The sequence below is a fragment of the Pan troglodytes genome, chromosome Y, assembly GCF_028858775.2.
Source record: "Pan troglodytes isolate AG18354 chromosome Y, NHGRI_mPanTro3-v2.0_pri, whole genome shotgun sequence".
Taxonomy (NCBI): Eukaryota; Metazoa; Chordata; class Mammalia; order Primates; family Hominidae; genus Pan; species Pan troglodytes.
The window spans coordinates 9,502,507-9,646,685 of NC_072422.2; the positions used below are offsets into that span (position 1 = coordinate 9,502,507).

General features: G+C 37.5%; 1 protein-coding gene across 6 annotated transcripts; it reads left to right on the forward strand.

The window, feature by feature from the left end:
- Nucleotides 1–8,922: 8,922 nt before the first annotated feature.
- On the forward strand, nt 8,923–78,367 carry LOC749905 (deleted in azoospermia protein 1). Of its 6 annotated transcripts, XM_063805061.1 has the most exons (29): nt 9,021–9,231; nt 15,470–15,616; nt 15,894–15,985; nt 16,546–16,597; nt 17,034–17,097; nt 17,187–17,325; nt 18,734–18,806; nt 19,553–19,601; nt 21,169–21,242; nt 26,322–26,468; nt 26,746–26,837; nt 27,398–27,449; nt 27,886–27,949; nt 28,039–28,178; nt 37,177–37,323; nt 37,601–37,692; nt 38,253–38,304; nt 38,741–38,804; nt 38,894–39,033; nt 42,872–42,943; nt 45,252–45,323; nt 50,049–50,120; nt 59,838–59,909; nt 62,210–62,281; nt 64,604–64,675; nt 66,975–67,046; nt 67,785–67,819; nt 72,396–72,494; nt 76,435–78,364. In XM_063805061.1, exons 1-28 carry the CDS (start codon nt 9,229–9,231, stop codon nt 72,457–72,459), a joined length of 2,286 nt encoding a protein of 761 aa, XP_063661131.1. In that variant the 5' UTR covers nt 9,021–9,228; the 3' UTR covers nt 72,460–72,494; nt 76,435–78,364. The 6 variants fall into 6 exon arrangements, 4 of the variants coding, with proteins under 4 accessions (XP_063661130.1, XP_054533240.1, XP_063661131.1 ...); XR_010155013.1 differs by lacking the exons at nt 18,734–18,806; nt 19,553–19,601; nt 21,169–21,242 and adding an exon at nt 68,709–68,782 and having other exon boundaries at nt 8,923–9,231; nt 17,187–17,326; nt 76,435–78,367; XR_008542164.2 differs by lacking the exons at nt 18,734–18,806; nt 19,553–19,601; nt 21,169–21,242; nt 72,396–72,494; nt 76,435–78,364 and adding exons at nt 68,709–68,842; nt 70,149–71,770 and having other exon boundaries at nt 8,923–9,231; nt 17,187–17,326.
- The last annotated feature ends 65,812 nt before the right edge of the window (nt 78,368–144,179 follow it).

The window sequence follows — 144,179 nt, forward strand, 5'->3', positions numbered from 1 at the left end:
ATTAATTTAGTTTTGCATTAATCAAGTTGTCATCAGAACCTTCCCTGCTAATCTGTAAATGCTGCCCCTGTTAATGGGTATTTACTCACCTGATGTCTCACCTCATTTCTCGACAGATATTCTCATTGTAAATTAAGGGAATCGGGGCAAGATGAGAAATTTAACAGTTAGACCACAACACAATGTTGCCCTTAGCAAAGTGCTTTGAGATTGTCGCATTGCCTAAAAAATGCAATCAATATTTAGGAAAGCTCTTTAGAAATCAGAGCTAACAGTTCTCCTTCTCTCTGGCAATTCCTTGAGCTCCCCCCAAAAAATGTTTGAAAGTACTAAAGGGCTAACTGACTTGAGTAACAACTCTCATCTGTTTTTTAAAAAGAGGTCCAGCAGAGGTGACAGGTTCAAAGACATTGAAAGTTTCAGTGGTTAATGTTTACACCAGAGATTTCCCTTTCTCTCTGATTCATGGCTTAAATTTCTCCAGTTTAGGAAAAGAAATTCTTGAAAATAAATGTAACTGTAGTTCATCACACTGAAGTGGAACTTCAAAGAGGCACCAATACCGCTGCACCTTTGCCTGAGGGACTGAGGAGGAAGATAAAGAAGGAAGCTGGCTGGGTGTGGTGGCTCATGCCGGTAATCCCAGCACTTTGGGAGGCTGAGGTGGGTGGATCACCTGAGGTCAGGAGTTCGAGACCAGCCTGACCAATATGGTGAAACCTCATCTGTACTAAAATTACAAAAATTAGCCAGGCGTGGTGGTGTGTGCCTGTAGTCCCAGCTACACCGGACGCTGAGGCAGGAAAATCAGTTTAACCTGGAAGGCAGAGGTTGCAGTGAGCCAAGATCGTGCCACTGCACTCCAGTCTGGGCAACAGAGCCAGACTCTGCCTGAAAACAAAAGAAAACAAAACAACAAACAAACAAACAAACAAAAAAATGAAGGAAGCCAGATTACCACAAAACAATATGATAAAGACAAGCAACTCAAATGAAAAATGACCGGAGGCTATGAACAGGTCTCTCAGCAATGAGGAATCCAAACAGTCAACAAACAGTAGAAAAAAGTTTAACTCCATGAGCAATCAGGGAAAACCAAAGTAAAATGAAAATGAGATGCCACTTCTTGACCATCAGGTTGGCAAATTAAAGAGTAGTGATATCAATATTGGAAAGTGAATAGACAAATGAAGACTCTAACTCACAAATGGTGGAGTGTAAATTGGTACATACTGGCACAACACTTCAAAGGGCAATTTTCTGATATCTATTAAAATTTGAAATGTGCATATCCATGACCCGACAGATATATCTCTTGGCGTTCACCCCCAGAAAAAATAAATACTCATTTGGCTCCAATGAGAGAGGTTCATTGTATATTATTAATAACCACGACAAAGCACAAGTAACCTAAATGTCCATTGACCAGGGAATGGCTAATAATGGTGGCATATCCATATTACGTAAAATTATGCCAAAGTTAAAAGGAATTAAGTATATATATATGTGCTGACATTAGAAATTTCTGAGTAACTGGGTGTGATGGTGTACCCCCATAGTCCCAGCTACTCATAGGCTGAGGTGGGAGGATCACTTGAACCCAGGAGTTCCAGGCCAGCCTGGGCAATACAGCAAGACCTCATTTCTAAAAAAGAAAAAAAATCTACCTGTTAATGTAGATATTTCTGAGTCATGTTCTTGGAGGAAAAAAATCAAGTTACATACATTTTAATAGCATTTTTGTTCAAGAACATATACCCCAAATAATATATATTCCCTCTATATACCCCCTAAGTATAAACATATAGTGTAAGCATGTATTTTCTACAATATGTATACATATACATATTGCTTATTATATGAATATAATTTCTCTATTACAAGTATAATAAAAATGCCACATATTTTATGTTAGTAAATATGTTCTGTAAGTTCAAATATCAAATGTTCCCTATAAGTGTACAAAAGGAAACATCTAGAAAAACATCTGAAAGGATTTACACCAAACTACCAATCTCTGGGAATGGATCTGGGATGTAGAGCTGGTGGTCAAAAGGTAACTTAAGCCTACCTGAATGTTTTTAGTATTTTAAAGAAAGGGGCACATATTATCTATTACTCATATTGTCAAAAATGGATAAGAAACAAAAAATGAATGTAGAAAGAATAAAACTAAGGAAATGAAGGTTAGCATGATTAGGGATGAGGAAAGGAAGAAGAGTGAGTTATACCAGCTTTTTCTCTCTGCTTCCTCCACAAGTGTTCAACTTGTGATCTGCAAGAGTTTGCTCAGTAGTGATGCCTCCTGATGCAGAAAAAGCAGTTTCAAAGCAACTGGGAGAAGTATGTGTGTGAGTAGGCAGTCAGTGGTGTAGAGATGAGATTGATTCCAACATTTGAAAAAAGTACTGAAAGATTTGTTAACAGGCAAAATTCAGAAGGAAATGTGGAAATTTTACTTTTGTCAAGCAGATAGGCTCCTCAAGGGCCAATTGTTTTGGAGCAATTCATTAGTGTAGATAGATGTATTATCTGTTCAGGCTGCTATAGTAAAAGCAATACTCCACAAAACAATAGTACATGAACATGATTTATCCAAGTTTGTTGCTACTTTGTAACTAGGATTGTCTTTCCTCTAGTTTCCAATAACATGTTCCTCACGTCAGAATGGTCTTTACTGTCTATATTTCTACTAAGTCTCTTCACAACTACTTAGGTACTCTCTAAGAAGAGTCAAGTTTTCTCTACAGCTCTCCTTTTCTCCTTCTGAACCCTCATCAGAATCACCCTTTATGGCCTGGTCTGTTCACAGCAGTGTAGGATTTTTCTAGGATACATGTCAAAACTCTTCCAGCCTCTACCCATTACCCATTTACAAAACTGATTCCATAGTTTTAGGCATTTATTATAGCAGCACCCCTCTCCCAGTACTACCTTTCTTAATCTGTTCAGGCTCTTATAATAAAAATACCTGAACCTGGATGGCTTATAAACAACAGAAATTTGTATCTCACAGTTTTGGAGACTGGCAAGTCCAAGACCAGGGTGTCAGCACGGTGAGGTTCTGGTGAGGACACTTTTCTGGGGTGCAGACTGCCAACTTCTTGCTGTATTCTTACATGGTAGAAGGAGTAACTAAGCTCCCTGAGTCCTCTTTTACAAGGGCATCAATCCCATTCACCAAAGCTCTGGCCTCATGACATAATTCGTCTCCCAAAGGCTCCACTTCCTAATACCATCACTCATTCACGAACGCTCTGCCCTTAGGACCTAATTCATCTCCCAAAGGCTCCACTTCCTGATACCATCACCCCAGGGACTAGAGTTTCAACATATGTACAGGTGAGGGGTTGAGTGGGGGCAAACATTCAGACCATAGTGTTGTTTAGGGCTTAGATTTGTGGTTTGGCTTCTTTGTTTAGCTACTCTCATGGGAACAAGACATTTAATACATAAATTTGTCCCACTATATTACCCCTTTCTTCCTCCATGTAGTTTGCTAATATAGCATAATGGTTGAGAACTCAGATGTTAAAGTCTGACTGGGTTTAAATCACAGCTCTGATGCCTACCAACTATGATCTCAGGCAAGTTATCCAACCTCTGTGTACCTCTACTTCCTTCTCCGTAAAATTGAGATAATAATAGCACCTAGTATTGTTATGAGGATTAGATGAACTAGAAGTAAAATGATTACAATAATGCCTGGTACATAGTATGCACCGTATCAGTATCAGTGCCTTGTGTCAACATTATTACTTTTAACAAATCAATAATTTTTCAGTTAAATATTTAATATTTAGAATCAAGAGGCCATCATGAAGATTACGCAAGTTTGCTTCAGACCAATCCCAAAATTCAGACAATCTGCTTAGGAGATTTAAGTTTTGACTGAATAAACTATTATTGCAGGTAGTAGGATTAAAGGTGAATAGGCAGGGCTTAAGCCAATGTTGCTCAGTTGATAGACATATCTGTAAGTATGCACAAGTGTACACGAGATGTGTGTTGCTATGCTGGACCACACGATTACAGGCCCAATAGAAGATGAGGCACCATACCCTGAGATTTAAATGGAATTGGTTTAAACATCTGCTAACATGCAATGGGAATAGCACGTATTTCTTTCTATCTTGCTGGGCATACTGAGCTTATGATTTTTGCTTTTCCAGGTCACTTTTGGCTGTAAGCTACTGTTCCTGCTGAATTATTTCATCTACATATCATCTTGCTGTGGATCAGCATGCTGTCCCTGACCCATGTTGCAACGGACAGTGTCCTTGACACTCCTCACAAAATACCGCTGACATAAGGCATTTGTGTGTGTACTGGAAGCTTGGTAAAGGTTGGACACAATAGCAGGACAGTATGCTACATAACCACAGTAAAGAGTCATAAATCTTTTAGCTGTTAACCTTCTTTTTAAAAGCAGTCTGGCTAACCTCACTCATCACCTAATGTAGTCAAGATGCTTCATTGCAAGCAATAGTCACAGAAGTTTTGGCTGGTTTAAACAGGAGAACAACTTATTAAAATTTATTGGGTAACTAGCCCACAGAATCTCAAAATGAACCAAAGAGCCAGGTTGTCTCCAGGAATGACACACAAAACCATGGCGCAGAACTTGTCCAGTGAAGAAACCTCAGCTGTCACCACTGGGCACTGAGTTACATTGTGGCTTGCACAACTGACAGTAGTGGCCATTGCAGCTCTAACCGATACCATGGCTGCCGCTGCTGCTGTTGATACTCTTCTCCAGAAAGTATTCTCTGCAGTCCCTTCTTTACAGCATCAGTAGTCCCCTCTTCAAAATTTGGGATGGGTGCATCTCACTGATGTTGTGTAGGTTACCTGCCCAAGATGTAGCTGCAAGAAAGGCTGAGAAAGTAGACTATTTATTTATAAGGTGAAGCATTCTCAGATCCAGGGGGGGTGCAACTTGTTTATGACAAGCGCTCTCGATGGCAATGTTTCTTGACCGTCAGTGTGCACATGAGCCATTTGGAGATCTTGTTAAAATGCAGACTCTGATTCAGTAGGCTTGGCATGGGACCTGAGATTCTACAGCACCCGCGTGATGTGAAGTTGCTGATCTGAGGATTACATACACTGAGTAGCAAGCCTCCACAGCACCAATAGCACCAATTTTCAAATTTGGCGCCATATTGGAGTAACAAGATAAACTTTTCCTTAAAAAAAATATTGACTTCTGAGCCCTGCCCTCAGCTGATTTAATTGGTTTGGGGTGAGGCACGGACATACAAATTTTTTAAATTTGTTTAAAAAATAGTTAAATTTATTTAAACAATAAATATAATTTTTAAAATTATATTTAAAAAACATATAAAAAAGTTTCTAATATACTCAGACATCTTTCACTGCAGGCTCCAACTTCTTGTCTCTTTGCAAGGTTATTTTAATTTCATTTTTCTGAGAAGGAGTCTCACTGTGTCACCCAGGCTGGAATGCAGTGGGGGCAATCTTGGCTCACTGCAACCGCCACCTCCCAGCCTCAAATGATCCTCCCACCTCAGCCTCCTGAGGAGCAGGGACCACAGCTGCACACTGCTACACCCAGCTAATTTTTGGTATTTTTGGTAGAGACAGGGTTTCCCCATGTTCCCCAGACTGGTCTCAAACGCCTGAACTTGGGCGATCCATCGGGCTCAGCCTCCCAAAGTGTGAGAATTACAGGTGTGAGCAAATAAGCCAACCTGCAAGGTTACTTCTTTTCTCCAGCTTCCAGGACTTCCACTTCTCCCCCCACCCCCTTGCTTGGTTTCTCCCCTTGTAATTTGATTATTCTCATTTATTAGGCAGAACAATTTGAAACACTACTCTTTAGTCCCTTGGGCCTAACTTTGCATATCTAAAGCTCTATAGAGTTCTGCTAATCCAGTGTTTCCCAAAACCATGTTACCTGTTGACCTGGCAGAATGTGGTATGAAGTGACGCATAAACAAACAGTGTTTTAAATTTGAATCTTTCTGTATTTATTTTAATGTCACTGTTTAAAATGCAGATAAAACAGTACATCTGATCTTGCAAATGTTATTGTTTAGGACAAGAAGTTAATTTTAAGAACAGGTAAATAATAATAGACGCTCAGGGCAGATAAAACAAAAGTCTTGAAAATGACTTGCAAGTGATTGAAATTCAAGTGTGCCTATACAAACATAGCCTTCTTTCCAAAGCCGTAGGCTTTAGGAGCACAGAAGAACTGGCAGAGGTGTTCAAAGACACCAGCATTTTTTCTTCTCCCCCAGCGTATAGGAAGAAATATAGAGAGCTATTTCTGAGCTGATACGAATTACGCCACTAATCTTACTTAACACACTGAAATGGATACAATCAGTTTTGATCCTAAAAATTTTTTTAAGAGATTTCATAAGATTTCAAGAAAACGGCACCAGCCTTTGAAAAATTCATGATCTAAAGAAAAGTAAATTCTAAGAATCACTTATGAAATATAAAATACAAATAATGTTTGATCCCTTGACCAGCTAACCTTTAACAAGAAAATGGGTGAAACTGTTCAGAACTGTTAAGAACTAATACACAAATCCAGAAAGTGTTAAAACTCCTAAGCAGGCAAAATTTTTAAAAACTCCACACCTACTTACATCATTGTGAAAGTTCAGAACACCAAAGAAAAACTGATCTTACACAGCAAAAAGACTGACAGCAGATTTCTCAGTTGCAATAGAAACTAGAAGATAACAGAGTAATATGCTCAATATTCTGAGAGGGAAAATACTTTTAAACCTAGAATTATATATTCGGTATAATTATGAAACAACAGGGAAAAATCAAAATATTTTAGGTAGAAAAAAACCCAAGAGTTTACCACATCACACTGTCACACAAGGACATTATAAAGGATTTGCTACAGGCGTAAGGAAAATGATTCAGAAGGCAGATCTGAGATATGCAAAGAAATGGTAAGCAAAATGTTACTACATATGTGGATGGGTCTAAAAAAACGATGTCTAATTTATATGATGAAACCAGGATAGAGCTAAAATAGTGAATAACATATAAACTGAGAGAGGGGAGGGGGTCCAAAGCTAAAACATCCTAAAGCCCTTTGTATTATTCAAGAGGAGAGTAAAGCTATGTATTAGCTTTATATTTTAAGTTTACATTTTCAAATAGTAAAACAGTCACCTAAAAATATAGACTGCATTACTCCAAATAAGTTGAGGAAAAAAATAACGTGACAAAAGGAAAACACACAAAACAAAACACATACACACGTGAGCATATTACTGTTATCTTCCAGTTTCTATTGCTACCGAGAAGCTTCTTCTGTAAGTTTTAACTTTCTTGTTTGTATGCCATTCTTATTCAAGATAAGTAGTGTTGTATAAATTTTTACTGTGAGCGTGTCCTTAAAGGATCACTTTCTTTCAGCCTAGGTTGTAGAGGGATTCATCCAAGTCGGCTTTATGTTTGCTTCTGCCAGGCATTCTAGATGCCCCATGTCTAGGATCTCTTTAGGCAGGAGAGAGGGTGACGGTGTAGGAGGACCCATTTCTTGGCTTGCGGATTCCAATAATATGTCACAGATTTAAACCCCAAACTTTGATGAAATGCAGGTCTAGGGTTTTAAAATATAATGAGAGTTAAATACGTATTTTCTTCATCCAGAGATGGGGCAAGCTTCCTCATCTGCTCGTTCATGGGTGATTTATATTTTCCCCACTCCATCCTTTTCCTAAGGATTTTAGGGACAATGGCTTTTTGCAGAGTACTCAGTTCCAGCTCCCACCTTGAGCCCTTACCTCCTGCCCCTAAACATCCAGACCTCAAGTTAGAGAGAGTAACATTTTGCCCACACCTAGGAGGACCAATCCTTCTGGTTTCCTTAGGGATGCAGGAATTTCTCAGTGCTAAAACCAGTTAAGTCCTGGGCAAACGAGTATGACTGGCTGCCCTACAACCCAGCCCCCATATCCAGGGCAGGAGAACAATCATTTGAACAGTTCATTGCTCTGGTTTTCAGTTTATTTTTGGTTCTTGGAATTTCCCTTCTTTTTTTATGGGTTTATCTGCCTATTGGAAACAAAACGTTATTTTTTTTTTTATCCCGCATTACTAGATGTCAGTAGTGAGACACGTCTCACGTTATAGCAGTCCAGCATTTTGCCAGTTCAAAAAGTCACATTTTAATTCTTTCCGTCAGTACAGAAGTGAAGTTTGAGGATAAAGGTCATAGCCACTTAGCCCTGTGTGCATAACAAGGTGCTGGAGTGGTCCCCAAACTTCTGTGATTGGCTCCACCACCTGCCCCACAGCTTGCTCCCGCTCTAGGCCCTTGGTCTGATCTTGAGAATGTTCTGTAAGTCTCTAGGCAGGCCTAGCGTCTTTCTGTAAGTCCTAGAAGGTGAAGTCTTCCATTAAAATGTAAAATCCCTGAGCAAAGAGATATTATTTTATTCTGTTCACTCCTGCATCTGCAGTACCTGGTAATCACAGGCACTCAGTAACTATCTCTTGAAAGAAGGAACATCCTGAATGTCAAAACTGGCGTTTCCTCCCATCCAACCCCTTATATCTCAAACTTGACAGAAAGGAGTCCAAGTTTCTGGCCTGTTGATGTCTCCCTCCGTTTTCCACAGACTTGCTACTATTTATTTCTGCAGGTACTTTAAAAGATTTTGGGGTGGGTGTGACGCTAACAGTGATTGTGCTAAACCTGTGCATTCCGGAAGCCATTTTGAAACTACAGCCCAGACACATTATCATTTTTTAAAACTATACCATATATTTCAGTATGCATACTTATTTCAAGGGTGTTTTGGAGGCGGTGCCCGCCTGGAACCCAGGCACTGGCCAGCACACACGCACGGCATACCCTGCGTACTCTACGCACCCACAGCGTGGGGGACGCCGTCATCCCCCGCAGGCCTCCGCCCTCCAGGGGGCGGGTGTGCTGCCACCCATTGGCTCAGGCCGATACCACGCGCCCCGATACCCGGCACAGGAGCCACCTCCCAGAGCCCCGCAGTCCATGCCTCAGTCTGCCTGCGCTCCTCAGTCTGGCGGTTCTACCTCTGAGGGTTCGCCCGCCCTTGGTTTTCCTTACACCTTCGCCTTTGGCTCCTTTGACCACTCGAAGCCCCACAGCGTGTTCCAGCGGACTTCACCAGCAGACCCAGAAGTGGTGGGTGAAACACTGCCTCTGTTCCTCCTTGAGCCTGTCGGGAGCTGCTGCCTGCCACCATCATGGTGAGTTGAAGGAAAGACCTGAGGGGCAAGGCCTGTGGGGTCTTCACCGGTGGGTGAAACCAGGCTCCGCCTTATCCTCGGTTTTCCTGTTTCGGGGCCACCCCCCTGAACGCATTAGGAGCCGTGGCCCACAGGGTGGGGTGAGGCGGCCTGGCAGCAGCGCGGCCTATACAGAGAGGCAGGCACAGAAGTGGCGGGACAGCAAGCATGGCGTGGGTCCCCAGGACGCCCTGCCTCACAGTTCACTTACAAGGGCCACGGCCTCCTTGCGGAACCCATTTCCTGCCCCGGGGTCTCTCCTGGCAGCGGTTTGGGGTGCGGGTTCCCCACCCCCACGCGTCCCCACCCCCACTCCTAGGCGCCCTTTCCCCCTTCCCCCACTCCCACGCGCCCCCACCCCGCCAACTTCACTTCTGACGCTCTCCTGGTGGCTCCGCAAGATGGCAGCGAGCCTGCTGAGAGACTTGCCTCCTTGGATTGGGAGGGCCGGAACTTCTTCAGGAAGTGGTTCCCTCCTGGTCCTTGTACTACTGGGTGGGGTGGGTTGGTGGGGTTTGTGGGGGCCTGAGTGTGGCGGGTGGGGCGGCCTGAAGGCGCGGCCCACTAGCTGAGGGGGCTGGGTGGGAAGTGCCTCTGATCCTTTCGCGGCTAGCAGCTGCTGGGGGCTTGGCTGATGGCGGCTGGCTGATGGCGGCTCCCTACTGCGGCGGCGAGAGGCACAAAAGCTCACTCGACGCCATCTTTGTGGCAAGAGATTGGCTTCGGCAGCTACCATTGAGAATTTTAGAATTTTTAAACTCCAGGCACAATCTTTCCCCCGTAGATAAACCAGGAAACTTTGACTAAATGTCCAATTGGTAGATAATGTTGGGTGTGCATTTCTGTGAGTTTGGTAAATGCCCAGCGTTCGTTGAGCACCATCACAGATGTGGCTCTGAATACGCTGACCAAACACGGAGTCACAAACACGCGTGTTACATGCTGTGTGCGTATCTGCATTGATAATTTTGTCTTTTCGTTTTTAGAAATAAAAGGAGTTTTATACACGGTTTATATTACCATGTATAAACATTAAAATAATATATAAGCAACTATAATGTGTAATAAGTGTGCAACATGTTACCCATGCTAATGAAAAAATCACCTTGAGTTATGAGTTATAATTATTTACAATAATACTTTTCATTTTTAGAGGTAGAGGGAAGAAATGCTTATAGTTTCATTAGGTTTTTTTCCTGATTATAAAAGTAGTATATTTACTCATTTGAAAACAATCACAGTAAGAAAATAGCAGTCCATCTTAATACCAACACATAAAACCACAGTTAAATTTTGATACATGAATGCCTTTCCAGCTTATTTTTATGCATGTATTGCAATTGCATATAGATAGGCCAGCTTTTACAAAAGTTACATAGTGCTGCTTAATACTATTTTACAACTGGCAGCTTTCAATTAATGTGGGTATTATTCTGAAGATAACTTTAATTTTCAGTATATCATGTTAAAAATTGTACTGTTGTTTTACTGAATTCCCTTATGATGAATACTTTTTCAGTATTAAAACTATCATGGGCTGGGCGCGGTGGCTCACGCCTGTAATCCCAACACTTTGGGAGACTGAGGCGGGCGGATCACTTGAGGTCAGGATTTCGAGAGCAGCCCGATTAACATGGTGAAACCCCGTCTCTACTAAAAATACGAAAAATTAGCCAGGCGTGGTGGCGTGCACTTGTAATCCCAGCTACTCGGGAGGCTGAGGCAGGAGAATCATTTGAACCTGGGAAGCAGGTTGCAGTGAGCTGAGATGGTGTCACTGCAATCCAGCCTAGGCAACAAAGGGAGACTCAGTCTCAAAACAAAATTTTTAAAATGCCATGAATGTCCTTGTGTAAATATCTTGGCACACTTGTACTTAATTATTAATTCCTTGAGATGAATTGCTGTAAGTGGCATTGCTGGGTGGAAGTGCTTTGCCCTTTCATAACAATTTTAAATTATGCTCCTCATTAGTATAGTGGTGAGTATCCCCCTGTCAAATTATGATACACCTTTTCCAAGGTGCTCTTGGTAAAGCATGTATCAGTATTTTCCCACTGATGGTGTGTAGAGTGATCTCTGTTCCACACCCTTTCTAATGAACGGTATTAGGATTTTGTACATCGTCAGCCTAATAGCTGGATAATATTACACTATGTTGATGTGCACTTTTTTGAATCATCAGTCAAGTTGAGCATTGATCATTCGCTTTTTAGATTTCCTTTTTTAATTTTATTTTTCTTACTGACTCATAAAAACTCTGTATTAATATTCGCACTTGTCATACATAGTGGGAAAATATATATAGTAGTAATGATGAGGTGCCATGGTGCCCTTACCTTATTCCTATTTTCAGTGGAGATGGCTCTAGTATTTCACTGTAAGCTTCATGGTAGGGTAGAATTAGATTGATAGAAAATAAGAATCCTCTATTTCTATTTTACTTAGGTTTTTTAAAAATTTAAAAATGAATGCTGTATTTTATTAAATACTTTTTCAATGATGAATTAAAGTAACGTATCCTGCGAATGCAGTATTCTTGCATTGCCAATATAAACTATATTCTTTCCTACTGGAATTTTGCATTTGTGTTGAGGAGAGGGTTGGACCATCTTGATGAGGCTTTGTTGCTTATGTGCTGTTAACCTTTGTAAAATGCATTGAGAAGTACTTTTTTCCTCTTTGAAAACTGAAGAAAAGAGTTTAAATTTCTTAATCTCTTCTTCTATCTTTACTTCAGGTTTCTGGCGTCTGTGTGCACCTCTCTGTGACACACCACATACACCCAAGTTACCTGTTTCTTTACAAGTTGAAAAAACTCCCAGGGAAACTAAGCCAAATACCATTGGGTGTTCTTTTTCAAGATTGTTTGGGAAGAATTAAAATTTCTGTACAAGTTGACCATGTCGTTGATTTCAAAATTTATTCCTATAGAGTTTGTGCATAACATTCTTTTATAACCACGGGCCACAACCCATTTTTCAGGTCTCATATATTTTTGCTTTTTCTTGCTTAGTTTTGCAACGATTGTGTATTGCTTGAATTTCATCCTTGCCACCCACCACTCCCCGGGACTCTGTTCTTGGATTAACTTCTGATTTTCACGTCATATTTTCTTAATTTTATCACTCCCTTTATTTGCTCCTCTTCCTATCGCTGTGAATGTAACTTCGATGACTACAAATGGTAGGCTTTTTCCTGGCCAGTTTATGTAAATAACAATTTACTTACATGTTCACATAGTAATTGCATTAGATAATACTGGCAGAGGAGCTGACATGGCAGGAGTTTAATGATAATTTTTTCCAGCTTTTAGCTGTCTTTGTCACTTGATTGTCCGCATATAACAAGGAATATGTTTGCTAGAAATAGCAATGAGAGTTGTGATTATGACGGTCTTGAAGCTCACCCCTGTTTACTATTGCAACATTTCTCATTTGAAAATTCAACAACTCACTTGAAGATACGGTTAAGAAAATTGCTTCTTTAATGCAGTTTGTTTTCAGGATGCCATTGACGGTTACGATGGTACTTTCTTTAAAATTAAACGTTTGCTTATCCGAAGCATTCATTTATATTTTTGGCCGTAGTTTAAAACTAACCAAAGATTGTCTGTTGATTGTGGATTTTTATATATGCGTTATATAATTATATATAAGTACACAGTCGGAATTGAACAATCCCTGCTACTCGAGCCATGGTAAAAGTGAAGTACATTGCAGAAAACGAAGTACATTGCTTACCTTGTTAGCTTTGAGCGCCACCTGCTGGCTGAGGACTAGGACATGATCATTACTTCCTTAATTTAAAGTATTATGACGCTATTAAAGAGATTCAGTGAATTTTATATGTACGATTCCAGTTAAGCAGGCAGCCGGTTTGTAAGATCCAAGCTAAAGTCAGACTTCTTAATCATATCAAATGCCTTTTTTCTTCTTTACCAAACTACGGTTATTTCGAGTATCCAAATGAGTATGAGAATCAGAAGAGACACCCGAGGTCTTTTCCGGCCATTCGTTTTCAAGCAAGGAAGCTGAAACCGAGGTCATGAAAAGATTCACTTTAGTGAGCGATGGAAATCAGGTTCTTCCCAAAGAAGAATTTTCCTCTTCAATTCTTGTGGCACGGTGACAAGGTTTCTTAACCAGACCCTTTTCAAATTGCGCACCAAATACTTCCTTGTTGTAGGAGGCTGTCTTTACACTGTAGGATGCGCAGTAGTGTGCCTGGCCTTCGGCCCATCAGATTCCAGGAATACATCTCAGTTGTGACAGCCAATCTCTAAACGTCGCTAAATGCCCCTGGGGCTCAAAAATCTTGCCCAGTTGAGAATCAGTGCATTTCCATAACCTCTCATAGTCTGACACAGTTTTCTGCCAGATGTTACATTTCTAAATTAGAATACATCCAAACACTATGGTGCCGAGACAATACTGTCATATAGCTTGTTTATCAAGGAAACACATACCCAAAGTTCATCCACAAATCAAGGGGGAATTGGAAAGGAGAAAAAGAAACTACAAGAATTTCAGAATTTGTTTTGTTTTGTTTTATTCTGTTTGGGATTTCTGAATGAACGGAGAAGGAATTGGTAAATTGTCTATAGGGAAGGGAGATCTAATCAGGTTCCCAGTAGTTCAAGGTAGTGCAGCTTAATGTCATTTGGAAAAAAACAGTAATGTGAGACATTTTTGAAAGGGAAAACTTTAAAAACAGTGTTTTAAATTTTTCTTTCACATCATTGTCATGAAATAACGCTGTTAAAGGAAAGAATTAGGACTTAGTTACAAACCCAAAATAGCAAGTACAAGCACGAAAGAATAGAGAAATGCAGTAACCTCGGCTTTAGTTGATTTGACAATTTAGATTTCATCTCTAGTAAAGCTGTGTAGAATCAGTAACTTCTAGGCTCTAATTAACAAAGCAGGAACCCTCCTTTCTTATTAACTTCTGTAACATTACTGTGTTCAAAAAGATAACACAGTTTCTTTTGTCTTTTGTTTTCTTTCAGACAGGTATATGTGTAATAGCTTTCTCTTTTGCAGCATTTTGTACTGACATTTGTGAAGTCAACAGCACTTCACCAATGATTTTTAAATTAATGATGTGTCATAGTTTCCTGATGTGTCAGTTAGTTCTTAATTAAAATTTTCTCAAAATAAGTCAGCTAAATAGTGAAGCCAAAAAAGAAACTTGAAAACAAATCGGCTGAAAATAAATTCAAATAACAGGACACTAAGTTACATTGGCACACCACTTGTACCACTTTATACGTACAAAATGAATTCACAGATGTGATCTCATGTCATTCTCAAAGCACTTTGCCCACAGATACGTAGCTGGCAAGTAGGTGGCTTATAACCACTTACGTGTAAGGGACATAAACCTAGACCTCCTGACTGAATTAATTTTTGTTTCACTATGCTATATTGTTTCTCCAACGTATGTATTACTTATGAATACTACTTCAGAAAATTTTACATTAACCTTAGAGTCTGCTGTGGAAAGAATAAAGACAGTTCTGATCAGAATCTAGAAAATTAGTGAGTTATATGTCTTTGTTTTTTTATCTGAAAATAAAGATGGTATCATTTATATCTATCAGCCCACTGTGAAAATCAGAATTATCAGTCAGACTGATTCCGTGTTACTCAGGAAGTAAAATGTTATTTCAAAAGATGCTTTGAACACCCTAGCGTTAGGGAAGAGGATTGCAACAAATTGGTTTAAAACGTTGAGGCTTATTTTCTTTTTGGTGGGGCTTTTTTTTTTTTTTTTTTTTTTTTAAGATTTATCTTTAGTCTACTCAGTAAAGTGAAAAGTTGTTTATGAATATAGAACAGGATGATTTTAATAACTTTAATTTTTACAAATCTAAACTCTCTAGTTTTGGGTGTCTTTTTTAACTACTTCACACAGTACTTTCACAAATACTAAATGGGTATTCTTCCACAGCATTATACAAGACTCGGTGATGAGCGGCACTAGGTTTAAGAAAGTACTGTATCCTTCGGTTAAAATTCCATGCTGATGTACTCTGATAAGTTTAAATCCTGAGCCTGAACTGAGCTGCACTGGTGACTAATTTACAATGAAAGTAATTTATATAAAATATACTTAAAATACAAAAATGGTATTTCACATTACGTATGGGTTTTGCCTGCATACGTAATTATGATGTCTGCTTTCCAAATTACAGTCTGCTGCCAATCCTGAGACTCCAAACTCAACCATCTCCAGAGAGGCCAGCACCCAGTCTTCATCAGCTGCAGCTAGCCAAGGCTGGGTGTTACCAGAAGGCAAAATCGTGCCAAACACTGTTTTTGTTGGTGGAATTGATGATAGGGTATTGTATTCGTACCTCATTTTTACCTTAAAATACATCATGAACAATGGGATTTGGGCCCTGTTACAAACTTAAATGTTTTTTTTTTGTACTTCCTGGAGGTTTAGAATTGCTTTTAGGTTTGACCCATAGGTACTAAAAATATCTTTGACAAAGGGCTGCTGGTCATTCGGGGATAAATGGGGGAGAAATTTCCACCTCATGGTAGTAAAATTGTAGTAAAGTTGAAATTTTTGAATGCTGAATTTTTACTCTGACGTTCAATTCTTTTCCATAGACGGATGAAACTGAGATTAGAAGCTTCTTTGGTAGATACGGTTCAGTGAAAGAAGTGAAGAGAATCAGGAATCGAACTGGTGTGTCCAAAGGGTGAGTAATCTTATCAAAAATATGTGAACTCCAGTCACCTATTCTATAAGTATCAGACAAGACTTCAAAACTGATATTCTGACCCTTGTATAAATGAAATATTCTGCAGTGTTAATTTCTTTCACGTAGGGGATAAAAGGCTATTACCAGTTCTTCTATTTGACCATTTTTCTAATGTTTGTTTTTAAATGTCTCCAGTTTCTATTTCATACAGATGAGTTAATCAGTCTTCTCAAATAATTGTTTTCTTCATACACTGCACAGCATCTTAAATTTTAACCACCTTGTCTTAGACAGTAAGCTAAATTCAGGTTCACAGATATGAATTCTTTGTTAGTCAATAAAGTTTTCACACTGCCCTAATCCTAGCACATTTTGACATAGTTCTGCTTAAGAAAAAGTGGTATTTGTAGAGGATCTGTCATGTACATCTTAGCAAACACTTATCATGGTATACTATTCGTCTTTTGTCATGATCACTTCTGTATATAGAAGAGTAGAACTTCTGAACCACGTGCTGTATGATGGTGATTTTATGCTTCATTTGTCTGCCTTTATAGCTATGGATTTGTTTCGTTTGTTAATGACGTGGATGTCCAGAAGATAGTAGGAGTAAGTAATCTAATAGAAAAATCTCTTATTTATCTTATTGCTACAACGTTTAGTGTCAGTGATATACTCGGACTTGTGTAAAATTTGGGGAAAGACAGACTTCCTGTTCAAAATCCAAACTCAGAGTAACCTCACATAGCTTGTTTGATCCTGCTTATTTTTGACTGGACACCTAGTTTCATGAACTACAGACAGGAAGGGTTGGAGACAGGGTGATGGAAAGTTTTTGATCAACTTTCACTTGATGCCTCTTGACACTGATTAGAGTAGTAAGGGTAAGTAAGGTAGCTTCGTGATGACAAATTTTAATTTGGTGCGTGGTTGTCCCCGACCTTCTATGATGCTAGGTACTTTAGAAGACTTCAGGTGTTTACCCAAGTCTTGGAAGCTAACACTTGAAAATTGATTCTAGTTTTGTTAACGGTTCTATTTTCAGTCACAGATACATTTCCATGGTAAAAAGCTGAAGCTGGGCCCTGCAATCAGGAAACAAAAGTTATGTGAGTAGGAAACGAAATTGTTCTTTTTTGACCCGTGTAGCTTTTCAAATAACTAAAAATAGGCTTTTTTCTTCTTGCTTTTTAAAAAGGTGCTCGTCATGTGCAGCCACGTCCTTTGGTAGTTAATCCTCCTCCTCCACCACAGTTTCAGAACGTCCGGCGGAATCCAAACACTGAAACCTACCTGCAGCCCCACATCACGCCGAGTCCTATAACTCAGCACGTTCAGGTAAGAACTGCTTATGTTCCTGTTCTCTTGTTTATTGTAGTCATCCTTCCCTCTGTGGAATTGTATCTACACTTTCCATAGTAAGTGGCAATAGAATCCCTGTTTGAACAGTGTGAGTAACGGGAAATCTGTTACTTTTGTTAGAAATTTCTTATTCTTCGTGTTCGTCATTTGAGCTAAGAATCTTCTGTATACTTGGCGAAGCTTTCTCTTAGAAATGACCTCTGTAGACACATGAACAAATCTCTTCCTATCTCTGCCTCTTTCACCTCATATAACTAGTTCCTAAAGTATTTGGAAGCAGCCCTCCTTATGTGTCTGCCTAGTTTATTGTTCTCTAAGGTTAGCAGTTAACCTAGCTATTCTTTACTTGCAATGATTTCCAGATGCCTCCTCATATAAATTGCTTGACTTCTGGGTACATTCTGGTTCTGGGATGGGTAGATTTCTGATCTCTTTTGCTCTATCTAGAAATCCCGTGAGTTTCTGGCATGTAATTTCTCTGATGCTGGTTGCTTTGATATTTAAAGTAGGATTTGACATACTCTTGTCACTTACTGGTGATAAATAACGTTTAGTTTGTTCTTCGTTCATTTTATTTATGTGTTAGTTTAAAAGAGATTTTCTTCGATGGAAAATAAAGTAACCAAATAGTAGTGAATTAGTTCTTCAGTGTCTCTCATTTGTTGACATTTTCCGTGTACTTGAAACGTGTAGGGTCCACCTCTTCTTCTTTTTCCTTCTCTGAGCAATGGCTAGAAGAAAAGCCCTACTTGTTTGTAGCATTTACTGTGAGCCATTACTGAATGTGGGTGTATTGATGAATGATGCTACCTGTATGTTTTTAATCAGTAAGTATTTATTGAAAAGTAGAAGACATTATACTGTCTCTTTTCCAGCTGTGGCTTATTTACTGCCCTTAATTTGTGGAAATGAAGTACAGAGAAAGCCGTAACATCTGTCGAAGAACTACAGTATTACCCTATAATATCGTCAGATAGCAAACAGTCTAGAAGTATTTTGGCAGAGAAAGAGCAAATGTATTATTTTAACTTACGTTGAAATCTGTCTTAATAGAGCCTTATCACCAGCGTAAGAAATAACTTCTGGGTGGGCATAAGTACACAGTATAAATATGGTGGACTTTGGCCGGTGCAACAGTCACTTGTTTTGTGATTTGTCTCTTCCCCCTCCCCGCCCAAAGGGTAGCACTTGACAGAGAATATTTGTTTCTTCGTGTCAGTCATTCATTTAGAAATCTGTATTTCTGTATGTAGAAAAATAATTACCATTTCAAGGTTTTTCGTATTTTTGTTATTTTGGGAATGATATTGCTTTCTAGTTAAAAAAAAAACAAACAAACACATTTTACCGTATTAATCCATTCTTTCTGTAAACTTTATTCTCGGCTTATTCTCCTTATCCAAACTCACCAGGTCAGGTCATCACTGGGTATCAGTTGCCTGTGTATAATTATCAGGTGATTGAAGAGGGAGTAAAATGATTTACTTTCAGCTACTATTGAGGCCTTCAACTTGCTTATACAAATTGCTTGAATAGGTTGTCGTTTTAAACTAGTGAACTGTACCTAAAATTTAAGAAATCACTTAGAATTAGTGTAATGAGGACCTCTGTTTTATTTAGAAGTGATGAAATAAGATTTTGACAGGAGGGTACTTAGCAATAACTTTTCTGCAGAACAGTTTCTGAGATTTGGTGTTCCCTTCTTTGTTTCAGCATGTATTTTGTTATCTTTGCTGTCAAAGAGCTGAAACATCCAGACTGACTTTCATGAATCTTGTAGAGATACAGAGTGAAATAAAAGCTTTACCGAATTCTTAGAGCACAGAATTCCAATTGTATTTTTATTTTAGCTTGCTGCTTCATGATAGCAGTTCTCTGGGTCTCTTTTCAACGGTACAACTATTATCTGTGACCCATAATTGTATCTGTGGTAACAAATTCAAAGAATTAATATCTTTGAGGGTTCCACAATTCTATTTCCATAAAATTGGGAAAAAGGTGAGGTTTTCTGTGTAGAAGTAACAACAAGAACTTTGGGGATTAGAAACCTAAAGTACTTCTTTTTTCTATTCTGTTTCTTTTATTATAACAAAGGAGCCATCATGATAAATACTCCAATATTATGTATCTCATGTGTTTTTGAAAAAGTACAGGAATATTTGAATAATATTGGTTTCCTTTTTTTTTTTTTTTTTTTTCAAGTTGCCACCACAGTGGCCTGTTGGGGAGCAAAGGAGTTACGCTGTGCCTCAGATAAAGTGAATGCGCCGAACCTATACTCCCTGTTCTTTCTTTTTTTTCTATGTCATATATGCCTATAAATTTTTTAAATCGTTCTTTGTATTAATGTGGCACATTTTGTTACTTTCTTTTTAACCCAATTTTAAACTCCTATGGGAGCAACAGTGCCTTTTTCTCTGTCAGGTTTTTGCATGCTTAAGGAATGGCTCGTACACATAATGATAAGAATTCAGTAACTTTTTGATAGACTATACACTCCATGAAAGGTAGTATTAATAGTGGCTTTAGAATGAGCATGTATCTGCCTGGAATCTGCCTCTGGCTTTACCCTCCGTAAAAAAAAAAAAAAAAAAAAAAAAAAAAAAAAAGTGTTTAAGAGGAACAGAAATGTTTTGCTATTAATTACTCTTAAATAAGAGTAGGAAGAAAAAAGAGTATTACCTCTAAAACACCCGAACTGCTTTCCCCCCACATAACTAGTTCCGAAAATATTTGAAAGCAGCTGTCTTTGTGTGTCTGCCTAGTTTATTCTTCCCGAAGGTTAGCAATTCATCCAGCTGTTCTTTACTTGCAATGATTTCCAGACGTCTCCTCATATAGATTGCTGACTTCTGGATATATTCTGGTTCTGGAATGGGTAGATTTCTGATGTGTTTTACTATATTTATAAATCCCATGAGTTTCGGGCATGTGATTTCTCTGATGCTGGTTACCTTGATATTTAAAGTAGGATTTGACATACTCTGTCACTTACTGGGGATAAGTAACGTTTATTTTCTTTTTAGTTTGTTTTATTGATGTCTTAGTTTAAAAGACATTTTCTTTGATGGAAAATAAAGTAACAAAATAGTGGTGAAATAGTTCTTCAGTGTCTCTCGTTTGTTGACGTTTTCCATGTGCTTGAAACAGGTAGGGTATACCTCTGCTTCTTTTTTGTCCTCTGAACGATGACTAGAAAAAAAGCCCTGTTTCTCACATTTACGGTGAGCCATTATGTAATCTGGGTGTATTCATGTGTGATGCTACGTATAGTTTTCAATCAGTAAGTATTTATTGAAACGTAGAAGACACCATACTGTCTCTTTTCCAGCTGTGGATCATATACTGCCCTTAGTTTTTTGAAATGAAGTACGGAAAAAGCCGTAACATTTGTAGGAGAACTTCATATTACCCTATAATATTGTCAAATAGAAAACCCTTTAGAAGTATTTTAACAAAGAAATAGCAAATGGATTAATTTAACTTACAGTTGAAGTCTGTCTTAATAGAGCCTTATCACCAGCGTAAGAAATAACTTCTGGGCGGGCGTAAGTACACAGTATAAATAAGGTAAACTTGTCTGGTGAAATAGTCCCTTCTTTTGTCATTTGTCTGTTCCCCTTCCCCAGCCAAAGGGCCTCACTTGACAGAATATTTCTTTCTTCATAAAATCAGTCACTCATTTAGAATTCTGCAGTGCTGTATATAGAAAAGTAATGTTTTAAAACTTTTTCATAGTTTTTTATATTGGGAATAGTATTTCTAATTAACAAAATCTTTTACCGTATTCATTCATTCTTACTGTAAACTTTATTTATAGGCACACACTACTTACCCAAATTCAGCAGTTCACGGCATCACTAGATATCATTTGCCTGTATATAATTATCAGGTAATTTAAGAGGGAGTAAAATGATTTACTTTCAGATATTATTGAGCCCTTTGTTTATACAAATTGCTTGAATAGTTTGCCATTTTAAAGAAGTGAAATGTACCTAAAATTTAAGACAACACTTCAAATTAGTCTAGAATGAAGGCCTCTGTATTATTTAGAAGTAATTGAGTAATATTTTGACAGGAGTGTACTTAGCAAAAACTTTAATGTAGAATCGTTTTTTGAGATTTGGTGTCCCCTTCTATATTGTAGCATGTGTTTTTTTTTTTTTTTTTTTTTTTAATCTTTGCCGTCAAATAGCCGAAACATCCAGACTGACTTTTATCAGTTTTTTAGAGAGACAGAGTGAAATAAAATTATTACCCACTTTTTAGAGCACAGAATTTGAATTATATTTTTATTTTAGCTGGCTGCTTCACAATAGTAGTCCTCTGTGTCTCTTTTCATAGATATGACTGTATATATGACCCATGATCATATCTATGGTAATACATTCAAAGAACTAATATCCTCGAGATTTCCACAATACCAACCCCAGAAAATTGGGAAAAAGTTGAGGTTTTACATATAGAAGTAACAACAAGAACGTCAGGGATTAGAAACTTGAAGTAATTCTTTTTTCCATTCTGTTTCTTTTATTATAATAACAAATTAAAGGAACCAGCGTATGTACTTCAATGTTGTGTTATCTCATGTGTTTTTGAAAATGTGAAGGAATATTTGGATGATTTTTGTTTCCTGTCTCTACTAAAAATACAGAAAAATTAGCCAGGCGTGGTGGCGCACACTTGTAATCCCAGCTACTCGGGAGGCTGAGGCAGCAGAATCACGTGATCCTGGGGCGCAGATTGCTGTGAGCTGAGATTGTGCCACTGCACTCCAGCCTAGGCGGCAAAGAGAGACTCAGTCTCAAAAAGAACAACGCTGTGAATATCTTTGTGTAAATATCTTGGCACGCTTGTACTATTAATTTCTTGAGATGAATTGCTATAAGTGGAATTGCTAGGTGAAAGCACTTTGCCCCTTGTATAACAATTTTATAATGAATTCTCCTTTTTAGTATAGTGGTGAGTATCCCCGCTTATCAAATTATGATACAGCTTTTCCAAAGTACTCTTGGTAAATCACGTATTAGTATTTTCTCACTGATGGTGTGTAGAGTGCTCTCTTTTCCACACCCATTCCAGTGAAAGTTACTAGTATTTTTTAAATTGTCAGCCTAATAGCTGGAAAATATTACATTATGTTGATGTGCACTTTTAAAAATCGTCATTGAAGTTGATCATTGATCTTTAGCTTTTTAAAAATTACCTTTTTAATTTTATTTTCTTACTGATTCATAAGAATACTTTGTATTAGTATTCACTTTTGTCATACACAGTGGAAAACATATGTAGGAGTAATAAGGAGGTGCCCTGGTGCCCTTACCTCATTCCTACTTTCAATTGAGTTGACTCAACTATTTCACTTGTAAGCTTGATGATAGGGTAGAATGAGATTGATAGAAAATAAGATTCCTCTACCTCTAGTTTACTTGGGTTTTTAAAAAATTTAAATTATGAGTGCTGTATTTTATCAAATGATTTTCAGTGATGAACTAAAGTAATGTATCCTGCGAATGGAGTATTCTTGCATTCCCAATGTAAACTTAGACTCTTTATATACTGCTGGAATTTTGCATTTGTGTTGAGGGCAGGGATGGATCATCTGGATGAGGCTTTGTTACCTATATGCTTTTAGCTTTGTAAAACGCGTTGAGAAATACCTTATTCCTCATTGAAAATAGAGTTTCTGCATAGCATTCTTCTATTATCTGTGGCCGCAACCCATTTTTCAGGTCTCATGTATACTTTTGCTTTCTTGTGTTTTCTTGCTTTGTTTTGCCAGGATTGTTTATTGCTTGAATTTCATCCTCCCCACGCACCACTCCCCGAGAATCTGCTCTTTGATTTGCTTAAGGTTTTGATTCTGATTTTCATGTCATATTTTCTTAATTTTATCACTCTCTTTATTTGCTTCTCTTCTATTGCTGTGAATGTAACTTTGCTGACTACAAATGATAGACTTTTTCCTGGTCAGTTTATATAAGTATCAGTTTGCTGACAGGTTGACATAGTAATTGAATTAGATAATACTGGCAAAGGAGCTGACATGCCAGAAGTTTAAATAACGATAATTTTTTTGCAGCCTATAGCTGTCGTTGTCACTTGGTTGTCCACATGTAACAAGGAATGTAGTTGCCCTATGTAGCAGTGAGAGTTGCGTGTATGATGGTGTTGAAGCTCACCCCTGTTTACTATTGCAACATTTCTCATTTGAAAATTCAACAACTCACTTGAAGATACGGTTAAGAAAATTACTTCTTTAATGCAGTTTGTTTTCAGGATGCCATTGACGGTTACGATGGTACTTTCTTTAAAATTAAACGTTGGCTTATCCGAAGCATTCATTTATATTTTTGGCCGTAGTTTAAAACTAACCAAAGATTGTCTATTGATTGTGGATTTTTATATATGCGTTATATAATTATGTATAAGTACACAGTCGGAATTGAACAATCCCTGCTACTCGAGCCATGGTAAAAGTGAAGTACATTGCAGAAAACGAAGTACATTGCTTAACCTTGTTAGCTTTGAGCGCCACCTGCTGACTGAGGACTAGGACATGATCATTACTTCCTTAATTTAAAGTATTATGACGCTATTAAAGAGATTCAGTGAATTTTATATGTACGATTCCAGTTAAGCAGGTAGCCGGTTTGTAAGATCCAAGCTAAAGTCAAACTTCTTAATCATATCAAGTGCCTTTTTTCTTCTTTACCAAACTACGGTTATTTCGCGTATCCAAATGAGTATGAGAATCAGAAGAGACACCCGAGGTCTTTTCCGGCCATTCGTTTTCAAGCAAGGAAGCTGAAACCGAGGTCATGAAAAGATTCACTTTAGTGAGCGATGGAAATCAGGTTCTTCCCAAAGAAGAATTTTCCTCTTCAATTCTTGTGGCACGGTGACAAGGTTTCTTAACCAGACCCTTTTCAAATTGCGCACCAAATACTTCCTTGTTGTAGGAGGCTGTCTTTACACTGTAGGATGCGCAGTAGTGTGCCTGGCCTTCGGCCCATCAGATTCCAGGAATACATCTCAGTTGTGACAGCCAATCTCTAAACGTCGCTAAATGCCCCTGGGGCTCAAAAATCTTGCCCAGTTGAGAATCAGTGCATTTCCATAACCTCTCATAGTCTGACACAGTTTTCTGCCAGATGTTACATTTCTAAATTAGAATACATCCAAACACTATGGTGCCGAGACAATACTGTCATATAGCTTGTTTATCAAGGAAACACATACCCAAAGTTCATCCACAAATCAAGGGGGAATTGGAAAGGAGAAAAAGAAACTACAAGAATTTCAGAATTTGTTTTGTTTTGTTTTATTCTGTTTGGGATTTCTGAATGAACGGAGAAGGAATTGGTAAATTGTCTATAGGGAAGGGAGATCTAATCAGGTTCCCAGTAGTTCAAGGTAGTGCAGCTTAATGTCATTTGGAAAAAAACAGTAATGTGAGACATTTTTGAAAGGGAAAACTTTAAAAACAGTGTTTTAAATTTTTCTTTCACATCATTGTCATGAAATAACGCTGTTAAAGGAAAGAATTAGGACTTAGTTACAAACCCAAAATAGCAAGTACAAGCACGAAAGAATAGAGAAATGCAGTAACCTCGGCTTTAGTTGATTTGACAATTTAGATTTCATCTCTAGTAAAGCTGTGTAGAATCAGTAACTTCTAGGCTCTAATTAACAAAGCAGGAACCCTCCTTTCTTATTAACTTCTGTAACATTACTGTGTTCAAAAAGATAACACAGTTTCTTTTGTCTTTTGTTTTCTTTCAGACAGGTATATGTGTAATAGCTTTCTCTTTTGCAGCATTTTGTACTGACATTTGTGAAGTCAACAGCACTTCACCAATGATTTTTAAATTAATGATGTGTCATAGTTTCCTGATGTGTCAGTTAGTTCTTAATTAAAATTTTCTCAAAATAAGTCAGCTAAATAGTGAAGCCAAAAAAGAAACTTGAAAACAAATCGGCTGAAAATAAATTCAAATAACAGGACACTAAGTTACATTGGCACACCACTTGTACCACTTTATACGTACAAAATGAATTCACAGATGTGATCTCATGTCATTCTCAAAGCACTTTGCCCACAGATACGTAGCTGGCAAGTAGGTGGCTTATAACCACTTACCTGTAAGGGACATAAACCTAGACCTCCTGACTGAATTAATTTTTGTTTCACTATGCTATATTGTTTCTCCAACGTATGTATTACTTATGAATACTACTTCAGAAAATTTTACATTAACCTTAGAGTCTGCTGTGGAAAGAATAAAGACAGTTCTGATCAGAATCTAGAAAATTAGTGAGTTATATGTCTTTGTTTTTTTATCTGAAAATAAAGATGGTATCATTTATATCTATCAGCCCACTGTGAAAATCAGAATTATCAGTCAGACTGATTCCGTGTTACTCAGGAAGTAAAATGTTATTTCAAAAGATGCTTTGAACACCCTAGCGTTAGGGAAGAGGATTGCAACAAATTGGTTTAAAACGTTGAGGCTTATTTTCTTTTTGGTGGGGCTTTTTTTTTTTTTTTTTTTTTTAAGATTTATCTTTAGTCTACTCAGTAAAGTGAAAAGTTGTTTATGAATATAGAACAGGATGATTTTAATAACTTTAATTTTTACAAATCTAAACTCTCTAGTTTTGGGTGTCTTTTTTAACTACTTCACACAGTACTTTCACAAATACTAAATGGGTATTCTTCCACAGCATTATACAAGACTCGGTGATGAGCGGCACTAGGTTTAAGAAAGTACTGTATCCTTCGGTTAAAATTCCATGCTGATGTACTCTGATAAGTTTAAATCCTGAGCCTGAACTGAGCTGCACTGGTGACTAATTTACAATGAAAGTAATTTATATAAAATATACTTAAAATACAAAAATGGTATTTCACATTACGTATGGGTTTTGCCTGCATACGTAATTATGATGTCTGCTTTCCAAATTACAGTCTGCTGCCAATCCTGAGACTCCAAACTCAACCATCTCCAGAGAGGCCAGCACCCAGTCTTCATCAGCTGCAGCTAGCCAAGGCTGGGTGTTACCAGAAGGCAAAATCGTGCCAAACACTGTTTTTGTTGGTGGAATTGATGATAGGGTATTGTATTCGTACCTCATTTTTACCTTAAAATACATCATGAACAATGGGATTTGGGCCCTGTTACAAACTTAAATGTTTTTTTTTTGTACTTCCTGGAGGTTTAGAATTGCTTTTAGGTTTGACCCATAGGTACTAAAAATATCTTTGACAAAGGGCTGCTGGTCATTCGGGGATAAATGGGGGAGAAATTTCCACCTCATGGTAGTAAAATTGTAGTAAAGTTGAAATTTTTGAATGCTGAATTTTTACTCTGACGTTCAATTCTTTTCCATAGACGGATGAAACTGAGATTAGAAGCTTCTTTGGTAGATACGGTTCAGTGAAAGAAGTGAAGAGAATCAGGAATCGAACTGGTGTGTCCAAAGGGTGAGTAATCTTATCAAAAATATGTGAACTCCAGTCACCTATTCTATAAGTATCAGACAAGACTTCAAAACTGATATTCTGACCCTTGTATAAATGAAATATTCTGCAGTGTTAATTTCTTTCACGTAGGGGATAAAAGGCTATTACCAGTTCTTCTATTTGACCATTTTTCTAATGTTTGTTTTTAAATGTCTCCAGTTTCTATTTCATACAGATGAGTTAATCAGTCTTCTCAAATAATTGTTTTCTTCATACACTGCACAGCATCTTAAATTTTAACCACCTTGTCTTAGACAGTAAGCTAAATTCAGGTTCACAGATATGAATTCTTTGTTAGTCAATAAAGTTTTCACACTGCCCTAATCCTAGCACATTTTGACATAGTTCTGCTTAAGAAAAAGTGGTATTTGTAGAGGATCTGTCATGTACATCTTAGCAAACACTTATCATGGTATACTATTCGTCTTTTGTCATGATCACTTCTGTATATAGAAGAGTAGAACTTCTGAACCACGTGCTGTATGATGGTGATTTTATGCTTCATTTGTCTGCCTTTATAGCTATGGATTTGTTTCGTTTGTTAATGACGTGGATGTCCAGAAGATAGTAGGAGTAAGTAATCTAATAGAAAAATCTCTTATTTATCTTATTGCTACAACGTTTAGTGTCAGTGATATACTCGGACTTGTGTAAAATTTGGGGAAAGACAGACTTCCTGTTCAAAATCCAAACTCAGAGTAACCTCACATAGCTTGTTTGATCCTGCTTATTTTTGACTGGACACCTAGTTTCATGAACTACAGACAGGAAGGGTTGGAGACAGGGTGATGGAAAGTTTTTGATCAACTTTCACTTGATGCCTCTTGACACTGATTAGAGTAGTAAGGGTAAGTAAGGTAGCTTCGTGATGACAAATTTTAATTTGGTGCGTGGTTGTCCCCGACCTTCTATGATGCTAGGTACTTTAGAAGACTTCAGGTGTTTACCCAAGTCTTGGAAGCTAACACTTGAAAATTGATTCTAGTTTTGTTAACGGTTCTATTTTCAGTCACAGATACATTTCCATGGTAAAAAGCTGAAGCTGGGCCCTGCAATCAGGAAACAAAAGTTATGTGAGTAGGAAACGAAATTGTTCTTTTTTGACCCGTGTAGCTTTTCAAATAACTAAAAATAGGCTTTTTTCTTCTTGCTTTTTAAAAAGGTGCTCGTCATGTGCAGCCACGTCCTTTGGTAGTTAATCCTCCTCCTCCACCACAGTTTCAGAACGTCCGGCGGAATCCAAACACTGAAACCTACCTGCAGCCCCACATCACGCCGAGTCCTATAACTCAGCACGTTCAGGTAAGAACTGCTTATGTTCCTGTTCTCTTGTTTATTGTAGTCATCCTTCCCTCTGTGGAATTGTATCTACACTTTCCATAGTAAGTGGCAATAGAATCCCTGTTTGAACAGTGTGAGTAACGGGAAATCTGTTACTTTTGTTAGAAATTTCTTATTCTTCGTGTTCGTCATTTGAGCTAAGAATCTTCTGTATACTTGGCGAAGCTTTCTCTTAGAAATGACCTCTGTAGACACATGAACAAATCTCTTCCTATCTCTGCCTCTTTCACCTCATATAACTAGTTCCTAAAGTATTTGGAAGCAGCCCTCCTTATGTGTCTGCCTAGTTTATTGTTCTCTAAGGTTAGCAGTTAACCTAGCTATTCTTTACTTGCAATGATTTCCAGATGCCTCCTCATATAAATTGCTTGACTTCTGGGTACATTCTGGTTCTGGGATGGGTAGATTTCTGATCTCTTTTGCTCTATCTAGAAATCCCGTGAGTTTCTGGCATGTAATTTCTCTGATGCTGGTTGCTTTGATATTTAAAGTAGGATTTGACATACTCTTGTCACTTACTGGTGATAAATAACGTTTAGTTTGTTCTTCGTTCATTTTATTTATGTGTTAGTTTAAAAGAGATTTTCTTCGATGGAAAATAAAGTAACCAAATAGTAGTGAATTAGTTCTTCAGTGTCTCTCATTTGTTGACATTTTCCGTGTACTTGAAACGTGTAGGGTCCACCTCTTCTTCTTTTTCCTTCTCTGAGCAATGGCTAGAAGAAAAGCCCTACTTGTTTGTAGCATTTACTGTGAGCCATTACTGAATGTGGGTGTATTGATGAATGATGCTACCTGTATGTTTTTAATCAGTAAGTATTTATTGAAAAGTAGAAGACATTATACTGTCTCTTTTCCAGCTGTGGCTTATTTACTGCCCTTAATTTGTGGAAATGAAGTACAGAGAAAGCCGTAACATCTGTCGAAGAACTACAGTATTACCCTATAATATCGTCAGATAGCAAACAGTCTAGAAGTATTTTGGCAGAGAAAGAGCAAATGTATTATTTTAACTTACGTTGAAATCTGTCTTAATAGAGCCTTATCACCAGCGTAAGAAATAACTTCTGGGTGGGCATAAGTACACAGTATAAATATGGTGGACTTTGGCCGGTGCAACAGTCACTTGTTTTGTGATTTGTCTCTTCCCCCTCCCCGCCCAAAGGGTAGCACTTGACAGAGAATATTTGTTTCTTCGTGTCAGTCATTCATTTAGAAATCTGTATTTCTGTATGTAGAAAAATAATTACCATTTCAAGGTTTTTCGTATTTTTGTTATTTTGGGAATGATATTGCTTTCTAGTTAAAAAAAAAACAAACAAACACATTTTACCGTATTAATCCATTCTTTCTGTAAACTTTATTCTCGGCTTATTCTCCTTATCCAAACTCACCAGGTCAGGTCATCACTGGGTATCAGTTGCCTGTGTATAATTATCAGGTGATTGAAGAGGGAGTAAAATGATTTACTTTCAGCTACTATTGAGGCCTTCAACTTGCTTATACAAATTGCTTGAATAGGTTGTCGTTTTAAACTAGTGAACTGTACCTAAAATTTAAGAAATCACTTAGAATTAGTGTAATGAGGACCTCTGTTTTATTTAGAAGTGATGAAATAAGATTTTGACAGGAGGGTACTTAGCAATAACTTTTCTGCAGAACAGTTTCTGAGATTTGGTGTTCCCTTCTTTGTTTCAGCATGTATTTTGTTATCTTTGCTGTCAAAGAGCTGAAACATCCAGACTGACTTTCATGAATCTTGTAGAGATACAGAGTGAAATAAAAGCTTTACCGAATTCTTAGAGCACAGAATTCCAATTGTATTTTTATTTTAGCTTGCTGCTTCATGATAGCAGTTCTCTGGGTCTCTTTTCAACGGTACAACTATTATCTGTGACCCATAATTGTATCTGTGGTAACAAATTCAAAGAATTAATATCTTTGAGGGTTCCACAATTCTATTTCCATAAAATTGGGAAAAAGGTGAGGTTTTCTGTGTAGAAGTAACAACAAGAACTTTGGGGATTAGAAACCTAAAGTACTTCTTTTTTCTATTCTGTTTCTTTTATTATAACAAAGGAGCCATCATGATAAATACTCCAATATTATGTATCTCATGTGTTTTTGAAAAAGTACAGGAATATTTGAATAATATTGGTTTCCTTTTTTTTTTTTTTTTTTTTCAAGTTGCCACCACAGTGGCCTGTTGGGGAGCAAAGGAGTTACGCTGTGCCTCAGATAAAGTGAATGCGCCGAACCTATACTCCCTGTTCTTTCTTTTTTTTCTATGTCATATATGCCTATAAATTTTTTAAATCGTTCTTTGTATTAATGTGGCACATTTTGTTACTTTCTTTTTAACCCAATTTTAAACTCCTATGGGAGCAACAGTGCCTTTTTCTCTGTCAGGTTTTTGCATGCTTAAGGAATGGCTCGTACACATAATGATAAGAATTCAGTAACTTTTTGATAGACTATACACTCCATGAAAGGTAGTATTAATAGTGGCTTTAGAATGAGCATGTATCTGCCTGGAATCTGCCTCTGGCTTTACCCTCCGTAAAAAAAAAAAAAAAAAAAAAAAAAAAAAAAAAAAAGTGTTTAAGAGGAACAGAAATGTTTTGCTATTAATTACTCTTAAATAAGAGTAGGAAGAAAAAAGAGTATTACCTCTAAAACACCCGAACTGCTTTCCCCCCACATAACTAGTTCCGAAAATATTTGAAAGCAGCTGTCTTTGTGTGTCTGCCTAGTTTATTCTTCCCGAAGGTTAGCAATTCATCCAGCTGTTCTTTACTTGCAATGATTTCCAGACGTCTCCTCATATAGATTGCTGACTTCTGGATATATTCTGGTTCTGGAATGGGTAGATTTCTGATGTGTTTTACTATATTTATAAATCCCATGAGTTTCGGGCATGTGATTTCTCTGATGCTGGTTACCTTGATATTTAAAGTAGGATTTGACATACTCTGTCACTTACTGGGGATAAGTAACGTTTATTTTCTTTTTAGTTTGTTTTATTGATGTCTTAGTTTAAAAGACATTTTCTTTGATGGAAAATAAAGTAACAAAATAGTGGTGAAATAGTTCTTCAGTGTCTCTCGTTTGTTGACGTTTTCCATGTGCTTGAAACAGGTAGGGTATACCTCTGCTTCTTTTTTGTCCTCTGAACGATGACTAGAAAAAAAGCCCTGTTTCTCACATTTACGGTGAGCCATTATGTAATCTGGGTGTATTCATGTGTGATGCTACGTATAGTTTTCAATCAGTAAGTATTTATTGAAACGTAGAAGACACCATACTGTCTCTTTTCCAGCTGTGGATCATATACTGCCCTTAGTTTTTTGAAATGAAGTACGGAAAAAGCCGTAACATTTGTAGGAGAACTTCATATTACCCTATAATATTGTCAAATAGAAAACCCTTTAGAAGTATTTTAACAAAGAAATAGCAAATGGATTAATTTAACTTACAGTTGAAGTCTGTCTTAATAGAGCCTTATCACCAGCGTAAGAAATAACTTCTGGGCGGGCGTAAGTACACAGTATAAATAAGGTAAACTTGTCTGGTGAAATAGTCCCTTCTTTTGTCATTTGTCTGTTCCCCTTCCCCAGCCAAAGGGCCTCACTTGACAGAATATTTCTTTCTTCATAAAATCAGTCACTCATTTAGAATTCTGCAGTGCTGTATATAGAAAAGTAATGTTTTAAAACTTTTTCATAGTTTTTTATATTGGGAATAGTATTTCTAATTAACAAAATCTTTTACCGTATTCATTCATTCTTACTGTAAACTTTATTTATAGGCACACACTACTTACCCAAATTCAGCAGTTCACGGCATCACTAGATATCATTTGCCTGTATATAATTATCAGGTAATTTAAGAGGGAGTAAAATGATTTACTTTCAGATATTATTGAGCCCTTTGTTTATACAAATTGCTTGAATAGTTTGCCATTTTAAAGAAGTGAAATGTACCTAAAATTTAAGACAACACTTCAAATTAGTCTAGAATGAAGGCCTCTGTATTATTTAGAAGTAATTGAGTAATATTTTGACAGGAGTGTACTTAGCAAAAACTTTAATGTAGAATCGTTTTTTGAGATTTGGTGTCCCCTTCTATATTGTAGCATGTGTTTTTTTTTTTTTTTTTTTTTTTTAATCTTTGCCGTCAAATAGCCGAAACATCCAGACTGACTTTTATCAGTTTTTTAGAGAGACAGAGTGAAATAAAATTATTACCCACTTTTTAGAGCACAGAATTTGAATTATATTTTTATTTTAGCTGGCTGCTTCACAATAGTAGTCCTCTGTGTCTCTTTTCATAGATATGACTGTATATATGACCCATGATCATATCTATGGTAATACATTCAAAGAACTAATATCCTCGAGATTTCCACAATACCAACCCCAGAAAATTGGGAAAAAGTTGAGGTTTTACATATAGAAGTAACAACAAGAACGTCAGGGATTAGAAACTTGAAGTAATTCTTTTTTCCATTCTGTTTCTTTTATTATAATAACAAATTAAAGGAACCAGCGTATGTACTTCAATGTTGTGTTATCTCATGTGTTTTTGAAAATGTGAAGGAATATTTGGATGATTTTTGTTTCCTGTCTCTACTAAAAATACAGAAAAATTAGCCAGGCGTGGTGGCGCACACTTGTAATCCCAGCTACTCGGGAGGCTGAGGCAGCAGAATCACGTGATCCTGGGGCGCAGATTGCTGTGAGCTGAGATTGTGCCACTGCACTCCAGCCTAGGCGGCAAAGAGAGACTCAGTCTCAAAAAGAACAACGCTGTGAATATCTTTGTGTAAATATCTTGGCACGCTTGTACTATTAATTTCTTGAGATGAATTGCTATAAGTGGAATTGCTAGGTGAAAGCACTTTGCCCCTTGTATAACAATTTTATAATGAATTCTCCTTTTTAGTATAGTGGTGAGTATCCCCGCTTATCAAATTATGATACAGCTTTTCCAAAGTACTCTTGGTAAATCACGTATTAGTATTTTCTCACTGATGGTGTGTAGAGTGCTCTCTTTTCCACACCCATTCCAGTGAAAGTTACTAGTATTTTTTAAATTGTCAGCCTAATAGCTGGAAAATATTACATTATGTTGATGTGCACTTTTAAAAATCGTCATTGAAGTTGATCATTGATCTTTAGCTTTTTAAAAATTACCTTTTTAATTTTATTTTCTTACTGATTCATAAGAATACTTTGTATTAGTATTCACTTTTGTCATACACAGTGGAAAACATATGTAGGAGTAATAAGGAGGTGCCCTGGTGCCCTTACCTCATTCCTACTTTCAATTGAGTTGACTCAACTATTTCACTTGTAAGCTTGATGATAGGGTAGAATGAGATTGATAGAAAATAAGATTCCTCTACCTCTAGTTTACTTGGGTTTTTAAAAAATTTAAATTATGAGTGCTGTATTTTATCAAATGATTTTCAGTGATGAACTAAAGTAATGTATCCTGCGAATGGAGTATTCTTGCATTCCCAATGTAAACTTAGACTCTTTATATACTGCTGGAATTTTGCATTTGTGTTGAGGGCAGGGATGGATCATCTGGATGAGGCTTTGTTACCTATATGCTTTTAGCTTTGTAAAACGCGTTGAGAAATACCTTATTCCTCATTGAAAATAGAGTTTCTGCATAGCATTCTTCTATTATCTGTGGCCGCAACCCATTTTTCAGGTCTCATGTATACTTTTGCTTTCTTGTGTTTTCTTGCTTTGTTTTGCCAGGATTGTTTATTGCTTGAATTTCATCCTCCCCACGCACCACTCCCCGAGAATCTGCTCTTTGATTTGCTTAAGGTTTTGATTCTGATTTTCATGTCATATTTTCTTAATTTTATCACTCTCTTTATTTGCTTCTCTTCTATTGCTGTGAATGTAACTTTGCTGACTACAAATGATAGACTTTTTCCTGGTCAGTTTATATAAGTATCAGTTTGCTGACAGGTTGACATAGTAATTGAATTAGATAATACTGGCAAAGGAGCTGACATGCCAGAAGTTTAAATAACGATAATTTTTTTGCAGCCTATAGCTGTCGTTGTCACTTGGTTGTCCACATGTAACAAGGAATGTAGTTGCCCTATGTAGCAGTGAGAGTTGCGTGTATGATGGTGTTGAAGCTCACCCCTGTTTACTATTGCAACATTTCTCATTTGAAAATTCAACAACTCACTTGAAGATACGGTTAAGAAAATTACTTCTTTAATGCAGTTTGTTTTCAGGATGCCATTGACGGTTACGATGGTACTTTCTTTAAAATTAAACGTTGGCTTATCCGAAGCATTCATTTATATTTTTGGCCGTAGTTTAAAACTAACCAAAGATTGTCTATTGATTGTGGATTTTTATATATGCGTTATATAATTATGTATAAGTACACAGTCGGAATTGAACAATCCCTGCTACTCGAGCCATGGTAAAAGTGAAGTACATTGCAGAAAACGAAGTACATTGCTTAACCTTGTTAGCTTTGAGCGCCACCTGCTGACTGAGGACTAGGACATGATCATTACTTCCTTAATTTAAAGTATTATGACGCTATTAAAGAGATTCAGTGAATTTTATATGTACGATTCCAGTTAAGCAGGTAGCCGGTTTGTAAGATCCAAGCTAAAGTCAAACTTCTTAATCATATCAAGTGCCTTTTTTCTTCTTTACCAAACTACGGTTATTTCGAGTATCCAAATGAGTATGAGAATCAGAAGAGACACCCGAGGTCTTTTCCGGCCATTCGTTTTCAAGCAAGGAAGCTGAAACCGAGGTCATGAAAAGATTCACTTTAGTGAGCGATGGAAATCAGGTTCTTCCCAAAGAAGAATTTTCCTCTTCAATTCTTGTGGCACGGTGACAAGGTTTCTTAACCAGACCCTTTTCAAATTGCGCACCAAATACTTCCTTGTTGTAGGAGGCTGTCTTTACACTGTAGGATGCGCAGTAGTGTGCCTGGCCTTCGGCCCATCAGATTCCAGGAATACATCTCAGTTGTGACAGCCAATCTCTAAACGTCGCTAAATGCCCCTGGGGCTCAAAAATCTTGCCCAGTTGAGAATCAGTGCATTTCCATAACCTCTCATAGTCTGACACAGTTTTCTGCCAGATGTTACATTTCTAAATTAGAATACATCCAAACACTATGGTGCCGAGACAATACTGTCATATAGCTTGTTTATCAAGGAAACACATACCCAAAGTTCATCCACAAATCAAGGGGGAATTGGAAAGGAGAAAAAGAAACTACAAGAATTTCAGAATTTGTTTTGTTTTGTTTTATTCTGTTTGGGATTTCTGAATGAACGGAGAAGGAATTGGTAAATTGTCTATAGGGAAGGGAGATCTAATCAGGTTCCCAGTAGTTCAAGGTAGTGCAGCTTAATGTCATTTGGAAAAAAACAGTAATGTGAGACATTTTTGAAAGGGAAAACTTTAAAAACAGTGTTTTAAATTTTTCTTTCACATCATTGTCATGAAATAACGCTGTTAAAGGAAAGAATTAGGACTTAGTTACAAACCCAAAATAGCAAGTACAAGCACGAAAGAATAGAGAAATGCAGTAACCTCGGCTTTAGTTGATTTGACAATTTAGATTTCATCTCTAGTAAAGCTGTGTAGAATCAGTAACTTCTAGGCTCTAATTAACAAAGCAGGAACCCTCCTTTCTTATTAACTTCTGTAACATTACTGTGTTCAAAAAGATAACACAGTTTCTTTTGTCTTTTGTTTTCTTTCAGACAGGTATATGTGTAATAGCTTTCTCTTTTGCAGCATTTTGTACTGACATTTGTGAAGTCAACAGCACTTCACCAATGATTTTTAAATTAATGATGTGTCATAGTTTCCTGATGTGTCAGTTAGTTCTTAATTAAAATTTTCTCAAAATAAGTCAGCTAAATAGTGAAGCCAAAAAAGAAACTTGAAAACAAATCGGCTGAAAATAAATTCAAATAACAGGACACTAAGTTACATTGGCACACCACTTGTACCACTTTATACGTACAAAATGAATTCACAGATGTGATCTCATGTCATTCTCAAAGCACTTTGCCCACAGATACGTAGCTGGCAAGTAGGTGGCTTATAACCACTTACCTGTAAGGGACATAAACCTAGACCTCCTGACTGAATTAATTTTTGTTTCACTATGCTATATTGTTTCTCCAACGTATGTATTACTTATGAATACTACTTCAGAAAATTTTACATTAACCTTAGAGTCTGCTGTGGAAAGAATAAAGACAGTTCTGATCAGAATCTAGAAAATTAGTGAGTTATATGTCTTTGTTTTTTTATCTGAAAATAAAGATGGTATCATTTATATCTATCAGCCCACTGTGAAAATCAGAATTATCAGTCAGACTGATTCCGTGTTACTCAGGAAGTAAAATGTTATTTCAAAAGATGCTTTGAACACCCTAGCGTTAGGGAAGAGGATTGCAACAAATTGGTTTAAAACGTTGAGGCTTATTTTCTTTTTGGTGGGGCTTTTTTTTTTTTTTTTTTTTTAAGATTTATCTTTAGTCTACTCAGTAAAGTGAAAAGTTGTTTATGAATATAGAACAGGATGATTTTAATAACTTTAATTTTTACAAATCTAAACTCTCTAGTTTTGGGTGTCTTTTTTAACTACTTCACACAGTACTTTCACAAATACTAAATGGGTATTCTTCCACAGCATTATACAAGACTCGGTGATGAGCGGCACTAGGTTTAAGAAAGTACTGTATCCTTCGGTTAAAATTCCATGCTGATGTACTCTGATAAGTTTAAATCCTGAGCCTGAACTGAGCTGCACTGGTGACTAATTTACAATGAAAGTAATTTATATAAAATATACTTAAAATACAAAAATGGTATTTCACATTACGTATGGGTTTTGCCTGCATACGTAATTATGATGTCTGCTTTCCAAATTACAGTCTGCTGCCAATCCTGAGACTCCAAACTCAACCATCTCCAGAGAGGCCAGCACCCAGTCTTCATCAGCTGCAGCTAGCCAAGGCTGGGTGTTACCAGAAGGCAAAATCGTGCCAAACACTGTTTTTGTTGGTGGAATTGATGATAGGGTATTGTATTCGTACCTCATTTTTACCTTAAAATACATCATGAACAATGGGATTTGGGCCCTGTTACAAACTTAAATGTTTTTTTTTTGTACTTCCTGGAGGTTTAGAATTGCTTTTAGGTTTGACCCATAGGTACTAAAAATATCTTTGACAAAGGGCTGCTGGTCATTCGGGGATAAATGGGGGAGAAATTTCCACCTCATGGTAGTAAAATTGTAGTAAAGTTGAAATTTTTGAATGCTGAATTTTTACTCTGACGTTCAATTCTTTTCCATAGACGGATGAAACTGAGATTAGAAGCTTCTTTGGTAGATACGGTTCAGTGAAAGAAGTGAAGAGAATCAGGAATCGAACTGGTGTGTCCAAAGGGTGAGTAATCTTATCAAAAATATGTGAACTCCAGTCACCTATTCTATAAGTATCAGACAAGACTTCAAAACTGATATTCTGACCCTTGTATAAATGAAATATTCTGCAGTGTTAATTTCTTTCACGTAGGGGATAAAAGGCTATTACCAGTTCTTCTATTTGACCATTTTTCTAATGTTTGTTTTTAAATGTCTCCAGTTTCTATTTCATACAGATGAGTTAATCAGTCTTCTCAAATAATTGTTTTCTTCATACACTGCACAGCATCTTAAATTTTAACCACCTTGTCTTAGACAGTAAGCTAAATTCAGGTTCACAGATATGAATTCTTTGTTAGTCAATAAAGTTTTCACACTGCCCTAATCCTAGCACATTTTGACATAGTTCTGCTTAAGAAAAAGTGGTATTTGTAGAGGATCTGTCATGTACATCTTAGCAAACACTTATCATGGTATACTATTCGTCTTTTGTCATGATCACTTCTGTATATAGAAGAGTAGAACTTCTGAACCACGTGCTGTATGATGGTGATTTTATGCTTCATTTGTCTGCCTTTATAGCTATGGATTTGTTTCGTTTGTTAATGACGTGGATGTCCAGAAGATAGTAGGAGTAAGTAATCTAATAGAAAAATCTCTTATTTATCTTATTGCTACAACGTTTAGTGTCAGTGATATACTCGGACTTGTGTAAAATTTGGGGAAAGACAGACTTCCTGTTCAAAATCCAAACTCAGAGTAACCTCACATAGCTTGTTTGATCCTGCTTATTTTTGACTGGACACCTAGTTTCATGAACTACAGACAGGAAGGGTTGGAGACAGGGTGATGGAAAGTTTTTGATCAACTTTCACTTGATGCCTCTTGACACTGATTAGAGTAGTAAGGGTAAGTAAGGTAGCTTCGTGATGACAAATTTTAATTTGGTGCGTGGTTGTCCCCGACCTTCTATGATGCTAGGTACTTTAGAAGACTTCAGGTGTTTACCCAAGTCTTGGAAGCTAACACTTGAAAATTGATTCTAGTTTTGTTAACGGTTCTATTTTCAGTCACAGATACATTTCCATGGTAAAAAGCTGAAGCTGGGCCCTGCAATCAGGAAACAAAAGTTATGTGAGTAGGAAACGAAATTGTTCTTTTTTGACCCGTGTAGCTTTTCAAATAACTAAAAATAGGCTTTTTTCTTCTTGCTTTTTAAAAAGGTGCTCGTCATGTGCAGCCACGTCCTTTGGTAGTTAATCCTCCTCCTCCACCACAGTTTCAGAACGTCCGGCGGAATCCAAACACTGAAACCTACCTGCAGCCCCACATCACGCCGAGTCCTATAACTCAGCACGTTCAGGTAAGAACTGCTTATGTTCCTGTTCTCTTGTTTATTGTAGTCATCCTTCCCTCTGTGGAATTGTATCTACACTTTCCATAGTAAGTGGCAATAGAATCCCTGTTTGAACAGTGTGAGTAACGGGAAATCTGTTACTTTTGTTAGAAATTTCTTATTCTTCGTGTTCGTCATTTGAGCTAAGAATCTTCTGTATACTTGGCGAAGCTTTCTCTTAGAAATGACCTCTGTAGACACATGAACAAATCTCTTCCTATCTCTGCCTCTTTCACCTCATATAACTAGTTCCTAAAGTATTTGGAAGCAGCCCTCCTTATGTGTCTGCCTAGTTTATTGTTCTCTAAGGTTAGCAGTTAACCTAGCTATTCTTTACTTGCAATGATTTCCAGATGCCTCCTCATATAAATTGCTTGACTTCTGGGTACATTCTGGTTCTGGGATGGGTAGATTTCTGATCTCTTTTGCTCTATCTAGAAATCCCGTGAGTTTCTGGCATGTAATTTCTCTGATGCTGGTTGCTTTGATATTTAAAGTAGGATTTGACATACTCTTGTCACTTACTGGTGATAAATAACGTTTAGTTTGTTCTTCGTTCATTTTATTTATGTGTTAGTTTAAAAGAGATTTTCTTCGATGGAAAATAAAGTAACCAAATAGTAGTGAATTAGTTCTTCAGTGTCTCTCATTTGTTGACATTTTCCGTGTACTTGAAACGTGTAGGGTCCACCTCTTCTTCTTTTTCCTTCTCTGAGCAATGGCTAGAAGAAAAGCCCTACTTGTTTGTAGCATTTACTGTGAGCCATTACTGAATGTGGGTGTATTGATGAATGATGCTACCTGTATGTTTTTAATCAGTAAGTATTTATTGAAAAGTAGAAGACATTATACTGTCTCTTTTCCAGCTGTGGCTTATTTACTGCCCTTAATTTGTGGAAATGAAGTACAGAGAAAGCCGTAACATCTGTCGAAGAACTACAGTATTACCCTATAATATCGTCAGATAGCAAACAGTCTAGAAGTATTTTGGCAGAGAAAGAGCAAATGTATTATTTTAACTTACGTTGAAATCTGTCTTAATAGAGCCTTATCACCAGCGTAAGAAATAACTTCTGGGTGGGCATAAGTACACAGTATAAATATGGTGGACTTTGGCCGGTGCAACAGTCACTTGTTTTGTGATTTGTCTCTTCCCCCTCCCCGCCCAAAGGGTAGCACTTGACAGAGAATATTTGTTTCTTCGTGTCAGTCATTCATTTAGAAATCTGTATTTCTGTATGTAGAAAAATAATTACCATTTCAAGGTTTTTCGTATTTTTGTTATTTTGGGAATGATATTGCTTTCTAGTTAAAAAAAAACAAACAAACACATTTTACCGTATTAATCCATTCTTTCTGTAAACTTTATTCTCGGCTTATTCTCCTTATCCAAACTCACCAGGTCAGGTCATCACTGGGTATCAGTTGCCTGTGTATAATTATCAGGTGATTGAAGAGGGAGTAAAATGATTTACTTTCAGCTACTATTGAGGCCTTCAACTTGCTTATACAAATTGCTTGAATAGGTTGTCGTTTTAAACTAGTGAACTGTACCTAAAATTTAAGAAATCACTTAGAATTAGTGTAATGAGGACCTCTGTTTTATTTAGAAGTGATGAAATAAGATTTTGACAGGAGGGTACTTAGCAATAACTTTTCTGCAGAACAGTTTCTGAGATTTGGTGTTCCCTTCTTTGTTTCAGCATGTATTTTGTTATCTTTGCTGTCAAAGAGCTGAAACATCCAGACTGACTTTCATGAATCTTGTAGAGATACAGAGTGAAATAAAAGCTTTACCGAATTCTTAGAGCACAGAATTCCAATTGTATTTTTATTTTAGCTTGCTGCTTCATGATAGCAGTTCTCTGGGTCTCTTTTCAACGGTACAACTATTATCTGTGACCCATAATTGTATCTGTGGTAACAAATTCAAAGAATTAATATCTTTGAGGGTTCCACAATTCTATTTCCATAAAATTGGGAAAAAGGTGAGGTTTTCTGTGTAGAAGTAACAACAAGAACTTTGGGGATTAGAAACCTAAAGTACTTCTTTTTTCTATTCTGTTTCTTTTATTATAACAAAGGAGCCATCATGATAAATACTCCAATATTATGTAACTCATGTGTTTTTGAAAATGTGTAGGAGTATTTAAATAATTTTGGTTACTTTTTTTTTTTAATTTAAGGTTCCACTGCACTGGCCCGTTGGGGCGCAAAGGAGTTATGTTGTTCCTCTGGTTAAGCGAATTAGTGAAACATATACTTGCTCTTCTTTCTTGATTTTTTTGTGTGGCACATATGCCTATAAATATTTTTAATGATTCTTTATATTGATGTGTTAACGTTTTGTTAGTTTCTTTTTAACCCAATTATAATCTCCCATGGGAGCAACAGTGCCTTTTTCTCTCTCAGGTTTTTGTATGCTTAAGCAATGGCTTCTCCAAATAATGACAAGTGTTCAGTTTCTTTTCGATAGATTATTTAATCTAAGAAAGGTAGTCCTAATGTGGCTTTATCTAAGAAAGGTAGTATTAATTTGGCTTTAGAATAGCATGTATCTGATGAGAATCTGCATCTGGATGTACCAACCGTAAAAAATTTCATAAAGAGAAACAGAAATGTTTTGCTGTTAATTACTCTTAAATAAGAATAGGATTAAAAAGAGTATTACCTCTATAACACCTGAGCTGCTTTCCCCCATATAACTAAAATATTTAAAAGCAGTTCTCCTCATGTGTCTGCCTGCTTTATTCTTCTCTAAGTTTAGCAGTTAATCCAGGTATTCTTTATTTGAAATGATTTCCAGATGCCTCTGCATATTAAATTGCTGACTTCCAGATATATTCTGGTTCTGGAATGGGTAGATTTCTGATATGTTTTAGGTATCTGTAAATCCCGTCAGTTTCTGGCATGTAATGTCTCTGATCCTTGTTAGTTTGCTATTTAAAGTAGATTTGACATATTCTGTCACTTACTGGTGGTAAATAACGTTTATTTTCTTCTTAGTTCATTTTATTTATATCTTAGTTTAAAAGACATTTTCTTTGATGGAAAATAAAATAACAGAATAGTAGTGAAGTAGTTATATTCAGTGTTTCTCATTTGTTGACATTTTCCCTGTACTTGAAACATGTATGGTATACCTCATCTTCTTTTTCCTTCTCTGAACAATGGCTGGAATAAACGCCCTACTTCTATCATTTACTGTGAGCCATTACTGAATCTGGGTGTATTGATGCATGCTGCTTACCTGTATGTGTTGAAACAATAAGTATTTATTGAAACATATGAGACATTATACTATCTCTTTTCCAGTATTGGATTATATACTGCATTTAGTTTTTCAACATGAAGTACAGAAAACGCCGTAAATTCTGTAGAACTACGTATTACCTTATAATATTGTCAAATACACATCAGTCTGGAAGCATTTTTACAGGGAAATAGCAAATGTATTAATTTAACTTACATTGAACTCTGTCTTAATGCAGCCTTATCACCAGTGCAAGAAATAACTTCTGGGTGGGCATAAGTACACAATAGAAGTAAGGTTAACTGCCCGGTGAAATAGCCAGTTCTTTTGACATTTGTCTGTTCCCCCTCCACGCCCAACCATAGCACTTGACCGAGAATAATACGTTCTTCATAAATCAGTCAGTCACTTACAATTCTACATTGTTGCATATAGAAAAATAATTAGTATTTCAGAGTTTTTAATACTTTTGTTATATTGGGACTAATTCTTCCTAATTAAAAATAATGTTTTAACGTATTAATTCATTCTTTCTGTATAATTTATTTTCAGGAATATCCCACTTATCCAGATTCAGCATTTCAGGTCACCACTGGATATCAGTTGCCTGTATATAATTATCAGGTAATGTAAGAGGGAGTAAAATGATTTGCTTTCAGGTATTATTGGGGCCTTTAACTTGTTTATACAAATTTCCTGAATAGTTGGTCATTTTAAACTAGTGAAGTGTACCTAAAATTTAAGGAAACACTTAGAATTAGTGTAGAATGAAGACGTCTGTCTTATTTAGAAGTAATGAAGTAGTATTTTGAGAGGAATACACCTGGCAATAACATTTCTGTAGAAGAGATTTCTGAGATGTGGTGTTCTCTCCTTTATTTCTGGATGTAGTTTTCATCTTTACTGTGAAATAGCTGAATGAAACATCCAAACTGACTTTCATGAATTTTCTTAGGGAGATAGAGTGAAATAAATTTATGCTGCACTTTTCAGAGCACAGAATCCCAATTACATTTTCATTTTAGCTGGCTGTTTGACGATAGTAATTCTCTGGATCTCTTTTCATAGATACAAGTATATCTATGACCCATAATTATATCTATGGAAATAAACTGAAAGAGGTAGTATCTTTGAGGTTTCCACATTGCCAACTCCTGAAAATTTGGAGAAAGGTGAAGTTTCAAATATAAAAGTAACAAGAATGTCATGGACTAGAAACATAAAGTACTTAAGTTTTCCTTTCTGTTACTTTTATTATAATAAAAAAGGAGACAGCCGGATAAAGACTTCAATATTGTGTTTCTCATGAGTTTTTGAAAATGTGTAGGAATACTTTAATAGTTTTGGTGTCCTTTTTTTTTTTTTTTTAAAGGTGCCACCATAGGGGCCTATTGGGGAGCAAAGGGATTCCGTTCTTGACGTTAAGTGAATTAGCCAAACATAGACTTCCTGTTCATTCTTGATTTTTTTCCATGTCCTATATGCCTATAAATATTTTTGAGTGATTCTTTATATTAATTTTTTTGTTGTTGTTTCTTTCTTGTGAACCCGATTACGAACTCCCATCGGATCAAGAGTGCCTTTTTTGCCCTCAGGTTTTTATGTGCTTAAGCAATGGCAGGTCCACATAATGATAGACTATATAATCACAGAAAAGTGGTATTCACTTGACTTTAGAATTAGCACGTATCTGCCAAGAATCTGCCTCTGGCTTTACCAGCAATAGAAAATTTATAGAAGAGAAACAGAATTGCTTTGCTGTTAATGACACTTAAATAAGAACAGGAGTGAACGAGAGTATTACCTCCAAATCACCGGAGCTGCTTTCCCCCTTATAACCAGTTCCTAAAGTGAATGAAAGCAGCTCTCCTTATGTGTCTGCCTACTTTATTCTGCGGTAAGTTTAGCAGTTCATCTAGCTGTCCTTTATTTGAAATGATTTCCAGATGCCTCCTCATATAAATTGCTGACTTCTGGATATTTCCTGGTTCTGGAACGAGTAGATTTCTGATGTGGTTTAGTATATATATGTAAACCCCATGAGCTTCTGGCATCTAATTTCTCTGATCCTGGTTACATTGATATTTAAAGTAGGGTTTGACATACTCTGTCACCTACTGTTGATAAATAACGTTTATATTCTTCTTAGTTCATTTTATTGACGTGTTAGCTTAAAAGACATTTTCTTTGACGGAAAATGAAGTAACAAAATAATAGTGAAATAGTTCTGCAGTGTCTCTAATTTGTTGATATTTTCCATGTACTTGAAACATGTATGGTATACCTCTTCTTTTTCCTTCTCTGAACAATGGCTAGAAAAAAAGTCCTACTTTTTTCTGTGATTTACTGTGAGGCATTACTGATTCTGGGTGTATTCATGTATGCTGCTACCTGTATGTTTTCAAAGAATAAGAATTTCTTGAAACATATAAGACATTATACTTTCTCTTGTCCAGTATTGGATTATAGACTGCACTTAGTTTTTTGGAATGAAGTACAGACAAAGCCATAACATCTGTACAACTACATATTACCCTACAATATTGTCTGATACAAAACAGTCTAGAAATATTCTTACAGAGAAATTGCAAATGTATTAACTTACATTGCAATCTGTCTTAATGGAGCCTTATCACCAGTGAGAGAAATAACTTCTGGGTATGAATAAGTACACAGTATAAGGTAAACTTTGGTGAAGTAGTGAATTCTTTTGTCATTTGTTCCCCCTTCACACCCAAAGTGTAGCACTTGAAATAGAATCTTTCTTTCTTCATGAAGTCAGTCAGTCATTTGGAATTCTGCATTGTTGTATGTAGAAAAACGATATTTTACCTTTTTTAATAGCTTTGTTATATGGGGAATTGTATTTCTTTGTAATTTTAAAAAGTGGCTTACCATATTCATTTTTTTTTCTGCAAACCTTTCTTTTCAGGCATTTCCTGCTTATCCAAGTTCACCATTTCAGGTCACCACTGGATATCAGTTGCCTGTATATAATTATCAGGTAATGTAAGAAGGAGTAAAATGATTTACTTTCAGGTATTATTGAGGCATTTAACTTGTTTATACAAATTTCCTGAATAAGTTGGTCATTTTAAACTAGTGAAGTGTACCTAAAATTTAAGGAAACACTTAGAATTAGTGTAGAATGAAGACGTCTGTCTTATTTAGAATTAATGAAGTAGTATTTTGAGAGGAATATACCTGGCAATAACTTTTCTGTAGAAGAGATTTCTGAGATGTGGTGTTCTCTCCTTTATTTCTGGATGTAGTTTTCATCTTTACTGTGAAATAGCTGAATGAAACATCCAAACTGACTTTCATGAATTTTCTTAGGGAGATAGAGTGAAATAAATTTATGCTGCACTTTTCAGAGCACAGAATCCCAATTACACTTTCATTTTAGCTGGCTGTTTGAAGATAGTAATTCTCTGGATCTCTTTTCATAGATACAAGTATATCTATGACCCGTAATTATATCTATGGAAATAAACTGAAAGAGGTAGTATCTTTGAGGTTTCCACATTGCCCGCTCCCGAAAATTTGGAGAGAGGTGAAGTTTCAAATATAAAAGTAACAAGAATGTCATGGACTAGAAACATAAAGTACTTAAGTTTTCCTTTCTGTTACTTTTATTATAATGAAAAAGGAGACAGCCGGATAAGTACTTCAATGTTGTATTTCTCATGTGTTTTTGAAAATGTGTAGGAATATTTATAATACTTTTGGTGTCCTTTTTTTTGCTTTCTTTTTTTTTTTTTTTTTTTTTAAGATGCCACCATAAGGTCCTGTTGGGGAGCAAAGGGATTATATTTTCCTTGACGTTAAGTGAATTAGCCAAACATAGACTTCCTGTTCATTCTTGATTTTTTTCCATGTCATATATGCCTATAAATATTTTTAAGTGATTCTTTATATTAATTTTTTTGTTGTTGTTACTTTCTTGTTAACCCAATTATGAACTCCCATGGGAGCAAGAGTGCCTTTTTTGCCCTCAGATTTTTATGTGCTTAAGCAATGGCAGTTCCACATAATGATAGACTATATAATCACAGAAAGGTAGTATTCACTTGACTTTAGAATTAGCGTGTATCTGCCTAGAATCTGCCTCTGGCTTTACCAGCAATAGAAAATTTATAGAAGAGAAACAGAATTGCTTTGTTGTTAATTACGCTTAAATAAGAATAGGAGTAAACGAGAGTATTACCGCCAAGTCACCGGAGCTGCTTTCCCCCTTATAACCAGTTCCTAAAGTGAATGAAAGCAGCTCCCCTTATGTGTCTGCCTACTTTATTCTTTGGTAAGTTTAGCACTTCATCTAGCTATTTTTTATTTGAAATGAATTCCAGATGCCTCCTCATATAAATTGCTGACTTCTGGATATATTCTGCTTCTGGAATGGGTAGATTTCTGATGTGGTTTAATATATATAGAAACCCCGTGAGCTTCTGGCATCTAATTTCTCTGATCTTGGTTACATTGATATTTAAAGTAGGGTTTGACATACTCCATCACTTAATGTTGATAAATAACCTTTATATTCTTCTTAGTTCGTTTTATTTATGTGTTAGCTTAAAAGACATTTTCTCTGATGGAAAATGAAGTAACAAAATAATAGTGAAATAGTTCTGCGGTGTCTCTAATTTCGTGATATTTTCCATGTACTTGAAACATGTATGATATACCTCTTCTTTTTTCTTCTCTGAACAATGGCTAGAAAAAAAGCCTTACTTGTTTCTGTTATTTACTGTGAGCCATTACTTGAATCTGTGTGTATTCATGTATGCTGCTACCTGTATGTTTTCAGATAATAAAAATTTATTGAAACATATAAGACATTATACTTTCTCTTCTCCAGTATTGGATTATAGACTGCACTTAGTTTTTCCTAATGAAGTACAGACAAAGCCATAACATGTGTCGAACTATATATTGTCCTATAATATTGTCTGATACAAAAGAGTCTAGAAATATTCTGACAGGGAAATAGCAAATGTATTAATTTAACTTACATTGCAATCGCTCTTAATGGAGCCTTACCACCAGTGTAAGAAATAACTTCTGGGTGTGAATAAGTACACAGTATAAGGTATACTTTGGTGAAATAGTCAATTCTTTTGTCATTAGTTCCCCCTTCACTCCCAAAGTGTAGCACTTGTCATAGAATCTTTCTTTCTTCATAAAGTCAGTCATTCATTTAGAATTCTGCATTATTGTATGTAGAAAAACAATATTTTACCTATTTTTGTTATATTCAGAATTATATTTCTTTCTAATTTTAAAAAAATGGTTTACCATATTCATTTTTTTCTACAACCTTTCTTCTCAGGCATTTCCTGCTTATCCAAATTCACCATTTCACGTCACCACTGGATATCAGTTGCCTGTATACAATTATCATGTAATGTCAGAGGGAGTAAAATGATTTGCTTTTAGGTATTATTGAGGCCTTTAACTTGTTCATACAAATTTCCTGAATAGTTGCTCATTTTAAACTAGTGAAGTGTACCTAAAATTTAAGGAAACACTTAGTGTGGAATGAAGACCTCTGTGTTATTTAGAATAATGAGGTAGTATTTTGACAGGAATATACTTGGCAATAACTTTTCTGTAGAAAAGGTTTCTGAGGTTTGGTGTTGTCTTCTTCATTTCTGGATGTAGTTTTCATCTTTACTGTCAAATAGCTAAATGAAACATCCAAAATGTCTTTCATGAATTTTCTTAGGGAGATAGAGTGAAATAAAATTATGCTGCACTTTTCAGAGCACAGAATTCCAGTTACATTTTCATTTTAGCTGGCTGTTTGACGATAGTAATTCTCTGGATCTCTTTTCATAGATACAAGTATATCTGTGACCCATAATTATATCTATGGTAATAAACTGAAAGAGCTAGTATCTTTGAGGTTTCCACATTGCAAAATCCCGAAAATTTGGAGAAAGCTGAAGTTTCCGATATAAAAGTAACAAGAATGTCATGGACTAGAAACATAAAGTATTTGAGTTTTCCTTTCTGTTGCTTTTATTACAATAAAGGAGACTGCAGGATAAGTACTTTAATAGTGTGTTTCTCATGTGTTTTTGAAAATGTGTAGGAATACTTTAATAGTTAGGGTTTCCATTTATTTATTTATTTATTTATTTATTTATTTATTTATTTATTTTTTAAGGTTCCACCTTAGGGGCCTGTTGCGGAGCAAAGGGATTATGTTGTCCTTGATGTTATTTGAATTAGCCAAACATAGACTTCCTGTTCATTCTTGATTATTTTCCATGTCATATATGCCTATAAATATTTTTGAGTGACTCTTTATATTAATGTTTTTTGTTCTTGTTGTTACTTTCTTGTTAACCCGATTATAAACTCCCAAGGCAGCAACAGTGCCTTTTTTGCCCTCAGGGTTTTATGTGCTTAAGCAATGGCAGCTCCACATAATGATAGACTATATAATCAAAGAAAGGTAATATTCACGTGACTTTAGAATTCGCATATAGCTGCATAGAATCTGCCTCTGGCTTTACCAGCAGTAGTAAATTTATAGAAGAGAAACAGAAATGCTTTGCTGTTAATTACGGTTAAATAAGAATAGAAGTAAAGGAGAGTATTACCTGCAAATCACCAGAGCAGCTTTCCCCCGTATAAGCAGTTCCTAAAGTGAATGAAAGCAGCTCTCCTTATGTGTCTGCCTACTTTATTCTTCAGTAAGTTTAGCAATTCATCCAGCTATCCTTTATTTGAAATGATTTCCAGATGCCTCCTCATATAAATGGCCGACTTCTGGATATATTCTGGTTCTGGAATGGGCAGATTTCTGATGTGGTTTAGTATATATATATAAACCCGATGAGTTTCTGGCATGTAATTTCTCTAATCGTGGTTACATTGATATTTAAAGTAGGGTTTGACATAGTCTGTCACTTACTGTTGATAAATATTGTTTATTTTCTTCTTAGTTCATTTCATTGATGTGTTAGCTTAAAAGACATTTTCTTTGACAGAAAATGAAGTAATGAAATAATAGTGAAATCGTTCTGCTGTGTCTCTAATTTGTTGATATTTTCCATGTACTTGAAACATGTATGGTATACCTCTTCTTTTTCCTTCTCTGAACCATGGCTAGAAAAAAAGCCCTACTTGTTTCTCTCGTTTACTGTGAGGCATTAGTGATTCTGGGTGTATTCATGTATGCTGCTACCTGTATGTTTTCAAACAATAAGAATTTATTGAAACATGTCAGACATTATACTTTTTCTTCTCCAGTGTTGGAATATAGACTGCAATTAGTTTTTTGGAATGAAATACAGACAAAGCCATAACATCTATAGAACTACATATTACCCTACAATATTTTCTGATACAAAACAGTCTGGAAATATTCTTACAGCGAAATTGCAAATGTATTGATTTACCTTACATTGCAATCTGTCTTAATGGAGCCTTATCACCAGTGTAAGAAATAATTTCTGGGTGTGAATAAGTACACAGTATAAGGTAAACTTTGGTGAAGTAGTCAGTTCTTTTGTCATTTGTTCCCCCTTCACACCCAAAGTGTAGCACTTGACATAGAATCTTTCTTTCTTCATAAAGTCATTCATTTGGAATTCTGCATTGTTGTATGTAGAAAAAGGATATTTTCCGTTTTGTAATATTTTTGTTATATTGGGAATTATATTTCTTTCTAATTTTAAAATGTGGTTTACCATATTCATTTTTTCTGCAACCTTTTCAGGCATTTCCTGCTTATCCAAATTCACCAGTTCAGGTCACCACTGGATATCAGTTGCCTGTATACAATTATCAGGTAATGTAAGAGGTAGTAAAATGGTTTGCTTTCAGGTATTATTGAGGCCTTTAACTTGTTTATAGAAATTTCCTGAATAGTTGGTCATTTTTAACTAGTGAAGTGTCCCTAAAATTTAAGGAAAGACTTAGTGTAGAATGAAGACCTCTGTCTTATTTAGAAGTAATGAAGTAATATTTTGACAGGAATATACTTGGCAATAACATTTGTGTAGAGAGATTTCTGAGATTTGGTGTCCCCTTCTTCATTTCTGGATATAGTTTTCATCTTTGCTGTCAAACAGCTGAATGAAACATCCAAACTGACTTTCATGAATTTTTTTAGGGAGACAGAGTGAAATAAAATTATGATCCACTTTTCAGAGCACAGAATTCCAATTATATTTTCATTTTAGCTGGCTGTTTGACGATAGTCATTCTCAGGATCTCTTCTCATAGATACAAGTATATCTATGACCCATAACTATATCTATGATAATAAACTGAAAGAGCTAGTATTTTTGAGGTTTCCACATTGCCAACTCCCCAAAATTTGTAGAAAGGTGAAGATTCAAATTTAAAGTAACAAGAATGTCATGGACAAGAAACATAAAGTACTTAAGTTTTCCTTTCTGTTACTTTTATTATAATAAAAAAGGAGACAGCTGGATCAGTACTTCAATACTGTCTTTCTCATGTGTGTTTGAAAATGTGTAGGAACAGTTTAATAGTTTTGGTTTCCTTTTTTTGTTGTTGTTGTTGTTTTTAAAGATACCACCATAGGGGCCTGTTGGGGAGCAAAGGGATTATGTTGTCCTTGACATTAAGGGAATTAGCCAAACATAGACTTCCTGTTCATTCTTGATTATTTTCCATGTCATATATGCCTATAAATATTTTTAAGTGACTCTTTATATTAATGTTTTTTGTTCTTGTTGTTACTTTCTTGTTAACCCGATTATAAACTCCCAAGGCAGCAACAGTGCCTTTTTTGCCCTCAGGGTTTTATGTGCTTAAGCAATGGCAGCTCCACATAATGATAGACTATATAATCAAAGAAAGGTAATATTCACGTGACTTTAGAATTCGCATATAGCTGCATAGAATCTGCCTCTGGCTTTACCAGCAGTAGTAAATTTATAGAAGAGAAACAGAAATGCTTTGCTGTTAATTACGGTTAAATAAGAATAGAAGTAAAGGAGAGTATTACCTGCAAATCACCAGAGCAGCTTTCCCCCGTATAAGCAGTTCCTAAAGTGAATGAAAGCAGCTCTCCTTATGTGTCTGCCTACTTTATTCTTCAGTAAGTTTAGCAATTCATCTAGCTATCCTTCATTTGAAATGATTTCCAGATGCCTCCTCATATAAATGGCTGACTTCTGGATATATTCTGGTTCTGGAATGGGTAGATTTCTGATGTGATTTAGTATATATATATAAAGCCCGTGAGTTTCTGGCATCTAATTTCTCTGATCCTGGTTACATTGATATTTAAAGTAGGGTTTGACATACTCTATCACTTACTGGTGATAAATAACGTTTATATTCTTCTTAGTTCATTTTGTTGATGAGTTCGCTTAAAAGACATTTTCTTTGACGGAAAATGTAGTAACAAAATAATAGTGAAATAGTTCTGCAGTGTTTCTAATTTGTTGATATTTTCCATGTACTTGAAACATGTATGGTATACCTCTTCTTTTTCCTTCTCTGAACCATGGCTAGAAAAAAAGCCCTACTTGTTTCTCTCGTTTACTGTGAGGCATTAGTGATTCTGGGTGTATTCATGTATGCTGCTACCTGTGTGTTTTCAAACAATAAGAATTTATTGAAACATATAAGACATTATACTTTCTCTTCTCCAGTATTGGATTATAGACTGCACTGAGTTTTTTGGAATGAAGTACAGACAAAGCCATAACATCTATAGAACTACATTTTACCCTATAATATTGTCTGATACAAAACAGTCTAGAAATATTCTTACAGCAAAATTGCAAATGTATTAATTTACCTTACATTGCAATCTGTCTTAATGGAGCCTTATCACCAGTGTAAGAAATAACTTCTGAGTGTGAATAAGTACACAGTATAAGCTAAACTTTGGTGAAGTAGTCAATTCTTTTTTTTTTTTTAATTATGCTTTAAGTTTTAGGGTACATGTGCACATTGTGCAGGTTAGTTCCATTTGTATACATGTGCCATGCTGGTGCTCTGCACCCACTAACTGGTCATCTAGCATTAGGTATATCTCCCAATGCTATCCCTCCCCCCTCCCCCCACCCCACAACAGTCCCCAGAGTGTGATATTTCCCTTCCTGTGTCCATGTGATCTCATTGTTCAATTCCCACGTATGAGTGAGAATATGCGGTGTTTGGGTTTTTTTCTTGCGATAGTTTACTGAGAATGATGATTTCCAATTTCATCCATGTCCCTACAAAGGACATGAACCCATCATTTTTTATGGCTGCATAGTATTCCATGGTGTATATGTGCCACATTTTCTTAATCCTGTCTATCATTGTTGGACATTTGGGTTGGTTCCAAGTCTTTGCTATTGTGAATAATGCCGCAATAAACATACGTGTGCATGTGCCTTTATAGCAGCATGATTTATACTCCTTTGGGTATATACCCAGTAATGGGATGGCTGGGTCAAATGGTATTTCCAGTTCTAGATCCCTGAGGAATCGCCACACTGACTTCCACAATGGTTGAACTAGTTTACAGTCCCACCAGCAGTGTAAAAGTGTTCCTATTTCTCCACATCTTCTCCAGCACCTGTTGTTTCCTGACTTTTAAATGATTGCCGTTCTAACTGGTGTGAGATGGTATCTCATTGTGGTTTTGATTTGCATTTCTCTGATGGCCAGTGATGATGAGCATTTTTTCATGTGTTTTTTGGCTGCATAAATGTCTTCTTTTGAGAAATGTCTGTTCATGTCCTTCACCCACTTTTTGATGAGGTTGTTTGTTTTTTCTTGTAAATTTGTTTTAGCTCATTGTAGATTTCTGGATATTAGCCCTTTGTCAGATGAGTAGGTTGTGAAAATTTTCTCCCATTTTGTAGGTTGCTTGTTCACTCTGATGGTAGTTTCTTTTTCTGTGCAGAAGCTCTTGAGTTTAATTAGATCCCATTTGTCAATTTTGTCTTTTGTTGCCATTGGTTTTGGTGTTTTAGACGTGAAGTCCTCGCCTGTGCCTATGTCCTGAATGATAATGCCTAGGTTTTCTTCTAGGGTTTTTATGGTTTTACGTCTAACGTTTAAGTCTTTAATCCATCGTGAATTGATTTTTGTATAAGGTGTAAGGAAGGGATGCAGTTTCAGCTTTCTGCATATGGCTAGCCAGTTTTCCCAGCACCATTTATTAAATAGGGAATCCTTTCCCCATTGCTTGTTTTTCTCAGGTTTGTCAAAGATCAGATAGTTGTAGATATGCGGCGTTATTTCTGAGGGCTCTGTTCTGTTCCATTGATCTATATCTCTGTTTTGGTACCAGTACCATGCTGTTTTGGTTACTGTAGCCTTGTAGTATAGTTTGAAGTCAGGTCGTGTGATGCCTCCAGCTTTGTTCTTTTGGCTTAGGATTGACTTGGTAATGCGGGCTCTTTTTTGGTTCCATATGAACTTTAAAGTAGTTTTTTCCAATTCTGTGAAGAAAGGCATTGGTAGCTTGATGGGGATGGCATTGAATCTGTAAATCACCTTGGGCAGTATGGCCATTTTCACGATATTGATTCTTCCTACTCATGAGCATGGAATGTTCTTCCATTTGTTTGTATCCTCTTTTATTTCCTTGAGCAGTGGTTTGTAGTTCTCCTTGAAGAGGTCCTTCACATCCCTTGTAAGTTGATTTCCTAGGCATTTTATTCTCTTTGAAGCAATTGTGAATGGGAGTTCACTCATGATTGGGCTCTCTGTTTGTCTGTTGTTGGTGTATAAGAATGCTTGTGATTTTTGTACATTGATTTTGTATCCTGAGACTTTGCTGAAGTTGCTTATCAGCTTAAGGAGATTTTGGGCTGAGACAATGGGGTTTTCTAGATATATAATCATGTCGTCTGCAAACAGGGACCATTTGACTTCTTCCTTTCCTAATTGAATACCCTTTATTTCCTTCTCCTGACTAATTGCCCTGGCCAGAACTTCCAACACTATGTTGAATAGGAGTGGTGAGAGAGGGCATCCCTCTTTTGTGCCAGTTTTCAAAGGGAATGCTTCCAGTTTTTGCCCATTCAGTATGATATTGGCTGTGGGTTTGTCATAGATAGCTCTTACTATTTTGAAATACGTCCCATCAATACCTAATTTATTGAGAGTTTTTAGCATGAAGGGTTGTTGAATTTTGTCAAGGGCTTTTTCTGCATCTATTGAGATAATCATGTGTTTTTTGTCTTTGGTTCTGTTTATATGCTGGATTACATTTATTGATTTGCGTATATTGCACCAGCCTTGCATCCCAGCGATGAAACCCACTTGATCATGGTGGATAAGCTTTTTGATGTGCTGCTGGATTCGTTTTGCCAGTATTTTATTGAGGATTTTTGCATCAATGTTCATCAAGGATATTGGTCTAAAATTCCCTTTTTTGGTTGTGTCTCTGCCTGGCTTTAGTATCAGAATGATGCTGGCCTCATAAAATGAGTTAGGGAGGATTCCGTCTTTTTCTGTTGATTGGAATAGTTTCAGAAGGAATGGTACCAGTTCCTCCTTGTACCTCTGGTAGAATTCGGCTGTGAATCCATCTGGTCCAGGACTCTTTTTGGTTCGTGAGCTATTGATTATTGCCACAATTTCAGCTCCTGTTATTGGTCTATTCAGAGATTCAACTTCTTCCTGGTTTAGTCTTGGGAGAGTGTATGTGTCGAGGAGTTTATCCATTTCTTCTAGATTTTCTAGTTTATTTGCATAGAGGTGTTTGTAGTATTCTCTGATGGTAGTTTGTATTTCTGTGGGATCGGTGGCGATATCCCCTTTATCATTTTTTATTGCGTCTATTGGATTCTTCTCTCTTTTTTTCTTTATTAGTCTTGCTAGCGGTCTATCAGTTTTGTTGATCCTTTCAAAAAACCAGCTCCTGGATTCATTAATTTTTTGAAGGGTTTTTTGTGTCTCTATTTCCTTCAGTTCTGCTCTGATTTTAGTTATTTCTTGCCTTCTGCTAGCTTTTGAATGTGTTTGCTCTTGCTTTTCTAGTTCTTTTAATTGTGATGTTAGGGTGTCAATTTTGGATCTTTCCTGCTTTCTCTTGTGGGCATTTAGTGCTATAAATTTCCCTCTACACACTGCTTTGAATGCGTCCCAGAGATTCTGGTATGTTGTGTCTTTGTTCTCGTTGGTTTCAAAGAACATCTTTATTTCTGCCTTCATTTTGTTATGTACCCAGTAGTCATTCAGGAGCAGGTTGTTCAGTTTCCATGTAGTTGAGTGGTTTTGAGTGAGATTCTTAATCCTGAGTTCTAGTTTGATTGCACTGTGGTCTGAGAGATAGTTTGTTATAATTTCTGTTCTTTTACATCTGCTGAGGAAAGCTTTACTTCCCAGTATGTGGTCAATTTTGGAATAGGTGTGGTGTGGTGCTGAAAAAAATGTATATTCTGTTGATTTGGGGTGAAGAGTTCTGTAGATGTCTATTAGGTCCACTTGGTGCAGAGCTGAGTTCAATTCCTGGGTATCCTTGTTGACTTTCTGTCTCGTTGATCTGTCTAATGTTGACAGTGGGGTGTTAAAGTCTCCCATTATTAATGTGTGGGAGTCTTAAGTCTCTTTGTAGGTCACTCAGGACTTGCTTTATGAATCTTGGTGCTCCTGTATTGGGTGCATATATATTTAGGATAGTTAGCTCTTCTTGTTGAATTGATCCCTTTACCATTATGTAATGGCCTTCTTTGTCTCTTTTGATCTTTGTTGGTTTAAAGTCTGTTTTATCAGAGACTAGGATTGCAACCCCTGCCTTTTTTTGTTTTCCATTGGCTTGGTAGATCTTCCTCCAACCTTTTATTTTGAGCCTATGTGTGTCTCTGCACGTGAGATGGGTTTCCTGAATACAGCACACTGATGGGTCTTGACTCTTTATCCAGTTTGCCAGTCTGTGTCTTTTAATTGGAGCATTTAGTCCATTGGCATTTAAAGTTAATATTGTTATGTATGAATTTGATCCTGTCATTATGATGTTAGCTGGTTATTTTGCTCGTTAGTTGATGCAGTTTCTTCCTAGTCTCGATGGTCTTTACATTTTGGCATGATTTTGCGGCGGGTTGTACCGGTTGTTCCTTTCCATGTTTAGTGCTTCCTTCAGGAGCTCTTATAAGGCAGGCTTGGTGGTGACAAAATCTCTCAGCATTTGCTTGTCTGTAAAGTATTTTATTTCTCCTTCGCTTATGAAGCTTAGTTTGGCTGGATATGAAATTCTGGGTTGAAAATTATTTTCTTTAAGAATGTTGAATATCGGCCCCCACTCTCTTCTGGCTTGTAGGGTTTCTGCCGAGAGATCCGCCGTTAGTCTGATGGGCTTCCCTTTGAGGGTAACCCGACCTTTCTCTCTGGTTGCCCTTAACATTTTTTCCTTCATTTCAACTTTGGTGAATCTGACAATTATGTGTCTTGGAGTTGCTCTTCTCGAGGAGTATCTTTGTGGCGTTCTCTGTATTTCCTGAATCTGAACGTTGGCCTGCCTTGCTAGATTGGGGAAGTTCTCCTGGATAATATCCTGCAGAGTGTTTTCCAGCTTGGTTCCATTCTCCCCATCACTTTCAGGTACACCAAGCAGACGTGGATTTGGTCTTTTCACATAGTCCCATATTTCTTGGAGGCTTTGCTCATTTCTTTTTATTCTTTTTTCTCCAAACTTCCCTTCTCGCTTCGTTTCATTCATTTCATCTTCCATTGCTGATACCCTTTCTTCCAGTTGATCGCATCGGCTCCTGAGGCTTCTGCATTCTTCACGTAGTTCTCGAGCCTTGGTTTTCAGCTCCATCAGCTCCTTTAAGCACTTCTCTGTATTGGTTATTCTAGTTATACATTCTTCTAAATTTTTTTCAAAGTTTTCAACTTCTTTGACTTTGGTTTGAATGTCCTCCCGTAGCTCAGAGTAATTTGATCGTCTGAAGCCTTCTTCTCTCAGCTTGTCAAAGTCATTCTCCATCCAGCTTTGTTCCGTTGCTGGTGAGGAACTGCGTTCCTTTGGAGGAGGAGAGGCGCTCTGCGTTTTAGAGTTTCCAGTTTTTCTGCTCTGTTTTTTCCCCCTCTTTGTGGTTTTATCTACTTTTGGTCTTTGATGATGGTGATGTACAGATGGGTTTTTGGTGTGGATGTCCTTTCTGTTTGTTAGTTTTCCTTCTAACAGACAGGACCCTCAGCTGCAGGTCTGTTGGAATACCCTGCCGTGTGAGGTGTCAGTGTGCCCCTGCTGGGGGGTGCCTCCCAGTTAGGCTGCTCGGGGGTCAGGGATCAGGGACCCACTTGAGGAGGCAGTCTGCCCGTTCTCAGATCTCCAGCTGCGTGCTGGGAGAACCACTGCTCTCTTCAAAGCTCTCAGACAGGGACATTTAAGTCTGCAGAGGTTACTGCTGTCTTTTTGTTTGTCTGTGCCCTGCCCCTAGAGGTGGAGCCTACAGAGGCAGGCAGGCCTCCTTGAGCTGTGGTGGGCTCCACCCAGTTGGAGCTTCCCTGAGGCTTTGTTTACCTAATCAAGCTGGGGCAATGGGGGGGCGCCCCTCCCCCAGCCTCGCTGCCGCCTTGCAGTTTGATCTCAGACTGCTGTGCTAGCAATCAGCGAGACTCCGTGGGCCTAGGACCCTCCGAGCCAGGTGTGGGATATAATCTCGTGGTGTGCCGTTTTTTAAGCCCATCGGAAAAGCGCAGTATTCGGGTGGGAGTGACAGGATTTCCCAGGTGCCATCCGTCACCCCTTTCTTTGACTCAGAAGGGAACTCCCTGACCCCTTGCGCTTCCCAAGTGAGGCAATGCCTCGCCCTGCTTCGGCTCGCACACGGTGCGTGCACCCACTGACCTGCGCCCACTGTCTGGCACTCCCTAGTGAGATGAACCCGGTACCTCAGATGGAAATGCAGAAATCACCCCTCTTCTGCGTCGCTCAAGCTGGGAGCTGTAGACTGGAGCTGTTCCTATTCGGCTATCTTGGCTCCTCCCCCCGCTTTTTTTTTTTTTTAAAGATGCCACCATAGGGGACTGTTGGGGAGCAAAGGGATTATGTTGTCCTTGACGTTAAGTGAATTAGCCAAACATACAGTTCCTGTTCATTCCTCATTTTTTTCCACGTCGTATATGCCTATAAATATTTTAAAGTGATTTTTATATTAATGTTTTATTTTATTTTTTCACTTTCTTGTTAACCGGATTATAAACTCCCACGGCAGCAACAGTGCCTTTTTTTGCCCTCAGGTTTTTATTTGCTTAAGCAATGGCAGGTCCACTTAATGATAGACTGTATAATCAAAGAAAGGTAGTATTCATGTGGCTTTGGAATTAGCATGCATCTGGGTAGATTCTGCCTCTGGCTTTACCAGCAATAGAAAATTTGTAGAAGAGAGACAGAAATGCTTTGCTGTTAATTGCGCTTAAATAAGAATAGGAGTAAACGAGAGTATTACCTCGAAAGCACCAGAGCTGCTTTCCCCCTTATAACCAGTTCCTAAAGTGAATGAAAGCAGCTCTCCTTATGTGTCTGCCTACTTCATTCTTCAGTAAGTTTAACAGTTCATCTAGCTACCCTTTATTTGAAGTGATTTCCAGATGCCTCCTCATATAAATTGCTGACTTCTGGATATATTCTGGTTCGGGAATGGGTAGATTTCTGATGTCCTTTAGTATATGTATAAATCCCGTGAGCTTCTTGCATCTAATTTCTCTGATCCTGCTTACACTGATATTTAAAGTACGTTTTGACATACTCCATCACTTAATGTTGATAAAGGACGTTTATATTCTTCTGAGTTCGTTTTATTTATGTGTTAGCTTTAAAGACATTTTCTTTGATGGAAAATGAAGTAACAAAATAATAATGAAATAGTTCTGCAGTGTCTCTAATTTTTTGATGTTTTCCATGTACTTGAAACATGTACGGTATACCTCTTTTATTCCTTCTCTGAAGAATGGCTAGAAAAAAAGCCCTAGTTATTTCTGTCATTTACTGTGAGGCATTACTGAATCTGGGGGTAGTCATGTATGCTGCTACCTGTATGTTTTCAAACAATAAGAATTCATTGAAACATATAAGACATTATACTTTCTCTTCTCCAGTATTGGATCATAGACTGCACTGAGTTTTTCGGAATGAAGTACAGACAAAGCCATAACATCTGTGGAACTGCATATTGTCCTATAATATTGTCTGATAAAAAACAGTGTAGAAATATTCTGACAGGGAAATAGCAAATATATTTATTTAACTTACATTGCAATCTGTCTTAATGGAGCCTTATCACCAGTGTAAGAAATAACTTCTGGGTGTGAATAAGTACACAGTATAAGGTAAACTTTGGTGAAATCATCAATTCTTTAGTCATTTGTTCCCATTCCCACCCAAAGTGTAGCGCTTGACATAGAATCTTTCTTTCTTCATAAAGTCAGTCATTCATTTAGAATTCTGCATTGTTGTATGTAGAAAAATGACATTTTACCTTTTTAAATATTTTTGTTATGTTGGGAATTGTATTTTTTTCTAATTTTAAAAAAATGTTTTACCATATTCATTTTTTTCTGCAACCTTTCTTTTCAGGCATTTCCTGCTTGTCCAAATTCACCAGTTCAGGTCACCACTGGCTATCAGTTGGCTGTGTACAATTATCAGGTAATGTAAGAGGGAGTAAAATGATTTGCTTTCAGGTATTATTGAGGCCTTTAACTTGTTTATACAAATTTCCTGAATAGTTGGTCATTTTAAACTAGTGAAGTGTACCTAAAATTTAAGGAAAGACTTAGTGTAGAATGAAGACCTCTGTCTTATTTAGAAGTTATGAAGTAATATTTTGACAGGAATAAACTTGGCAATAACTTTTCTGTAGAACAGATTTCTGAGATTTGGTGTCCCCTTCTTCATTTCTGGATGTAGTTTTCATCTTTACTGTCAAATAGCTGAATGAAACATCCAAACTGACTCTCATGAATTTTCTTACGGAGATAGAGTGAAATAAAATTATGATCCACTTTTCAGAGCACAGAATTCCAATTATATTTTCATTTTAGCTGGCTGTTTCAGGATAGTAATTCTCTGGATCTCTTTTCACAGATACAAGTATATCTATGACATATAATTATATCTATGGTAATAAACTGAAAGAGCTAGTATCTTTGAGGTTTCCACATTGCCAACTCCCGAAAATTTGCAGAAAGGTGAAGTTTCTAATATAAAAGTAACAAGAATGTCATGGACTAGAAACATAAAGTACTCAAGTTTTCCTTTCTGTTACTTGTATTATAATAAAAAAGGAGACAGCAGGATAAGTACTTCAATATTGTGTTTCTCATGTGTTTTTGAAAATGTGTAGAAATATTTTAATAGTTTTGGTTTCCTTTTTTTTTTTAAGATGCCACCATAGGGGCCTGTTGGGGAGCAAAGGGATTATGTTTTCCTTGATGTTAAGTGAATTAGCCAAACATAGACTTCCTGTTCATTCTTGGTTTTTTTCCACGTCGTATATGCCTATTAATATTTTTAAGTGATTTTTCTATCAATGTTTTATTTTATTTTTTTACTTTCTTGTTAACCCGATTATAAACTCCCATGGGAGCAACAGTGCCTTTTTTGCCCTGAGGTTTTTATTTGCTTAAGCAATGGCAGGTCCACTTAATGATAGACTATATAATCAAAGAAAGGTAGTATTCACGTGGCTTTTGAATTAGCATGTATCTGCGTAGATTCTGCCGCTGGAATTACCAGCAATAGAAAATTTGTAGAAGAGAGACAGAAATGCTTTGCTGTTAATTACTCTTAAATAAGAATAGGAGTAAACGAGAGTATTACCTCCAAATCACCAGAACTGCTTTCCCCCTTATAACCAGTACCTAAATTGAATGAAAGCAGCTCTCCTTATGTGTCTGCCTACTTTATTCTTTGGTAAGTTTAACAGTTCATCCAGCTATCCTTTATTTGAAATGATTTCCAGATGCCTCCTCATATAAATTGCTGACTTCTGGATATATTCTGGTTCTGGAATGGGTAGATTTCTGATGTGGTTTAGTATGTATATAAATCCCGTGAGCTTCTGGCATCTAATTTCTCTGATCTTGGTTACATTGATATTTAAAGTAGGTTTTGACATACTCCATCACTTAATGTTGATAAAGGACGTTTATATTCTTCTTAGTTCGTTTCATTTATGTGTTAGCTTAAAAGACATTTTCTCTGATGGAAAATGAAGTAACAAAATAATAATGAAATCGTTCTGCAGTGTCTCTAATTTTTTGATATTTTCCGTGTACTTGAAACACGTACGGTATACCTCTTTTATTCCTTCTCTGAAGAATGGCTAGAAAAAAAGCCCTAGTTATTTCTGTCATTTACTGTGAGGCATTACTGAATCTGGGCACATTCATGTATGCTGCTACGTGTATGTTTTCAAACAATAAGAATTCATTGAAACATATAAGACATTATACTTTCTCTTCTCCAGTATTGGATTATAGACTGCACTTAGTTTTCCAGAATGAAGTACAGACAAAGCCATAACGTGTGTACAACTACACATTGTCCTATAATATTGTCTGATAAAAAACAGTGTAGAAATATTCTGACAGGGAAATAGCAAATGTATTAATTTAACTTACATTGCAATCTGTCTTAATGGAGCCTTATCACCAGTGTAAGAAATAACTTCTGGGTGTGAATAAGTACACAGTATAAGGTAAACTTTGGTGAAGTCGTCAATTCTTTTGTCATTTCTCCCCCCTTCACACCCAAAGTGTAGCACTTGACATGGAATCTTTCTTTCTTCATAAATCAGTCATTCATTTGGAATTCTGCATTGTTGTATGTAGAAAAACGATATTTTCCCTTCTGTAATATTGTTGTTATATTGGGAATTATATTTCTTTGTAATTTTAAAAAGTGGTTTACCATATTCATTTTTTTCTGCCAACCTTTCTTTTCAGGCATTTCCTGCTTATCCAAGTTCACCATTTCAGGTCACCACTGGATATCAGTTGCCTGTATATAATTATCAGGTAATGTAAGAAGGAGTAAAATTATTTGCTTTCAGGTATTATTGGGGCCTTCAACTTGTTTATACAAATTTCCGGAATAGTTGGTCATTTTAAACTAGTGAAGTGTACCTAAAATTTAAGGAAACACTTAGAATTAGTGTAGAATGAAGACCTCTGTCTTATTTAGAAGTAACGAAGTCGTATTTTGACAGGAATATACTTTGGAATAACTTTTCTGTAGAACAGATTTCTGAGATTTGGTGTCCCCTTCTTCATTTCTGGATGTAGTTTTCATCTTTACGGTCAAATAACTGAATGAAACATCCAAACTGACTTTCATGAATTTTCTTATGGAGATAGAGTGAAATAAAATCATGACCCACTTTTCAGAGCACAGAATTCCAATTATATTTTCATTTTAGCTGGCTGTTTCACGATAGTAATTCTCTGGGTCTCTTTTCACAGATACAAGTATATCTATGACACATAATTATGTCTATGGTAATTAACTGAAAGAGCTAGTATCTTTGAGGTTTCCACATTGCCAACTCCCGAAAATTTGGAGAAAGGTGAAGTTTCAAATATAAAAGTAACAAGAATGTCATGGTCTAGAAACATAAAGTACTCAAGTTTTCCTTTCTGTTACTTGTATTATAATAAAGAAGGAGACAGCAGGATAAGTACTTCAATATTGTGTTTCTCATGTGTTTTTGAAAATGTGTAGGAATACTTTAATGGTTTTGGTTTCCTTTTTTTTTTTTTTTTTTAAGATGCGACCATAGGGGCCTGTTGGGGAGCAAAGGGATTATATTTTCCTTGACGTTAAGTGAATTAGCCAAACATAGACTTCCTGTTCATTCTTGATTTTTTTTCCATGTCATAAGTGCCTATAAATATTTTTAAGTGATTCTTTATATTAATGTTTTTGTTTTTGTCTTTGTTACTTTCTTGTTAACCCGATTATAAACTCCCATGGGAGCAAGAGTGCCTTTTTTGCCCTCAGGTTTTTATGTGTTTAAGCAATGGCAGGTCCACATAATGATAGACTGTATAATCAAAGAAAGGTAGTGTTCATGTGACTTTAGAATTAGCATGTATCTGCATAGAATCTGCCTCTGGCTTTACCAACAATAGAATATTTGTAGAAGAGAAAGGGAAATACTTTGCTGTTAATGACACTTAAATAAGAATAGGAGTAAACCAGAGGATTAGCTGCAAATCACCCGAGCTGCTTTCCCCCTTATAACCAGTTCCTAAAGTGAATGAAAGCAGCTCTCCTTATGTGTCTGCCTACTTTATTCTTCAGTAAGTTTAGCAGTTCATCTAGCTATCCTTTATTTGAAATGATTTCCAGATGCCTCCTCATATAAATTGCTGACTTCTGGATATCTTCTGGTTCTGGAATGGGTAGATTTCTGATATGTTTATTATATATATATGTAAATCCCGTGAGCTTCTGGCATGTAATTTCTCTGATTGTGGTTACATTGATATTTAAAGTAGGGTTTGACATACTCCATCACTTAATGTTGATAAAGGACGTTTATATTCTTCTTAGTTCGTTTTATTTATGTGTTAGCTTAAAAGACATTTTCTTTGATGGAAAATGAAGTAACAAAATAATAATGAAATCGTTCTGCAGTGTCTCTAATTTTTTGATGTTTTCCGTGTACTTGAAACATGTACGGTATAACCTCTTTTATTCCTTCTCTGAAGAATGGCTAGAAAAAAAGCCCTAGTTATTTCTGTCATTTACTGTGAGGCATTACTGAATCTGGGGGTAGTCATGTATGCTGCTACCTGTATGTTTTCAAACAATAAGAATTTATTGAAACATATAAGACATTATACTTTCTCTTCTCCAGTATTGGATCATAGACTGCACTGAGTTTTTCGGAATGAAGTACAGACAAAGCCATAACATCTGTGGAACTGCATATTGTCCTATAATATTGTCTGATACCAAAGAGTCTAGAAATATTGTGACAGGGAAATAGCAAATATATTTATTTAACTTACATTGCAATCTGTCCTAATGGAGCCTTATCACCAGTGTAAGAAATAACTTCTGGGTGTGAATAAGTACACAGTATAAGGTAAACTTTGGTGAAATCATCAATTCTTTAGTCATTTGTTCCCATTCACACCCAAAGTGTAGCGCTTGACATAGAATCTTCCTTTCTTCATAAAGTCAGTCATTCATTTAGAATTCTGCATCGTTGTATGTAGAAAAATGACATTTTACCTTTTTAAATATTTTTGTTATGTTGGGAATTATATTTTTTTCTAATTTTAAAAAAATGTTTTACCATATTCATTTTTTTCTGCAACCTTTCTTTTCAGGCATTTCCTGCTTGTCCAAATTCACCAGTTCAGGTCACCACTGGCTATCAGTTGGCTGTGTACAATTATCAGGTAATGTAAGAGGGAGTAAAATGATTTGCTTTCAGGTATTATTGAGGCCTTTAACTTGTTTATACAAATTTCCTGAATAGTTGGTCATTTTAAACTAGTGAAGTGTACCTAAAATTTAAGGAAAGACTTAGTGTAGAATGAAGACCTCTGTCTTATTTAGAAGTTATGAAGTAATATTTTGACAGGAATAAACTTGGCAATAACTTTTCTGTAGAACAGATTTCTGAGATTTGGTGTCCCCTTCTTCATTTCTGGATGTAGTTTTCATCTTTACTGTCAAATAGCTGAATGAAACATCCAAACTGACTCTCATGAATTTTCTTACGGAGATAGAGTGAAATAAAATTATGATCCACTTTTCAGAGCACAGAATTCCAATTATATTTTCATTTTAGCTGGCTGTTTCAGGATAGTAATTCTCTGGATCTCTTTTCATAGATACAAGTATATCTATGCCCAATAATTATATCTATGGTAATAAACTGAAAGAGCTAGTATCTTTGAGGTTTCCACATTGCGAACCCCTGAAAATTTGCAGAAAGGTGAAGTTTCTAATATAAAAGTAACAAGAATGTCATGGACTAGAAACATAAAGTACTCAAGTTTTCCTTTCTGTTACTTGTATTATAATAAAGAAGGAGACAGCAGGATAAGTACTTCAATATTGTGTTTCTCATGTGTTTTTGAAAATGTGTAGGAATATTTTAATAGTTTTGGTTTCCTTTTTTTTTTAAGATGCCACCATAGGGGCCTGTTGGGGAGCAAAGGGATTATGTTTTCCTTGATGTTAAGTGAATTAGCCAAACATAGACTTCCTGTTCATTCTTGGTTTTTTTCCACGTCGTATATGCCTATTAATATTTTTAAGTGATTTTTCTATCAATGTTTTATTTTATTTTTTTGCTTTCTTGTTAACCCGATTATAAACTCCCATGGGAGCAACAGTGCCTTTTTTGCCCTGAGGTTTTTATTTGCTTAAGCAATGGCAGGTCCACTTAATGATAGACTATATAATCAAAGAAAGGTAGTATTCACGTGGCTTTTGAATTAGCATGTATCTGCGTAGATTCTGCCGCTGGAATTACCAGCAATAGAAAATTTGTAGAAGAGAGACAGAAATGCTTTGCTGTTAATTACGCTTAAATAAGAATAGGAGTAAACGAGAGTATTACCTCCAAATCACCAGAGCTGCTTTCCCCCTTATAACCAGTACCTAAAGTGAATGAAAGCAGCTCTCCTTATGTGTCTGCCTACTTTATTCTTTGGTAAGTTTAACAGTTCATCCAGCTATCCTTTATTTGAAATGATTTCCAGATGCCTCCTCATATAAATTGCTGACTTCTGGATATATTCTGGTTCTGGAATGGGTAGATTTCTGATGTGGTTTAGTATGTATATAAATCCCGTGAGCTTCTGGCATCTAATTTCTCTGATCTTGGTTACATTGATATTTAAAGTAGGTTTTGACATACTCCATCACTTAATGTTGATAAAGGACGTTTATATTCTTGTTAGTTCGTTTCATTTATGTGTTAGCTTTAAATACATTTTCTTGACGGAAAATGAAGTAACAAAATAATAGTGAAATAGTTCTGCAGTGTCTCTAATTTGTTGATGTTTTCCATGTTCTTGAAAGATGTGTGGTATACCTCTTCTTTTTCCATCTCTCAACAATGGCTGGAAAAAAAGCCCTACTTGTTTCTGTCATTTACTGTGCGGCATTACTGAATCTGGGCATGTTCATGTATGCTGCTACGTGTATGTTTTCAAACAATAAGAATTCATTGAAACATATAAGACATTATACTTTCTCTTCTCCAGTATTGGATTGTAGACTGCACTTAGTTTTTTGGAATGAAGTACAGAGATAGCACTAATATCTATAGAACTACATATTACCCTTTAATATTGTCTGATACAAAACAGTCTAGAAATATTCTGACATTGAACTAGCAAATGTATAAATTTAACTTACATTGCAATCTGTCTTAATGGAGCCTTATCACCGGTGTAAGAAATAATTTCTGGGTGTGAATAAGTACACAGTATAAGGTAAACTTTGGTGAAATAGTCAGTTCTTTTGTCATTTGTTCCCCCTTCACACCCAAAGTGTGGCACATGACATAGACTATTTCTTTCATCATAAAGTCAGTCATTCATTTAGAATTCTGCATTGTTGTATGTAGAAAAATGATATTTTAACGTTTTTAATATTTTTGTTACATTGGGAATGATATTTCTTTCTAATTTTAAAAAATGGTTTACCATATTCTTTTTTTTCTGCCACCTTTCTTTTCAGGCATTTCCTGCTTATCCAAATTCAGCAGTTCAGGTCACCACTGGATATCAGTTCCATGTATACAATTACCAGGTAATGTCAGAAGGAATGAAATGATTTGCTTTCAGGTATTATTGAGGCCTTTAACTTGTTTATACAAATTTCCTGAATAGTTGGTCATTTTAAACTAGTGGAGTGTACCTAATATTTAAGGAAACACTTAGAATTAGTGTAGAATGAAGACCTCTGTCTTATTTAGAAGTAATGAAGTAATATTTTGACAGGAATATACTTGTCAATAACTTTTCTGTAGAACAGTTTTCTGAGATTTGACCCTTCTATATTTCAGGATATAGTTTTCATCTTTGCTGTCAAATAGCTGAATGAAAGCTCCAGAATGACTTTCATGAATTTTTAGGGATATAGAGTAAATAAAATTACTACCCAATTCTTAGAGCACATAATTCAAATTATAGTTTCATTTAGTAGGCTGTTTCCCGACAATTGTTGTCTGGTTCTCTTTTCATAGTAGAGAGGACTCTATGACCAATAATCATATGTAGCATAATAAGTTCAAAGTAGTAACATCTTTGAGATTTCCACAATGCCAAATCCAAAAATTGGGGAAAAGGTGTGGTTTCGTATTTGTATGTGGAAGTAACAACAAGAATGTCAGGAATTAGAACCATGAAGTACTTCTTTTTTCCATTGTGTTTCTTTTATTATAATAACAAAGGAGCCAGCATAGGTACTTCAATATTTTATATATCATTTGTTTTTGAAAATGTTTATGAATATTTGAATAATTTTGTTTTCCTGTTTTTTTTTAAGATGCCACCGCAGTGGCCTGTTGGGGAGCAAAGGAGGTAGGTTGTACCTCTGGTAAAGTGAATTAGCCTACCATGTACTTCTGTTCTTTCTGGATTATTTTCCATATCATTTATGCCTTATAAATATTTTTAAATGATTCTTTATATTAATGTGTTACATTTTGTTACTTTCTTTTTAACCCAGTTACAATCTCCCATGGGTGCAACAGTGCCTTTTTCTCTCTCAGGTTTTTGTGTGCTCAAAGAGTGGCTGGTCCACATAATAAGTGTTCAGTTACTTGTTGATAGACTGTGTAATCTAAGAAAGATAGTATTAATGTTACTTTAGAATTAGCATGTATCTGCGTAGGGTCTGCCTCTGGCTTTACCAGCCACAAAAAATTTGTTGAAGAGAAACAGAAATGTTTTGCTGTTAATTACTCTTAAATAAGAATAGGAATAAAAAAAGAGTATTACCTCTAAAATACCTGAACTTCTTTCCCCCATTATACCTAGTTCTGAAAACATTTGAAAGCAGCTGTTCTAATGTTTCTGCCTAGTTTATTCTTTAAGGATAGCGATTAATCTAGCTCTTCTTTACTTGCAATGATTTCCAGGTGACTCCTCATATAAACTGCTGACTTTGGGATATATTCTCAGTCTGGAATGTATAGATTTCTGACCTATTTTACTGTACCTATAAATCCTGTGAATTTCTGGCATGTAATTTCTCTGATCCTGATTACTTTGATATTTACAGTAGGATTTGACATACTCTATCACTTATTGGTGATAAATAACGTCTATTTTCTTCTTAGTCCGTTTTATTTATGTGTGAGTTTAAAAGACATTTTCTTTGATGGAAAATAAAGTAACAAAATAGTAGGGAAATAGTTCTTCAGTGTCTCTCATTTATTGACATTTTCTGTGTACTTGAAATGTGTAGGATATACCTCTTCTTCTTTTTTCTTCTCTGAACAATGGCTAGAGACAAAGCCCTACTTGTTTCCAACATTTACGGTGAGCCATTACTGAATTTGGGTGTATTCATGTATGCTGCTTCCTATATGTTTTCAAACAGTAAGTATTTATCGAAACATATAAGACATTGTACTGTCCTTCTCCACTTTTGGATTGTACACTGCCCTTAGTTTTTCAAAATGAAGTACAGAAAAAAAACATAACATCTGTAGGAGAACTACATATTACCCTGTAATATTGTCAAACACAAAACTATCTGGAAGTATATTGACAAAGAAATAGCAAATGTATTAAGTTAACTTACATTGAGATCTGTCTTAATGGAGCCTTATCAGCAGTGTAAGAAACAACTTCTGGGTGGGCATAAGTACACAGTGTCAGTAAGGTGAACTTTGCCTGGTGAAATAGTCACTACTTTGTCATTTGTGTGTTCCCCCACCCCACCCAAAGGGGCTTAGCACTTGACAGAGAATATTTATTTCTTCCTAAAGTCATTCATTCATTTAGAATTCTGCATTGTTTTATACGGAAAATTAATAAATATTTTAGTTTTTCATTTTTTTTATTTTGGGAATAATATTTTTTTCTAATTTAAAAAGATGTTTTACCATATTCATTCTTTCTGTAAACTTACTTTCAGACATATCCTACTTATCCAAATTCACCAGGTCAGGTCACCACTGGGTGTCAGTTGCCTGTATATAATTATCAGGTAATTGAAGAGGGAGTAAAATGATTTGTTTTCAGATATTATTGAAGCCTTTAACTTGTTTATATGAATTTCCTGAATAGTGTGTCATTTTAAACTAGTGAAATGTACCTAAAATTTAGGAAAACACTTGCAATGGTCTAGAATGAAGCCCTCTGTATTATTTAGAAGTAATGAATTAACATTTTGACAGGGATATACTTAGCAATAACTTTTCTGTAAAACAGTTTTCTGAGATTCGTTGTCCCCTTCTATATTTCAGCATGTATTTTTTCATCTTTTTCGTCTTTTTATCATCCCATTCTTAGAGCACAGAATTCCAATTATATTTTTATTTTAGCTTGCTGCTTCATGATAGTAGTTCTCTGGGCCTCTTTTCATAGATATGACTACATCTGTGACCCATAATCATATCTATGGTGATAAGTAATAAATTGAAAAAACTAGTATCCTTGAGATTTCCACAATGCCAACTCCAGAAAATTGGGAACATGGCGAGGTTTTATGTATAAAAGTAACAAGAACATCAGGGATTAGAAACATAAAGTACTTCTTTTTTTTTTTACTCTGTTTGTTTCACTTTAATAACAAATGAGCCAGCATGATAAGTGCTTCAATATTGTGTATCTCATGAGTTTTTGAAAATGTGTAGGAATATTTTAATAGTTTTGGTTTCCTTCTTTTTATTTTTTTAAGGTGCTACCACCATGGCCTGTTGGGGAGCAAAAGAGGTTATGGAGTAAAGTGAATTAGTGAAACGTATACTTCCTCATCTTTCTTGACTTTTTTTCTATGCCATATATGCCTATAGATATTTTTAAATGGTTCTTTATATTAATGTTTTATGTTTTGTTATTTTATTTTTAACCCAATTATAAACTCCCATGAGAGCAACAGTGCCTTTTTGTCTCTCACATTTTTGTGTGCTGAAACAGTGGCTGGTCCACATAATGATAAGTGTTCAGTTACTTGTTGATAGATTATATAATCCAGGAATGGCGGTATTAACTGGCTTTAGAATTAGCATGTATCTGCCTAGAATATGCCTCTGGCTTTACTAGCCATAAAACATTTGTTGAAGAGAAACCGAAATGTTTTGCTATTAATTACTCTTAAAGAGGAATAGGAATAAAACAAGAGTATTACCTCTAATACAACAGAGCTGCTGTCTTACATCACGATTGGATATTTGAAGGATATAGTAAGTGTTAAAATTCTCAAAACACTCCCTTAACTACATTTGTTTCTTAGAATCCTTCTACCTCTGATTATGTTGATACCTGGAAGACGTTTTAAAACAAAAGGCTGCCTTAATGCATTTCAACTTTTCGTTTAAAACAAGGTTTCTGAAGTAACACAATTGAATTTCAACACAACCTACATTGAAACTTTTGATACCAGCTCACCTTTTTGAGGAATAAATAAGTAGCTTTTAAACGTATCTGTATTATCTGTTTAATTACACTTTCATTATTTTAAATATAGGCTTATTCAGCTCTTAACTGTCACTGTAGTGAAGTTGATACAGGAGGTGATGTTGTGCTAAATGAATGCTGAATTCATGAAGCTACCCCACCCTCTGGAAATGGCCCACAAAAGGCAAACATCTAATTTTGAATTTTTTTTTTACAATATATATTTCATATTTTTTTCTAGTTTGAATAACTTTTTTTGAGAAGCAAACATTTTTGCCCAAATTTAAAAATGTTAGCCATAAATCATGGAGCTTAAATAATGGACTGATACTCAGCAGTTAATGTAAAGGTTGTTGAAATTTCAGATACCCCAAATTTTCAGTATATACCTAAAGTTTCTGATTCAGCAAGTCCTTTCCTGTATTTCAGTTTCACTAATTTTAAAAAGCCATTCTTTAATAAATACTGTATTAATATGATTTGGCAGAATGCTATGGGAGGGTTTCCTCTAGAATTCTACTCAAAAGAAGAATTAGTATGAATTGTATGTCCCTTTTCTTTTACAACAGTTTTGATCTTAAGCAGTGAAAAATATTTAAATAAGCATTCTCTCCGTAACATTATATGTGGCAGAAGTTTCCAACAGTGGTGAAGTCAGTAGTAATTATTCAAATACTGAAATAGACAGGGTTGTTTCTTTTTTTTATCATTAGTGCAAATTTCTGTAATAACAGTACTGTCACTCTTGCGTCACATATGTTCTGTTAGACAGGTGGGAGTGTGGAAGTAGTTGATGTGCTGGTAATATGTATAATACCCAAGAAGTCCCATTGCTGTGTAAATTCCTTGATTTGATATTGGATTTTAAAATGTGAATAAATATGAAAACATAACTCTTACAGTATAATTGTCCAGTTTTGTTCTGAGTATTTTTTCTTGAAACATTGGAATTCACTTAGGGATTTAACAAATTCAGCTTTTTAAACCAGTATTCTATCGCTAAGGTTCTAAAATAATTCTTCAATTTGTCAGAAAACTTACATACTGAGGATATGTGGCAGGAATTATGAATCACATTTTTATGAATTTCTTTTTTTTTTTTTTTTTTGAGACAGGGTCTTGCGGTGTCGCCCAGGCTGGAAGTGCAGTGGTGTGATCTCGGCTCACTGCAACTTCTGTTTCCTAGGTTCCAGTAATTCTCCCTGCCTCAGCCTCCCGAATAGGTGGAATTACAGGCACCCGTCACCCAGTTAATTTTTGTATTTTTTAGTGGAGAAGGGGTTTCGCCATGTTGGCCAGGATAGTCTTGAACTCCTGATATCAGGTGATGCGTCGTCCTCGGCCTCCTAAAGTGCTGGGATTACAGATGTGAGCCACTGCTCCCAGCCTCTTTTAGCATTTTTGCATTTCTTTAGAAATAAACTGATATGTTCATTAAACCTTCAAAGGAAAAACCAAAACACACCCTTATTAAGAGTGAGTGAAAGAAAGAGTTGTCTTTACATTACTGAAAACTTCTGTGTTTCAGAAATCTGTGGACCGAAGCTTACAAATGGTGGTATCTTGTCTGTTTAATCCAGAGAAGAGACTGATAAATTCCGTTGTTACTCAAGATGACTGCTTCAAGGTATGAAAGGAATGGCATGCATAATTAAAAAGCACACTTGTTCCCTCTCAAGTTAGCTGTTTTCCTTGTGGCACATGTATTTTGGGCTTTCTTAGAGGAATTTTTTTTCTTTTTTTTTTTGTTTTGAGATGGAGTCTCCTCTGTCGCCCAGGCTGGAGTGCAGTGAGTGGCCCCATCTAGGCTCACTGCAAGCTCCACCTCCCAGGTTTACTTAACGCCATTCTCCTGCCTCAGCCTTCCGAGTAGCTGGGACTACAGGCGCCCACCACCACGCCCAGCTAATTTTTTGTATTTTTAGTAGAGACGGGGTTTTACCGTGTTAGCCAGGATGGTCTTGATCTCCTGACCTCGTGATCCACCTGCCTCAGCCTCCCAAAGTGCTGGGATTACAGGCATGAGCCACCGTGCCCGGCCTAGAACATTTAATTGAACTGTTGGCATTTGACTGTAACCCAGTAAACCAGTGTGGGTTTTACCTGGCAGTATATTTTCTGCTGCCGAGCCTTGATATAATGTAGTCAAATTTAGGGAAGAATCCTGCAGCAGAAATTTGTAATTGAAAGGGTTTACTAGAGAAGAGAGTTAGTTGACTACCTTGACCAAATAGTAAAAGAAAATTTTAGATACAGAAAGAAGATCTTGGCTGGGTGCAGAGGCTCACGCCTGTAATCCCAACACTTTGGGGGGCTGAGGTGGGTGGATTGCTTGAGCTCAGGAGTTCGAGGCCACCCTGGGTAACAAGGCAAAACACCATCTCTACAAAAAAAATACAAAAATCAGCCAGTTGTGATGGTACATGCCTGTAGTGCCAACTACTCCAGAGGAGTCTGAGGCAGGAGGATCGCTTGAGCCTGGGAAGTTGAGGCTGCACTGAGCCATGATTGTGCCATTGTAGTCCAGCCTGGGCAACAGAGTGAGAGACCTTGTCTCAAAAAAAAAAAAAAATAGAACTTAATACATGCATATTGGACTAAAGAGAAGAAAAGAAATGATTTACTCAGATGATACACCTGAACAGTGTGAAGGGAGAAAAGGGGTAAAATGAAGCAGTAAAAAGTTGAGTAGAAAGAGAGGTTGATTCAGAGTTGGTGAAGTGGAAGAGAATGTAGCTAGTTGAATTCCAGAAAGCTCTGACTTCTGATCCCACTTTCTGTCCATGTTGGATAGATAAATCTTTTATTAAGGCTCTAATTCTTACAAGTCTAAAATGAGAAGGTACAGGACTAAAGGTTTCTGGGTCCCTGTGGTTCTAAGTCTATAAATACGAAAAAGAACTAACTTGGTCAGTCCGGTGGGAGAAAAATATTATGGTTAATAAAGGGAAGGTGTTCTTTAAATAGCAATTTTATTAAAATAATACCAGTAATACAATTTATGTATTTAAAATGTGCACTTCACTGTTTTTTCATATATTCAAAGTTGTGCAACCATGTCCACAATCAATTTTAGAATATTTAAATCACCTCAAAAATCACCCCCGTACCTTAGCAGTCACCTGCTATTTTCCTGGAACTTGTGTGTATCCCTAGGCAAACACTAATTTACTTTTTTCCTCTAAGGATTTTCCTGTCCTGGAGATTTCTTGTGTATGGAATCATACATAATGATGTGGCATTTTGTGACTGGATTTTTTCACTCAGCATAATCTTTGTAAGGTTCATCAATATTCTAGCACGTATCAGAACTTAATCATTTCTTTTTATTTGTAGATATTACCTTATTCTGTTTATGCATTCGTCTGTTAAAGACATTTGGATTATTTCCACTTTTTAGCTGTTATAACTAATGCTGTGAACATTCATGTACAAGTTATTGTGTGGACATACGTGCTTACCTCTCTTGCGTATATACTTGAGAATGGAATTGCTAAGTCATATTTAACCTTTAGTGGAACTGCCAGATTTGTCAAAACTGGCTACACACTTTACATTCAAAAGAAAATGTTTAACCATCACTTTGTGTCTTACAACAGAACTAGCTTTTTTTTTTGTCTGTGAATGGATATGGGATGAAGCCTAAGCCTTTTTAAAGGGTTATATTATGAATCTTCTGTATAATGTAGAAGAGTAGAGCCAGATAGCAGAATTAAGTTCTTAACATCTTTGCAACATGGAGTAAATATATTTAAATTTGACATTTGTTCTCTTGTTGCTTCATTCTACATAGATAGTACAATTTAGAAAAGAAAGAACTGGAATTGTACATCAGCTTATCTTGCCCAAAATTCTGATTACATTGGTGTCTACAGTAGTACTTAAGTGATTTTCAAAGCAGAAGATAGTCTTTTGTTTCTTTTTTTTTTTTTTTTTTTTGCGGTGACCTCATTTGGTCATCCAGGCTGGAGTGCAGTGTCGCAATCACAGCTTACTACAACCTCAAACTCCTGCACTCAAGGGATCCTTCTGCCTCAGCGTCCCAAATAGGACGACAGACATGCACCACCACACTTAGCTAGTTAAAAAGAAATTTTTTTTTTGAGACAGAGTCCCACTGTGTCACCCAGGTTGGAGTGCAGTGGTGCGATCTTGGCTCACTGCAAGTTCTGCCTCCCAGGTTCATGCCATTCTCCTGCCTCAGCCTCCCGAGTGGCTGGGACTACAGGTGCCCGCCACCACGCCCAGCTAACTTTTTGTGTTTTTAGTAGAGATGGGGTTTCATCGTGTTAGCCAGGATGGTCTCGATCTCCTGACCTTGTGATCTGCCCGCCTCGGCCTCCCAAATTGCTGGGATTACAGGTGTGAGCCACCGTGCCCAGCCAAAAGATTTTTTTTTAAGAGAGAATCTTACTATATTGCCCTGGCTCGTCTTGAACTCCTGGGCTCAAGTGATCCTCCTGCCTCAGCCTCCCAAAGTGCTGGGATTACAGGCGTATGCCACCATGTCCAGCCCAGAAAATATTTTTTTAAACTTGAGTTCTCACCTGGTGGTAGACAAAAGACTCGCTTTGAAACTTCCAGAGTTTTCTGCTTATTTGGGAGAGGAATCAGAAGTTGGCATCCTGCAGTTGTCTGACATTTAGACCTATTTTAATTGACTGTACGTTGTTATATTGAATTAGAATGCCTGAGATATTTTTGAATGTATTTACAATTTCCATAGCCGATTTCTCTTCATTGTCTTAGTTATCTAGCCCTTTCACAATCTTGTTTCCTACATGACCTCTGAAGATACATGTTGGTGACCAGTTTTCTAGATTTTAACCTAAATTGATTATCACTCTTTTGACAGATGAGGTAACTTCCAGAAGCCACTTTTGTTTATATGAAAATGAAACTGAAGTCTTAAAAAAAGGGCACAGCTTTGTAGAAAAGGAAATGTTATTACTCGTTTCACTCATTCCCATTCCTCCTTGTAAGACCTCTCACTTCTCTCTGCACATCTGCAGGCAACATAGAGTGAAAAGAAAGTTTTGCATGTATTTTAAAGTTTTATCTTCCTTTCTAAAGAATGATATGTCTTCACAGGTTAATGATATGTTCTTCAAATGCCAAAACTTACATATTTTAATCTAAAAACATGAAATTTCAGATTGGAGAGCTGTTCGCAAGCTGTAGTTGGTATTAAATGCAGTTCAATTAGTGAAAAAAGTATTCTTTACAATTACATTTTCTACCAGCTGTCTTTGGGACATTACTGCAAAATTATTAACTAAGAAGTACATAAAATGATACTGAGTTTAAGTCCTTTTATTTCTCAGTTTACTGGAATTTGTTTTATTTAATTATTGATTTCTTTTTTTAACTGTTTAATAAAACTAGCCATCTTGGTACATTTGTTATCCCAGTGTTCAAATATGCTTCCTGAAAAGAATCATCTTTTTTCCTCATTATTTATAATGTTTAAACCCAAAACAAATGGTTTAAGTTTTGACAACTTTCAGATCCATAGTAGTCATCAGAAATTTTCAGTAAAATAAAAGGACTATTTCTGTCTTTTCCAGGGTAAAAGAGTGCATCGCTTTAGAAGAAGTTTGGCAGTATTTAAATCTGTTGGATCCTCTCAGCTATCTAGTTTCATGGGAAGTTGCTGGTTTTGAATATTAAGCTAAAAGTTTTCCACTATTACAGAAATTCTGAATTTTGGTAAATCACACTGGGTATAACTTGTATTATTAGACTCTCTATTTTTATCTTAACACTGAAACTGTTCTTCATTAGATGTTTATTTAGAACCTGGTTCTGTGTTTAATATATAGTTTAAAGTAACAAATAATCGCGACTGAAAGAATGTTAAGATTTATCTGCAAGGATTTTTAAAAAATTGAAACTTGGATTTTAAGTGTTTAAAAGCAAATACTGATTTTCAAAAAAGTTTTTAAAACCTGATTTGAAAGCTAAGAATTTTGATAGTCTGAACACAAGCATTTCACTTCTCCAAGAAGTACCTGTGAACAGTACAATATTTCAGTATTGAGCTTTGCATTTATGATTTATCTAGAAATTTACCTCAAAAGCAGAATTTTTAAAACTGCATTTTTAATCAGTGGAACTCAATGTATAGTTAGCTTTATTGAAGTCTTATCCAAACCCAGTAAAACAGATTCTAAGCAAACAGTCCAATCAGTGAGTCATAATGTTTATTCAAAGTATTTTATCTTTTATCTAGAATCCACATATGTATGTCCAATTTGATTGGGATAGTAGTTGGGATAACTAAAATTCTGGGCCTAATTTTTTAAAGGATCCAAGACAAACTAAACTTTACGGGGTATATAACCTTCTCAATGAGTTACCATTCTTCTTTTTTATAAGAAAAATTGTTCCTTGAAATGCTAAACTTAATGGCTGTATGTGAAATTTGCAAAATACTGGTATTAAAGAATGCTGCAGCTTTTTTATGTCACTCAAAGGTCAGTCAGAGTATCTGAAAGGAATTGTTTTTATAAAAACATTGAAGTATTAGTTACTTGCTATAAATAGATTTTTATTTTTGTTTTTTAGCCTGTTATATTTCCTTTTGTAAAATAAAATATGTCCAGAAGAGGCAAAATAGGTAGTTTTGGTATTTCTAAATCACGAAAGTTGTTTAGTAAGTATATCTTAAGAATCTGCTAGAGTTAAAGTTAATGTTGTTTCTAGATTAGGTAGTGTCCTCATTTTATATTGTGACCACACAGCTAGAGCACCAGAGCCCTTTTGCTATACTCACAGTCTTGTTTTCCCAGCCTCTTTTACTAGTCTTTCAGGAGGTTTGCTCTTAGAACTGGTGGTATAAAGAATGGAAGTAGCTGTATGAGCAGTTCAAAGGCCAAGCCGTGGAATGGTAGCAATGGGATATAATACCTTTCTAAGGGAAACATTTGTATCAGTATCATTTGATCTGCCATGGACATGTGTTTAAAGTGGCTTTCTGGCCCTTCTTTCAATGGCTTCTTCCCTAAAACGTGGTGACTCTAAGTTAATGTCGTTACTATGGGCCATATTACTAATGCCCACTGGGGTCTATGATTTCTCAAAATTTTCATTCTGAATCCGAAGGATAGAGTCTTTAAACTTTAGAATTCCCAAGAGGGCTTTATTACACCTCAGAAATTGAAAGCACCATGAATTTGTCTATTAAAAAATTATCCATAGTTTTTTTAGGGCTTTTAACATTCTGACATGCATCATTCTGTGATTAAATCTCCAGATTTCTATAAATGATACCTATATTCTAAAGAGTTAATTCTAATTATTCCGATATGACCTTAAGGAAAAGTAAGGGAATAAATTTTTGTCTTTGTTGGAGTGAAGTATTTAATAGAGTAAGGTAAAGAAGATATTAAGTCCCTTTCAAAATGGAAAATTAATTCTAAACTGAGAAAAATGTTCCTACTACCTATTGCTGATACTGTCTTTGCATAAATGAATAAAAATAAACTTTTTTTCTTCAAATGTGTTTTTTGGCTTTCTGATGTAATAATGTAAAATGGTGGGGAGTTGCGTGGGAACTGTGTAACAAGGTTTAAGTTCGTATAACAAGCTTTAGATTCTTAAAATGCAGAAGTATAAAGTTCAATTTACTAATCTGTCTGAGTTAGCCCATAAAAGCAAATGTAGGTACAAAGATAAGTTTAAGAGGTGCATCAACAGCAGTGCAGAGTAGGAATGCTGATGAACACATCCGACTCTGCTATCTCACGGCTAAGGTCCCTCACATTTTGGACCCTATGAAGCATTTTGTCTACTGTACACTTTGGGCCTAGTCTCTAGATCATTTATTTCGGGGTATTGCAGTTGCTTAAGGGAGCTTAAATTTTTTATATTGCAGGTACTTCCTGTGGATACCATAAAAAAAAAAAAAAAAAATCAGTACCGCTTCTTCTAGCTTTAGTGTTAGTACTCAGTTCTATAAGCTGAGTCCAGTGGAGAGGAAACTCCTCAGACCCTCTTGTATTTCATTAGTTAGTAAGCTTGCTGATTCATAACCAGAAAGTTGACTCCAAGGATACGCAGGATAGCAAACAGTGCTTTCTGCATCACCAAAGATTAAATTGTGATGTTTAGTGTCCAATAATAGGCAAAAAAATAGTAATTCTTTTATGTGCCTATGTGTATATATGTATACATATGTGTCTATATATGCATATATTTATGGTTACGTACATACTAACGATTATCCAGAATATTTGGTTCTAGCTGATCAAGCTAGTAGGTTTTCAGTATTTTCAGACCCCAAAACTAGACTACATATGGGTTAAGATAGTTGCTTTACACCAGCTTGTTTCTAGTTTCCTATTAAATTATTACCACAAAAATCTTTGGAATTGAAAAATAACAGTTAAGCACTTTTTTGTAAAAAGTTCAAGTTATGGTGAAATCAAGCAGCTCTAAAAAGGTTGGTCACCTCCATAAGTGTATTCTGCGTGTTGGTTTTTTCTTTTTCTAAAATCAGATTACCTTTAATTCAAAATAACTTCAGAATTGGTAGTACCTGTCTGGCAAGGAAGTCATTGACTCTTAAAAATAAATGCTCCACAGCACTTCCCTCTCGTTATAAAGCACCTCTAGCCCCCTCTTCACTAAATTTTTCTTGGCTTTTTTTTAAAGGTAAACTGATAAAAATGGGCTGCCACATTGCTTAATCGCCTTGCCTGCTTTCCTTGCTGTCAGTTGAGGGTAATGAGGAGCAGCAACGATAAGGCAGCGTGCCACCTTGCTTTCACAAAGATGCCAATAGAGAAAGTGGGGAAACATAAGGCAGAAAAAAGTAGCAGTATTTTACATTGACCAAGTCTTGTGAATGGGCCAGCTATTGAGTGTGATCATTTGGAATCCCTAGATAAGGATTGCTCCTGTACATATTTTGATAAGTGTAATCTATCCCTTCCCAACATGTGTAGTATGTCTCTGTATGTAACTGATTGTTGTGAGCAATTCCTTGCCACTCATCAAAGACAGAACTTTCCATCTGTAGACAGTACATTTTGTAGTAGAAAACAATAGACAGAAGAAGTTCAAACTGTAAACATGTTTTTGAATGCTCATGCAAGATAATCTGCATAGCAAAGAAATAATAAGACAATTCAACATTGCATTTAGAGTTAAAAACATCTGTCCAGTATGGCTGTAGCTGTGGGCCAATCCTAAGTAAACGCAAAAAAAAAAAAAAAAAAAAAAAAAAAAAAAATTTTTCTCTTGGTACAGAAGTTGAAACTACCACTGTACAATTAAACTCTATGGTCGCTGTATTTTACATTTTTAACTGGTCTGAAACAGTTCTCTAGTTAAGTCTGTAGTTCGTTTTCCCAAGACAAGGCTTTGTAGGTGCACCTTCATTAATGCTGCATGCCAGGAATTCCACATGAAACTTCAAGATGCCGGTTCACTAGGTCTTTTCCACATGAAACTTCAAGATACCGGTTCACTAGGTCTTTAACAATAGAACAAATACTTGCATGACTGGGATATTCAGGTGATGAACACTCCTTATAAATTTGAAGCAATAGTAACATGTTAAGCACTTTGGAAAATTGGAGGTTTCATAACCCTCAATCAGATCTTTTTATAGAATAACAAAAATACACTAAGGTTCTAATCACATCTATTGTCTTTGCCCAAAATAACATGGATAGAGACACACTCCATTCTGGCTCAATCTTAGATGAAACTCCAGAAGAAAGGCAGTTGATAATGATACAGCCAGGCCAGCTGTTTAAGTGGACGTGTCCCCTCTGCCCTTGTACATTTGTTTAAAATTTTTGATAGGACTCTTCCCGCCTCCTTCACACCCTCCATAAATCTGACTAGGCCCATAAGAATGGAGAGAGGTAATTTAAAAGGCAGAGGACATTTTTCTCCTTGTTTTTACCTATGCTGATCCCCTACCTGGTGTTGGAGCAGCTTCACTGTGAGTAAAATCTGAACAGTGTTTAAGCAGTAAACCCACTATATTGAGGAAAGCGTGACCTGCACTTTTTTTTTTTTTTTTTTTTCCCTGAACATGACTTGGTTGTTGCTCATCATTTTGGTTGGTGATGGGTCTTTGACAAACCGATAGGCTCACCATCCAAAGTTGTGTCCATGTTTAGATCAGTGCAGTATTCGATAGGGCACGTTTCCTCAAGATACCAATTTTACAGGGAAGTCAAAGAGCATCAGAGCTATCATAAGGGGTGCTTTTCAGAAGCCAAATCCTGGGCCCCATTCTCAGATGCTCTTATTCTAATGCTCTGGATGGGCCCAGTAATCTGCATTTTTAACATGTGCCCCAGGTGATTCTGACCACTGTAACATACTTTGAGAAATACGGCCTCAGTTGGGGAGCTCTCATTATATCATCTCAAGCTACCCCTGGATTTAGGATAGAAACAGCCCTGTCAGGTCAATTATGACTTTCATAAAGGATTCCGTTGGCTTAATTCACTGAATTCATCTTTCCCGGCCAAGCCCGTGCCTGGGAATGCCAGCTGTCCACAGGCAAGAGTGACTCATGAATGGGCTGAAATAGATTGAATAGGAAGTTTGAAAACCAAGACTTGTGGCCGGAAATCGGTGACAGGAGGGAGTGACTACAGAGGCAAAGCTGGATTCCAAGGCCAAGAGCAGGCAAGCCAAGGGTGAGGGACTAGGCTCGAGTGGGAAAGGGCAGAGTGGATATCCTGGGGACAGAGACACTGTGTTTGCCTCCTGGAGTGAAGAACTATGCCTTTGACTTCACTTGACACACTTTGCAAATAGTATTACCCATGGTTTTTAGAAAAGTATGGCCTGTCATTGCTCCTTTTCCTGCTGTGGAATTAACTAATACCTCTTAACACCTTTAAGCAAGAATGATAATAACAGATCAATATTAAAAAAAATGTTGAGATCAAGTTCCAGAGACAGCCTTAGGCATTTGATACCCATATTCTTTTTGTATGTGTCTTTGTGTTTTAAAATTTCACATTTAATTCACTCAAAAGTATAAAAATATTTATTTAAAGAATAATAAATACCCAAGTTGGCTTGAGAAATAGAACATTTCATTAATTAAAAAATATGCCCTCCCTGATCGCACCCTCTTCCTCCCCAAGAAGAAGAAACCACTAAATTGAATTTTGGTTTAATCATCTGCTGAATAAAATGTTTCTTTTCACAATATTTTGAACTTTAAGAGAACATATACTGAAACTATTTTTTTTTTTTTTTTTGGGCCCATTGTTAGACTCATCCGTGTTGACTGGGAGATTGTATTTATTTTCACTGCTTTTTAGTTGTATCAGTTGAATATTTTACGGTTTGTTATTTCCCTTGCTGGGGGACAATTGACTTTTATTTTTCGTTTTAAAATTTTAAATGTAAATTGTGTTGATTCGTTGATTGCTGTTACAAACTATGCTCCTACAAACCTTGTTAAATGCCTCTGATCACTTAGGTACTAGAATGTCATAAAAAAGAGTGAACTTTAAATCCCAGCCCCAAATACTTCCTGAGTAAGCTTGGACGAGCTTCTCACTGAGTCTTGGTTTCCTCCTCTGTAAAACAACAATACTAATATCTACTTTATAGTGTTACTATGAGATTATTTGGGGCAACACATCAATGTGGTTAGCTTCCCATCCGCAGATCTACCCACCTGCATCCCACTCAAACCCACCTAAGTTTTCTGCAGCCTTTACATTTCAGTAACTAGAACTTCACACGTGGTCTGTGTATAGAGCAGCCATGGTTTGGTGAATGACTGTGTCCTGAAATGTAGTCTTTTGCGTACCTTCTTTGGTAGTAGGAAACAGCTCATTATGCTAGGCTCTTCGGGATATTTTCTAGAATAGTTCCCTTTTTCTGAGAGGGCCTTGAATGAGTAGAACACTAACAAATGAGTGAAATAATGGTACATAGGCCAGCATTCCCTAAGCACAATTTCTGTTTTTCCTTCATGAAATGCTGGAGGTGGCAGGCAGGATTTCATATCCATTCTTCTCATCACATGCATACTCCCTGAAATTTGTATAGGATTTTAGGGTTTTCAGAGCTACTTCGTATATATGATTTCGTTTGGTCTTCGTCAACTCCTTTGAAGTGCTAGACATGTCTAGGTTTTAGGTGTGATTTTCTTAAATTTACACACCCTGGGATTCAGATAAATAAGAAACTGAGACTTGACATCTGGGCCATTGCTTTTTATACTATCTCATAGATAGCAGACTCTCCAAATCAAAATACAGAAATATTTTTACTAATACATAATAATTATACACATTTATGGGATATCTGTGACAATTTCATGCTTCCATGCAACGTGTGGTGATCAAAACAGGGTAACTGGGATATCCATCGCCTCAAACATTTATCATTTCTTTGTGTAGGGAGCATTTTCTACCTATTTGGAACTACACAATAAATTATTGTTAACTATAGTCACCCTCCTGTGCTGTCAAACACTAGAACTTATTCCTTCTAACTGTATTTTTGTATCCAGTAAACAACCTCCCTTAATTCCCATCCCCCAACCCCAACACTCACTCTCTGTAGCCTCTGTTAACTACTGTTCTACACTTTACCTCCATGAGATCAAATTATTTTGGCTCCCACATATGAGTGAGAATAAAGACATTTGTCTTTCTGTGCCTGGTTTATTTCACTTAAAATAATGTCCTTGGTTCCATCCATGTTGCTGCAAATGACAGGATCTCATCCTTTTTAATGGCTCAACAGTACTCCATTGTGTAGATGTACCACATTTTCTTTATGCATTCATCTGTTGACGGATACTTAGGCTGGTTCCAAATCTTGGATATTGTGAATAGTACTGCAATAAACATGAGAGTGCAGAGATCTCTTCAACATGCCATGCTGTTTTTGTTACTACTACAGTTTTGCAGTACATTTTGAAATTCGCTAGCGTGATGCCTTCAGCTTTATTCTTTTGACTCAGGATTGCTTTCGCTACTTGGAGTCTTTTGTGGTTCCATAGAATTTTATGATTTTTTTTTTCTAATTCCTATGAAGAAGTATTTGGCATTTTCACAGGGATTGCATGAAATCTGTAGATCACTTTTGGCAGAATTGGTTATTTTAACAATATTAATTCTTCCAACCTGTGAACATGGGGTTGGGGTGTGTTTCTACTTTTTTGTGTAATCTTTAATTTATTTTGTAAGTTTTTTAATAGTTTTCCTTGTAGAGGTTTTTATCTCATTGGTTAAATTTATTCCTAGATACTTTATTTTATTTTTTATACCTATTATAAATGGGATTGCTTTCTTGATTATTTTTTCCTGCTGGCTTGTTGTTGGTACACAGAAAGTCTAGTGGTTTTTGTATATTTATTTTGTGTACAGCAAATTTGCTGAATTCACTTATCACTTCTGAAAGTTTTTTTGGTGGAGTTTTAAGGGTTTTGTATCTGCAAACAAATTTACTGAATTCATTTATGACTACTGGAAGTTTTTTGGTGGAGTTTTAAAGGTTTTATATCTGCAAACAGGGACAATTTGACTTCTTCCTTTCCAATCTGGATGCTCTTTTTTTTCCCTTGCCTAATTGCTGTGGCTAGAACTTCTGGTACTATGCTGAATAAAAGTTGTGAAGTGGGTATTTTTGTCTCTTCCATATGTTAGAGGAAATCCTTTGAATTTTTCCCTGTTCAGTATGATGTTGGTTGTGGGTTTATTATATATGGCCTTTATTGTGTTCAGATATATTCCTTTTACGTCTGACTTGTGGAGAGTTTTTATCATGAAGCCCTGTTGAATTTTATCAAATGTTTTTTCTGCATCTATTGAGATGATCAAATGGTTTTCGTTCTTCACTCTGTCGATGCGATGTATCATATTTAAGTTGGTTTGCATATGTGGAAACATCCTGTCATTTTGTTAATTATGTTCTGGTTGTTTTGTATAACCTTTGTTGATTTCTTTCTTATTGTTTATCATTGCAGTTTAGTATTTTCCTGTAGTGATAAAGTTTGATTCTTTTTCCTTTCTCCCTTGTATATCTGCTCTACTGGGATGAATCCCTTGCATCCCTGGGATAAATCCCACTTGGTCATGGGGAATGATCTTTTTAATGTGCTGTTGGTTTCAGTTTCTTAGTATTTGGTTGAGGTTTTTTGCGTTTATGTTAATCAGAGATACTGGTCTATAGTTTTCTTTTTTTGTTGTGTCCTTGTCTGGATTTGGTATCAGAGTAATGCTGACCTCAAATAATGAACTTTGAAGAATTCTCTTCAACTTTCTGGAAGGGTTTGAGAAGAATTGCTATTATTTATTTAAATTTGTGGTGTAATTCAGCATTGAAGCCCTCATTTTCTCAGTTATTTGATGGGAGGCTGTTTATTACAGATTCAATCTTCTTACTCATAATTGGTCTGTTCAGATTTTCTATTTCTTTTTTCTTCTTCTTTTTTTTTTTTTTTTTTTGAGAGGGAGTCTCTCTCTGTCACCCAGGCTGGAGTGCAGTGGTGTGATCTCGGCTCACTGCAAACTCCTCCTTCCGGGTTCATGCCATTCTCCTGCCTCAGACTCCTGAGTAGCTGGGACTACAGGCACCTGTCATGATGCCCAGCTAATTTTTTTGTATTTTTAGTAGAGATGGGGTTTCACCGTGTTAGCCAGGATGGTCTCCATCTCCTGACCTCATTATCCGCCCGCCTCTGCCTCTCAAAGTGCTGGGATTACAGCTGTGAGCCACCGTGCCCGGCCCGTGTTTTCTATTTCTTACTGGTTCAATCTTGGTAGGTTTTATGTGTCCAGGTATTTGTCTATTTCTTTCTGCTAGGTTCTCTGATTTTTTGGTGTATAGTTGTTCAGAATAGTCTGTAATGATCCTTTATATTTCTCTGGTAGTCTCCTATTTCATTTCTGATTTTATTTATTTGAGTCTTTTTCTCTTTTATTCTTGGTTTGTGTAGCTAACCGTTTGCAAATTTTGTTTTGCAAAACCAACTTTTCACAAAACCAACTTTTTCTTTTGTTGATCTTCTGTATTTTTATAGTCCCCATTTTATTTCTGCTCTGATCTTCATTATTTTTTTCTTCTACTAATTTTGGTCATGGCTTGCTGTTACTTTTCTAGTTCCTTGATATGCATCGTTAGGTTTTTAATTTTATTTCCACTTTTCGGATACAGGTATTTATTGCTGTAAGTTTCCCTCTTAAAATGGCTTTGTGGTATCGCATAGGTTTTCAAATGTTGCTGTTTTCATTTGTGTCCAGAAATTTTTAAATTATCGTTTTAATTTTTTCATTGACTTCTCATTCAGGAGCATGTTGTTTAATTTCCATGTATTTGTGTAATTTCAAAAGTTACTCTTGTTATCGATTTCTAGTTTTATTCCATTGTGGTTAAGAGAAGATACTTACCATGATTTCAGTTCATTTAAATTTGTTGAAACTTAATTGTGTGGATGAACATGTGGTCTGTCCCCAAGAACAGTCCATGTGCAGAATTTACTGATGAAAAGCATGTGTATTCTGCAGCTATTGGATGAAATGTTCTAGAAATGTCTGTTAGGTCTGTGTGGTCTCAGATTCATTTCCTGTTAAATGTTTCTTTGTTGGTTTCTGTATATATATATATGTATATATATAGATATCTGTCTAATGCAGAGAGTGAGTGTTGGAAGTCCCCAACTATTACTATATTGAAGTCTATCTCACCCTTTAGATTTAATAATATTTGGTTTTTATATATCTGGGTGCTCTGATGTTGGGTGAATATATATTCACAATTGTTATATCCTCTGGCTCAATTGGACCCTTTATCATTACATAATGACCTTTTTGGTCCCTTTTTACAGTTTTTGACTTGAAGTCTGTTTCATTTGATATGTATAGCTACTCTAATTCATGTTTGGTTTTGGTTCATATGGAATATCTTTTTCTGTTCCTTCACTTTCAGTCTATGTAATCACACAAGTGTCTTTACAGGTGAAGTCAGTTACTTGTAGGCAGCATCCAGTTGGGTCATTTTTTTTTTTTTTTCAATCCATTCTGCTAGCCTAAGTCTTTTATGTGAGGAATTTAATCTGTTTACATTCAAGGTATTACTGATAGGTGAGGACTTACTCCTGTCATTTTGTTAATTATTTTCTTGTTGTTTTGTATATCCTTTGTTCATTTATTTCTGCCTTATTGTTTATCATTGCAGTTTGGTCATTTCTATAGTGATACGATTTGATTATTATTCCTTTTGTTGTATATCTGCTCTACCAGTGGTCTTTATACTTGTATATGTCTCTGTAATAGTGATTATCATCTTTTTACTTCCAGATGTAGGACTTCCTTAACCATTTCTTGTAAGGCCAGTCTAGCAGTGATGGACTCCCTCAGTTTTTGCTTGCTTTAGGCAGACTTTATTTCTCCCTCATTTATGAGGGATTGCTTTGCTGGGAATAGCATTCTTGACTGAATTTTTTTTTTTTTTTTTTTTTTTTTTTTTTTTAGCACGTTGAATTATATCATCTCATTTTCTCCTGGCCTGTAAGACTTCTGCAGAGAAACCCACTGCTAGTCTAATGGAGATGCCCTTATATGTGACTTGATGCTTTTCTCTTGCTTTTGTAGAGAAAGACTTTCATGTGCATCTGAGTTTTAGTGTGCCAGTTGAGAAGGGTGCAGTGACTCTTTTTCAAGATAGTTGAAGTGGTATGGCCTCATTCAGCTTCTTTGGCTGCATTCAATATCAGCAGTAACTGTGAGTACCTCAGTTGCCTAGGCCATACAAGTTTGTGGTAGTGATGATGGCATAGGTTGTTAATATCCTCCATATCAAAGGCTTTGGGGGTTTTCTTCATTCTCATTTTCCACACACTGGGGAGATTTAGACAAGAGTATCCTTTCTGGATTCAGGTCTGACATGGCCTATAAGTAGCTATAGCAGTGCTGGGTTCCAGGTTTAGGTGCTCCAAATGGCTATGGTGCTAGGGTCCTAGGCTCAAGGTTTCATGAACTATGTGTGGCACTTGGGTCTTGGGGTGCTTGTTTATTCTCTGTGGTGAGGTTGAATGCAGGTTGCCCAAAGAGCCAGGATCTGTGACTCTGAGGTACCCCCTAGCAGCTTGGTTACAGGGATTTGGGTTGTAGCTGTGATTCTATCCCTAGTGGCCAGGGAGCAGCACTGGACCAACTCTGGAGAAGAAGGGGTGCTCTGGATGTTTGGGCCTAGGGAGCAGGGTAGTGCTGCAATTCAGGAACCCAAGCCAATAGGTATCAGTGGCAATGTGGGTCCCATTGTAGTAGTAGTAGTGGTGGTAGTAGTAGTAGTAGTATTAGTAGTAGTAGTAGTAGTAGTAGTAGTAGTGGTTGTAGCTGTAGTAGTAGTAGTTGTTGTAGTAGTTGTAGTTGTAGTAGTAATAGTTGTTGTAGTGGCAGTAGTAGTGACTCTAGACCTTGTGGTGGTGGAGTCAGCAGTATTCCACATTCTCTGAGGCCAGGTGTAGCAGTAGCAAGTACCCTGAATAGTGGAGCACAGCTATCCTTTGGGCCCTGTTAGGCAGGAAACAGCACTGTGATGATTTTACTTTCCAGGGAGAGGGGTGTCTCAGCAGCTCCTGCTCTTGGTGGCTAGTCCAGCTGTCCAGGGAATTAGGATACTAGAGTTGTTTGGCCTGTAGGGCAGACTGTCTCAGTTCAGCCACGGTTTTGCTTCTCTGGGATGCAAGGTACTACAGCAGTTTAGCTCAGCTTGGCCAGGGCACTGATTCCCCAGGTGGCCCAGAGACCATTTTCTGGGATACAGGGCACTGCTAAAACTTGGGCACAGGGAGGCATGACTGCTCAAAGTGACTAAGGTATTGTTTTCTTGGAGGCAGGGTACTGTTTCAGATCTGGCCTGAGGAGTTAGGGGAAGAGTAGGTGGATCAGCTCCACCTCCACTTGGCCCCAGGAGAAGTGTGTAACAGATGCTTATAGCTCACCTTGGGGATGTTCAGTCACTAGGCTGGGGGTGTTTTGGTGGCAGTTTAGCCTCAGGGATGAAGGGGACCTGTGCCTACTTGAACCCTGAGCACGACACACTCCAGCCATAGGTCTAGCTGCAAGATGGCATAGCACAGTAGACATGTGGGCCACAGAGGAGAACATAGTGTTAGCTACTTCTCTGAAGGGAGCACAGCTTTGTGAACTCTAGACAGCTCCTTCAGGTGGGCTTAGGTAGTGCCTGTGAGGACCGTAGGGCACCTCTGCCATGGTGAGGTCTGTGGATGTCCAAGGTGTTGATCGGGGTTGCTGGTGTTCTCTTGCTTACCTCCTCACTGTATGAAGAAGTTCCTCTTTGTTCCTAGCTTATCTCAATTTGGGGAGGGAGTGGTGAAGGCCTGGCATTTCCTTCCATTCTCTTTGTGGCTGTTCTGTTTCTGTGCTCATCAGGGTTCCTGCTATTCCTCTGAGTTTCTCTGGAACTCTCCTTCAGTTACTCTCATTAAAATGTAGTGTTTTTTTAGTCTTTCTGGCATCTGTGATGGAGACAAGCTCTAGGGGCTTCTAGTCAGCCTTGCTCTTACTTAATCCAAGAGACAGAAATATTTTTGACTGGGCTTTATGAAAGCTATAACTAGGACTATAATGTGAAATGGACAACTTAAAATTTGAGGGAGAAAAGAATTCACTTAGAATAGGTTGAGCTAAAATTTACCATGTGTCAACAGGCTCTGTACAAAATCGCATTAAGTAACTCCCCTCATTTAATCCTTACAACACCCTAGTGAAGTTAGATATTGTTCTTATTTTTTATATATGAGAACACAAATACTTACACTATAAAATATCTTACCTAATGTCATAGAGCTAGTTAGCTACAGAGTCAGGGGTCTGACTGCAGAGCCCCCCAGTTTACCACCCTAAATTCCTCTGTCACTTAAAACTTCAATCCCATCTCACTCCATGCCCTTTTCTTAGAAGGCAGTGGTTTACACAGAACAGATCTTATTTGTTTAGAATATGGAGGATCTTTTAAAAAAATAATTTGTTGAGGTGAAATTAAAATAATGAAATTAACCATTTAAAAGTAGCACTAAGTAGATTCATAATGTCTTACAAACAGCACCTCTATCTTAGTTCTAAAATGTTTTCATCATGCCAAAGTAAAAATACCTTTAAGCCATTTTCCCCCATCCCTCTACAACTGCAATCGCTGGAAACCACCTAGGTGCACTCTTACCTTTTCTGGATATTTTGTATAAATTGAATCATGCAGTATATGATGTTTTATCTGCTTTCACTTAGCATGTTTTCTTCACTTAGCATACATTGCAGCAGGTATCAAATACTTCATTCCTTTTCATGGTTGAATAATATTCCGTTCCATGAGTATACCACATTATGTTTATCCATTCCCCCTGCTGGACTTCTGGGCTGTTTCTACCTTTTGATTATTGTAAATAGTGCTGCTATGAACATGTGTGCACATGTACTTATTTATGAGTCCCTATTTTCTTCTTTTTTAATCCTTTTATTTTAGGTTTGGGGGTACATGTGAAGGCGTGTTACACAGATAAACTCATGTCATGGGAGTGTTTGTTGTACAGATTATTTCATCACCCAGGAATTAAACCCAGTACCCAACAGTTACCTTTTCTGCTCCTCTCTCTCCTCCCACCCTCCTGCCTGAAGTGCACCTCAGTGCCTGTTGTTTCCTTCTTTGTATTCACAAGTTCTCATCATTTAGCTCCCACTTATAAGTGAGAACATGCAGTATTTGGTTTTCTGTTCCTGCACTAGTTTGCTGAGGATAATGGCCTCCAGCTCCATCCACGGTCCTGCAAAAGACATGATCTTGTTCTTTCTGTATGGCTACGTAGTATTTGATAGTGTATATGTACCACATTTGCTTTATCCAATTTGTCATTGATGGGCATTTAGGTTGATTCCTTGTTTTTGCTATTGTGAATAGTGCTGCAATGAACATTTGTGTGCATTTGTCTTTAAGGCAGAATGATTTGTATTCCTCTGGGTATATACCCAGTAATTGGATTGTTGGGTCGAATGGCAGTTCTGCTTTTAGCTGTTTGAGGGATTGCCGTACCACTTTTCATAAGGGTTGAATGAATTTACACTCCACCAATGGTGTATAAGGGTTCCCTTTTCTCTACAACCTCACTAGCATCTATTATTTTTTGTTGAGTTCCGATGTTTAATTCTCTGGGGTGTATACACAGCAATGAACTTAAGGGTCGTATGGTAATTGTGTGTTTAATCATTTGAGAGATTGCCAAACTGTTTTCCACAGCAGCTGAACCATATTACGTTATAACCAGCAATGTACAAGTTCTAATTTCTCACCAGCACTTGTTAATTTTCCATTTAAAAAAAGTATAGCTATCCTAGAGGCTGTGAAGTGATACTTTATTGTGGCTTTTATTTGCATTTCCCTACTGACTAATGATATTGAACATTTGTAAAACGTGTTTATTTGCCATTTGTATATATTCTTTATAGAAATATCTATTCAGTCCTTTGCTCCTTTTTAAATCGGATTGTTAGGTTTTTTGTAGTTAAGTTGTTAAAAGTTGTTTATATGTATGTTCTCAATACTAGATCTTTATCAAAAATATGATTCACAATTATTTTCACCCATTTTGTAGGCTGGATTTTTACTTTCTTGGTAATGTCCTTCCTTTGATGCATAAAATTTTAAAATTTTGACAAAATATAATTTATCTATTTTTGCTTTTCATGCTTTTGGTGTCATATGTAATAATCTATTGCTAAATCCACTTTGAAGAAGATTTACACCTATGTTTTCTTCGAAGGGGTACAGTTTTAGCTTTTATATTTAGGTTATTGATTCATCTTGAGTTAAGATTTTATATAGTATGAAGTAGGGTCTCGACTTTCTTCTTTTGCATTTGGATATTCAGTTGTCCCAGCATCATTAAAGACAATTCTTTCCCCCACTAAAAGGTCTTGGTACCTTTTTGTTCGTTGAATAGTGATTGAAATCACTTTAGCTTAATCCAAACAATCAATGAGACAAGGAAGTGCTGGGACTCTGCCCCATGTTTTCTTGATATGTCTGTCATCCATGCCGGTTCTTCTCAAGGTTCAAAGAAAGCCCCATCCCAAGTGTCCTCCTCTCCACTGGCTGCTTCTCCTATTAGTAACAGACTCTGAAGTTTAGGAAGTCACCAGATTCTTCTCCCTAGTCCAGACCCACAAGATGGTTCCCTGTTGTTAGCAAGGATACCAACTGGATGCCATGGGTCTCATTCAGGCCCATTCACAGCCTTGTTGGTTTCACTATTTTTTCCTTCCTCCTTTTAATTTTAACAGGTTCATTGCAATATAATTACTGTACATAAACTGCACATATTAAAATTGTACACCTTGCTGAGTTTTGACATATGTATACAACTGTGAAACCATCACAACAGTGAAGATAAGAAACATTCCCATCATCTCATTGTAATTCATTCCCCAACCAACCCTCAACTAATAATCTGTTTTCTGTCACTATGAATTACTTCAAGCTTTCTAGAAGTTTATATAAATGGAATCATACAGTATATACCCTTTAGTCTGTGACTTCTCTCATTTCTCATAATGATTTTTAGATTCGTCTGTGTTGTTGCATGTATCAATAGTTTCTTCCTTTTTATTGCTGAGTAGTATTTCATAATCAAGATTTTACACAATTTGTGTATCCGTTCTTATACTGATGGGCATTTGGGCTATTTCAAGTTTGGGGCTATTGCAAACAAAGGTGCTACTAACATTAGTGTGTAAGTCTTTGTGTAGATGTATGCTTTTATTTCTTTTGGGCAAAGACCCAGGAATTGAACAGCAAGGTCCTATGTTAGGTGCATTTTAAGTTTTTAAAGAAATTTCCATGCATTTTCTGGAAACACACAAGAATAAATTAACATATTCTTATCTCTTGTCATCTTTGTGCTACTATAATATTTGGAGGTTCTTTTAAAAATAAATGTGTACATTTTTGTCTCCTATGCCTTTGATTGCCTGGAGCAGATTTATTTGTTCTTTTTTGCACCTTCAATTCCTAAAACAGTCCTTTGCATAAAAGGATGGTTAATCGGCTTTGGATGAACGAATGTCAGATAATGGCTTATCTGAACCAAAATGAATGAGAGGGCAAAATTGGAGAGGATGAGAGGAGTAGAATAGGTAAATAAATAAAATAACACTGCCTTTTAAAATTATGCACATAATTCATGATGGAAAAAAATCCAAAAATAAAGAGTAGCTTAAAGAAGAAAATAAAAATCATCCATGATCCTTCATAGTCACTCTTTAAAAAATTATTTTGTTGTTTTATTTTCTCCCCAATATTCTCTTAGAGTTAAGGCCACTAGTTCTCAACTCTTCCTACACATCAGACTACTCAGGAAGCTCTTTTAAATAGGTCCAATGTCTGGATTCCATTAGAGATTCTAATTTAATTGGTCTGAGGTGGAGTCTGGGTGTCAATAGTTTTTTTTTTTTTAATCAATCTTTCAAAGGTAGTGATTTACATACAACAAAATGCATTTATTTTAAGTGTACAGTTCAATGAGTTTTGACAAGTATATATCCTCCCTATAAACACTGCTCTAATCAAGTATACAGTATTTCCATCATCTTCAAATACCCCACATTTCATCCCAGGCAACCCCTGATCTGGCTTGTTACTATAGATTAATGGTGATTATTCAAGATTTTCATATAAACAGAACCTAACAGTCTGGCTTCTTTCACTCAGCATGTTTATCAGAGTCATCATATTGTTATATGTATCCATAGTTTATTCTTTTTCACTACTGATTAGTATTTCATTGTATGGAGGTACCACATTTTGTTTATCCATTCACCTGTTGATGGACATCTGGGCTGTTTGCACGTATTGACTGTTATGAATAGAGCTTCTATGTGCGTTCTTATAAGTCTTTGTGTGGAGATATGTTTTCATTTCTCTTGGGTAAATGTGTAGGAGTAGAATTGCTGGGTCTTATGGTAAGTGTCTGTTTAACTTTATAAGAAATTTACAAATCATTTTTCGTTTTTTCTTTTTTTCCAAGACAGAGTCTTGTTCTGCCTCCCAGACTTGAGTGCAATGGCGCGATCTCGACTCACTGCAACCTCGGCCTCCCAGGTTCAAGCAATTCTCCTGCCTCAGTCTTCTGAATAGCTGGGATTACAGGCACGTGCCACCATGCCCGGGTAATTTTTGTGTTTTTAGTAGAGGCGTTGGTTTCACCATGTTGGCCAGGCTGGTCTCCAACTCCTAACCTCATGATCTACCCTCCTCGGCCTACCAAAGTGCTGGGATTACAGCCATGAGCCACTGTGCCTAACCTCCAAACCATTTTTCAAAGTAGTTGTACTATTTCACACATCCACCAGTGATGTGTGAGTGTTCAGTTGTCCTCCATTTTTGCCACACCACCAATATTGTCAGTATCTTAAATTTAAACCATTATAGGGGTCATTAGCAGTTTCTAAAAGCTCCCCTAGAAATGTGTGCTTCTCTGTATATAATACATAGTAAAAAGTGAAGAAAAAATAACTCTCGAAATGATTGTAATGTGCAGTCAATATTGAGAACCACTGAGAACCACTGAGCAAGACTAGACAGACAAGTCCCAAGTATTTAAATAATGACGTATTTTCATTTGTGCATCATTTTTTTCTTACCCATTCATTTATTCAAAAATAACTATACTAGCTCTATACTAAGTGTTGGCAACATAGAGATCTACAACAATATTTTTCTGCCCTCAAGAAGCTGACAGATTTCTTTCTTCTCTTAAGAAAACAAAATTTCACCTGTGTGACCACAGTCATTTCAGACAATTTAGTTTTTAATTGGTCTTTCTCAGTATTGTGCAGCCCAGGCCTTGAGTCGGTCTTGATGAGGGGGAAAAAGTAACGGGATCATTCATGGTATTTGAGATGTTGCTTTCTTGATTTTACTCTTTTCCTTCCCTGCTTCCTGTCTCCCGTATTTGCTTTCATACATAATTCAGCTTTGGGAACAGTGTCTTTAAATGAAGTCACCACATGAGCCGTAACAATATAAATAAAACAAAAATACTTTGCCTCTGGAATTGGCACTTTGGTGACTGCACTCCATAGAGGCTATGGCTGATTTCTAATTTTTGTATTTTATTTTTCTCCTGTGTTTCTTTGATATAGGAAATCTTCAGTAAAAAGCATATTCTAATAAAAATAAGACTAACTAGTGTAACATTATAAAATCCTCTCCAGAAGCCTATGAAATAAGTATAGTAGATGGGTAAAAAATAATATGGCCCATAAACCCTACAAAACTCACAAGTAAAATTATGTAATCAAATTGTAAAATATTCTCTTATTTGCTATTAAATGTACACTATAAAAAGACTTTGAAATTGTACAATAATGTTTACCTCCTTGGAATTGTTAGAAATAAGTACATAGTACTTAATTTCTGTGCAGAATTTTTTTTAATATTCTAAGAATTGTTAAGGCCAGTGTGAGAAGTGTTAACATTGGCTGCCACTTGCTTACAAAAGAGGTTCTACATACAGCAACTGATAGGAGATTCCATTTTCCTTTTTACTGGGGCTTTAGTGATTTCAGAGACCGCAACATTCTTGTGAAAAATTGACTATAGAAGTCCCATAATGAGTAGAAAGTTATTTGTCTAGCTGTCGGTTTAAAGAAATTTCATCCCCAACATAGGTGGCTTTTCATCAAGAAAATATTTTCCAGTACAGTCTCAAGTCAATTTAATCCCTTGATTGTATTCTGTACCATGCAGCAAAGCCAGTTTCCATGTTTGCTGTGTTTATTTTTATTTCACTGAACTTTCTTTTCACTGCAATTCTTTCCTTATTTTCATTGTTTTTACACGAATTAGATTCATTGATCAGTTTTTTTGTATCACATTAATTTTTCCTGATTTAGTTTCAACCACTGCAATTTTTGCTTTTGTTTTCCAAATCCAAATCTCTCTGACATCAAATTTTGCAAGTCTAAATGTATAGAAAATGTATTTTGCAGCAACTTGGGTGTAACTGGAGGCCATTATTCCAAATGAAGTAACTTAAGACTGGAGATCCAGAAACCATGTGTTCTCAGTTATAAGTGAGAGCTAAGCTATAAGGACACAAAGACATTCAGAGTTATACAATGGACATCAGAGAATCAAAAGGGGGAGAAGGTGGGTGAGGCATGAGGGCTAAAAGCTGCATATTGGGTACGATATACACTACTCAGGTGATGGGTGCACTAAAATTTCAGACTTCACCACTATACAATTCATCCATGTAACAAAAAACCATGTGCACCCCTAAAGCTATTGAAATAAAAAATAAAAACAAAAACAAAAAATACAATTTGAATACATTTTATCAAAAGGATGCGAGCCTTCTTTCCATTTTTAATCAATAGCATTGTTGCCATGTGTGGTATCATCTGTTGTCAGTTTTATTTTATGCTGATTATTTCTACCAGCCGTAACAATTGGGAAATAGGCAAAAAGTTGGTTGTATTTATTTCCTAGATAATCAATAACAAACTTCAGAGCAATCTAATGAGAGAGAGTTATAGGTGCACAGAAGAAGAAGAAAAGCTACAGTTGTGTGGAGCATGGATGGCTAAACTCTTGGTTAACTCAATGGGGTCAAAAGGACAAATGTGGGCCAGAGTTCAGATCTTTTGACAGCGTCAACGGATCTGGCATCAGTCCCTGGCTGCTCTCTTCTAAGTTTTCAGTCGTGCTCTTCTCCATTCCTCACCAGACCCCTGGCCTCTTTGGAGCTGCCTGGACAGGAGCTCTCCTGGCCTCTGGCAAACTCCTGGCTGGGTTGCGGATGGAAATTCCTGGTACCCTTAGTTGAGTTCATAAAAGCTGAACGTTTTCAAAAGGAACTAATTTTACTTGAGCCAACTAAACAAAACTGAAATACACACAGAAAATACAAAAGCACAGAAATAGATGAGGGTTCCATGCCATGGGCATTTTAATCATGTGTATCAAGAACCTTTGTAGAGTTCATGTCTGGCCCAGCCAATCCACTTCTAGGAAGTTATCTCAAGGTGATGTACTGGATATGAGTTGAAAGATGTGTATACGACGTATTTATCAACAAAAATTGGAACAAGGTAAATATGTTCTGATAGAGGAATAATTCAAATAGAGTATTTTCATACCATTTAATACTCAGCTACGAAGCAGGGCTGGCAAACTTTTCTGGAAAAGAATAGATAGTAAGTATTGTAGATTTGTGGGCCATATGGTGTCTGTCAGAAATAATCAGTTCTGCTATTGTAGCACAGAAATGGGCATAGATAGTACATAAAGGAATCAGCACATTCATGTTCCAATAAAACTTTGTTTATTTACCAAAAAAAAAAAAAAAAACCACACAAAACCCAGGTGGAATTGGCTTATGAGCCTTAATTTGCAGACTCCTGGTTTACGGAGATGATATGAATTTGTATTTACTGACAAAGAGAGCTGATTATAATATACTATTGGGCAAAAACAAAAGCAGATACTAGTATAGCATTTATGGTATGATGTCACTTATGCAAAATGAAGATTGATATGTATATATATCAGTAGAGAAGTGTCTAGAAGGATGTTCAGCAAATATTAATGAAGATATTATCACTAGGTTGAAGAATTTGAGATGATTTTTTTCCTTTATTTGTTTTCACATTTTTTCATTACTAGAAAAAATATTTTTATCTAATAATTCATACTCTTTGACAGAGTACTTCCATGGTTGTTGTTGGGGTTGCCGCACAGCTGTGAAGCCTGTGCAGTTGCACACTTCCAGGAGATGCCATCACATGGACTACAATGTGAAGGATTCCCCCAGACTTGTGTGGCAAGGCAGTCTTCCCACCTCCCATTCTCTGTTCAGCTCTGTCCAATTAATTCAGCAAGCATTTGTTTGTCATCTACTACACTAGACATTGTTCTAGACAGAAATATCGGGAAACAAAGCATACAAAAATGTTTGCCCTTGTAGTGCTTTATGTTCTAGTGAAGGAGAAAGATGATAAGGAGAATAAAGAGTGACACATATGCAAGGTTCCTGGAGGTCAAGTAGCCCAGTTTTTGGCAGAGGGAATAGCCAGTGGGAAGAAGGCAGGCAGGGCAAATATTTACAACCCTCGTTTTACAGAAGAGAACATTGGAACTTAGGGAGGTTTAAGGGATGGCTGAGGGTCAGAACGTGGTCAGCACCAGAAGCAAGGCCTTTCAATTGCAAGGTCAGGGTTCCTTCCACACTGGGACAAGAGGCAGCACCTGCAAGATAAGGTAGAGGTGAATGAACATAGGTGGCTTTAGTTAGATTCTGCAGACTTTTATGACAGGCCAATGCATATAAATGATAATAGCTGACATCACATTAAAAAAAAGATGCAGCATCTCATGAGATCTACTACATGCTCCTGATTAGGAAAAGGAATGTTGAAAAATAGCACTGAGTTTATAAAAATAGCGTTTAGGGTGTAATTCTCATTTTTTTAGTACATAAATGCTTAAGAAAGATGTTCATCAAATGTTAGCAATGCTTATTACTTGATGGTAGGATTTCAAAGAGTTTTAAATTTTCTTCTGTATTCTTTTCTGAATTGTTTGAGTTTTTTGCAACGAGAGTGTGAAAACAGAAGAAATAAAAAAGTTTGATGTTAGAAAGATACCATTAAGCTAACATTTACACACTCTGTGCTGTTCCACAGCACCTGTAGTACCACTATTTCTTTGTAAATTCTTCCAGGGCAGAGACTGTGTTTTATTCATTCTTCTTTGCCCAGCATGTGGAACCTCCTACAAAACAAGTGTTCAACAGGGTTTGTGGAACAAATGCAAAGTGCGTTTGCGAACTGCAGCTTATATAATCTACAATAGACACCTGGGGGGCTCAGGAATGACACGAACAGAGTTTCCAGCCGAAGGGAATTTCATTTTTTTTTTTCTAGTTGGAGTTTCCATGGCACCCAGAAGACCAGGGATCCTGGTAAGAAAGTTTTAAAACGCTGAAGTGGTAAGTTTGTAAATTTGTGATACCTGGTGTCAAGTCCTACTTCAGGAATCTACAAAAATTGGGCCTTTTGAATAGAAGTGTTTTAGTGACTAATGAGTGATGTGGCAACTTATTCTGATAATATTTCAATCTAGCTTTTTGCTTTTAATGGTAGTTGCCATTTCTATTGGGCTGCATCATTCCCAGGAAAGCCTTCTTTTAAAATCAGTACAGGATGTGTGCATCCTAATACAAAAATCCCAAATCCAAAAATGCCCCTGAATCTGAAAGTTTTTCAGTGCTAATATGAGATAGTGAAACCTTTGCTTTCAGATGGTTCAGTGTACAAAAACATTGTTTCATAGACAAAATTATTTAAGGTGTTGTATAAAATTACTTTCAGACTATGTGCCTAAGGTATATATGAAACATAAATGAATTCCATGTTTAGATTTGGGTCTCACTCCCAGATATCTCATTATATATATGCAAATATTCCAAAATCAAAAACAAAAACAAACAAACAAAAAAACCGCCAAATCCGAAACACTTCTGGTTTCAAGCATTTTGGGGAAGGGATTTTCAGCCTCTCCCTAGAGATTAATTTGTTTGATGTGGTCAATTGCCTGATTATTCAAACTCCTCAAAAAGTGCAGGTCTTTCCTCCATACCACCTGTTTAGGTTTTGAATAATTTAGAAAAAAAAATAAGTGACTGTCTTTAAGTCATTGATTAAAAATTAATAGCCTTAAAATGTTTCCATTCCTATTTTATTACAAAGTATTACTCGAAACAAGTTTTAATAGTGAGAAGGAAAGTTGTCACCCATAGGTTTAGGCACAATTTTTCATTCTCCTTTACTCACTTAGCATTAGACTAGAAACACTTTCCCAATGATTTTTTGAATACTTTTGTAGCATTTGAACTTGTAGATGACCACAGTGTACAAAACCATTGCAGAATTAGCATACATTCATATTAGTGTTAGTTTTTTAGTGATTTTTAATTGAACAAGGAAATTTTACATATTTGGCTCTATTCTGTAACTACAAGCAAAATTCTAACTGACTTTTCCCTCTTTCAGATTCTTAATTATTAAACTCATCTGACCATTTTTATTTTTATTTATTTAATTGACAAAGAGCGTATATACTCAAGGTGTACAATGCAATTATTTGATATACCTAAATTAGGTTGGTGCAATTAGTTTGCACCAACCTAATACACTGTATAATTACTACAATCAAATTAATTAATACATACATTATCACCCATGCTATACATTAGATTCTCAGAAATTGCTCATCTTATAACTGAAAGTTTGTGCCCTTTGGTCAAAATCTACCCATTTCCCCCACCCCCATTCGCTGGCAACTGCCATGGTACTCTATGTTTTGATGAGTTCAACTCTCTTATATTCTGCATATAATACACTGTTGACCCTTGAACAGCGTGCAGTTTGAGCACTGACCCCTGCATAGTCGCAAATCAGCATGTAACTTTTTCTTAAGGCATGGGGTCTCACTATGTTGCCCAGACTGGGCCTTGAATTACCTTGGCCTTAAAACTTGATTCTCCAAAAACTTAACTACTAATAGCCTACTATTGACCAATAGCCTTACCAATAACGTAAACACTTGATTAACATGTATTTTGTATATGTATTATATACTGTATTCGTACGCTAAAGTAAACTATAGAAAAGATGGTGTTATTAAGAAAATCATAAGGAAAAGAAAATATATTTACTATTCCTTAAGTCAAAGCGGAGAGGTGTTCATACTCCTTGTGTTCCTATTGGGTAGACTGAGGAAGAGAAGGAAGAGGAGGATTGGTCTTGCTGTCTCAGATGTGGCAGAAACAGAAGAAAATTCACATATAAGTGGACCTGTACCGTTCAAACTCATGATATTCTATTAGTCTATGTGTTTGTTTTTATGCCAGTACCATACTCTTTAGATTAACATAGCTTTGTAACATAGTTTGAAATCAGGAAATGTGATGCCTCCAGCTTCGCTCTTCTTTCTCAAGATTGCTTTGGTCAGGTTTTTTTTGTGGTTCCATATGAATCTTAGAATTATTTTTTCTCTATCTGTGAAGAATGCTGCCATTGGAATTTTGATAGAGTTTGCAATGAACCTATAGATCACCTTGGGTAGTATGGATATTTTAATAATATTAATTCTGATACATGAACATGTGATGTCTTTCTTTTTATTTGTGTCATCTTCAATTTATTTTCTCAGTGTTTTATATGCTGATATTTAAACTTCTTGATTAAATGTATTCCTAAGTAATTTTATTGTGCTTGTTGCTATTGTAAGTAGGATTGTTTTCTTTCTTTCTTTTTCAGATAATTTGTTGTTGCTGTACAGAAGTGCAATTCATTGTTCAATTCCCACCAGTGATTGAGAATGTGCGGTGTTTGGTTTTTTATCCTTGCGATAGTTTGCTGAGAATGATGGTTTCCAGCTTCATCCATGTCTCTACAAAGACATGAACTCATCATTTTTTATGGCAGCATAGTATTCCATGGTGTATATGTGCCACATTTTCTTAATCCAGTCTATCATTGTTGGAGTTAATGGGTGCAGCACACCAACATGGCACACGTACATGTATGTAACAAACCTGCACCTTGTGCACATGTACCCTAAAACTTAAAGTATAATAATAATAATAATAATAATAAAATAATTGCAATTCAATTTTAATGTTGATTTTGGTATTCTGGAACTTTATTGAATTCTCTTTTTAGGTCTAAGAGTTTTTCGGTGGAGTTTCTGTATACAAGGTCATGTCATCTACGGAGACAATTTTGCTTCTTCCTTTCTGATTTGGACATTTTTTATTTCTTTTTCTTGCCTAACTGCTCTAGGTAGCACTTGTGGTACTATGCACAATAGAAGTGGTGAGTGTGGGCACCCTTGTTCCTGATCATAGAAGAAAAGCTTTCTGCTTTTTACCATTGGGTATGATGTTGGCTGTGGGCTTGTCCAATATGGCATTTATTCTGTTGAGGAACATTCCTTGCATACCTAATTTGGTGAGAGTTTTAACAGCATTTTGAAGTATAAGTGACATAAAATAAACAGCATATGTATCTAGTGTACAATTTGATAAGTTTTGACATATGTATATACCCATGAAGCCGATCAATATAGTGAACATAAACATCATCCCAAAAGGTATCCTTGTGCTCCTTTGTAATCTCTCCTTCCTGTCTCTCTCCATGTACCCTCTTCTCAGGCAACCACTGATCTCCTTTCTGTCATACAGATTGGTTTTAATTGTCTAGAGGCCTATACCAATGTAATAGTACAATAAGTAGTTTATTTTGATGTGGCTTCTTTTATTCAGCATAATTACTTTAACATTCATTCATATTGTTATATGTATCCATAGACCTTTTTTTTTTTTTTTTTTTTTGGCTGAATAGTATTTCATTGTATGAATACACCAACGTTTCTTTATCTAGTTACCTGTTATGGACATTTGGGTTGTTTTCAGTGTGAGACTTTTACAAATAAAGCTGCTATAAACATTTATATATGAGTCACTTTATGATATGCTTTTAGTTCTCTTGGATATACAAGTGCTGGATCACATAGCAGGAATACGTCTGACTTTTTAAGAAACTGCAGTTTTTCCATTTTTCATTTCCAACAGTATATCAGTTCTAATTCCTCCACCTCCTTGACAACATTTGGTATTGTCAATCTTTTTAAATTTAGCTATTGTGGTAGGCATATAATGCTTTTAATTTGTATTTTTCTAACTACTAATGATTTTGAACATCTTTTCATATGCTTATTTCCCATCCCTGTATCTTCTTTGTGGAAGTATCTGTTCAAGTATTTTGCCCATTGTTTTATTGTTTTTCTAACTCAATTTTGAGAGTACTGTATACATTCTGGATGAAGGTTGTTATCAGACATATTCTGTGCAAATATTTTCTCCCAGTCTGGCTTGTTTTCTCATTCTCTTAGTAGCATCATATGAAGAACAGAAGTTTTGAATTTTGATGAAATCCAGTTTATCAGTTTGTTCTTTTATGGATCATGCTTTTGGTGTTACAGCTAAGAAATCTTTGCCCAGTGCAAAGTCACAAAGATTTTCTTTTAGAAATGTTATCGTTTTTGGTTTCTAACTTAGGCCTGTGACCCATTTTTCAGTTCATTTCTAGGTATAGTGTGAAGTATGGATTTTGCACATGGTAACCAATTATTCTAGCACCATTTGTTGAAAAGACTGTCCTTTCTCCACTTAATTACATTTGCACCTTTGTAAACACAAACAGACAGACAGACACACACACACACACACACACACACACACACACACACACACACCCCATATATATATTTAGGTCTCCTTCTGGGCTCTCTATATTTTTTAATGATATCCCTTGTCTATTGTGATGTCAATACCCACTATTTTGGTTACTGTAGCTTAGTAATAAGTCTTGATGTGAGACAGTGTTAATCCGCCTAGTTCTTCTTTTCCCAAATTGTTTTGTCTAGTATGGGTCCTTTTCATTTCCACATTAATCTTAGAGTCAGCTTGTCAATTTCTATAAAATGTCTGCTAGGGTTTTGATTGTGATTCCATTGAATCCATGATTTGGAGATAATTGGCATATTAATAATAATGAGTCTTTTAATCCATAAACATGGTCTATCTCTCCATTTATATAGGTCCTTAATTTCTTTTGGCAATGTATTATAGTGTACACGTCTTTCACATTTTATGTCAGATTTATCCCTATGTATTTCATATTTTTATGTTATTCAAAGTATTTTTAAAATTTCAACTTGTGATTGTTCTTTGCTAGTCTGTAGAAATACAGTTGATTTTTTATTGATATTTTATCCTAAAACCTTAGCTAAAATCAATTATTACTTCTAACTTTTTTGTGTTTCTATTAGATTTTCCAGATAGATAGTCATGTTGGCTATATATAAAGACAGTTTTATTTCTTCCATTCTGGATGCATTTTTTTTCATGTCTGATTATATGTTCCAGTATCTCCAGCACAAGGTTGAATACAAGTGGTGAGAGCAGACACTCTTGTCTTAGTCCTGATCACAGAGGAAATGCATTCAGTCTTTTATCATGAAGTATGTTTTCAGCTATAGATTTTTCATACATGCTGTATTATTCAGGAGTCTCCAGAGGAACAGAACTAATAGGAGAGATGTGTATATGAAAGGGAATTTATTAAGGAGTATTGACTCACATGATCACAAGGTGAAATCCCATGATAGGCCGTCTACAAGCTGACGAGCAAGAAAGCCAGTCCAAGCCCCAAAACCTCAAAAATAGGGAAGCCAACAGTGCCGCCTTCAGTCTGTGGCCGAAGGCCTGAGAGCCCTTAGCAAACCACTGGCATTAAGCCTGAGACTCCAAAAGCTGAAAAACATGCACTCCGATGTTTGAGGGCAGGAAGCATCCAGCACAGGAGAAAGATGAAAGCCGGAAGACTCAGCAAGTCTAGTTCTTCCATGTTCTTCTGCCTGCTTTATTCTGGCTGTGCTGGCAGCTGATTAGATTGTGGCCACCCAGAATGAGGGTGGGTCTGCCTCTCCCAGTCTACTGACTCAAATGTTAATCTCCTTTGGCAACACCCTCACAGACACACCCAGGAACACTACTTCGCATCCTTCAAGCTAGTCAAGTTAATACTCAGTATTAACCATCACAGATGCCCTTTATCAGTTTGAGGAAATGCTTTTCTATGCTTAGTTTGCTGAAAGTTTTTATTTAATAATAAATGTTAGATTTTTGTCACCTGCTTTTTCTGTGTCTTTTGAGATGATCATGTGATTTATCTCTTTGCTAACATGGAGAATTGTATTGATTTATTTTCAGTGTAAAATCATCCTGAATTCCTAGGAAGTAAAATCCCAATTCATCATGATATTGTATTCTTTTTACAGATTTTGAATTCAACTTGCTAAAATTTTAATTTTTTTCTTCTATATTCATGAAGAATCTTGGCCTATAGTTTGCTTTTTTGTTAACATCTTAGTAAGGTTTTTGTGCCATGGTAATTCTGGTCTCTTACAAGTATTCCCCGCCTTGTAAGTTCTCTGGGATAGTTTGTATAGAATTGGTATTATTTCTTCATTAAATGTTTGGGAGAATTCACTGGCAAAGCTATCTGGGTCTCAAATCTCCTTTGTGGGAAGATTTCTAACTACAAATTGAAAATTTTTAAATTTATTTTTATTTGTACATTTACTTATTTTCTGAGATGGAGTGTCTCTCTGTCACCTAGGCTGGAGCCCAGTGGTGCGATCTCAGCTCACTGCAACCTCTGTCTCCTGGGTTCAAGCAATTCTTCTGCCCCAGTCTCCCTTGCAGCTGGGATTACAGGTATGTGCCACCATGCCCAGCTAATTTGTTTGAATTTTTAATAGAGACAGGGTTTTGCCATGTTAGTCAGGCTGGTCTTAAACTTCTGACCTCAGATGATCCACCTGTCTCAGCCTCCCAATGTGTTGGGATTACAGGCATGAGCCACTGTGCACACCCTATATTGAATTTTTTTTAAATATAAGGCTATTATCTGTTTCTTTGTGACTGAGCTTTGATATTTTATGTGTTTTAGGACATTTGTTAATTTCATTTCCATTGTAAAATTTATGGGCATAAAATTTTACAAGTGATATTCCCTTTTTATACTTTTTAATATCTTAGAAACCACTGATACCCATTCTCTCATTCCTAATGTGAAAAATTTTGATCTCTCCTTTTTCCTAATCAATCTATCTTGAGATTTATCCTTTTTCTTTTTCTTTTTTTTTTTTTTTTTTTTTTTTCCTCTCTGAGCTGGAGATTCAGTCTTGTTGCCCAGGCTGCATTGCAATGGGTTGATCTCGGCTCAATGGGGCAACCTCCGCCTCCTGGGTTCAGGCAATTCTCCTGCGTCAACATCCTGAGTAGTTGGGATTACGGGTGTGCACCACCAAGCCCAGCTAATTTTTGCATTTTTCAGTAGAGATGGTGTTTCACCATATTGGTCAGGCTCATTTAGAACTCCTGACCTCAGGTGATCCACCTGCCCTGGCCTTCCAAAGTGTTGGGATTTCAGGCATGAGCCAGTGTGCCCAACTCCATTTTATTTTTCTTGTCAAGAAACCAACTTTGTTTTTGTTGATTTTCTCTATTTTTGTCTTCTATTTTATTGATTTCTCTTTTGATCTTTATTATTTCCTACTGTCTGCTTCCTTTGAGTTTAATGTGCACTCTTGTTTTTATTATTTATTTCTTGTGATGGATCCTGAGGTCATTGCCTTGAATCTTTTTTTTTTTTTTTTTTGTAAAATAGGTATTTGGTGTTATACAGTTCCATTAGTATTAGTATTAGATGCCAAACATTAGTGGCATCCTACAAATTCTGATATACTGTATTTTCATTTTCATTCACCTCAGAATATTTTGTAATTTCCCTTTTGATTTCTTCTTTGAACTGTGAGTTATTTAGAAGCATGTTATTTAGTTTCTAGATATTTGGGTATTTTTCAGTTATCCCTCTTCTATTGATTTATAATTTAATTTCATTGTGGTCAAAGAACATATTTGTATGACTTGAATCTTTTTACGTATATTGAGAATGGTTTTATGGCTCAGAATGTAGTTGGTCTTTGTAAATGGCCCATGTGTACTTGAAAATAATATATATTCTGCTGCCATTGGATGGAGTGTTGTAAAAATGTCAATTAGGAGTTGTTTGATAGTATTGTTCAAATCTGTTATATCCTTGTTGATTTTGTGTCCACTTGTTCTATTAATTATCGAGAAAGGATTATTGAAATTCCCAGCTACAATTATGGTTGTGTTTATTTCTGCTTGCAATCTATTAGTTTTTGCCTCATGTATTTGAAGCACTGTTATGAAGTACATAAACCCTTAGGATTGTCACATTTTCATTAACTGACTAATTTGTCATGCTGAAATGACTCTCTGCCTACGGTAACATTTTTCACTCTAAGATTTACTTCTTTTAGTATATTAATATAGCCTCTGTCGAGGGCTCAGCTGGAGAGAGAGCTGAGCTGCCAGGTTTTAACGTGGTCAGTTAAGAAAACGGCCAAACTTAAAAAGAAAAAAAAAGAAACCATCAAGACTTTATTCACTTATGCAACAGTATAAGCAAGAAGCAAAAAAGGAAGAAGTGCCAGCTCCCAGAATGTTCCATGTTTTTCCCCATGGAGCAGCTCAGAGGAGGGGAGTTTGGGGTATGGGGATGATCATCTCCCTGCTTAGCGAGAGGGACTGCCGAACATGAGCCTCCTGCTATTTCGCTGTTGCTGGGAATTTATGGACCCTGTGGTGAAGGGTGGGAGTTTGGGGAAGGCTAGGAGTGGAAGATACTTAATACTGAGGACCGCGGAGGCGGAGGTTGTTGCAGTGAGCCGAGATCGCGCCACTGCACCCCATCCTAAGCGACAGCATGAGACTCAGTCTCAAAAAAAAAAAAAAAAAAAAAAAAGAAGAAGAAGAAGAGGAAGAAGGGGAAGAAGAAGAGAAGGAAGCAGAAGAGGAAGAAGAAGAAAAGAAGGAGAAGAGGAAGAAGAGGAAGAGGAAGAAGAAGAAGAAGAAGAAGCAGAAGAAGAGGAAGAAGAAGAAGAAGAAGAAGAAGAAGAAGAAGAAGAAGAAGAAGAAGAAGAAGAAGAAGAAGAAGAAGAAGAAGAAGAAGAAGAAGAAGGGAGAAAAGCATGTTTTTCAGGTTACCCTCAAGAAGTTGGTGTCTAGGAGAGGCAGCCAAGAAAGACCTCTGCCAGGACCCTCCTGATCTGGGGACCTCTGCATGGAAGTATCTGGGCTGGGAATGCAGGTATGTGTAAGAACATAAGTGCGGGGGGACGTGAGTCTTTGATACAACTCCCCTAGGGGACTGTGTGCTCTGATTGTGCACTGAGGCCGGTGGGGAGGACCCATGGAACAAACTTGTGGTAAGGCCTTTGTAGTGGCTGAAAACTCACACACAGAGTTGGGTTTTGGCTCTCAGAAAACTGCTCAGCCACTCCAGCTTCCTCTTGGCCAGTGTCAGCAATGGCATACCCTTGTCAAAACTTAGACTATTTGGCCAGGCCCCATGGCTCATGCCTGTAATCCCGGTACTTTGGGAGGCTGAGGCAGGTGGATCCTGAGCGCAGGAGTTTGAGAACAGCCTGGCCTCAAGAAAAAAAAAATTTTTTTTCACTTTTAACCCATTTGTGTCTTTATATTTTAAAGTGCATCTCTTGCAGGCAGCACAAAGTTGTCTTGCATTTTTATCCAATCTGACAGTCTGCCTTTTAATGGGGCTGGTTGGACTATTTTTATTTAAACTTTTATCTGTAATGGCTAACTTTCACTCTTTCACATTGGCATTTGTTTCTTATTTGTTCCACCTGTACTTTGTTCCTTTTTTCCTCCCTCTCTGTCTTATTTTAGATTAATTGGATTAATTTAGATTAACTGGATTGATTTGAATTAGTTGAGTATTTTTATGATCTATTTTTATCTCCTTTATAGACTTATTAGCTTTAACTCTTTGTTTTATTATTTTAGTGGTAGCATACATCTTTTCTTATCACAATATATTTTGAGGGATACTATACCTCTTCATATGTGGTATGACATCCTTAAATGGGTATACTTCTATTTCTCCCCCCACCAGCCTTTATGTTATTGTTTTTGTCTTCCAATTTATATAAGTCATAACCCCTATAATACATGGTTATTATTTATGTTTAAATAGCCAATTATCTCTTATTTGGTAATTTTTATTGTGATAAAATATACATAACATAAAATTTACCATTTTAAGTGTTATCAGTGGTGAATCCACACAAGACTGCAGCAACCTCAATTCTTACCTCCTTCAGAAGAAAGAATTCAACCAAAGGAATAAGGCAGAGGGAGAAACTGAGGCAAGCTTAAGGGAAGGAGTGAAAGTTTATTAAGAAGTTTTAGAGCAAGAATGAAAGGAAGTGAAGTATACTTGGAAGAGGGGCAAGCGGGTGACTTGAGAGATCAAGTGCAAGGTTTGACCGTTGACTTGGGTTTTTATGCTTCTGGGGTGATTGTGCCCTTCTCCCCTGATCCTTCCCTTGGGGTGGCCTGCCAGCACTTAGGAGGGGCCACATGTGCAGTGTGTTTACGAAAGTTGTATTCAGGCCGCCTTGAAACATTTTTCCCTTACCGGTTGAGTATTCCCTAAGGAAGGTCAGGTACCAGTTAATTCCACCATTTTGCCTCTTAGTGTGCATGCTTGAGTTCACTCACCCAACTCCTGAGATCTAATCAGGAAGCTGCTGATCATCAGTTTCAGGTGTTTTCTATCTATTGGGAGACTGCCTTTCCCTGGCGCTGGCTGCAACCAATTATTATTTTAGAGACAGTTTAACAACCACCTCACTATCACCTTATGGTCGCCTGACATTCCTGGTGAAGAGGGCCCTCTCCTTCCCTGCTCATGTCTGCCTAACTACCTATGGTAACAAAAGCTTTTTTTTTTTTTTTTTTGAGGCAAGGTCTTACTCTGTCACCCCAGGTGTCGTGCAGTGGGGCAATCATGGTTCACTGCAACCTCAACCTCCAGGGCTCAATTGATCCTCCCACCTTAGCCTCCTGAGTAGCCAGGACTGCAGGTGTGTGCCACCACACCTGGGTAATTTCTGTATTTTTTGTAGAGACAGGATTTGCCTTGTTGCTTAGACTGGTCTTGAATTCCTGGGGTCAAGCTATCTGTTGGTCTCTGCCTCCCAAATTGTTGGGATTATAGGTGTGAACCACTGTGCCTAGACCCCCAAATTATCTTTTTTTCAGAGACAGTGTGATAGTTCTCAAACTATCACCTAACATTCCTGGTAGGAGGGGAAAGATCTCTCTCTTGCCCCAGTCATGCCTGTCTAACTACATGTAACTAGTTAGCTCAGCTTACTGTTATAATTTTTCTCACTGATAGAATTTTTGCAAAGGCACTTTCAATACTACCAAAATAAATAGTAATCAACCACTTGGAAGGCATTTAGAAGTAACTGAAGTCCCTACTTACACCAAATGAGGAAAAGCCAAACTACACTGTGGGACACACTGTAAGTCCCTGCATCAGTCAGCTGTTGCTGTGCAAACACCTCCTCAAGACTCGGCAGGATAAAGCAATGACCATTTATAATTGCTCACATGTCTGCAGGTCAGCTGCTTTTTGGCTGACCTAGGCAGGGCTTAGCTAGGCTGGCTCTGCAGCGTGTGTCTCTCATTCTCCTCCTGTGGCAAACAATAGCAGATGACAATGGCAAATGTGGAAAGCCTTTAAAGCAGAAATCTCATAAGGAGTTCCCTGCCACTCCCATTCATCTCAGTCTTTCAGCCAAAGCAAGTGATATGGCCGAACCCCATATCAAGGGGTGGGGAAATATAATTTGCTTATTTATTAGGAGCAAAGTCACATGGCGGTCATTGCAGAATGGGTTGAATGACATAACCTACCATCAGCCCTGAAGAAACTCATCATTCATTTCCTTCCTCAAGACTCCCCTCATCAGGGCATCTCCAGATCTTACTCTTTCCCACACTCTGTATCAAACAGTCCACTCACACTAGCTACCCTGCTTCCTTTGGCACCCTCTTTCCACTAGATAACCTGTTCACTCAGCATTTCTATTTTCATTTGCATCTCCACCCTTTGCCCATTACCCCAGCAGCTCACAGAGGACCCTGATGGAATAGGCAAAACCCAGAAGTTGGGTGGGTAGATAATGTGTGAAAGCTCACACGGTTCTGATGCCTCCTTGCCGCAGGACATTACTAGCGAATGACATGTTTGGGGCCTGGGGTGTTTGCAGAACCAAATCAGGTGTGGAGGAAATTATATGTAAATACCTCCATGGGTGTGTGATTGTATCATACCTCACCATAACAAAGCTCAAATGACATTTCATTTCCAAACGTGGCTAGGTTTCCCTGTGTTATATGTCGTTGAAAGCCAGTATAAATAAATATCTGTGGAAGTCCTAGCTGACTGCCTGCTTTGTTTCTGCCACTAAACTGTAAGCTCCTCATGAACAGAGTGTTTCTGTACAATTCACTAGCTGTCTCTATCTTTACCCCACAGCCAATCCACAAATGAACGCTGTCAGCCTTGCCCCCCATCATATCCCAGCCATCCATGTCTGGCTACTCCATTGCTAGTCCAACCGAAGCCCCTTGTATCTCATGCCTGGGTTATTTCACAGCCTTCTAGGCTGGTAACTCCCGCTGCTACTGTGCCTGGCTCCAGTCTATTCTGTACATGGTGAAGAGGATCCTTTGAAAAATGGATAAAATGAGTAGCAAATTGTGTTTCTCCTGCACTCAGAATCCTCCTCTGGCTCCTCACTGTAACCTCTGGCTTCAGTAGTTACGGCAAACATTTAAAAGTCAGCCTGCAGGAAGATCCCTGATTTACTGAGTTTTCCAGTGTTAGTAGTATAAATACTCATGATGGCCAATTTTAAGCTGGCTTCTTTCCTTCACTCCGTCCCTCCCTCCTCCCCTTCTCCCCTCCTTCCCTTCTCCCCTCTTTCCTTTGTTTCCTCCCTCCCTCCCTCATTTCTTCTGTCTTTCTCTCCTTCCCTTCCTTTCCTTCTCACGTCCTTCTTTCCTTTCTTCCCTCCTCCCGTCCTTTCTTCCCTATTCTCTGCCTCCTACTCTAGAATTGACATTTCATGACAGGCAATCCATGTCTGTCTTAGTTATTGCTTAGAAGTACCTGGCACATAATGAAGGCTCAGTACATATTTCTTGAACAAATAGTTGACTAATTGAATAGATGATCCTTTCTTAATTCTGTACCAGGATTTAAGAATTACTCAAAGAAGATGTCATTGTTTTAAAATGACCAAGTACTGCTCAGCGCTTTCAAGTTCACAAAGCATGCCTCATGCATCATCTCTATGATCTGTACCCGGGTGCCATCCTGAGAAGCTGGGAAAGGCTTTTCTCTTCCTCCTCACTTTACAAATGAGGAAACAAAGACTCAGAGGGATGGAGGTTCCCGCTCAAGGCCAAACAGTAAGTATGTATCCACAAGTCTGACTCTCAGTCTGGCAGTCTTCTCAGTGGTCTCCAGGAACTGTTTAGCTCTTGGGGGGATCTCATAAGGGAAGCCTGGAGGCTTCAGGGAGAGCTGTCCCAAGGAAGAGGAGAGAAACACATGGTGGTGAGGAAGGAGGATTGACGACCAGGGAAGGCCTTACGTAGGCCTCTACCAGGCTGAGCCTCTGGCGTCAGGCCAGTAACATAGTAATTCAGGTCCCCAATCCTGATTCTGTCTCTAGATTCCCACTAACCTCCCCACAGACATGGAGCATTGAGCCCCCCTTCCCCACATATAGAGTACCCCAGGTAGCGTAGGCTCCACACCTAGCACCCACCTTCTTGCAAGTCTATAGCAATGAACAGCAGAGCGCCAGCTGAGATCCACAAGCAGAACCTGGTCCCCAGGGATGATTTCTTTAGCCCCTGTAGTGTTTAAAACATTGGGCCAGCATTTACAAGCAGGATATCCCAAGTGGTTGGTTGATTTTGGTAAACAGAAAGATCTTGCCACACATCCTGGCCATTCTGGGCTGACAGCAGTCATCCACCTGAGACCAGATAAGTGTTGTCCTGTTCAATGCAGCCTATCAATGCAGCCACTCAAACCAGTTCAATGCAGTCCAGTTCAATGCAGTTTCCTATCACCTCTCCAACTTCGAGGGCAGCCATTGACTGCAGTTTATTTCCATGCTGGAAGTTTTACTTGTATCAAAAAACATACCTCTGAAACCGAAACTTATACCAAAAGAAGAAAAAATATGTAGGGCTTCATGATTTTATTACATGGACTGACAGAACCCTGAGTTTACGAGCTTTGGGCTATGCCTCAGTTTAAAATACATGCCTGCCTGCCTGCCTGCCTGCCTGCCTGCCTGCCTGCCTTCCTTCCTTCCTTCCTTCCTTCCTTCCTTCCTTCCTTCCTTCCTTCCTTCTTCCTTCTTGCTTCTTTCCTTCCTTCTTCCCTTCTCTTCCTTCCTCCCTCCATCGCTCCCTTCCTTCCTTTGTTCCCTCCTTCCTTCCTTCTTTCCTTCCTTTCTCTCCTTCCTTCCTCCTTCTCTCTTCTCTTTTTTCTTTTATTCCCTGACAGAGTCTCTCTGTTACCCAGGTATGGTGTATAATACATGCTAACACCACCACACCCAGCTAATTTTTTAATTTCTATTTTGAAGAAATGAGATCTTGCCATCTTGCCCAGGCTGGTCTCTAACTCCTGGCCTCAAGTGATCCTCCTGCTTCAGCCTCCTAAAGCATTGGGATTGCAGGCATGAGCCACCTAGCCCAGTTAAGTACACCTTTTCCTAGTTCTGTCAACAGTCTCACAAAGCTGGCATCCAGAACCCTCCTTTAGGTGAGGATCCTTGAGTTAAGAGGCGTTGAGGGACTTGCCCAAGGTTAAATAACTAGAAGTAGACACAGAATGTGAAGATAACATCTCATCCAGCACAGGCATCCCCATAAATTGCATTCCCACCCACACACCACCAGTGTGTTCATTGTGACGGGATGTGTGACCTGACACAACAGCCTTTGTGTAATCTGACACATTCCCATTAGGTAGCGACATAAACCAACAAAGCTTTCCAGGACAATGCCTTTGTGGAAATTGGTTTTCTTGCATTACTAGGGATTTTAAGGCACAACGGGTTTTCCCCTCTTTCTGTCTCTCAAAAAGAAAAAAAAAAAAAAGTCCTTTCAATACCCAATATTGCATGGCTTTCATGCCAGGCATAAAATGAAATTTGCCATAATCCATTGCCTAGGGCGAAAGTCGTATGTGTGTGTCACAACTGACATCTGTTAAATTAAGTAAGCAAGCAATAAGAAGGTCTGAAATATGTTCTTTGTTCAGGAATTCGTGCAGACACTGATCAGCTGCTCTGTACAATTGAGAAGAGAACAAGTGCCTTTTTTTCCCCCGACATGTGCCACTGAAAGCCTCCAAGGAGGACAAAAGCAGAGGATGGATGAACTTGCACACCATGAAGTTAACACTTCTGTTTGAAGTTCAAGCAAATTGGCTGAGCACAGCAGGAATGACCACATTGCCAGCTCCATCATACCTGCTTCCTCCCCAGGGCTGAACAGGAGCTCAGGCTAGTCCTTCCTTACCTGCTACTTCTTTTGCAAAGTGTAGGAAGGTGTGAGGCTTCATCCAGACTACCTGATCAGTTTTGACCATCAGCATGTTATTATGGTGGATCTATTCTTAAAATACAGTTGTTCTTTTGTTTTCCTCACTAGCAAGGAATTTTGAACCAACAGCTCCAGAGTTAGCCCTTGTAATGTATTAATGAAGCTTCATTATTAATATGAGAATGAGAACAGATGTAATTCCAATGTGCAGCTGGAATATCAGCTAAGATGTGGTCCTTATAGAGATATACTAGGATCATCAAACGAGAAAGAGAAGCTTTGCCTATGCAACCAACTATAATTGTGGGATGGTGTATTTTGGGTATTGGAATTTTTTTGATAAACATGAGGATAGGCAGAAAGCCCTTCAGTTTCAATCCTTTGTTTTGTCCTTTCCCTCATCCCTAGAAATAGGTTATGTATCTATGACAATAACAGTGAGTGCCTCCCAAAAAACCACACATGTTTTCAAACCTCCCCTGCAGTTGAATTGAACCATGTGGATGGGTTCTGATAAATGGGAAAATATTTACTTATATTTTCTTTGAGTTCTATTGTGGTTTTATTTTTGTGTTTAATCCACGTGGAATTTATTTTAGTATATTAGTTTCAAGGCAGTTGTTCCCGGACTATTTAATTAATCTTTCCTTTTCCTACCGATTGCAAATACCAATCAGTATATGATAAATTCTGATTTCTGGTTCGGTAATCAATTTTCTCATTCCTATGTTGGTATCAAATTCCTAAATTATAGTAATTTTAAAATATATCTTACTATCTAGTAAGAGCTATCCCCTTTAATTTTTTAAATGGGGTCTCACTGTGTTGTCCAGGCTGGTCTTAAAGTTCTGGGCTCAAGCAACCTTTCTATCTCAGCTCAGGCTCCAGAGTAGCTGGGACTACAGGCTCATACCACCACACCTGGCTCCTTTAAAAAAATTAATTTAGTTGCTTTTACAAATGTATTCTTTGAGTAGAATTTAAAAATCAGTTTGCTAAGTTAAAAAATTAAAGATTGATTAAATTCACAGGGTGACTGGGAAATAATTGATATCTTGTCAGGCCTGAGCCTGCTCATTCACGTGTGTGATGTTTCCCTTCATTTCATGTCTTCTTCCGTGTCCTTAGGCCGTTTTGTATTTCTTCTGTGTTTGATTCTGAGTATTCTGTGATTTTGGTTGCTTTTGTAAATGGGATATTTTTCTCATTTCCCATCATTTTTTCTAATTTATTATGGCTGAATGTTATTCGACTCTATGTATATATCACAATTTATTTATCCATTCATCCATCAATGGACATGTGGTTTGCTTCCACCTTTTGGCTACTGTGCTGCTATCAACATGTGTATGCATGTACTTGCGTCCCTGTTTTCAATTCTTTTGGGTACAGATGCCTAGGAGTGGAATTGCAGGGTCCTGTGATAATTCTGTGTTGAGTCATCTGAGGAACCACCAACTGTTTCCTGCAGTGGCTGAACCATATTACATTCCCACCAGCAATATACAAATTCCAGTTTCTCCACATCCTCACCAATACTTGCTGTTTTCTGTTTTCTTTTTAAAAAGTCATTACCATCCTAATGGGTGTACAGTGGTGCCTCCTTTTTATTTGCATTTCCCTAATGATGAATGATGCTGAGAATGTTTGTGGGCCATGGCCTATCTTCTTTGGAGAAATATCCACTCAAGTCCTTTTTCCACTGTTTAAGGGATGGTTTGTCTTTTTGTTGTTAGTTTCCTAACTTTCTGACAGGAAAACGTTAACTGAAAGTCGCTGTGTTACATAGGATACTTTCAAAAGCAGCCACTAGAAGATGCAACTCAAAATGGCTTAAATGATGAAAAAATGTTAAATGTTTGAGTGATCAGGTATGGTTCTAGCACGCTCCACGTATTAATTCATTTAATTCTAACAAGAATACTACAGGGTAGGTACACAAATCAGAAATATGAGGCACAGAGAAGTCCAAAGTCACACAGCTGGTAAGTGGTAAAGTTGGAATTTGAACCTAGGAAGTCTGACTCCATAGTCTCATCTCTGAGTGACCAGGTAATAAGTCTACAGGGAGGCAGTACTGGCACTGATTGGTTTAGCACATCAACCTAATATGGAGTCTAGATTTGTCAATGTTCCTATTCTGTTACCCTAAGCATGTTGCCTTTGCCCCAGGGTCCTCCCCTCATGGTTGCAAAATGGCCGCAACAGCTCCAAGCATCACATTATCTCCCAGCAACATCCAAATGACAGAAACAGAAAGTCTCTTTGGTTTCTTCTTTTTTAAAAGTAAGGAAAACTCTTCTAGAAGTACCTCTAGCAGACTTCTCATTGATCAGAATTGTGGCACATGCCCCATCGTAAACCGATCACTAACAAGGGACACAGAACTACAATTTTGGACACAGACTAATCAAGGTTGACACCGTGAAACTTCAATGGGGTCCAGATTCTAAAAACTATCTGCTGCTCAGTTCCTGAACAGAAATCATTTTCTGTTAACAAAGAAGAAGGAGGTAATCACTGTTGAGTTGGTGACCAACAGCTGCTGCCACAAACTGTCATTTACTTCTGTTAGCCTCAAGGTTAGCGATATCTTCTCTGTGGGCTGGTGACTTCTCACCCTCGATTTCTCCTAGGCCATGTGTCTGATATCTTCTAGGCCACAGATGCAACACGTACATGAAAACCTGAATCCCCACCACACATTTGTTTGCAAAACTCTGTTTGCCGTTTCTCTCTACTTCTGACAGCTACCCCTACAGATCACAGGGGCATGCATCTCTTTAGGGTGACCTTTGCATGTTTATGCTAATTGCAGATTAAATCTGTAAGCCCTAACACTCATAATCTCTTAGCTTCCCTCTGTAAAAAGTCCCCCTTAGTGATACTTAATTTCACATGCTTGCCAAATCTTAAATCCAAAAGCAGAAGTCGATTTACCTCTGTACTGAAATTAAAGCTATACAAAGTTTTTGGCTTTGGGGGCACACTTCACTGTTCTCAATGGCCCTTTGTAGGTCAGATTTAAGTTAAGAGTCTCTGTGACATTTCAAAATGTCATCCAACGATCCTGGCTAAAAAGAAATGAAGACGCTTTCTTCCACATTTATGCAAGTCACAGGAAATCTTTCTAAGTGGACAAAGTGAAATAATCTTGGGACAAACATTTTATTCCATGTTTATACAATGAATACACTGCACTGAGCATCTGTGAATTTTTCTGCACATTGCTCCTAATCCAATTTTAATGTATTTCTGGTCACGAAAACAAAAACAAAAACAAACACACTTAACCTTCCAAAGGGAAGACGAATGACACTGACTTCAGGTTTTTCACAAATATCTGTAAATAGCAGAACAACACAATCTATGTGATGATCTTTCTGCTATTGCTGGATGAGTCAGGTTCTCCCTTCCCATTTACTCTGGAGCTTATGTGAGATGGCTGTGATTTAACCAGAGGAAGCTCAAGTCATAGGGCTGTGTGGTAGTGAGTTTTTCTTCAAAGAAAGGTAGTAAGTTTCCCATAATAGCAAGGATTCAAGCAGAGGGTAGACGACGTTTTGTCCAGGATTGTGCATAGTAGAGGTTGAACTTAGAGAACTTATTGAAGGTCTCTTTCAAAAGGTCCTAAGATAAGTCATGAAAACAATCCTTATATACCTGTGGTGTTTTACGAATCAGAAAACCCTTAGACACATGCTTTGTCTCATTTAAGTATCAAAACAACCCTATGAGGTAGGTGGGTTGATTATTCTTGTTTTACAGATGATGAAATTGAGGTTCCGGTAGAGGTTAAGCAACTTATCTAGGGTCACACATTTAGGAAGTGAGGTCCTAGGACCTCCAGGTCAGAGATATCTCCATCCTCAGGACAAGGCAGAGAGGAGGCAGGCCCATTCTGCATGGCTGGAGCATTGCTAGGCAGGTGGCTACATTGCTGGGCACAGAGAAGTGGCTGTGGCTGCTCCGGCCTTTCTCTTTCTCCTATGCCCTAAGGCTGGTCATCAACAAAGCTCTCTGTCCTCAAGGACCCCTATGTATTCTTTCTCAGCTGCTGCAGGTTGGAGCTGACCTGTCTCCCAAAAGGCAAGTGTGTGAAGCCTGTGATTTACACTTGCTTGGTGTTTCAACCTATGCCCCGAATACACCCTTTTTAAAAGGACCACCGCAGAAACACCTCCAAAGCAGGGGGCTATCAGGCGGGTTCTCTCTCAGCCCACAGTTTTGGCAAGGGAGAAGAGGAACACTTCTGCTCAGTAGGGTCATTCCAGTCATTCCGTACAGGCTACTCCACCTAGTCTGAATTGTGTGAGAACACAAAAGAAAATGCCACTGCTTCCTGGGGAAAGAATGTTGGTGGAGGGGACAGGATGTTCCGTTGCAATCTCCTCATAGTCCCCAGGCTCTGACATAGGTGGGAGCACAGAGTCGCTTGTGTGAGGGCCTGGGAGCTGAGCTTTCTTCCACGTAGTTCTCCCAATCACATTGTGCCCTTTTCTGGTAATTCAGTGGGAAACGAATCCACCCAAGAATCTGGGCTGTCCCACAAAAGGAAGGTAAATATCCCAAAGAAAGAAATTATTGCCAATTACAGAGACCATGTGTTCACAGGAATAAACAGGAATACAGCTGAGCGGAAAAATGGGCGTATCACCACACATTCCATTTGATCAGGCAAGAGCCAGGCCAGAAACGAGTTTTGTATCTTTTTTCATTTGGGTCAACCAGGAGGGGTATGTATGAAAGGGAATAAAGTATACACAGATAGCTTCAAAAATAATATCTCTAAGCTTTTAGAAAGCCAGCCAGTCTTGCTACTCCTAATGCAACAGGAAGTTGTTGCATTTGCATTGAATCCAGAAGATTTCTCTCTCTCTGCTTGACTGTATTTGACCATACAGGATGAGCCTTGGGCCTGCTGGCAGTATGTTTTCTAACTCTGAGGGCCTGAGGAAACTGATGTTTGGAGAGAGGTCAGTGGCTTGCCCAGGGTTACACAGCTTGGAAATGAGAGGTCAGGACTTTCCCTGTCAGGTGCATCCCACACCCCTGGACAAGACCCAGGCATGAGAGGAGCCAGACACCCACTGCACACCAAGGTGATGTGCGGGTCCTGATTTCCTCACTATTTTCACCCCAAGGGCTTTCTCCCATTGGAGCTACACTGGGAGGTATCTGCTGTCTAAAAGGTGGGATGCTGGGGAATATGAAGAGAAACTCATGTTTTCTGTTTCCACACCAAAGGTTTGAGATGCAGGAGCTTAAAACCCTGACCCTTACAGTTCAGGTACTAAGTTGATGCCAGAAGCATTTGACTTGGAAGAGTAAATAAAGTTGGAAGAACTGGTTCTTCTCACTCCAGAGAGCGGGAGAGAAGAGAGACTAGGGACCACGAGAGTTTGGCTGTTGGTAAATGTCACTGAGAAAAGGGACTGTGCCTCATTCCTGTCACAGACCTTTCATAGCAGCACCCAAGGGAGATGTGGGAATTGCTGAGATGATTCACTCCAGCCTCAGAAAGCCCTGGCTGATGGGGCTAAGGCAGATGAGGTCTTCGTGGACCAATGATGGAGAGCATAGGAGAGCAAGGACATCTCGGAGGCACAACAGAGTGGGTGGTGATGGAAACCAGGTGGCCCCTGGGATCATGACTGTCACAAACCCTGGGAGTGATGGAGACAAATTATCATCTGGGCCATATGTAGTTGCAATTTTTATAGTTTAGAAATGATCAAATAGCAGCAATTTCATATTGTTTTGTGTAACATCATGGGAAAGCCTGAACTGCCTGCTATTTCATTTCTACCATGCAGTAGAATAAGAATTTGAAGTGGAACCAAATTCAGTCTTAGTCAAAGACAATCAGGCTTCTCACCCATCTGCATAGAGGCTATGTGTAGCACTAACCACACTGAAATGCCTCGACACTACCTCGCCACCAAGCAGTTCTTCAGGTGCCTGATGGTTCAGATCTCCTTCCCCAGGAGGATCCTGGGATGTCTTCATAACATTCGACTCTAATTTGAACGGATTCTCCTCCACACCCTGCTGTTTAAGATTTACACATAGTTTCCAGTATTTAGATGGGACATGCTTGGGAGCTGGGGAAAACTTGTTCTTTCCTCACAATTCAATCCAGTTTTCAGTCTTATCTATGTCATATGCCTGTGAGCACAGGATGAGAGGAATATAGGTAATTTCAGAAAACATGCAGGAGCCTACCATCATCACCTTTACTTTTTAAATGGGTTGGGTTTTGCTTCATGTTGGGAAGCTTGGTTCCTCCTGGCTGAGGAATGGTAGCTGGGAAACTGCTGGTCAAATCATCAGCCCTTTGTCCTCCTGGCATGACACAGGAGCCTGTAAAGGACAGAGGAAGTGACTGCTAGGCAGGTTACAAGGCATTACTCCTCCAGAACAGCCATATCTAGACATAGCATGGTGACTTGTACGCCACGGTTCTCAAATTGTTGCTGAGGCTCTCTGAGGTGCCTCAGTGAACACATCAGAACACTGCAAGATAGTTTAGACTTTTGAAGGAAACTCATTAACATCTGTCAGATACTGTGCAAAAACACTGGTTTTGATGGTTTTGCACAGTATCTGAGTTTCAGACAGTTGCTATGATAAAAAAGACACATTGTGAAAAAAATCAACGTGAAATAGGAAATGAGAATGGCAGTATCCAATCTGAGTCCAAGGTCTGAGTAATTGTTCAGTGCCCAGCAGGCACACACCTCACATTATTAAGAAATTGTGGCTGGGCACGGTGGCTCCTGCCTGTAATCCCAGCGCTTTCGGAGGCCGAGGTGGGCGGATCATGAGGTCAGGAGATTGAGACCATCCTGGCTAACACGGTGAAACCCCGTCTCCACTAAAAATACAAAAAAAAAAAAAAAAAAAAAAAAAAAAAAATAGCCAGGCATGGTGGCCGGCGCCTGTGATCCCAGCTACTCGGGAGGCTGACGCAGGACAATGGTGTGAACCCGGGAGGCGGAGATTGCAGTGAGCTGAGATTGGCCCACTGCACTCCGGCCTGGGCAATACAGTGAGACTCTGTCTCAAAAAAAAAAAAAAAAAAAAATTGTGACCATTTGAAAATAAAGTAAATGTATTTTTATTTCAGTCTGTCTGTATTATTTTTTCCTGAAGTGGCCACTGTGTTTTCAGGACATAAATAATTGGTAAATTATTTGGGCCTGACTAATTCATCAACAAATTTTGGGGTATTTATTTTGACCTGTATGTGCCATGAAAAAATTATAGAGATACTAGGGGAGCTGTGAACTGGAAAAACTTGAGAATCTCTGTCTTAGTGAGAGGTGACAGCGTGCTGGCAGCCCTCGCTTGCTCGCGGTGCCTCCCCGGCCCCAGTGCTCATTCTGGCTGCACTTGAGGAGCCCTTCAGCCTGCCGCTGCATCATGGGAGCTCTTCTCTGGGCTGGCCGAGGCTGGAGGCGGCTCCCTCCCCTTGTGGGAGGTATGGAGGGGGAGGCACGGCGGGGGGAACCGGGGCTGCACCCGGCGCTTGCGGGCCCGCTTGAGTTCCGGGTGGGTGTGGGCTTGGCAGGCCCGCACTCAGAGCAGCCAGCCAGCCGGCCCTGCTGTACCCAGGCAGTGAGGTGCTTAGCACCCAGGCCAGCAGCTGTGAGGGTGCACCGGGTCCCCCAGCACGGCTGGCCCACTGGTGCTGCCCTCGATTTCTCGCCGGGCCTTAGCTGCCTCCCCGCGGGGTAGGGCTCCGGACGTGCAGTCCCCCATGCCTGAGGCTCCACACCCCTACCCCCGCCCGCCCTCCGCCGCTGTCCTCACAAAACCGCCCCCCCCAACCGCTCCCACCTACCCAATCCCTCCTGCCACCCCCCTCTGTCCCCGCCATCACCCCCCCTCCCCACCATGGGTTCCTGCCTGGCCTGAGCCTCCCCAGTGAGCACCGCCCCCTGTTCAATGGCACCCGGTCCCATTGACCACTCAAGGGCTGAGGAGTGTGGGCGCATGGTGAGGGACTGGTGGGCAGCTCCACCTGCCTCCCGGTGTGAAATCCACTGGGTGAGGCCAGCTGGGCTCCTGAATCTAGTGGGGACTTGGAGAACCTTTGTGTCTAGCTAAGGGATTGTGAGTGCGCCAATGAGCACTCTGTGTCTAGCTCAAGGTTTGTGAACACACCAATCAGCACCCTTTGTCTAGCTCAGGGTTTGTGGATGCACCAACCGGCACTCTGTATCTAGCTAATCTGGTGGGCACTTGGAGCATCTTTATGTCCAGCTAAGGGATTGTGAATGCACCAGTCCGCACTCTGTGTCTAGCTCAAGGTTTGTAAATGCACCAATCAGAGCTCTGTGTCTAGCTAATCTGGTGGGGACTTGGGGAATCTTTATGTCTAGCTAAGGGATTGTGAATGCACCAGTTGGCTCCCTGTATCTAGCTCAAGGTTTGTAAATGCACCAATCAGCACTCTGTGTCTAGCTCAGGATTGTAAATACACCAATCGACACTCTCTATGTAGCTAATCTAGTGGGGATGTGGAGAACCTTTTTGTCTAGCTCAGGGATTGTAAATGCACCAGTCAGCATCCTGTCAAAACAGACCATTCAGCTCTCTGTAAAACAGACCAATCGGCTCTCTCTAAAATGGACCAATCATTTGTCCAGGATGTGGGTGGGGCCAGATAAGAGAATAATAACCATGGAAATATTTTGAAAACTGTTGTGCAGATGTAGGTAGTCATTCTTGTTGACACATTGATGAAGATGCTAATAACCCATGAGACCATCTTAAAAGGGGCTGGTTGGTAGGAAGGAAAGCCTGAATTAGTGCAAGGTCTGAATAATTGGGTTTCTTCTTACTTTTAAAAAAAAATCAAACTTAATTGTTCACAGCAGTTTAGAAATACATTTCAAGGGCTGCCACTTAGAGGCGAATTTTAACAAAGAAAGGCCAGGCACAGGGGATCGTGCCAGTAATCCCAGTACTATGGGTGACTGTGATGGAAAGATAACTTGAGGCTAGAAGTTTGAGCCAGGGCAACACAGTGAGCCCCTGTCTCTACAAAAATTAAAAATTAAAAAATTGCCAGATATGGTGGCATGTATCTGTAGTCCTGACTATCTGAGAGGCTGAGATGAGAGGATTGCTGGAGCCTGAGATTTGGAGGCTGCAGTGAGATTTGATCATGTCACTGCACTCCAGCCTGGATGACAGAGCAAGACCCTCTCTAAAAAAAAGAAAGAGAGAGAGAGAGCCAAAATTTCAGTCCCAGTAGCTCACTTACTTAGGTGGTTTGAGTATCATTAAATTCATCAGGGTCACCAAACAGTTAATTAAGTAGATAAAGAGTCCTCCATTTTATTGATACCTTTTGTTTATTAAAAATTTCCTTTTTCTTTTTCAACATTACTGTTAAGCTCTATTCCTTCCCCGGGAGAGTTCTTGCAATATTAAATTGGTAGGATCTGAATTCATACCTGTTTTGGATAAATCTATCAAATTTAAGAAGGAACCTAGGAAAGAACAACTTGAGAGGTGGCCGTAGAGCAGACAGGAGCCCTGTATGACATTGATCATTTGGAGGCCACCTGGCCTCCACTTCTCTCTGTGACTGCCTCCTCTTGAGGGATTTTCCATTGTGTGGGGCTTTGGGAGGTGAGAACACAGCTGGGGAAGAAGACTCTACCACTTGGGCTCAACTTTTCCTGAAGACTCTGAATCCTGTAAACACGGGGCAAGCAGTGGCCTTGGGTACATCTCGGACTGAGGAGAAGCTCAGATCGGGTAGTTCCTACGACAAGGCCCTCTTCAGGAGCTCCCTGATTCTGGGACCCCCCTGGCCTAAAATCCAGTTAGTAAGCCCCAGGTATCCTCCAATTACCCTTCTTTTCATTCAGGAGAGCCAAAAATCGGCTTTTATTTGTAAGTAGATAACATGGCTAATAAGGTGTCCTTTTCCAAACAATTTTTCACCTACAAACAATTTTTGTGTGTGTGTGCTAATCTGTAATGTTGCTGAATGAATTGTTTAACAAGAAGCACATCAGAGTGATTTTAGCAACAAGAGCACTCATTCCTGTCTCGGTCTAGAACTCCTGAGATTTAAGATGGATCTGAAAAATTCTGTGTTCTCTTAAAGTGTAGTCACGTTTTCATAATCGGTGTGTTGTGCCTTTTTCATATTCTTTATCGGCATGCAGCTGTTCAAATTTAAAGGAAAGTTTCTGTCCCAAAAGCGTAATTCCTCGACAGAAAGTTGTTTGTTGGTTTTTGTTTGTTTGTTTGTTTGTAAGTCATAATCATGTTTTTGAGAATGTTTATTTCACTTTACCGTAGCATCATACAATTCAACCTCATGGGCATTCTTTATTCTGACACTTATAACTCTGAGTAAGAACACCATCTCTCTTGGGAGAAAAAGCAAAAGAAAATGTTTCTTTAATAAATATGCTTAATGTTCAATTAAAGTGTGTCTGTGGTGGAGAAGAGGGACAATAGATTTTTTCTTGAAATTTGTAAAAAGCTAAATTATTCAACACAGACAGTCTACCTTGAATAAACTTTATCATCTAAAAACATTAAGAATTTGGGCCTCTGGGCCTCTCAACAACAACAACAACAACAACAAAAAAAAAAAAAAAGAAGAAGAAGAAGAATTTGGACCTCTGGATGCTGACATTCTTAACCTTGGATACAAACCCAAGGGAAGTGATTGCAACACCAATTGTTATAATTTGGCTGTGATATTCAGTCTGAAGAGACTAATTGTGAATGCAACTCTGCCTTTTTGTGTGTAAAATTATTTAGCTTACTATCATAATTTTCGATTCAGCTCTCTTTGCTAACCACCCAGTTTAATCCATTCTCTCAAGTGATTTTCTTCTCTCTGCACCGTATTGGTTGAGGCTGCCTCATCTCCTGCTCATAGTAACATGGCACATTTTTATCTGATTCTGTCACTCTCTTCTCACTCCAACTCGTCTTCTCCAGTCCATTTTCAATAGCTACAGAGACCTGTTAAAACACAAATCTGGTCACTTTATCTTCTGCCAAAGATTAATGTGCTCCCATTGTTCTTAGGATGAAAACCGAAGTCATTAATTAATATGCTAAGGCCAGCATTATCACTTTATTTTTAACATTAAACAAAACCTAAAAGGTTTGTCATATAATTGATATCTACCATATCCTATAGTCAATTATTTCAAACAAATTAACCAGAGATGGATTTTGAAACTTGAAATCTGCCACAGCTTCATCTTTCCATAACTCTATCAGTAAATAATTGGTCAAATTTCATGCTTTTGGTGGAGAAAAACTGCAAAGCCACAGAAACATCTAGTTTTGCCCCAAAACTAAGCAAAAACATGTAATTTGCCAAAAATTTGAGCCAAGAAACCATGGAGAAAACAGCCAAGCCCATCCATCAGGAAAGGCTTGGTTAGTGCCCATATCTGGACTGGAATATACAATCCCAAGAGTTGAAAAATGTGTGGGCAAAATGTAAGTTTGAGCAATAGTCACTTTCTTTTTCTTTTTTTTTTTTTATTTAAAGAGGTATGTGCTTGTCAGTGGGAATAAAAATAAAATGACATGATTTTGGGATAAAATTGCTATGGCTGCAATATCTTCCTTAGTGGGTAATTGGCCATGCATCATAAAGAATGCGGCACCAGAAGGAGATCTTTAATACCACATCTTTAGTATCATGGCCCTATTAACCTTGACTTCAGATGGATTGGCCATGGGGTTCACTTACTCCAGAGACCCAGCCTACAGAAAAAGACTTATGCAAAGCTAGGTTTATTTTTTATTACTCTAGAGGGAAGGGATGTGTCGAATGTATAAAGATCCACTGCTTTCTCTAGGTAGAGGTTCAGAACTGCAAAATGGTGTGGTTGGAGCTGCAAGATCATTGATCTGTGCTAGGATGTAAAATTCAGAGAGAGCTGAATCAAAAATTAAGATGATAAGCTAAAATTATTTAGCTACAATTATTTAAAATTATTATATATTAGGGACTTCCCATAAGCCACACTGTGCTGTTTTATCTCATTAAATTTTCACAATGTAGCCACAGTTTTCCCCCACTTTACAGGTGACAAGATACAGTCCCAAAGAGAGAAGAGACATCTCTGTCCTCCCCATGCTCAGCATCCTTCGCCCTTTTTCTGGTGCCAGCATCCTGGCTTTCTTTGAGGGACGTGCTTCCTTCCCCTGTGTTGGTAGACAGATGCCTGGAAGCTACCACTCACGGTATCCTGCTCTCCCCTGGCCAGCCGTACCCTCTTCCCAAAGAACCCAATCATGATTAAATAACAGGCAGGGATAAAAGGTTTGAGAAAGATCCATCTCTCCCACAAGTACCTTCTGCCACCATCCCCCTTCTTCCCTTTCTGTCTTCTGGTTCTTCAGTTTATCTTCCTTTTGGCTTAGGTTGCCCAGAGTGGATTTCTGTTGCTTGCAGTGAGCTAACTGTGGCTGACATAAGAGGGTTAGTAGTTTTTCTGCACACACACATTCCAACTGCTACTTTCCTCACCCTTTCTGCCTCATCTCCCTGCTGCCTGTGGTAGTGATTGCTGGGCAGTGGGTGCTTGATGCATGTGCATCCTGACCCTCCTTCCCACACTAGGATAGTGGAGGAGGTGGTATGCTTTGGTCTCTGGGCACAAGCAACCCCAACCCAAGACTTTGGGTTGCTGTTTCTCTGTACTGCTGGACTGCACAAAAACCGAGCTTCCGTCTCAGTGTGGTTTGAAGGTGGCCAAATGGCCATTAACTGGGTGCTGGGTCCAGCAGTATCACTCAATTCCACATGTAGAAAAAGTTAGCCAAGGGATAAGAGCTAAAACACCTACAGAATGGGATGAAAATATGTCAAAATACCCTCTGTGGCTCTGGCACAGGCAGGACAGTAGCATCATCAGGCTGCTGGGCCCACCAGTATGCAATAATTCCCTCTTTATTCAGTGTCGTAGCAGAAGTGTAACATCCTCTGTGCGCAAATCGTCAAAATTTTTCTTTGTGGGCATGGTTCAGATAAAAACAGGAGAGTCACATGACCTAAATGCTGTGCTCAGCAATATGTCACAATTCCACCATTTGAAAGGCCCAGGCAGGGAAAGAGAGTCATGTCAGTTAGGTTATGGCCTCAGAGATATGTCCCAGTGTCCCCATTAGGCAGGACTCAGGCAGAAAAGGAGAGTCTTATCACCTAGGTTCTTCTTTAGGTATACGTCACAGTATAAGACATAGACAGAAACCAAGCAGAAGAACCACATCAACCGGGTGTTGGGTCCTGAGATATGTTGCAAGGCTCCCTTAGGACAGAATCAAGGTGAAAGAGTTACATCACCTTGGTGTAGGTTCAACTTTTATGTCACAATGCCTTATGTGGGTGAGGCCCAAGCTTTGAGTCACATCACTTCGGTAATATGCCCAAAGATATGTCACAATGCCCTGTTTAAAACACAGCCCTGGCAAAAGAGTACCGTCACTTGTGTGCCTGGGCCTAGCAATATGTTACTACCACCTGCTGTGTTCAGGGTCCTTTCCAGAGAGGAGAGTTACATTTCCTAAGTGGTGGACACAGTGATATGTTACAATGATGTCTGCGGAAATGGCACAGGCAAGAATGTAACATCATCTGGGTGTTAGATCTGGTAATATTTCACAATCCTTAGAGAATGGCAAAGGCAGGATGGTCACATCCTCTAGAAGCTGTAACATCACCTGGGTTTTACATCCAGTGATATGTCACAATCCTGAGAGGACATCCAAGGGAGGAGAGTCATATCATCTAGAAGTTGGCCCAGGTAGAGATCACAATCCCTTATGTGGGCTGAAACCAATCTAGAGGGTCAAATCACACAGATGCTTGCAAATATTTGTATCACATTCACACTGGTAGAATATACCAGAGATGAGATTTATAATACCACACATGTCCCGTTTTCATGAGTGACAATGTGAGATCTGACAGTCCTTACTTTAAGGTGGGTGTGCATGTGAAACTTACAATTTCATCCTTCTGGGTTCTGTTAAGACACTCTCTGTACAAGTCATGGGCTTTATAAAATATCTGAGGCTGTTATAATCTTCTGTGGCCTTTTTACCAGAAAGAGATCTAAGACATCACTCGTGTTTCTAGAGCAAGTTACAAAAGTCAAATTAACTCCTGTTTCTGGGGTCCGCATATCAGAGTCATTATGATGCCTGTGAGCTGTGCCAAGTCATATGTCAAAATTTACTCTGTGGTAATGAAACAGGCACGACAGCCATATAACCTAAATGCCGAGGCAGAAATATTCCAATATTCTCTTTTCAGGCAAGTTCCTGGCAGAAATGTCACATAACTTTGGGGCTACGCCTAACTCTGTGGCACAATGGCCCTTGTAGGCAGTTTCCAGGCAGAAGAGGAGAGTCATATCACCTAAATAATAGGCCCAGAGATATGTCACAATGCCTCCTGTTGAAAGTGGCAGGAACGTATTAACGTATTATTTCTGATTATATCCATCTGAACTGGAGTAATCTGGTATCTTATTGTGGCTTTAATTTGCATTTTTCTAATAATTAATAGTGTTGACCATCTTTGCAGGTACTTGGCCATTTGTATGTCTTCCTTGGAGAAATTTCACTTAAGGTCTCTCATGTATTACTAAATTCTGGTTATTTTTGCTTTTGTGTTTGTTATATATTTTGTGTGATTATCCCTTGTCATATGTATATTTTGCAAATATATCCTCCCACACTGTAAGTTGTCTCTACTCTATTAATTTATTTTTGCTATGTAATATTTTTTAGATTCTGTTAAATTCACTTGCCTGCTTTTGCTTTTGTTGCCTATGCTTTTGAGTTCTTATTTACATTTTTTTCCTGTCCTATTTTGTAAATCATTTCCCTATGTTTTATTCAAATAGTTTTTAAGATTGAGTTGTACCTTTAAGTCTTCTAATTATATATAATTAAGTTGTTTTAATATGGTAGGTAACCAGTTGGCATCTAGTTATATTCGTTTAAATAATCAATTTTCCTAGCACCATTCATTGAAAAGATTGTCGTTTCTTAAGTGCGTATTCCAAACAGCTTAAAAATTACTTGGCCCTAGGTTTCTGAATTTATTATTGGGATCGCTGCATACTTTGGTCTATGTGTCTGTTTTCTATGCCAGTGTCATGCTCTTTTGCTTGTTGTAGCTTTGTAGGATATTTTAAAGTCAGGTGCTTTGATGCTTTCAGGTTGTTCTTTTTTCATAGGATTACTTTGGCTATTTGGAGAGGTTTTCTTTTGTTTTCTATGAATTTTTGGCCTGTTTTTTCCATTTCTGTGAAAAAAATGTCATTTGGTATTTTATAGAGTTTGCATTGAATCTGTAGATGCCCTTGAGTGGCAAAGCCATTTTAACAATATGTTTTATAACTAATGAGCAAAAATATCTCTCAAACTTTTCATGTCTTACTTTCTTTATAAGTGTTTTATGATTTACAGTGTGGACAGTGTTTATTTTTTAATTAGTTTTACTGCTAGGCACCTTTATTTTTTATTCCAGATGCAAAAAAAAAGTATTTGGAAAAGTTTAACATGCCTTTGTGATTAAAGCAACAGAAGAAATTAGGTATAGATGCTATCTACCTGAATACAATTAAGGCAAAATATGAAATTCATTAGCTGATATCACACTGAACAGGAAAATAGGAAAGTTTTTCATTTGAGATCTGGAGCAAGACAATGATGTCTACTTTTACCACTTTCATTCAACAGAGTACTGGAATTCTCAGCCTGATCATTTTGCAAGAGAAAGAAATAAAAGACATCCAAATGAAAAAGGAGAAAGTCAGATTGTCTCTGATCGCAGATCATACAATTTTTTATATAGCAGAACTAAATAGTACACTAAAAATCTTGAGAATTAATAAAGAAATTCAGTAAAGTGGCATTATATCAAATTCACATACAAAATTAGGAGCATGTTTACATGCCAAGAATGAGCCATCTGAAAGAAAAGTTCAAGAAAAAAATTATTTACAACAGCTATAAAAATAAGTCCTGTTTCATTTTAAGTTCATCCTTCTGGTAAGGTTCAAAAATTGTTTTTTTGTTTGCGTATTCAGTATTCTCTACCTCATTTGTTAAATAAACTGTTCTTTTTTCATGTGAAGTCATAGAGACCAGAGATAGCCAAGGGACCTTTTCTCATTTTGAGTAATAGAGACAGGAGACAGTCAAGAGTCCTGGCCAAAACTCCACTTTTAAGCCTAAAACAGCCTAAAGGCTGATAAATTGAACTGCTGATTTCAGATAAAATCGGCCCTTTCCTGACTGTTTCTCTCTGAGTAATGCCCACACGCGCACTGGGAAAAGGAGGTGGAGCCATGGAAATGTCAAGGAAGGGGAACAAGCAAAGAAAAAAATGGGTGCATGAGAGGCCAGTAATTCAATCAGGAAATTGGCAAATTTAAAATCTTATAGGTACCGGGTTTTTCTTCTGCCTGTATGTGTGTAAAAGAGCTCCAATAAATTTACTGAAAAAATGATAAGCACTTGGATCAAATATTTCTGAAGGAAAGACGAAAGATGTGTATGTTTTAGTTCACATGACTTTAATGCTTGAGAAATAAAAACAGCCTTAAGATTATCAGTAAAACACAAATGTCATCAATATGTGAGTAGGTGGACTAAATTATGCAGGTCAGATACTAGGTTTGCTGAATGTTTTAAGGTTATAACTGCTTTTTTGGTTTTTGAAAACAGTTCAACTTTGCTTCACAATTGGTCAAGCCTGAGGAAAAATGGAACTAAACACACCCTTAATTATGGCTGCTCCTAGCACATAATTAGGACAATTTACCTGGCTTTACATTAAAGGTAAAATTGCTAAAATTTACCATGATAATATGTAATTGAAACCACTGGAAGTACATTTCCAGACAAGGTGTGTAAGGACGGTAAAATGTGTTTTTAATACAAGATTATAAGAAGGCATGCAAATATAAATTCTTGCCTAGGATCAAACAACCCTTTTGAATTACAGATGATAAAGCTGAAAGTTCAAACAAGTTATGGAAGAATTGTAAAAATAAATCTTTCCAAGAAATTCTGTGTGTGAACATCAATTAAATTCAAGAGGATATTATATGTTTTTTTGTTTTTGTTTTTTGTTTTTTGTAAATTGAGCATTGAAATGAAAGCACAAAAAGTACTCTTAAGGCACTAATCTGCTCTGAAGGAAAATTTTTAAATAATGTAAAAGTTTCTGCCTTTTTATTTATAGGTCATTATTTTTGTTAAATAAATAATTTATGGTAATCTGGAATTTTATTTTATAACATCAAGCATTTTAAACTCCTAACATGTAATATCCTTCTCAAAATCAAACTTTGATTACAAAATGGTCTTTCCTAATTCCTGGTTTTTGAATGCTAAAGAGGGTGCCTGGAGTATCCACGAGAGCTTTATACAGGATCATACAACGTGTTTAGTTACAAGGAATCCCAAAAATGGTTTTCAATATTCTTTAGATGGCATTTTCATGAATAATACTAATACATGTTCCTAAATTGTATGGAATTTCTAAAATTCTAATGTCTGACGTATATGCTATCAACCACAATTAATGCTGTTATGTTAAGTTATTGCAAACCATAGACGTAACCAAAATTTTTGTCAATCATCTTTCTGACTGTAACTACTCTGGATGTTTTGTTAAACACAGACAATTGTCATCTGGTTTTGACATTTTTCCAAAAATGTTTTTAAATCAGCTATAGAACTTTGACTGGTGCTCACAAATGGAGGCTTCTGAAAACTTTGGAGCTGTGACAGGAATACAAGAAAAACCTACCAGGACCCATGAAGAGCTAAAATGTTTATGAATATTAAACAAAACAAGAGTTAACTGAATGGACTGGACTGATAGAAACATGAAGTAATCTTTCCTATTTTTGCTTGTAACATTACTGACTCATGTATTGTTTACCATAGTCAAGGAAACTTATTTTGAGCTGTTTACAGCCTTTAATATTTGAGTAAGGTGTACTCCTGTGAAGAAAATTTGAATCATGTTTATCTCTCTCTTCCTGGCTTCTTCAGAATTTGAAAAATAGTTATGAGTGTTCTTAACTTATGGCAATATAGCTCTTTGAATCAGTGTAATAATAGTCTATTTTATTTGCAACAGGACACAGTTAGAGAAACTGGTTGCTTTATCAAGGCCTTGATTGAAAAGTTCTGCTTCCCTTTAAGCAGTCAAGCTCAACTTGCAGAGCCAATAATAGCCCCTTGGATAAACTGGCCTTATACCTTATCTACAGAGTCCTTGTGCGGGGTTCCAGATCTGTGGTAAGTAAAGAATGACACTTTGGACAGGCCCAGGAGCTCCAAGTTTATTTTGGGACCATAAGAGAAGAGGATCACCCAACTCATAGCTAACTGATGGTACAAAACCATGGCTGGGTTTGACTTCAGAAAGTCCTCTCTGAAATTTCTTGTGGAAGAGTTCTATTAAAGCCAATGTAAAATACCTATGTAGGAATAATTTTTCTTGCTGCGCTTTATGTAAATAATGAATCCAAGCATACGACTAAAGCTGATTTCACAAAGAACTCAGTTCTATCATTATTTGTTTCTAACAACAACAACAAAAGAACTGAATGGAAAAGATTATTTGTCAAAACTAATTATATGGTTGTCATTAAATCCTAAACTCATTAGATTTGCATTTTTCCTACATTTTCGAACAAACCGGCTTATTCTTGTAAGCCAATTAGTGATATTCAACTGCAGCTCAGAAGAAATGAAACTGGTAAAAATCTGGATTAATATTCTAGTTCTGGGCAATTATCCTGCAAACCCTGCATTGTTATGGGAATAAATAGTGTGCCCACCCAAATCTTAGCAAGCATAACTAGAGCCACTAGATATCTGGGTGTGTTACAAGACATTATTTCTCTCCCTCGTGGAAAGAGGACTCAATCCCACAGCTTCATCTAAAAATTCAGCTAATTATATGGAGTCCATGCAAATCCCTGAGCCACATTTTTGTCCCAACCTCAATTTCAAGCTTCAGGTTGAAGCCCTAGGAAATAACACCGGATCTGAGAAATCCAGAAGGAGATGATAATGGAGGATAAAAGGCACAGTGCAGGTGAGCATGACAAATTCCAGACAATTAAGCCAAGCCTCCCATTTCATCGATAAAGATTATGCTAGTGTCCTTGGCATAAATAAAGTCTAGTGAACCCCAGAACTACTGACAGCAGAGTAGATAAGGCATACCTGGGTAAGAGCAGACATTTCAACCACCCTAGTTCTCTCCGTTAACATGGGTGAAAGCTGCTTTGACACCCATGGATGGACCTTGTTACAATCGCTGGGACTCGGGGATAGAAGAATAGGAGCAGGAAAGAGAAGATTTTTTCTCCTATCCCTCAACATACCCTGGAAATTTGCAAGAAAGAGAACGGAACCAGGGACAACTGCTTCTCTCTTTCTAGATGAGTAGCCATTTGTCTTCAGTCTATGTGCCTTTTGAATGCAAACTAAACCCTTGGGACTTCTCTGAAAATAATGTTTTTTTGTTTTTTCTTTCTCCTCTGTCCTCTATTTACAGATAGGTAATCATGTCTTCATACTATGGGACACTTTCCTCAGATGCATCCTCGAAGCCTGGAAGAGTTAATTTCCCAAAATTTAGACTGGTTTGCTTAGGATCGAACTCAAGGCAAAAGAACCCAGAAGACTGACATGCTGGCCAAACAATTTTTTTTTTTTTCCATTTGAGTTTTTGTCCTTCCTCTTTCTAGGGGAAAAGACCTTCCCTTTTCAAGGGAAAAGACCTTGGAAATTTTGAGCTGACCTTGCCATTTGCTCCTTGTGTCATTTCAGTACATGTTTTTTAATAACCCAGTTTGATTCTTTTTATTTTCAGCCTACCAAAGTTCAAAAAGTCACTCAACCAGAGCCTTGAACAGTGGCCCATTTCACTGGGGACAATTAGATAGGCCTCTTAGTGAGATCTGATTGCCATTTTTTTCCACAAAAAAAGTGCCCCCTCTCAGCAGGAAGCACTTAAAAGTGGTTTTTGTCCTAATCCTTATCCTTATTCTAATGGCAGTCAGATGTACTCATTTAAAGGGGGCAAATAACGAGTTAGAAAAGAGCCAAGGGTCCTTGGCAAAACCACACATTCAAGCTTAAAACAGCCTGAAGTCTGAAAAATCAGACTGTTGGCCCCAGATAAAGCCTTCCTTTTTCCAACTGATTTTCTCTCGGTAATATCCACCTGCACAACTGGGGAAGAGAGTGGATCCATGGGAAGTTCACCCCTTGTGCAGGGAGGAGAAGCCTGGACTCTTCAGTTTCCTGTGATGGTCTGGTGTTCATCAATTTGGGCGGTGGGGGCCTGTAAACAGGACTCCAACTCATTTTGTTAAAAGTTTTCTTCTTCTTCTTCTTCTTTTTTTTTTTTTCCATTTTCCCCAATCAACTCTACTCCTCATCCTTCAGAGTGTCCCTGACTTAATATTTTCTAGTCATGTGACCAGAACCCAATTTTTTTGATGTAAGGACAGTGTTCTGCAACATGGGGATTTGCAACCCTCGTTTAAGATAAGCTGAGTTAATGCATGTGGGTTACTTTCTGGCTTCTCTTACCTCTTTCAACATTTATTTTTCTGTCTTTTTCCCAGCACCACACTGTTTGATTACTGTAACTTTGCAATATGTTTTAAAGTAAAAAATATATGACTCTGACTTTATTATATTTTCCCAGGTTGTTTGTCTACTTGTGGTTTTTGAGCATTTATAAAAATTATAGGGCAATATTTGGTGGCTCACTCCTGTGATCCCAGAACTTTGGGAAGTCAAGGCAGGTGGATTGCTTGAGTCCAGAAAGTTTGAGACCAGCATTGGCAATATGGTGAAACCCTGTCTCTACAAAAACCCCCAAATCTTGCTGACTGTGGTGGCATGCACCTGCAGGCCCAGCTACTTGTGAGGCAGAGGTGGGAGGATCAATTGAACTTCAGAGCTCAAGGCTACATGCAGTGAGCCATGATTAGGACACTGCACTCTAGCCTGGGTGACACAGCCAAATATTGATGCCAACACTTCAGAATATTTTAGTACTTCTGGAAAAACTACCATTGGTTTTTTGAAAGAGGTCTCATTGATCTGTAGATCATTTTGAATACCATAAACGTCTAAAGAAACGTGCATGTTCTAACTCTTTTAAAATAGCGTGCGGAAGAATTTGTCTACTTTTCATATACATGCAGACATGCTAGCTTTCTTTTGGTTTTGGACCTCCAGTTATATTTTACTGTAGTCAGAAGTAATACTTTCTTATAACCATTTGTTCAAATATGCTAAAACTTGCATGCTAGCTAAGAAGTTTGCCTATCTTAGGAAATAAACTGTATGTAATTAGAAATATTATGTATTATGCTATCGTTGCGTGAAATGTTTTGTAGATTATCCCTAGATCTTATTTTCCTTTTTAATCTTTTATTTTTCTGTACATTTGTCTTTGTTTTTATCTTGTTTCTCTTTATTTTTATTTACTTTCATTTTTTTCTATTAATTTAATTTTATTTCATTTTTTATTTTTTGTTTTTTCATTATAGTCTCAATTTCAAATTTTCTAGATTTTTGTCATTTGTAATTTTATTCAATTTCTTGTTTCTTTTATTTATTTCCATGCATATCTCTTTGTTATTTTATTTTTTCTCTGCATTTCTTTTTTACTTTCACTTGTCTCTTCTTATTCTTAAAATTTTCTTATTTCTCAATTTTATTGTATTTACTGTTTATCTTCATCTTGATTTTATTTTCACTAATCTTAGTTATATTTTTCTTTACTTTTCTCTATTTTGTTTCAGTTTATTTTATTTGCCCTTACTATTTTCCAATCACTTTAAATTTATTTTTAAATTTTATTTCTCTTGAATTATTTTTTCTTTATCTGTCTACATTTTGCTGAGGCAGGGTATAGTCAGGGGCTCCTATCAGAACTGCTGTTATCCCTGGACAGATCTTTTATTGTTACAAGCCCATCTAGCATTCAGTTTTACGGGCCATTTCCACTGCTTTCGAAAGCCCCCTGCAAGCCTCAGTATTGCTAGGCTGAAGCCCTGATTGCCTCTTTATTTGTGTACCAATGGATTCCCTACACACAATCCAGGGCACTGATTGCTCTTCCTACTTTACAAGGACAGAGCCACACCCACTCCACTCCAACAAGTAATGTCTGCACCATATGTGAATCTTTTTGCCGTTAAAAAATAAAATTTTGAGACAGAGTCTTGCTGTGTCACCCAGGCTGGAGTGCAGTGACGTGATCTCAGCTCACTGCAACCTCTGCCTTTCAGTTTCAAGTGATTCTCCTGCCTCAGCCTCCAAAGTAGCTGGGATTACAGATGCCAGGAATTTTTTTTTTCTTTTTTGTATTTTTAGTAGGGACGGGATTTCACCACGTTGGCCAAGCTGCTTTCAAACACCTGACCTCAATGATCTACCCTCCTCAATCCCCCAAAGTGCTGGGATTGCAGGTGTGAGCCACTGCACCCAGTCAAAAAAAATTTTTTTAAGTTTTAACTTGACATATATTTGATTTATTTTGAATATATTAGCTTTATGGGTAGATACACATTCATATATGTACAAAAATGCAATTGATGTGAGAAGATGAATATTTCTACATTTTATCTTATGATTTCATGGAGTTGCTATTTTACCTTTTCCTTTCTTTATCTTTATATGTTTAATGGGAAGATCCTCAGTGAAGACCCCTCACTGTGATAGACAAAATATTGTACAATAAATCATGGATAGATGCAGTGAAGTAACTTCTGGTTTTTATTTGGAGATCTCATAGCTGGGATTAAAAACTCTTGGTGGTAAAAATCACCTGATGAGGACTTTTAATATGCTGTCTTCTTCTGCACATTTTCCCACCATCACAATTTTTTGAATTTCCCAAGAAAAAATGTGGAAAATTATTTCCCTCATACCTACTCATCTCCCTTTTATAGGTTTTCAGGTTATGCTTTGTGCAGATTGCTTAGAAGCTCACGATCACGGACATCATATTTGTCAAGAGAAAGCTTTGTTGAACCAGGATTAAGTGTAGGTGTTTACCTCCTAAGGGCCCATGGTTCCTCTAGAGGTTGGATGGATCTTCAAAACCATTACTGAATCCAGGAACTGAAGACAGAATTTGAGGGCAGTGAAAAATGCTCCCTTTTGATTTCCAAGTGGTCACTGCTTATTCTGGCATTAATCTTGATTGTGACCACGATGTTTCTCTTAGTCATCTTTCCTGGTACACTACTGATTGTGCATCTAAGGAAAAGAGGCCTGAATGAGAGTGGTAAAGAGAACAACAGCATCTTTCTTAGCTGATGCCTCGGTGAGCTTTGAAGCACATTGAGCAGAGTCTGAAATCCTTCCTTAATATGGGATAAGTTGCATCAAATTCAACTCCCATAGAAATGGCACCAGGTTCAAGATGTCAAAGAAGAGACTTAGAACCAGTGAATGAGATACGGAGTTTTACTGGGGACTTAAAAAGAGGGGAAAAGGTCCACTGTCAGTGGGCTTAGCATGATAACCATTCCCACTTACAAAAAGCATGCAGTTTGTATAGCATTGTTATTTAGCACTTTTTTCAACAACTTTTCACCTGTCAGCATTTATTTAACAAAAAAGGAGTGGCCTCAGTCCCCTGTGTGGCCTGTATTCCATGCCACAGGATGGAACAGACCTGGTACTGAGATATTCCTCATAAATAAAGAATAATTTTCAGGTCAGCCACTACTAGGTTTTTTATCTTGGATCTCTGGGCACTCAGAAGCTTTTTTTTTTTTTTAATACAAGGTCAGTCTCCAGGTATGCCCAAGTCAAGTTAACACTGTCAGTTTCATCCATCATACAGGCTGGTTAAGGCAGTGGAGGGTCTTCTTCCTGAGACTCTAAATTCAAAATGGTTTGATTTTTCTTAAATCCTTGAGTTGACAGTTTACCAAAAGGCCCATTGTGTGTGCACATTGCTGGTATGGTTGTCTAAGATAATGAGATGGCTTCTTAGTTGGTAGGGTGTGTTTCTGTTACAGGTGTGACTGGGTTTGTACAGGCTGCTGAGGTGCCCCTTCTCCAGACTGTCATTGGATCATGACATTCTGGGGTCCCAGTTCCACTATTTTCCAAGGTGGGACACGCTGACGCAGAACCTGAAATTGTGATTCACGGTGACTAGGCTGAGGCTGGCCCTTAAAAGGCAGAACTGCCAGGTCTGTGTCTTAATTTCTTTGTCATTCTAATTTATCTTTTGGTATGGAGAGCAGAAAACAGTCTGACGATGTGACAGCCCTCCTCCTAGAGTTGGCACTATTTATGCATGGTTCTTAAGTGTCAAGGTAGGTTGAGAGATCTCTCTTCCTGGCACAGCCTGAGTGGGCTAGAGTGCTGTGACCCTTAAGTCTAGTCATGCAGCCTTCAGAGGAATTTCAAAAACCACAGGATGTGGGGGATAGAGAAAGAGCTGGTACAAATGACAAGTTGTAGGTAAAATAATTGGAGACAGGAAGAGAATGGGACCTGCTTGGGTCAGTACACACACTGCATGGGTACAGCTTAACAGTCAATCCATTTCTCTGATTTGGCCCTTGTGTCATGGAATTAACATGTCCACTTCTGCTCTGGCCTCGGAGCTGAACTCTTTGTTTCTAGAACCAAATTTAAATTCTCATCTCTGGAATTACATTTGGGTTTCACAGGCCACTGGAGTGGGGAGGCCCAGGTGCGCCCACAAAAGAGGCTGTTGTTGGGCTTTCCTCACATGACTTTTGTGCCTATGCTCACAAGGATAAGGGATCTTCTTCCTCAAGGCATGCCAGGAAGGCTTATGGGAGCCAGTGAAGAAAAAAGGTGATGCCTCAGCCGAGTGCTCTTGCCCCTCCTGGCTTGTGGCTTTGGGCTCTCAATCATGCTCACCAGAAAAATGAGCAATGAAAGCCCCTCAGTGACTGACTGCTTACCCCACCTTTACCATGCCACAGGACAGTGCCACCCCTGAAGCTCCAAGTACAGCCTGTGCTTCAAAAAACTGAAGAATCTGTTCAGGGCCCTAAGAGGGTTCTCCCCTGCAGGGAACTCTGATGCCTACCCCTCCTTGCCCAACTGACAGCTAAGCATGTCTGCTGTGTTGCACCCTTGTTGCCTGCTCTTATCAAGCCCGTGTCTCCATGAATTGACTAGGGGCACAGGCTCACTGAAGCCCAAGTGACCTGTCTAACACTCCTTCAACGCACAGCCTCAGGCATGTGCCATACAGGTTTCTCCTAGAATGTAATCTTAGGGTGTCACACCACCAAATTCTGCTCTAACTTTTGGACTAGCTAATCAGTAAGTCACTTAATGTTCCAAGATGGGTGTGAGCCTTGACTCTCTTTATCTCCTTCCTCTAGTGGGGCTGCATTGTGGGTTGCCATCCTGATTTCTTTGTGGAAAAAGATAGCAGATGAGGCAGGACCCAAGGGCCAGGGACAGGACAGAACACCTAGGCTGGCCTCCCCTAATGCCCTCTGAGGTCCCTGCAGGAGAGAGGGCTCAATGGAGTTCCAGGCCCCTTTTCTAGGATGGTGGGAATAGCCCCTTCCTGGACCACCAAGAAAAGCCTACTGTTTCTGCAACCTGCACCTACTTGTCTCTAGGAGATGAGCATCCGTTTATCTTTGTGGTCATGGCCTTCTGCTTCATTTCCATAAGATATTCTCCTGGAAGAAATGCCTAGGGAATCCTGGGCCTATAGTGAAGGTTCTCAAAGTGCTAAAGTCCATAAGATTCTCAAAAACAGAATTAATAGTATTTTCTACACATTGCTATCTCAGGGTTGATTTTGCCAAATAATGTGTAAAAACAAATATTAAAATTTTTATCCTTTACATTATTTTAATTAGATCATCATACAAAGCTTTTATTTTCTGAAATTTATTGTTATACCAATCATTGAATTTTTCTTTTCTTCTTTGTCCAAATCGTTACCTGTTTTAGACACCAAATCTTAAAAAAAATGCTGCACAAATGCTAATAGGTGACAGCAATTTATTTAAAATTTAATCAAGTTTCTTAAATAAGTAAATAATTTCAGTAAACTTAGTTTATGTTATTTACATAAATTATTTTTCATCTTATCCTCAATCTTAAAATAAGGTTATCTTGGTATGCAATTCAAAATCAACAGATTTTTTTAAATAGGCAAATTAAAAACATTTTTTGGACATGTTGGGTAATATAATTCTCAAATAGCTTATCTTTCTCAAGTAAAAAAAGAAATCAATGCACTTGAAAATTGATATTCATAGTATCTTTTAAAGTTACATTATGAATATGCTTTTATAGTTGCCAAAAACTTAGTAAACCTAAATCTAGTCTTCCACAGTAAAACTTAAAGATTATACAAAGGAGATTAAATTTACAGGCTAAATTTCCCACAAAAAATTAAACAGATTCTTTGCTTTATCTTTCAGTATCTGATAATAAGCAGATTTTATGACATTCAGAATCTGCTTGAGTAAAGAAATAAGGCTAAAGAGCTCTTGTGAAAGAATCATTAAAAAATATACAGAGCAAACCTATTATGTGTATTATTTTTAAAAATCACCCAATTCATATTTCAAACAAATACTAATTTTACTGGGTTTTACTACTTGCAGAAGGTGGATTGACTTAGAACCTGATGGAATGTAACCGCTCTTTATATACCCCCCCAATTGCCCATAATCTACCCAGAATTGAAGGCTGATCCTTCCAGTTCCTAAGAAGACAAACTTGACGCACACGGAATTCTCATTTAGGCTTGTTTCCCACTTCTGCCTTCCAGTAATGTCTGCCAGCCCTACACTTCTGAGAATCCAGGACAGCAGGGCACAAACAAAATCTCCTTGAACTGTAATAAATGTTTGGCTTTGTTCTTCCATATTACACAGCTTTTCTATCTGCAGAAACATTAAGTTGAAAATGTGCTGTGTCAAGATCTAGAATCCAGTCTGGGCATGGTGGCTCATGCCTGTACTCCCAGCACTTTGGGAGATCAAAGAGGGAAGATCATAAGGTCAAAATATCTAGACCCTCCTGGCTAACATGGTAAAACCCAGCCTCTGCTAAACATATAAAAAATTAGCCAGGCGTGATGACACACACCTGTAGTCCCAGCTACTAAGGAGGCTGATGCAGGAGAAGCACTTGAACCTGGGAGGTGGAGGTTGCAGTGAGCCAAGATCATGCCACTGCACTGCAGTCTGGGTGACAGAGTGAGACTCTATCTCAAAAAGTAAGTAAGTAAGTAAGTAAGTAAATAAGTAAATAAATAAATAAATAAATAAATAAATAATCTAGAATCAAATCTACATGAAATGGCTTGATAATTCTGTCTAAGCCAGAATTTAGAGGACGAAGACAAAAACAATACTTTGTTAATCTAAATGAAAAGAGTTCAGGGCATTTTAGGTGTCAATACCTGTGGTGAATACTGTTAACATGTGTCAGCCATTTCAAGTTTGACTGGATAGACTTGTGCACTACTTCTCTCACTAAATGTTTAAATGCAGAAACATAATCTGAAAATTTTACAACGTTTTCACTTAGTTTTGCTAAAACGTCCATCTCTTAATCTTGTTTCAATTGTGAGATTCACTAGTGCAGCATTGGTTACAATTATGCTCTCCTCGTATGCAGAATTAATGTCATTTATTTACTATAGATATTTTAAATTTCTCACTGGAGACCACAGGCTAATTTTAAAAGGAATATTTATTTCTAATTACATAGCTTGCATTACGTACCTAGTATTGTATTTGTTTACTTCATGTGTATGTCAAAAAGACCTCGTGACTTACTAAACGTTCTATTGTTTACTTAAATATATTGGCCCAATAAAATTAATAAACTCAATTCTGTCAACTTTATAGAGTAAAATAGTCAATAAGTAAACAAAAATTGGATTAATAGAATTCTAAAATTGAAAAAATACAAAATATACTAAATAAATAGCATACCATGCACGCACTGTAAAATTACTCACATGTAAAAATTATTTTCCGAATAGCATTACATTTTATCAAAGTCACTTTCATAATTTCTGAGGGGATTGTACAGAGAATGCCTTTTCGTTTGTTTGTTTGTTTTGAGATGAAGTTTTGCTTTGTTGCTCAGGCTGGAGTGCAATGGCACCATCTTGGCTCACTGTAATGTTCATGCCCTGGGTTAAAGTGATTCTCCTGCCTCAGCCTCCTGAGTAGCTGGGATTACAGGAGCCCGCCATCATGCCCACCTAATTTTTGTATTTTTAGTAAAGACAGCATTTCACCGTGTTGGCCAGGCCGGTCTGAAACTCCTGATCTCTGGAGATCCACCTGCTTCAGCCACGCAAAGTGCTGGGATTTCAGGCGTGAGCCACCAAGCACAGTCCAAAGAAAGTGTTATGAACTTTGATGAAAAGAAAATTATATATTATGTCTAGGGTGAGCAACAGGCAAACCTACAAAAAAAGAAAAATTTGCGGAAGATGATTCTAAGCCACTAGCAATCACATTTTAAATCAAGGAGCTTAATACAAAGCAGAGAAAATAGATTTGCTTTGAAAATCTTTGAAGTTTCTGGCTTGCTGGTAAGATGTCAACACTTGTAAAAGGATTTGTTTCATTTTAATATTTTTATTTTCTTCTCAATGTAACCAACCATAAATAAATATGATTATTTTCTATAAGTTTGTTACATACCTAGAGTTTATTTTACAGTAATATATTTCTTATATTTAAATTCATGTAAATCAAAACTAAAGGTCTGTGTGTGTTTATCAGAGCAGAGCAGTCATACCTTTAATAGAGAAAAAGTAGGATCAAATTTTATAAATAGTTGTTCAGTATTCAGAAACATAGAGCTCCATTATACTAATATGATCTTCATTACAACCATCATAATAACCTGTAGTTACAAGGAAAAAAAAATGTAAGTTGTAAAAACCACACTTTCCAAATTATTTCATTTTAAAAACCACTGACAAAGGAATCACTACAGATGTTATTCCACTGTCTCTCAGTAGTATATTGTTACCATCAGTTACCTACAGCCTTGGTTAAGATGGGATAACTTATCATCAGTTGCAAGATACACATTCAATGTCAAATAGCTTTAACAAAATAACAATATTGATTTACTAAAAGAAATTAAGTCCACACATTTTCATTAAAAAAGCATTTTGGAATTCACTTTATTCCAATTACCTTAATTTGCAAATGGTAAAGCAATGTCCAACTAAAAATCAAATTGTTTCTCTCACTATGCAGAATGTTGCCCTTACTCCACTCCTACCATCCTGTCATTTATGATACTGTCGTAAACCAACAACTAAGTTGCCTTTGTACATAGAAATTCTTCAGGTATCTTAGATTTCTGTTTTCTTAATCTTCCATGGAAAAGTGTATAAATCTGTCCTTGTAATATAGAAGAAGCTCTCATAATCCTGGTGCAGCAGCTATTGACCATGCTCTTTCACATAAATTCTAGAAATAAAGATATATCACCAAAGGTAAGAGATGAATTACATCAATATTTGCTTTTGAAAATATATGTTCTCAAAAAATATTAAATTCTTTTAATATAAAAAGTAAATTCCTTTTAGAGGAAGGTGATCAAGATTGCTGACTAGAAAGAGGCAGCTAGACTCTGTAGTTCTCATAGACAGGAATGCAAGGTGTGCATAAATACGTGACTTTCAGCTGAAACACCAGGTAATTGCATTGAGACTAATCAAAGAAGCAACTTAACATAAGGAGAATGGAGTAAAGCAAGGCAGGACACTGGGACACCTGAAAGCAACATGGAGCCAGGGACACCTTCACAGCCAGTAAGGCAGTAAGTGAATGCATGATCCTGGGAACCCATGATTCTTCCACAGATCTTTGCAACCCTCAGGTAAGGTGATCCCCTAATAAACCCACTTCACCGGGGCCTTTTGTATAATGCACATAGCTACAGGGAGTCTCAGCAGAGCAGCCACTCAAGACTGCAGTGATTCAAGAGCCTTAGATTCGCTGACTTTCTAGCCTTCCCAGAAAAATTCGCTGGAAC

Bases quoted from the DNA above. Each gene is read 5' to 3' on its own strand.
- LOC749905 (XM_063805061.1), top strand. The intron at 15,986-16,545 runs GTGAGTAATCTT...CTGCCTTTATAG, and splicing joins CGAACTGGTGTGTCCAAAGG to CTATGGATTTGTTTCGTTTG. The intron at 28,179-37,176 runs GTAAGAACTGCT...TCCAAATTACAG, and splicing joins CTATAACTCAGCACGTTCAG to TCTGCTGCCAATCCTGAGAC.